Genomic DNA, 121,896 nt, shown 5'->3' with positions numbered 1-121,896 from the left:
TCACAGGCAGAACCAGGCTGCAAAGCACACTTGTCTCAAGATACGCTCCAGATGGGAGAGAGTTTCATGGTGGGAATACTTTGGGTTGTAAATTGGCCTGTTGTCTCTTGAGGCATCTCCCAAGGGAGAGGTTTCTGCTCCGGAGCCTCTAAGTAAGTACACAGTTAGATAAGCTTGCCTTGTCAAGAACATCTGGAGAAGGTAGAATGTTCTAATTGCATTTCTAAAGAGCTAAGTAGGAAGTGGGGAAACAGGAAAAGGAGAAAAGAGAAAAGAAGAAAATATTAATTAAAAAATAACTCATTCTCTTTCTCTTAAAAAAAATGGGGATACTTGGTTACATTCCCACTGACGAAGACTCTCTTCTTGATTAAGGTCAAGCTCCTCTGAGCCATCTTCTCAACTAGGCCTTAACCTTGGCCCGTGAGGATGGCTGACTCGCAGCACAAACGATTTTTTCTACTCATTCCCACACTAAGAGACACAAACAAACACTATCATTGTAACTGAACTCAGATCTGGGCTACTCATTGCTTGAAAGCCAAAAACTCAAGAGCGCTTTGGTGAAAAGAAAGTTCGCTTCATTTAAGAAGCCAGCAACCCGGAGGAGGGAGTGCACTAGCACTCAGAGACCACCTCTCTGAGCTTTGCCTCTGGAACTTGATCCGGGGTGGGGGGGTTAAGGGAAATTAGGGGAAATGATGACCAAAACATTTCTATGAAATGTGCATAATCACAGGCAGCCAGTTAATCATTGCTTTCTTCATCAGTGTTTTGTGACCTTCTGCAGATGCTGTCACCCTATTCTTATCAGGCACGTCAGCCCATTCCTAGATCTGCTGGTTGGCAAATTTTATCTCTGTTGAAGATCTTGTTTTCCTGAAGGTGTTTTTAGTAAATAACGTACAAACTCAAGTGAGGCAATAACTGTATTCAAGCAAGTTTTTCTCTAACAAGGAGTCAGCACTGTCACAGCACAGTTCTTAACAGCTCAAGGAGGCACTCCTGGGATGAGGACTCCAGGCTCCTTAAGTTCCTGCCTGGGAAAACTCAAGGCTACCAGAAGGATTTACTTTTCATTCCTGCCAACCCCTGAAGATAGGGCACCTGCCTTCTAGTCTCCATGGGAGGACAGAAGCCTAAGTGGATAATCGCCAGTTAACAAACACGGATGGACTAATCACATAAACCAACCACCCCCTTCCCGCTGTTTTAAGTTTCTACTTCCCTGACTCTACTGAACCTCTGTTCCATCCCTACCCCTACTTTCTCATTCTTTCCTTGAAACACCCAGTCACCGGTGCGCAGAAAAAGATGAGCTCAGTTTATGCTGGACACTTGCCTTTGCCATAGAGTGAATAAAATCTGTTCTCATCAACTTTAACTAGCGTCCAGCATTGGCACCATGTTCTTTAAGAATGACTTCCAAGTCCCTTCCCCTTCCCAGCCCTCTTCATTGCGATTTGTGTTTGTAGAACACAAAGTTAAAGTAAGACCTGTTATTGTTACGGACCACAGGTTCTTAGGCTCCCACGCAATAGAAATTGACAGGAAACCAAGCAAGTTTCCCAGACAAGGCTTTATTGAGGGCTTAAGCTTGAGCACAAGGGAGACAGCACAGGAGGAAGGATTCCCTGGCTGGCTCCCTGGGAAGAGCTGCTTGGGATCTTTTATTTGGGAAAGAAAAGGGGTCGGCCGGGGGCGGTGGCTCAAGCCTGTAATCCCAGCACTTTGGGAGGCCGAGACGGGTGGATCACGAGGTCAGGAGATCGAGACCATCCTGGCTAACACGGGGAAACCCCGTCTCTACTAAAAAATACAAAAAAAAAAACTAGCCAGGCGATGTGGCGGCGCCTGTAGTGCCAGCTACTCGGGAGGCTGAGGCAGGAGAATGGCGGGAACCCGGAAGGCGGAGCTTGCAGTGAGCTGAGATTCGGCCACAGCACTCCAGCCTGGGCGACAGAGCGAGACTCCGTCTCCAAAAAAAAAAAAAAAAAGAAAAGGGGTCGATGTTAAATAAAAGGTATGTAAACATGATTTGGAAGGAATTTCAGCCATGCAAGGGCAGTGTAGAGACATACTTTTTCATGTATCACATGGCAGATAAGCCCTTCACTGGGCAGGGATTTTAGTATTACAAGGAGGCAAGGGTTAGGATTGGTCATTCTCGTGGTCTTGTGCACATGCAGATGACAGGGTTAGCTCCCTTGAGTAAGATTTATAGTGGGGTGCTCCTGATGTTAGTGTCTTCACTCAGTCTGCAAGGTCTGATCAGGGGGTGCTGTAAGGTCTGGCGGTCAGCAGACATGTATAGAAAAATACATTAGTCGGGCGGGAGCTGAGTAACAGGTGGGCTACTCTGTCTCATTACTTTGCACTTAGAAGAACTGCTGAAATCTTCCATGTACCAATACTTTGAAAAAGTAGCTGGCTATGGATTAGAGATGTAATTTGAAATTGTTTTTATAAGTGATAACTCTGTGGTTGTGAATAAATACCTACACCAACGTATAATGTAGCTCATTTTATAATTTAAAAATTACTCAAAAGTCTTTCCCATCCCTTATGCCTGGCTTATGGGTTTACTTTCAGATGACTAAATCCCACTGAGATGAATCTCCTGAGGTTTTCCTGGAGTTGGAAGAATCCATCTATTTTGCTAGAGAAACAAAGAGGTAAAACTCTTTTCCTTCAAAAGGCTTTGGGGAGTTGTGATGTCTAAGATACCTAAGGAATCCCAAGGCAGATGTGTTTTGAAATGCTAGCATCAACTAAGAAATTCATTTACTCCATCACTGACCCTCAGTCAAAGGTCACCGAAACACCCCTGTAGTTAAACAAGTTGGTTTTATTACTTATTGCAGCGAGAGAGAACACACACCATGGAGGAAAATGGGGTGGCCCTGTAAGAGGTGTTGACAAAAACCAATGATAGGATTTAGGCTTTGATTGGGTGAGCTGGAGGGGGGGGGCTCTAAGGAGGTAGAGGTTTCTCTGGAATGGATTATGCCTATGATCTTAGTCAATCTTCTGTATGGGGAGAGGAGGCTAAAATGAGGATAAAGTTGCAATTGGCGCAGTCATGATATCGAAGACAGGTCCATAGTATTTTCTTGATTCTGAACATAAAATTTCAGCTCTTTCAGAGAAGTAGAGGAAGATGCAACATGGAATATTCTTTAAACCTCATTATAACTCCCCCCTGACTTTCTCGCTTGCCCTGAAGTGACCCACATTTTAATACGCAACTGGAAAGTCTGTTTAATTTAGAAAGAGTCATGACCAGGAATTTTCAGCGCAAATTTTAAGTCATAGAAAGTCAGGGGGGAGTTATAATGAGGTTTAAAGAATATTCCATGTTGCATCTTCCTCTACTTCTCTGAAAGAGCTGAAATTTTATGTTCAGAATCAAGAAAATACTATGGACCTGTCTTCAATATCATGACTGCGCCAAGATAGACAAAGTTTTGATTTTCTTTGTCTTTGAATGGAATACATGGTAGTTCCTTGAAGGTTAATGAACTGCTCGCAGAGTTTTGGTGTAATAAATCTATACACAAACTTCTTTCCGTCTATATTACCACAAAGAGTAGATCTACAATGTTACTCTGAGTCCTGAAAATATATTACCTTCCTATTGTCATTCACCAAAACTAGAATTGGCAAAAAACTTTCATTGTTATTTTTTAAAATCTCATCAAAAAAGATGTCATCTCCTTAAATTTATTGGTCTTTTGGATGATCATATTTTGAGTCATAAAGCAATATTAACTCTTATGTTCCGGTTTTTACTATAGGGCAATAGGGCAGTTAGACTGGACGCCACCTGTGAGTTGGGTCTTGTGTCCAGATTCATGGGGGAGCCACTGTGTTAGAGAAGATTTAACGAATGCATAAATATTCAAAACTGTATTATTAGCTCAGCTCAAGTAGCAGTTTCCTTTTTTATTCAGAATACTTACACAGAGACACACTGAAGAACAGACAGACATACACACCCCCATGCACACCCCACAAAACTTTCTGATGTCTAGCTAAAATGAAACTAAAGACCTTGGTTTTTCGAATCAAGGTCTCTGGTAGTAGTTTCCAGTAATTGTCTAAAAATATCTCTTTTAAGTCAAGAGAAGTGGGGAAGACCTGTTTTACCCTGGCTTATGCTTTTAGCAGTTACATTTCTAGGCTTTTTATTCAGAAATCTCTTGATTTTCAATTTCCAAAGTGGGGATGTGGGCTTCATGAAGTCCTTTCAGGTGGTACAAGGGCCTGGTAGTATTAAAAGAGTTAATGTCCAGATTCTTGACTTGATTTTCATGTGTCCTTTTCCCCAAAAATGATGTCCGAGAATGCATTTGGGGAAACTTCTTATGCTTTTCTTTTTTTTGCCATCTCCCTTCACAATCACCCTTCTCTTACTTTCTCAAAGAGAGGTAGAACCCTTACCCACCTGGGATCCTAACAGGATGCATTGTTCCACGCTGCAAAAACCTCTGAATTCTCACCCATCTGGTATCTTAACAGGATGCATTGCCCCAGGATGCAAAAACCTCTGTGCCTTCAATCAAATGGTTCACTGAAAACAGTAGTGTCTGGAGTCGTCCCTTAATCAAAGTGCCATTAGTACATGGGAGTGGTCCAGTACAGGCAGGTGAAGCAAGGCATTAGAATGAAGGTAGGCTCGTAGGATATTCTCAACCCAGATACATCATAGACAATGGGTTTGCCACAGGGATGACATTAGAAAAAAAATACTTTACCTTTGTTATCTCCCAGTCATGGTCAAATGATCTCACTTTCGAGAGAAAATCTGATGAGAATGAAATAGAGACTGCTAAGTCTGAAGTAGAGAACGATTTTGAAAACCTCTGCAGGCATAGCACCTTCATCAACCCAGGCAGCAAACTTCTGGCAAAGCCCGCACCTCCATCATCTGTCCATCTATCCATCCACTCAGCCTCTTCAAATATGAGAGTTTTAGCATTTGCTAAAAGGCTACATGCATCCCCTCTGCATGTTCGTCATTCTTAGGAATGAGGAGCTGCTGGTGGAAGGACGTCATTCATCCCTGTCTCAGTCTTGGTTTCACATTTTGTATGATTTTGAGGAAGAGGAAGGAAACAGATCCATAATTATTTTCCAAAGATCACCTCTTTAAGTAAAACATCAGTTTTCTATACTGCATAACAGATGATTACAAATGCAGTAGCTTAAAACGGTGTCCGTGAGTCAGGAGTCGATAGGGCTCAGCTGGGTTCTGTGCTTGGCGTCTCACCAGGCTAAAAGGAAGCTGTGGGCCAGGGCTGCTACCTCATCTCAGGTGCAGGGTTCTCTTCCAAGCTCACTGGTGGCTAGAGTAATTTCATTGCAGTTTTATAGCTGAAGTCCCATTTTCCTGATAGCTGTTAACAGGCACTGCTCTTAGCTCCTGGAGGCTGCTGGTAGCTCCCTATGATGTGGTCCTCTTAGGAAGTTCACAAGATGACCATTTGTTTCCTTCCTTCCAGCCAGCAGGAGCATGGCTACTGTTGCTTCTTTTCTCTATAAGGACCTATCTGGGTAGATCACATCAACCCAGGATATTCTCCCTTATGGTGAACTCAAAGTCAACTGATTTGTACCCAATCATGGCTGTATCTTCTCATATTTACAGTTCCCACCCACATTCTAGGGAGGGGGGATGAAATATGGGGTGGGAATCAGATGCTGTTAGAACCTACCACAATCCACCCTCTGGCCCTTAATGATTTATTTATCCCAAATGCAAACTACATCAACCTCTCCAAAAGTCACAAGTCTCATTCTGCTGCAGCATTAGTTCAAAGCCTAAAATCTCATCTGCATTTTATCAGCTCAAATCTAAAATCTAAATCATTACCAATGAGGCTGTTAGGTGTAATCCATTGAGTACAGCTACTGGGTCACCACTTCTCTTCATTTGCTGATGTGTGAAACTAAAACTACAGATTATTTACTCCCAACATACAGTGGTGGGATAGGCAGAGAATAAAAGCTGCAGACTTTGCGTTCAAAAAATGGGGAAATGAAAGGTAAAAGCCACCTGTTAAAGGCAATTCCAAAATGCATCTGAGCAAATAGAAGTTTCTTGATTAGATTTCAAGACGAGAATAATTTTCCCGGGCTCTTGGATCTAGGAATTATCTTTCCTTTTTCATGAAAGGTAGCTCCTGTTTGCAGTTGAGTAGTTTTGTCAGCTTGCTCCCTGTCAGAGAATTTTGCGGGTTCAATAGCATCTTTTCATTTCTTGCTGTGTCTCTTTCAGCCCAAGCTGGCAGTTTTTCCGCTGGAACAATTTTCTTAAGAAGTCGGTGGGTCTTTGGTGAATTTCACTGGATGTCATTCTATTTGATAAAAGCCACATCCACAAATCTTTTCAAGGTAATCAGTTCACTCTCTTTGGTTTCTGTGGCAATGGCTGAAGGATACCCTAATGCTCCCTAGAGGCTCTTTGGCTTGATTGAAGGACACCTTTTCTCTCTTAAAAGAGCCCTTTGTTTAACTGAATACACTGGTTTTTTAATCTTTCTGAAGTTGATCTGTTCAACAGTTAGTAGGTGTTTCGGTTATTTCCAGTTTGGGGCTATTATAAAGAAAGCTGCTGTAAATACTTGTTTACAAGTCTTTGTGTGGGCACATATTTTCATTTCTCTTAGGTAAATACTTAGGAGTGCAATTGCTGGGTAGTAGGGGAAACACATTATGAGAAACTGTTCCATTTTTTCCAAAACTGTTATACCACTTTACATTCCTACCAGCAATGTATGCTACTTCTGATTGCTCAATATTTTAACTTTTAGCAATTCTAGTGGCTCTATAATGATATCGCTTCATGATTTTAACTTGCATTTCCCTGATGATGACAACACATTGGGTATTTGTCCTGTGCTTATTGACAATTAATACAAATTTATTTGTGAAGTGCCTATTCAAGTTGTTTTGCCCATGTTTTTAATGGGTTGTCTTTTTATTATTAAATTGAAGGGATTCTTTATATATTCTGGACATTGGTTCTGTTTTAGATTTAGGTATTGCGAATAGTTCTGCTCAGTCTGTGGTTTACCCTTTCATTTTCTCAACAGTGTTTTTTGCTGAGAAATTTTTTATTTTGATGAAGTGTAGCTAATCAATGTTTTCTTTTATAGTTAGTGATTTCTGGATCCTGTCTAATAAATATTTGTCTGCTAGTTCATAAAGATATTCTATGCTTTTCCTGGAAGTTTCATAGTGTTAATTTTTACATTTAGGCCTATAATCCACCACAAATTTACTTTTACATGCAGTGCGAGATATGCCTTAAGGTACGTTTTATTCTGTATGTATATCTAACTGTTCCATTTATTTAATGACTTACACTTTCCCATTCCATTACTTTGGTGTCTCAGTTGAAAATAAATTGACCATATGAATTTAGGTCTATTTCTGGACTCTTTATTCTGTTCCATTGATTTCGTTTTCTGTATTTATGCCAATACCATGCTAACTTTTCAGTTGTAGCTGTATAGAAAGTATTAAAGTAAGGTAGATAGGCTCTTTAGCTTTACTATTCTTTTTCTAGATTGTTTTAGCAACTGTAAAACCTTTCAATTTCCATATACATCTTAGAATCTGTCAATGCCTACCAAAAATGCTACAATTTTGATAAGGATTGGATGAAATTTATAAATTAATTTGGGGAAAATAGACATTTTCACAGGAGAAAATCTTCCAAACCATGAACGTGGTATATTTTGTCTTTTATTTAGGCTTTCTTTAATTTTTCTCAGCAATATTATGTAGTAGTTTTTACTGTATTGCACACTTTTCAGTATGTTACTCTACAGTTTATGCACATTTTTGTTAAATTTATTCCTAAATATTTTATATTGTTTAACACTAATGTAAGAATTGTTTTTAAATGTTCATTTCTGATGGCATAAGTAAATATAAATAATTTTCATTTGCTGACCTGTGTCCCATAACCTTGCTAAACTCATTTATTTGTTCTAGTAGTTGCTTTGAAGAGTCCTTAGAATTTTCCACCAAATAATTTTGTCAACAAATAAGAACAACCGTTTTACCCCATCCAAGTTTTATTTCTATTGCTTTCCTTATTGCATTGTCTAGGAATGCCCATATCTTGTTAAATAGAAGTGGTGAGAGTTGATATCCTTGCTTTTTGTTTCATTTTAGGAAGGAGGTTTTCAATACTCCACTATCAAATATCATATCTGCAGAATTTTCACAGGAGTATCTTATCTTGGGAAAGTTACCTTTACTTCCTAGTTTCTTTAGGATTTTTATCATTAGTGAGTGTTGAGTTTTGTTAAATGCTTTATTTCTTGAATCTATTGGCATAGGCATGTATTTTTTTCTTATGTAAAGTCCTCTTATATTTAGTGTAGTCATTAGTGTGATCAGATTTAGATCTATCATTTTGCTATTGTGTTCTATTTTTTCCCCATATTTAAAAAAATCTCTTGTTCCTCTTCTCTGTTTTGAAGGGTTAAATGAATAACTTTTATTTCACTTTAATTTTCTATTCTTTTTCAGCTAAACTTTTTGCATCATATTTTATAGTTGCTCTAGGGATTATAATATGTATCCTTCATTTTTCACAGTGTACTTAGAAGATATGTTCTATCATCTCAGGTAAAATGTAAGAAACTTTCATCAATACAGTTTCATTTACCTTTTGTGCTGTACATTACATTCACATGTGTTATAAATCCCACAATACAGTGTAATCATTTTCCTTTAAACAGTCACATGTCTTCTTTAAAGTTATTTATATTTACCCATGTATTTAACATTACTTGTGTCCTCACTTCCTTCTTATAGATCTGTGATTGTATTTGCTGTCAGCTTCCTTCATCCTGAATAATTTTGTTTAGTATTTCAATTAGTGAAGGCTTCTGTAGGCTAATTCTTTCAGATCTTTTTTTTTTTTTTTTTGATCTGAAATGTCTATTGTAACTTCATTTTGAAAAACTTTATTTCTAGATATAATGTCCTGGTTTGAAAGCTATTTTTTTCTTCCAGTATGTTAATTATGACATCCTATTATCTTTTGGTCTCTCTTGCTTCTTATGAAAAGTTAGAAATAATTCTTGTTCCCTTATGTAATAGTCTTTTTTTTTCTGTCTGCTTTCAAGATTTTCTCTTTGCCTCTGGTTTTTAGAAGTTCACCTACGATATGCTTAAAGTCAAATGTGTTTTGTTTTTATTCTGCTAGAGATCACTGAGCTTGTTGGCTCTATAAGATCATGTTTTTCATGATCACAGCAAGACAGAAACTAACATTTAAATAATTTTTATTTTTAGATATTTGTGGCAAAGGAAGTTTAGAATTAAACCTGTGAGTAGAATGACATAGTACAAAGATATTATTGCACATAGGGAGATTAGAAAAAAACAAATATAGTCTACCTATCTGATACAAATTGTATTCTATATGGTAAAAAATAAACTGATATAAACAAGGTAAGCCAATGACGTTTTAAAGTAAAAGTATTTTCTTTGAATAGGTTATAGGTTTTTTTCCCCTTAGTATAGCTATTATTTACCTGCATTTCACTTAATAGATTTTGAAGGGATTCAAATCCTTGCTTGGATGCCTTTTCTCTTCTCCCTTCCCTTCCCTTCCCTTCCCTTCCCTTCCCTTCCCTTCCCTTCCCTTCCCTTCCCTTCCCTGCCCTGCCCTGCCCTGCCCTGCCCTGCCCTGCCCTGCCCTGCCCTGCCCTGCCCTGCCCTCCCCTCCCCTCCCCTTCCCTCCCCTTCCCTCCCCTTCCCTCCCCTTCCCTCCCCTCCCCTCCTTTTCTTCTCTTCTCTCTTTCATTCTTTTCCTTATCTATAGACCATCCAGAAACTAGCATTTCTAATATAGATGTAAATTTCCAAACTAGAATAAAAATGCAAATTCTAAGACTAAACATTTAAATGAAGCTTAGGAATAAAGTTAATATATCTCATCTCCAAATTGAGTTTCATAAAATATAGAATTATTTGAAGTAGCCTTTTGGACATTAAAAAAACCTCAAAGAATAAGAACATAAAACTTATTATAAATCAGAAGCGTCCATTTAAATTCACTGTGACAGACAAAAGAAAAGAAGAATTTTAAGGTCGGGTGCAGCGGCTCATGCCCGTAATCCCAGTATTTTGGGAGGCCAAGGCGGGTGGATCACCTGAGGTCAGGAGGTCAGGAGTTCGACAGCAGCCTGACCAACATAGAGAAACCCCATCTCTACTAAAAATACAAAAAAAAAAAAAAAAAAAAATTGAGCCAGGCAGGGCAGCGGGCGCCTGTAATCCCAGCTACTCCTGTGGCTGATGCAGGAGAATTGCTTGAACCCGGGAGGCAGGGGCTGCAGTGAGCTGAGATCATGCCATTGCACTCCAGCCTGGGCAACAAGAGTGAAACTCCATCTCAAAAAAAAAAGGAGAGAAGAATATTAATATTAATACAATTTCATTATACTTAAGAAAAATTTTTCACTCTCAACTGAGTTACTTATAAGTGATTCTAAGAAAATCAGATATCCTTTTCCATCTTCCTTTTCTCTAGTATGTATAATATACCTGAGACTAATTTATATTTCTGAAACCTGAGAGTCATGAGATGTTTTAAATAAAGAACAATTCTTAATAATGACCACATCAGTATGACTTTTGATATTGTGAAAGGAAAATGAACCTTAGGGTCCCAAAATCACTAGGGTAAAGAGAAAAGTAAAGCTGGGAACTGCTTAGGGTCAACCTGCCTCCCATTCTATTCAAAGTCACCCCTGTGCTCACTGAGACAAACGCATATCTGATTCCTCCTTTGGAGAGGCTAATCTGAAACTCAAAAGAATGTAACCATTTATCCGTTATCTGCCTATGACCTGGAAGCTCCTCCCCGCTTGAGTCTTCCTCTTTTGGTTCTAGTTGTCCTGCCTTTCCAGACTGAATCAGTGTTCATCTTGCCTATGTTGATTGACGTCTCATGTCTTCCTCGAATGTATAGAACAAAACTGTGCTCTGCCCAGCTTGGGCGCTTGTCGTCAGGACCTCCTGAGGCTGTGCCGGGGGTGCACATCCTCAACTTTGGCAAAATAAACTTTCTAAATTAACTGAGACCTGCCTCAGGTCTTTGGGGTTCACCATATACATTTTACCCCGTACACAATGTATTGCATTGTTTTCAGTATTCTTTAATGCTTGAGGGTCTAATTCATAGCAGAAGCAGAAAGCCTGATCGCTCGCTGCCTGTTGTTCCAGTTTGAAGTTCATGGTCAATAATTCTTCCTTGGCCTGTAATTAAACTTTGTCAACCTTCTTTGTTTTTAACCATCTTTCCCCTCCCTTTACACTTTTAATCACCCAGGTACTTACTTTCACAGCATCTCTGACTCTCTGTGCTGGACCTCTCTGTCTGTTGCCCACAGATCCATTCCTCATCCTGCCCCTGCCCTGCTCTGTATCCAGGAGCGCTGACACCAGGGATGTACTTCCCAGGCTCCCAGGTCAATTGGCTTTCCATTGGGTTCAGCTAATTGATGAGAGACTGGAGGGCTGGGAGGGAGAGGGTGGGCTATTGCTTTCCTCCCCCCTAGCCTTATGTGGTATGTCTGTTAGCAGCTGCACCCCATTGTGAATCCTGCTCTGACCAGACAGACATACCTGAGGTGGTTCCAGCTTCCATTAGATGGAGCTGCTCCCAGGTGGCGTTACTTCCTTCTCTTGCCCCCAGCCTAAGGGCAGCAGTAGTTTCCTGCTGTTGCAAATCCCCAGGTTATCTGCTGCCTCAATGTGGCTTCTCAGTTCCTTCCGCACCCATGTTACCCTCTCCCTGCAATGAGTTTCCTTTGTGTGAATGCTTGAAGAGCTTTTTGTTTTCCCGGTGAAATGCTAACAGACAGTATCTCTTACAAACTGCCCTATTTTCAGATTGTCTATGATAGTATCAATGATTATCATTATGGTTCTTAATGGTGGGTCAATAACCAATAAAATACGCAAGATTTTCATTTAATTCTTACATAAAATGAGACGCAACTCCATATATTTTTACATATAGCAAGAGCTACTTACCAGTAGTTTAATAAGTAGATTATTATTATTATTATTATTATTATTATGAGACAGGGTCTTGCTTTGTCGCCCAGGCTGGAGTGCAGTGACGTGATCATGTTTCACTGCAACCTCGACCTCCCAGGCTCAAGCAGTCCTCCCACGTCAGTCTCCTGAGTAGCTAGGACTAAAGGGTATGTGCTACCATGCCAAGCTAACAATAAGTGGGTTATTAAGGGTTATTAACTTTTATGATACATATAGCAAAATTCTTTTCACAGCATTGCTGAAAAACATTTCTAAATATTATAGTTAATTCAGAGCATTCTGCCTCTGTATGTTAACTTATCAATATAATTATTTACAACATAGGATAATGTTTCCTCGACAAGCTTGCGAACTTCAAGTCTTAACATACTAAAATCATGTCTAAAGCTTTTGGAAAATACAGGTTCCTGGAACCTAACCCAGACTGACAGTCTCTGACTTAGGAGAAAGGAGGCCAGGGCGACGCCTTAGCATTTAGTTTCTCAACCTGATGAGGGGTGTTTGGGAAAACAACATAACAAGTAGAAGGCTAAGCACAAATACCATTTCCAAGTCCCCCTATGGTTGACTATTGGATTATTGCCTTTTCACCTCTGAGAAACTTACAGGGACTGTAATAAACCCTGGACCTGATATAATATTTAAAGCATTCACATCCACGTAAGGCATTTGTGGTGCAAGAGGTGCCCCTGCCCCAGTCACTTCCCTGAAGCCTTCATCTGAGGTTTACTATAAAAACACTTAGTCATTTTCTGAGGTGTGACTATTTCTGTCTGATGGACAGGAAAGGGGGAAAGTTTTACTCATATCAATTAATAAAGAAGTTCTGGAAAGATCTTGTATTTCCAGAAAATAAGCCAACCTAGTAACACCACGAGCCCTGTTTGTACTTGTTTTGAACTGCCTGTAACTCAGATTTGGTCTGGGTGAGAAACAAGGGTCACAAAACAGCATTTTCTGAATGTGAATCCATTTTCAAAGTTCCCGAAAGTTCTTCCTGAGAGCCCGTGGGGCTTTTTCTATCTGTTCACTGGGGACAGATTTCCAGTTCCCCTTCAATGGCTTTTTTTCCTTATCTTCCTGGCATTAAGACTTTTAGATAAACACACAGCTCCCAGAATAATCTGTCAGCGTATGAAGGTGTGTCCAAGCTGTGCATGTCAACTACTGCAGGTGCTTCTGAGGAAAAATGGTGGAAAGCCTTAATCTGGGACACACACACACACAAAATAGATGAAATTTGATCTCTGAGATGTCTTGAGGAGCCAGAGAAATGTCTAAAGGTAAACATTTTTAGAAAAAAAATTAACTATCTTTTTCAATTAATCTTCCTCCCCACCTAATTCCTAAAGCACCGAAGGTGACTGGGTAGATACTATCATTTAATAGATATACTGATAAGGTAACTGACTCTTTAAAGCAAGGAATACTTGGCTAGTCTCAGATAAGCATTTGAGGTAAGGTTCAAGATCAGCTTCTAATCACAGGTGCTCGATACAGTGATTATTTTTCCAAACACTCGCCTACATGCACAATTAAAAGTGACCTACATCATCAGTTTGATCTTGCTTTTGGATCAGTTAAAATTATATTGTGAGCATTTTGTAATTCTTTTGAAATTCTTCAGATTCCATTGAAAAACAAAGACATCATGTATTCAACTTCCCCTTTATTGTTGAATATGTCTGTTAGTCTCACTCTTTATTATTACAAATCATGTTGCAATGGACAGAGACTGGAGAGTATCAGTCACCATCATCCTGGCTGGCTCGTGCAGGCTGAGAAGGCAGCAGTCGTGGGGAGGGCAGGAAAGGATGTCAAGAAATGTCACAAAGGATCAAGGCCTGAGTCACAGATCTGAGGGCAGACTCAATGGCTGCCACAGAGAGCAAACACAAGCACTTCCTACCTCAAGTCTTATCAATTTGTCTTGTTTTTACTTGCGACCAAATTGCAATTCATCATCATTTCATTCCAAATTATTGGAATCCCAGAAGCACCTCCTGACTCTTACCTGTTGAGCTCTTGGTAAGAACCTCTGTTACCCACAGCAGTAATTTATTTTGCTAGCTATGGCAGTGAATGTTACACATACTGCATTAATATTACAGACAACCCCATGGTATTTTGATAATTCTTCCTATTTTACAGAGATGAAAATGAAGGGTCACTGCCCAATGCCTCGGCTTGTAAGTCAGGTAACCTCTGCTCTTGGCACCACCCCACCACGGTGCTGGTGGTGTTGCCGATGCTGGATGGGGGCTGAAATGTCAAATGACTGGTAAGCTGAGCCCGAAAGGACATCGGGTCTCCCAGAGAGCCAAGCTGAGAGTCAAGCTGAGAAATAAGCCTATGCTAGCCAATTTACTACAGGCTCCATTGAATAATGACTGTGACATTAGTTCACGGACAAATGGTGGTGGTGGCCCACTTCTGGGTCTTCAGGACGGGGTTTCTCCCCTCTGCATGTCCGGGTCCCTATGGGAGCTTCAAGAAGTTTCCTCTGCATGGTCTACACAGGGGATTGTGAGTTAATCATATTTGATGGGGCTGGAGCATCAGTAGCTTTGACAAACTCTTCTGGTGATTTCAATGTGCCCCCAGGGTTGAGAACCACTTTTTAGGGACTTCTGAGGCTCTGAACTAGTGGTTGATGAAAGTGCTAATGTGTCCTGTAGAAAAACACTTTTCATCAGGGTGCAGTGGCCCATGCCTGTAATCCCAGCTCTTTGGGAGGCCAAGGTGGGTGGATTGCTTGAGGTCAGGAGTTGGAGACCAGCCTGGCCAACATGGTGAAACCCCGTCTCTACTAAAAATACAAAAATTAGCCAGATCTGGTGGGACAGGCCTGTAATCCCAGCTACTCAGGAGGCTGAGGCAGGAGAATCACTTGAACCCCAGAAACAGAGGTTGCAGTGAGCCGAGATCACACCACTGCACTCCAGCCTGGGCAACAGAGCAAGATTCCATCTCAAAAAAAAAAAAAAGAAGAAAAGAAAAGAAAAGAAAAGAAAAACACTTTTCATTATGTAAATTAATCTTACTACTTTAACAAGAGCCCCAGAAAGGTATAGCAGTGGTTAAAAAGGTGATATATACAGGAATTCCAGTATCTATTTTTCTGTTGTGAAGTCAGAGGGACAGGAACCTAGTGCTTATACGCACAGCAATGTGGGAGGCAAATGTGGGAAAAAGTCTGGGATTCATAGTTTTCGTTTCAACTTAGAAGCTCCTTAGCAGTGAAGCTGTCAGTCTACCCAATTTCAAATCTTGTAAGTCATGAAATCACTCATTGCCACCTGGTGTTATTTTTTTCTCCCTACCTTCTTCCCTCCCTCCTTCTCTCTCCCCTCTCCCCTTCCTTCCCTCCCTCCTCCCCTTCCTTCCTTCCTTCCTTCCTTCCTTCCTTCCTTCCTTCCTTCCTTCCTTCCTTCCCTCCCTCCCTCCCTCTCCCTTTCCCTCTCCCTCCCTCTCTCCCTCTCTCTCTCTTTCTTTCTTCTTTCTCCCTTTCCTTTCCTTTTCCTTCTCTCTCTCTTCTTTCTTTCTTTCTTTCTTTCTTTCTTTCTTTCTTTCTTTCTTTCTTTCTCTTCCTTTCTTTCTCTCTCTCTCTCTTTCTTCTCTCTCTCCTCTCTCTCTTTCTTTTCCTTCCTTCCTTCCCGTCTTCCTTTCTATAATAATTTAATTTAAATGTTAATTGCATCTACAAATGCAGTTATCTTTTAACATTTAAATTATAACTTAAAGGCTAATTGCATCTACAAATGCCTTTACAGAAACATCAGTACTGTTGGTAGGCCAAATATCTGGGCACTATAGCCTCACTAGCTCCTCATGGAGGTAAAAGTAATGTTCAGGGGTTACTGTCTCTGGCCCAGTGATGGTGGTCCATTTGAGAAGGGCCCTGCAGTGCTCCACCAATGAGGCAGCCTTCCTGGCTGTGCACATACAGGCTTTTAAGTCACAGTTTTAATGGTGTGATCAGACCCACGGCAGGTCTAGCCCTGGAATAATAAAGAATGCTGAAGGATAGAGGGACATGAAAATGATAATGGAGGATTAGGGAACAATATTTCAACTAAATATAAACAAAATCGACTTCTTCCTTGCGCTCTTTTTTTTCTTTTTAAAGACAAAACCTTGTTTTCAAATAGGGAGACTCAATTCTAGTAGACCATAGTGGCTGGCAACCTATTTTGAGAGAGATGGTTTGGAAGAAGAGCAGCTTCCTTAGGCCAGAAGGAGAACCTCGCTGAAGCTAACAGGAGAGGTCTGAGAGCCACAGAGCGGGGCCCTGCGGGCTGGGCAGCGTGCTCCTTTCCAGCCTCAGGGGTGTGCCAGCTGGCTTGGCCATAACCGCCAGAGGAGGACCCGGTGGGACACTGGGTCAGCTCCTACCTCCCGGGTCTATAAGCAGAAAACGTGGCTCACAGAAAACCGAAGTGAAGCGGAATCCCTGCTTGTGAGCTTTCCTTGCCCAGTGGTTGAGCCCTGGGGACTGGGACAGGTGCTGTGGGTCCATGACTGAGACATGCGCAAGGTCCCTGGAGACGGGAGTGGTCCCTAGTGGTAGAAGTAGGAACTACACCCAGAATTCTACCCAGGTGAACCGGAAGAGAAGCCCCCAGGAAAGCAAATATGCCTTTTTTTTTTTTTTTTTGTGGCCTCACTAAGGGTTACTGGGTTTATTAGGATGAGGATACAATGAATTTTTAAATATCAGACCAAAATATTTTTATGATCGGTAATTCATACTCATTGTGCTTCCCATACCAAGAGCCAGGAACAGACACCACTTTCAGTGGTAGAGTGTGGCTTTAGGGAAGAGGGAAAGGAAAGCAACCCTCCTGAGGTTGGGCTGGTAAAAAATCAGCGAAAATTACTTTTCCTTCTTTTCCTGAATAGTCCACACTAGCATAAAAAAGGATATATTTATTTTTCAATAACTTAGTTTAATAAAGATAGAACTGGACTGAAGCAATATACTGGCATTTCTGCTATAATGTTATATATAAGATCATAAAAAACTTTACATATCTCAAAATCATGTGCTAAAATGTAACAAGCCTTATGGGAAAAAGAATGTTGCAAATTTTTAGCCGCAGTACTGACAAAAACATTGGCGATCTAGGAGGAAGAATCAGAGTTAAAATGACAGTTTCAATCCCTTAAAACCAAAACAAAATTGTAGATAGCTGTATTAGTCCGTTGTAATGCTGCTATGAAGAATCACCCGAGACTGGGTAATTTATAAAGAAAAGAGGTTTAACTGACTCACAGTTCCGCAGTGCTGGGGAGTCCTCAGGAAACGTACAGTCATGGCGGAAGGAAAAGCAAACACATCCTTCTACGCATGGCAGCAGCAAGGAAAAGTGCAGAGTGAAGATGGGAAAAGCCCCTTATAAAACCGTCAGATCTCATGAGAACTCACTCACTATCACGAGAACAGCATGAGGGTAACCGCCCCCATGATTCAATTACCTCCCACCACACGTGGGGATTATGGGAACTACAATTCAAGATGAGATTTGGCTGGGGACACAGCCAAACCTTATCGGTAGCTTAACAGAAGTGGGAGAGCCACTTAATAAACAGATCCAAGAAAGAAAGGACATGAGTAAAACTGAGTTGAGTAGCAGGAGTAGTAGAAAGTGCCATGAATGAATGTTGAAGGTACCAAGGTTTTTCAATCTCTAATATGCATATGAATAACCTAGGGGTATTGTTCAAATGCAGATTTTGATTCAGTCAGCCTGGAGTAAGGCCTGGGATTCTGCATTTCCAGCTAGCTCGTCTGAGACGCTCTGACTGTGAGCTTTTGGAGCATACTTGAGTCACCTGAGTGTGCAGTGCTGTGCTGAATCCTTCATACCTGGCTGTGTTTAGCTGAGCTGGTGGACTTTGAGCTGGTGGACTTTGCATGAAGCTATTGTTACTTGGAGGCACAAAATCTAAACTGCTGGTAAAAACTGTGAATTAGCACGCCTTTTCTCCCATTCAGATATTCCCCAAATCGTCAGTCATGGATGAGTTAATTTAAATTGCAGAAACACGCATTGTAGCAAAACAGACTCTATTTGGGGCTAAGAACTTCTTAAATTTCCTTAGAGAGAGATCTCTACTCTGCTACTCCTTAGAATTAAGAAACATTAGGGCTGAAAAGAGACATGAAAAACAGCCTGTTGAACATTTTCATTTTACAGGTGATAAAAATGAAGGTCTTGGGTCACCCAGCTGGGTGAAGGCCCAGGTGGGACTGACCCACTTCCCCAGCTGCCTTTCCACTCCATCTGGTGAGCATGGCTACTTCTTAGGAAGGACATAGGTTTATTTTAGAGGTAATTTTTTATATATTCTCCAGTTTTATAATTATTCCCACTGATTCCATTTCTGTTTAGAAGAGGCAATGACACCGTGACCATTCGACTTCCTGCATCCTCAGATGAAGCTTCTGCCTCAGTCAGGGATGTGTGTCTCTTTAGAAAATTCCCCTGTCGTGGCCGGGCGCTGTGGCTCACGCCTGTGATCTCAGCACTTTGGGAGGCCGAGGCGGGTGGATCACGAGGTCAGGAGATCGAGACCATCCTGGCTAACACGGTGAAACCCCGTCTCTACTAAAAATACAAAAAACTAGCCGGGCGCGGTGGCGGCGCCTGTAGTCCCAGCTACTCGGGAGGCTGAGGCAGGAGAATGGCGTGAACCCGGGAGGCGGAGCTTGCAGTGAGCCGAGATCGCGCCACTGCACTCCAGCCTGGACGACTGAGCGAGACTCCGCCTCAAAAAAAAAAAAAAAAGAAAAAGAAAAAGAAAAAGAAAAAGAAAAAAGAAAGAAAGAGAATTCCCCTGTCGTATGTCGAAATGTGCCATGGTTCTCTTGACTGCTCAGGCTTGCAGGTGTAAAAGGATTCCCGTGGGAAGAATCACAGAGGAAGGACGGAAGCGACGGAACGGTGATTCGGAGAGGAGAAATCTCTTCCTGGTTCTCGGTTTATTGACCACGTCACTCCAAGGCATCTTGATAGCACAAAATCTCAGTGAATTTGGTTTAGAATGAACCTGGCGTCATGTGCCTACAGCATACAAGCAGAATGAGGGAAAGAGTCTGACATTCTCCATGGGCTGCTGGGAGAGAGGGTGCTGAGCTCTGGCGATGATTGACTTTGCTGGCAGACGGAATCAACTGCACCATTCTCATCATCCTTCTGAACCTTAGATCCTTTCCTTGCTTTCTTTCACCAGGCAGATGATCACGCTGTTCCTTCATAGGATATGACTTTGATTCTTTCATTCTGCCTTTCGTTATTGATCGTTTTTCACAGATTTTTCCTTCACACTAGATTATGTACAGTTTTGTGTTAGTAAATGTGTAACGACCAACTGTAAAAGAAACTATATGTGAGCATGTGCACACGCACTCATACGTTTATTACAACTTTCACCAATATAAAGAGGATACAGCATGCCATTTAAATATAATAATACAATATTATATCATATGATACCTTTTATAGTCAATTCCAATTAGTCAATTGATTCTCACAAGATGTTTTCATTGGTATTAACTGTACTCCAGTAACTGCCGCCAACGTACGGTTGCAATTGAGGAACGAATGTAGTTCTGCCATGACAGTTGGTTGGTATTTCCATTTGCATTAGCAAGACAAAACTGAAACAATGAAGACATAGTTGTAACTTCATTCATTTGTCAGTAACATGAGTGATTACTGAACTGAGTGACAGTTTCCAAATACTGGAAGAATATTTCTTTCCTTAAATTTGTGATACTCACGTCATAGCTACAAGCTTGGCATACATTGAAGTACAATCTACATCATTCCCATTTTTTCTCATGGCTTCTTTAAAATGGTGAAGCTCAAACGTGTAGCAGTTAATGCTTTCCATGGTGAAAATCCTCCCGCAAAAGCCAAATTTAGCCTCTCAATGCGATGTCCTTGAAGGAGAGTTGAGAAGAGGTGCGCAGTAGCCCCCACAGCACCCCATGGCACAGGTTTCCACCAGACAGAGGCAACATGCCAAACGGCTCCCAAGAGCTCAGGTAACAGCGCGTGGAATAAAATCACTTGGAACTGTCTGGGTACTTATTATTTTTAATGACAAAAATACTTTTAACTGCTTTTAAAAATTACCAATACTTTCAATGGCAAAAACCACAATTACATTTGCATCATACTTTTCTTTTTAATATAATTTATTTAATTATAAGTTTGTGTAATTTTTGAGACACAATTTAAGAATTTTAATATAATTTATTTAATTATAAGTTTGTATCATTTATTTTTTTGAGACAAAATTTAGTAATTTTTTCTTGTTTTCTCACGTGAGCTGGAATGCAGGTGATGCCATCATGGCTCACACCAGCCTCAGCCTCCGAGGCTCAAGTGATCTTCCTGCCTTAGCCTCTCAAGTAGCTGGAACTACAGGTATGAGCCACTACATCTGGGTATAATTTTTTAAGAAAGGCACTCTCGGTAGCCCATTTTTATTTATAATGTGGCATATCAAAATAAGATTAAAGATATTTACCAGCATGAAAAATACTACCGTGAAGTATATAATGTAATTTTAAATAATAGCTGTATGTAACAACTAGCACCCTAAATTCCTGAAAACTTAAAAATAAACCCTCATGAGCTATCACAAGCCAACTCCAGCACAGCACTGGTTTCAGGGCAAAGCCTATATCCTATTCATTTTTGAATTGATCTGCACACAGTAGACACTTAATAAATGTGTGTTGCATTTATTTAAATTTATTAAACAAAAGGTCTGGACTAGATGGTTTTTAAAATCTCTCCCAATTTTAATGATTTTCCTTTTGTTTAAAAATTTCCACTTCAAAATAATTGAGAAAACATCAAAATATAAGGAAGAAAATAATTGCTTCTTGTCCTACAACTGAGTTTTAACCATGGATAACATCTTGACATATTTGTCTCCACTTTTTTCCAATGAATGATGCTTATAAATTATAAAGAAATCAATGAATGTAAAAGCATAAAGATAAAAATAAAAATAAGCATCCAAGCCAGTTACCCAGAAATTACTATCACAATTGTAAGGCTGTTATTTCAGCACTTTTTCTATATATTTATTCAGAAAAAAGGGGAAGAATAAATAGATAATTGTGCCTTTAATACATTTATAAAAATGGAATGATATGCTAGATGTTATTTTTAAATTCAACTTTTTAGATTTAACTAAATAGAAGAAAAATACTGAATGAATTCTTAATTTTTAAATAAATACCATGCCAAAAATAGCTGTGACTGTTATCTCAAGATGATTTTAAAGTTAAGAAAGAGAGAGAAATTTTGAGAAATATTTCAAGATTTCACTCCTTATGACATGAGGAGGTTTTTGTTTGTTTGTTTGTTTTGTTTTTGGTAAACTCATATTGAGCTTTTAGGAAAGTATCTGTTGAGACTGCTTTGAAAAATGGAGGAATGAGTCCTTTCACCATCATTGAGTGTTTCGTAGCTCCCCTCCCTCAGTGTCAATTTTTGTTGCTTATAGTGTTATTATTATTTTTTATCGTCTAGGTTTATAACATGCATATTCTGTTCTACGACCATCACTTGCATAGTTATTAAGTGTTAGCTTTATATTTAAATGGATTAGGTGCTGATTACCTACCGTTTCATCATAGCTTCTACCTTCATGAGTTCTACACTTAAATTCATTCTGTAATTGATAATTTTTTTTTTTTGAGATAGAGTCTCACTCTGTCGCCAGGCTGGAGTGCAGTGGTGCCATCTTGGCTCACTGCAACCTCTGCCTCCCAGATTCAAGCAATTCTCCTGCCTCACCCTCCCGAGTAACTGGGATTACAGGCATGCGCCACCATGCCCGACTAATTTTTGTATTTTTAGTAGAGATGGGGTTTCACCATGTTGGTGAGGATGGTTTTGATCTCCTGACCTTGTGATCTGTCTACCTTGGCCTCCCAAAGTGCTGGGATTGCAGATGTGAGCCACCATCTCTGGCCGATGAATTTTAATGCCAAGCAATTTTTTAATTTTAAACGAAAGAAAGGCTCCTAGGCATTATGTATCTTTAGTTCTTCCCTGTTTGAGAATATATATGAGTCGCTTTTATGTCTTCATGACATCTTAACGAGGTATGATATTCTTGGACCGTGACTTCTCTTCTCAGAACTTTGTAGGTATTTTTTGATATCTTCTCTTATTGAACAGTATTTGTAGAAAACTGTAAAACCAGCCATGGTCATATCTTTCTTTAGAGCGACTTGCTCTCTCTGCTTGGTGCCTGAAGAACTATTTTCTTTATCATTGATTTTCAAAATCTTTACTAGGACAAATCTTGGTGGTAAGCTTTCTATACCAAATTTCCCCGGGCACATTGTGCTTTTGGGATTTGCAACTTCAATACTTTCTCTATTTCAGAGACATTTACTTTTACCTTTTAATACATCTTTTTGTCAATCTGTTGGATTTTCTGCTGTAGGTACAATAATATTCTCATGTGTTTTCTATTTATTAGTTTCTTTCTTATTTTTTTTTCTATTTAATCTATATTGGAGTATTTCTTTTATGTCATTAATTTGATTTTCAGAGATGACTATTCTGTTCTCTGCTTTTTCTAATTAATGACTTCCAAAGGGATGTGGTAGTGATTGGCAATTTAATTTCTTTCATTTCCAATCTTCTTCTTGTTTCATCATCTTATCTTTAGGATGCTGTTTTATTGAATCAATACTGGTTTAAGGTTATTTTGTAGCAGAAACCAACTATGAAGAATCAATTTATACCTTCTCCTAGGTTAGGACCCGAATTTTCCCTTGCTGTTGGTTGTATGTGTGTTTTCTAACTGTGTGATGCCAACATTATATAACATGCCTTTCTTTCTGTCTTACTTATGATTAGATGGGTCTTTCCACACGTGCTATTTGCTCACAAATATAATGGGTAAATAACTATTTGACTCTCTTCCTACTTTACTACTTTACCTGACACCAGCTTTCTTCTTCTTCTTTTTTTTCCCCACGAGTACAGGTAATGGAAATGTTGGGTTCTATTGATCTGTATTTACTCAGGGGGGATGGGTTTGGGAGAAGGAATGGATTCAGGTGAGTAAGCACAGAGAATTAGTAAATTCTACACTCTCTTCTGAGACTTTTTCAATGGTAGCCAGCCTCCAAGGTGGTTGCAAATAACTGGTCCTCAACTCCCAGTATTCACACCCTTGTGTTAGTCCACTCCTACATTGTGTGGGGGTTCGGTGTGACCAATAGCACATGGAAGACCCAATGATATGTCCCTCCTGCAGATGGGTTGTACAAGAAACTGCAGGTGGGTTATACAAGAAACTGCAGGTGGGTTATACAAGATACTGTGGCTGCCATCTTGGTTGTTCTTCCTCTCAGTCTCAGATTGCTTGCTCTGGAGGAAGTCAGCTGCCACATTGTGATCAGCCCTAGAGAGAGGTTTGTGAGGTGAGGAAATAAGCCATGTGAGTGAGCTGAGAACTGGCGCCTACAGCTTCAGGAACTTCATGACTCTGCATCTCCAGCTAACATGTTGCTTGAAGCTTCGTGAGTGACCCTGCACCAGTACCACCGAGATTAGCCAGTCCTGTGTTCTTGACCCACTGAAACTGCGAGACAACACCTGTTGCTTTAGTTGCTCAGTGTGTGGCACTGTGTGAAGCAGTAACAGATAACTGATACAATGGCCTATTGTAACCATTCCTGTGCAGAAAGGCTCTCCTGAGCTTTGAATAATTTCTTCAGATCAGTGTGTTTCTCTGAGCCTTAACTCCCATCAGGAAGAGTCAGCCTCCATTATTTACTCTAAGGAATAGGGAAGGAGAAGGTGCATAAGGCTCAGCAATGTGGGTTTCTTTCTCCGTTTTGTCCATTTCCCTCAATAGAGGTTGCCATTAGCATTTGGTTAATATATTAGTCCACCAGGGCTGTGCTATGGTTTGAATGTTTGTCCCCTGCAAATCTCATGTTGAAATGGAATCTCCAATGTTGGAGGTGGGGCCTGGTGAGAGGTGTTTCGGTCATGGAGGTGGACTTCTCATGAATGGCTTGGGCCATCCGCATTGCAGTGAGTTCTTGCTGTTAGTTCATGTGCAACCTGGTTGTTGAGAAGAGCCTGGCATCTCCCACTACCCCTTGCTCCTGCTGTTGCCATGTGATACACCAGCTCTCCCTTTGCCTTCTGTCATGACTGGAAACTCTCGGAGCCTCAGCAGGAAGAGATGCTAGTGCCATGGTTCCTGGACAGCCTGCAGAACTGTGAGCCAACAAAACCTTTTTTCTTTACAAATTACCCAGTCTCAGGTATTTCTTGATAGCTATGCAAACATGGACAAATGCAGGCCTGCCATAACAAAATACCGCAGACCGGATGGCTTACGTAAGAGAAATTTATTTTCTCACTGTTCCAGAGTCTGGAAGTTCAAGATCAAGGTGCTGGCAGGGTTGGTTTCTCCTGAAGCCTCCCTTCTTGACTTGCAGATGGCCACCTTCTCCAAGGGCCTTCGTATGGTCTTTTCTCTCTATGCATTTCTGGCATTCCTCTGTGTGTCCTGTTCTCCTTTCCTTATAAAGACACAAGTCATGTTGGATCAGGACACATCCTAACTGGCCTCATTTGGACTTAATGACCTCTATAAAGGTGCTGTCTCCAAATACTGAGGTACTGGGGGTTAGGACTTCAACATATGAATTTTGCAGAGACACAAGTCAGCCCTTATCAGTTAAAACAGTAGATAACACAAACACTCATTGATATGATGCTTTTCAGATGTGAGAGTTACAGTAAAATACCCCAATAATACAATAAAATTCATGATTGGATCTGTTCTTTGCCAAGCCCCCATTCTTAAATGGGGAGAATGATTCCTAAAGTTCTTATCTTCTGGCCTAGGAGGGGAATGTGGAGGGAAGGATGAAACAGACAAGCCCATCTTGAAAAGAGGGCAGGAGGATGATGCATCCCCCCAACCACAATAGTCTCCTGGCCTTATCTTCTCAAGGTGTACATGAACAGAAGATCCTTAGAGCTGCTAAGCCACAGAGCCTAGGATCATCTCCATCAATAGGAGAAGGTAACTCTCACCGTGTGTGCCAAACCACAGCTGTGATTTTGGTTAGGATAGATCAGAACCCTCAGTGGAATACTCTGAAGGCTGCTGAGTTCATCCATTTAGCTCATATAATGTGAATTTGCATTTTATATGAGTAAACTTTGTGGCTTCTATTTATCACCGTAGGTTTTACTGGTAAGGCTTTACAATATTTGTAAGTTTTGAGGGGGATTTTGTAGACTTCTGGACAGAGAAGGGAAGGGATTAGGAGACGAGCTTTGTTGTGCCTTTCTGTCAAACTCCAGGGATAACTTCAGGGACAAAACTCAAGGGATAAAGATAACTCTGTGTTTTTGTAGATTGCACCCAAAGAGAAATTTGTGGGCACAAGCTAGGTGCAGGATATATTAACTAATTTACTATTAGGTATCATTTGAAGGATCCTGTGTGAATCCTCAGGAATCTAGTATAAATATTGTTCACACTTTACATATGAGGAAATAAGGCTCAGAAACATGGGTGGCTTACCCTCAGTTACATAAATTGGTGAATGACTTCAACCAGGTTTTAGGACTCAAATCCCTTGCCCTTTGCTCAACACCATGCCACCTCCCCACCTTACATTTCTCATTGGTGACTCGCCCACCTTGCCCATCTTTTAACCCTCCTGCTGAGTCCGTCTACTCAAACATGAAAACTCTGCTCCCAGATCTCTTTTGTCCTTTTATTAATTGCTGTGTTGTCACGTGTCTTCCACCCTTTCAGAAAGCAGCATGTTTATTCCTTCAGTCACTTCTCTTCTTCTCTCCATTCTTTTCCTTTCATGGCGGTTCTTCCAAAGAATCTGAGATGCCTGCTCTTGACTGACATTTAATTGTAGAACATGAGACCTCTGAGAAAGGAACACAGAGGTCAACTGATCAAGCCCCTCCTGTTGGAAATGAGGCATCTGGTCTCCATAGAAGCAAAGATATGAAGTCTAGGTCTTTATAAAGTCAGAGAAAAACCCCAGGACAAGATCAGAGCTCGTCTAAATCCATTCTGTTTTCTTCATCAACTTGTGCTTATCAGTCCAAAATACTTGACATCCTTCTCATAGTCAGTGACTTCCCCTCATCAAACCAAGATACTTCATTTCCTTCTTTTGAAACCCAGGGACCTTCTGCTAAGTGGAATTGGTGTTGCATCTGAGAATAAACACTGATTTCTTTATAATCTTGTGCCTGTGTGAGAAAATTTCCCTAGGTATCAAAAATTAAGCTAGTGACCAGTGACCCAGTCCAAGCACCATTTGAGAATTAAAAAATAAATAAATAAATTGAACTAATTAATATATTTATTCTATTTAAACATACAGTCATCCTCCATATCTGTGGGTTTCACATTTGTGGATTCAACCAAATATGGATTAAAAATGTTCGAAAAATGTTACTCGGTCTCACAATCCTACTCTGAAAATTCAACGGGTTATAGTTTCCAACCATTTCCAAAATTTTCACTTAGGGAAAATATCTGCTAATTCAGCAGAATACTTCTCTCCTTGTGTCCTCGCCTCATTTGTGTAGTTCACTCTCCATCCACCCAGTCCATGAGTTACTAGCTATTCTTGCATTGGTTGTAGTGGCTGGTGAACATTGATCATATTCTCATTTAAGTTACAAGTTAATTATTTTCTCATATTGCCTATATTAACAAGAATTATGCGGTTGATTTGTTCATGGTATCAGTATGAGCATAATATTAATTATTGCTACAATAGCTAGCACTTATGAAGGAGCCCTGTGTTCATGGCAGTAGCCTAAGCGTATTAAGTGTGTTACTTCCAGTCCTCTAAGGGGATACCACTATTATCCCTGTATTTTAAACAAGGAAGGTAAACATTGAGGGCTTGAGTAACATTGTGAAACAGAAAATGACAAGTCCACACTGGTAGAGTTTCTGCAGGATAAAGTCTTATTCCTGTGCCATTATAGTAGAAGCTTTTACATATGGCAAAATTGGAACCAAATGATCCAATGAGAGGCAGTTTCTGTAAAGGTACTTATAGGTTTCATTACATGTCATCGGAATCTTACAGAATATCTGGGTATATCACCTAATCTACAAAAATGGCACAAATATCTCTATTTTATATCATTGTCTCCAGCTCAAAAGGAAACAAGGTATCACCTGTTTGGTTTGTTAGTTGAATTTTGCTAGGAAAGAGACCTTTGCAAGTTCCACATGACATAGTAGTTAAAAGTTTGGATGCTGGAGTCAGAGTGTCTAGGTTTGAATCCCATTTTTATCACCTACTACTTTTGTGACTTAGCATAAATTGTCTAATCTCTAGTACCTCCGTTTTATCATCTGTTGAATAGAGAAGACTGCAGCAGCCCCACAACCGCCCCCACAGTGGCTTTTAGTATATTCACACAGGTGTGAACTATCACCCTTATGGAATTCAGAACAAGCTCATTATCCCAAAAGAAGCTTCACATCTTCTAGTAGTCATTCCATACACCCTGCTTTGCCCGAGGTCCTGGCAACCAATAATCTATGCCTCTGTGGATTTTCCCATTCTGGACAATTCATAGAAATAGAATCATACAGTATGTGACCTCTTGTCTCTCACTTTTTTCACTCAGCATAATGTTTTCAAGGTTTGTCTATATTGTAGCATTTATCAGTACTTCATTCCTTTTCATGGTTGCATCCTATTCCACAGCATGAATATGCAGCATTTTGTTTATGTATTCATTAGTTGATGGACTTCTGGGTTTTTTCCACTATTCAGCCATTACAAACAATCCTGCCATGAACATTGTATACAAGTTTTTATACAGACATTGCATATGAGTTTTTATGTTGTGGATTCTTCGGGATTTTTTTTATATGCAAGATCTTGTCATCTTCAAATAGACGCAGTGTTACTGCTTTCTTTTCACTTCTTTTGGGGATATACCTGGGAGTGGCTTGTGGGTCCCAGTCTATGTTTAAGTTTCCAAGAAACTGCTGGGCTGTTTTTGTTGAAAACTGGGCATTTTAAATAATAATATGTGGCCACTCTGGAAATCATATTCTTTCTTCTCCACAGGATTTGTTCTCATTGCTGCTCTTTGTTTATTTCGTTAATTTTCTGGACTGACTCTTTAAAGTCTGCATCTTTTTTCATATGTATTTATTGGAGTCTCTGCATAGCTAGTTTATTGTGTCAGTTAATGTCTGGACACAGATTTTCAGAAATGCCCCGAATTCCCGTCTCTCAAGCCTCTGATAAGGGGCTGTGTGGGTATTGAGGTATGCCTTCAACGTGTAGGAAGGCAGTTTATAATTCTGCCTTAGTCCTCACTTCCTGTCTGTGCAGCGTCTCCAGGTGATAAAGAGGTGAGAGCTTAGAGCCCTCTCAGGTGTTTCCTGGGCATATGCACAGCCCGGGGCTGTCACACATTCTTTTTCATGTGTGTGGCTGTTCAGATTTTCAGGATTATGTTAGAGCTCTTCAAAGTTCCCGATGACATCTTATTCCTCAGATTCTCAAACTTTTAAGGTTTTTTGGCTAGCTTCTTTTTGTCTCCAAATGTTATCGCTGCTTTAGGCAGCTTTCATGTTAAATAGTTACTGCTGATTGTTTCTGACAAACACTTCTGGAGAACGGCTGTTCACAGTCAGTGATCACTGGTTCAGGCCAAATAAAGACAACCCCTTTGAGAGTAAGTTTCCAGGGAACTTCTAGGCAAATGATGGTAGTTCTCTGAGAATGATGTTTTAGGGGAGCTCCAAACCTGTGCTCCCTCCTCCAGAGCTTCTAGGATGATTGTTTTCATTATGATCACAGGGCTCTTGGTTTTCAAGGCTACTGCAGAGCTAGAGAGGAGAGTGAGTATAAAGGAACTGAAAATGACACAAAGCTCACGGTTATTACCACGTTTCAGCTATTTTTAAAAAATAAATGTTCTCTGACCAGGCGCGGTGGCTCACGCCTGTAATCCCAGCACTTTGGAAGGCTGAGGCGGGTGGATCACGAGGTCAGGAGATCGAGATCATCCTGACTAACACGGTGAAACCCTGTCTCTACTAAAAACACAAAAAATTAGCTGGGCATGGTGGCGGGCGCCTGTAGTCCCAACTACTCGGGAGGCTGAGGCAGGAGAATGGTGTGACCTGGGAGGCAGAGCTTACAGTGAGTGGAGATTGTGCCACTGCACTCCAGCCTGGGTGACAGAGCGAGACTCTGTCTCAAATAAAATAAATAAATAAATAAATAAATAAATATTCCCCAAATTATTGCAAGACTTTGGCTAATTTCCAGAGCTCCAGAAATTACGATTTGACCTTTTTTCTCAGTGTTCTTATTGCTTTTATGGAGAAGTGGATTTTCAGGGTTTTTACTCCACCATTCCTGGTGACATCCTTTACCTGCTTCTTCCAAAGATTATATAAGTTAATAAATATAAACTGCTTGCAACACTGCCTTTCACATAATAAATGCATAGTAAATTATATTTTGAAAATTCATCTCTGGTTCAGTCTCTTGACTTCTTGGAGATGTCTGCTGAGCTGGGAATAAAGAAGCATTTTTTTTTTCTTCTTGTTAATAGAAAACAATCTGTAATCAGCCCCGCAAATTTCATAAACCTTAGTAGTAGCACCCAGACCTTTTATTTTGGTGGAGGAATTGTAACTCTGAACCTTTTAATCTTCTTCTCATGTTGCCTCCTGGGACTTCCCCACTTTGCACATAGTCAGGATTCCAACCTGACTGGCAGGTCTGGTTCCAGAGCCTGTTCTCTTTGCCCCTTTCAATAATCTGTGCATACTTTAATGCCTTCTATTTCAGGATCAAAGAAAAATAACGAAAAGTGTTGGTAAGTTAATACAATGTGTATTAAATTAAATTAGAAATTGCAAAAAGTTAAGAGGTTTTTATTTTATTTATTTTATTTTATTTTTTTCATCCAAGGGCATGATTGATTCTCTGTGGTTATTCTTAGCTCCTGTTTTACTATAAATTAGAAATTTCGTTTTGCCCGTTCAAACAATGTAGCCACAATTAACATTAAAAATGATTAGAGATTATTATTCTATGTGAAGTAACTCAGGAATGAAAAACCAAACATCATATGTTCTCATTGATATGTGGGAGTTAAGCTATGAGGACACAAAGGCATAAGAATGGTACAATACTACCGGTACCAAAACAGATATATAGACCAATGGAACAGAACAGAGGCCTCAGAAATAACACCACACATCTACAACCATCTGATCTTTGACAAACCTGACAAAAACAAGAAATGGGGAAAGGATTCCCTATTTAATAAATGGTGCTGGGAAAACTGGCTAGCCATATGTAGACAGCTGAAACTGGATCCCTTCCTTATACCTTATACAAAAATTAAGTCAAGATGGATTAAAGACTTAAATGTTAGACCTAAAACCATAAAAACCCTAGAAGAAAACCTAGGCAATACCATTTAGGACATAGGCATGGGCAAGGACTTCATGACTAAAATACCGAAAGCAATGGCAACAAATGATTTCTTATTTATTACTACATTTCTTTAATGATTATGCATCTACATTTCCATGTTTACCTTTTAATCTTGCCTGCTGCTATAGAGGATCATTCAAAACATTTATTACTTTGCTCTTGTTATCAAGCTAACAGATTATCCTTAAGATAACAAGTAGTTGTGATTTAGAATAAAAATATACCTAGGAACCGAGTGTTCATAATGTGGACAGAGTGAGGAAAATTTTGAAGAAATTAGCAAGTAACAATATAGCTAATATTTTCCTTTTTTAAAAATGCTTGGAGCATATGTCTTAATCATTATTTTTGCAGATGTGTAAATATTATGAATCCATAATGTGTTATTTAGTACTCTCAAGTATGCTTTTGTTATTACAGTTTTTTTTTGAGAAAGAAGATCAAGTTCAATTCAATTCAAACATTTCAGACAACTCAAAATATATTCTATTTGGATGATAATTGTATATCATCTGAATACCTAATCAATCTAATACAAACTCATGCAAAACATTATAGCCTTGATATACTTATACAGACTTTGGTAAAAATAAAATGTTTTGGTGTAATTTAAAGGAACATTTAAATGTGAAGTTATTTTACTCCTGCTTTGCCAAGTAAATAGAGAAAAATCATTAGTGATATTTTGAGATTTTGGTTTTAAAGATAAAAGACAGACTAACAAAGTTAGTAGTGACAATTCCTGGTATTTGTGCTTATACACACACACACTCCACACAATTAGCTGTTCATTAAAAAAAAAAAAAAAAAGACACGATTCTTATTCATGTCCAGAGTTAGTCTGTGCAAACACAGGACCTGTTCCAAGCTGGGCTGATGAGTCTCTTCCTTGAGATATTAGGTCTGAAACTGAGTGTGTTTGGTGTCTGTTTAGTGCCTGAAGCATTGAGAGGAAAGCACAAGAGATGCTGTTAGCCATGTTTCCTGCCGTGCGGTTCTGCAGAACAAGAGAAAAAACCAAATCAGATGTGCAGATATGAGCAGAGGGGAGAGACAGGAGACAGAGCAAAGTACATACCTTATTCAGGTTCCTGGTTTTAGTTTTTTATCAGGTTCAATTGCATTCTCTTTCTTAGGTTTTGAAAGACGTTTTCACATTCTCATAATAAATTATTTTTCCTTAAGCCAGTGTGAGGATCTATTTTCATAGAATGATTTTTTGGAATAAAAATTTTAAAAATCTGTTCGGATATATTTGAGTATATCTAGAATACATGCTCCAATTGGAAGACTTGAAGACCTGCCTAGAAATAAATGAAATGTCAGCTCATTCTTTAGGTGATGAATTTGCAATGCAAATATGAAGTTACCATATATTTGATAAGCCCAATAAGCAGCCAGATTCATTAGAGGCACTTGTAAGAGCTGGTTTTGAAAAAAAGAAGACAGAAAACAGACAAAGGCAGTTAAGACAGCTCTCATATGGTTGAGGGATTTTCTTCCATGTGGCATTTTCAAAGAAGAGCCAATAAAGTAGATACCTGACATTTGAGAGGAAAAACTTACAAGAGACGTGTCCAGAAATCATTGAGATACTCCATTTCTAAACTACCACAGCAGACATACTCTTCTTAGCTTCTTCATCGGTGCAATGGGATTGGCAATATTTACTCACTGAATTTACTGCATGGCCACAATGAGGTTGTGTCATGATTGGGATGCAATGCAGCCTACTTGAATAGGGTCACTAAAGACCCTGTCTCCAAATCAAGCCTCCACAAGAGGACACATAAAATATCCTTCACGTATGACTCACAAATAGCTGAAGCATGAATGTTAACTCCATCATATCAAATCTGTCCTGTGGTTGTAGAATTTAGAAAGGTTCTAAATGTTTCTAAATGTATGGTAATGACATATTTGATGCTGCATAATTCCTCTATCTAAGCAGATAACTTTCCATGTGCAGGGCCTTAAGTACAAAGTTAGAGGAACCCAGCACATTATCTATATATATAAAATATATATATAAACATATGTATTATATATATATTATATATATATTTTTTCTGAGGGCCAGACGTCGGTACATTGGACAGAGGCACTATTCATTTTGGACACCAGACCACTCAGGGAACTGCAGTGCAGTTTACCAAATGGGACGCTTGTGGCCTTTATGGAAGGCTGGGAGACTGTCTTATGGGTTTTCTACTTAGATACTTCCTTTGCTATTTTTATTCATCAACATGTAACTGGACATCCCTTCTTCCATTGCATTTCAGGAGTCTGAAATGGAAAAGTCATCTGGTGTTCACTCAGATCACAGCTCTAAGTCACTGTGTGTATGGACAGTACATTCCAAACGATCCCATAAATGTATTTAGATATGTACATTGCCTTGAAAATTATGTAGTGCTATTTTGTATATACTTTGTGTAGTGATCTGATGCTTATTTGCTATAAAAAATCCATCAGGTTTTTTTTTTCTTTCTTTCTAAGATGTTGAAGATTAAGAGTGTCACAAAAGTTTTATTTATTTTGCTGTAACTATTCTATAGTTGTAGCAAAACTAGACTTGTATTATTTTGATGCCTTAATCCAGCCACAGCTGTGCCATATCCAATTTCCAGTAGGGGAAGAGTCAGACTCAATGTCAGAGGATCATAGCACCCCCTCCTGGCCCTGTGCGATTTGAAAATCCTGCTTTTTTTGATTCTTCGCTTACCTATATTAGGCTTAACCCCTTGTACTCATAAAGGGAAAGCTGTCTGAGGATTCTCAATCTTCATTCTTTGGGCCATTTATTATGAACTTGTCAGAGCCAAGAAACTTCCTGTGAAATGAAGTTGTCCAGATCAGCGCTCTAGAACATTCTGTGATGATAGAAATGTTTTATGTTATGTTACCCACTATGGTAGCCATAGGCACCTTTGGCCAATGTAACCGAGCAACTGAATTTTTAGTTTTACCTAATTTTAATGAGCTGAAAATTAAGAAGCCCGTGTGTGTAGTGAATACCGTGTTACATAGTATAGTATAGACACTGGTGGATTCTCTCTATACATGTCTCGTTCTGCTGGAGTGTTGGCACTTCAATCAAACTTACCAAGTTTCCCTAATTGAGAGGGGGAAAGGAGAGCTGCACCACACTGTGCCCAAAGTACCCTTTATTCTTCCTTCTGGGACACTTCCCAGCACTTGCTTCTTCAGGGAGCAAGGCATGGCTATGAGAACATGCGGTTTATGGTTATTATCTGTGTGATGATACAGCTTTGCCTCAGCATCCTTCAAGTAACAAAGCCTGCACGTTTCAGATGTAGTACTCTGTAGAAAGGTGCTGGTATTGGCTTGGGTGACACATTACTCACAATAAGCCAGAGAAAAGAAAAAGTTGGACATGTAAAGGTGGGCATCTTGACTTTACTACCGTCTTATCTATTTGTGTAGAAGAAATGAGAGATATTTAAGGATAATCCTAGTGGTAGTGCCAAGGGGGATGACTGGTAATGGGCAAACCTTGAGCATCCTCATCAACAGCATCCACAGCCGCCACCTGAAACCACCCTGGAGAAATGCACCATCTAAGAAAAAACAGTGGCCAAGTCTACCCACAGGCCCCTTTAAATAAAAATTCTAGATCGTCCCCAAGTAAACCTGATCCACCTAAGAAGTGAATTTGTAATGCAGCTAAAATTGAGGAGTCTTCATTTGTTTTAGAAAATGATTCACCAAAGGTTTTCTTTACATAGAAAGTCCTTCTAAAGCATTTAATGATGCAATACATAGCATGAATTTTTGGAGACATTAGGTGAATAGCGAAGATTCCCCCATATTTTATAAACCAGAGACTAATGCTCTGAAATAGCACCAAAGCCCATCACGGCTCAGCATTCCTTCAGGTTTCCTCAGGGAGCCGCCTATAACTTGGTAACAGTATTACTTAAGATGGAAAATTGCTTTGAGGCAGTTTTTATGGAAGACATGAGACAAAGAAGGTTCATTGTTTTTGTGTTGTATTGATTTAATCTCTATCACACACCGAAATTGTTGCTTTTAAGGAAATAGATACATTTTACTGAGAGTTTCAAGGGAGCAGGGATATATTTTGCTAACAGATCAAATTTTCAAATTCAGCCTTTTCCATCATTCAGACAGAGAAGAAATGGAATCATTTACAAGACAAATAAAAGGGAGCGATAAAGGAGGTAGAAGTCAATGTACAGCTCTTGCAACTGTCATTACCAGTCTCTGACACAAGAGGGAAGCAGAAATTAACTCAAGATATCTCCCTATTTGTAATTCAAGTCATCCACAAATAGTCCATCATATGGTAAAATGGACAAGCATTTAAAGAAAACAGTTTAATGCTCTCATTTTGGAACAGTTTATTGTTATTTTAATATTGGAAAGAACTCCCAATAACTGTTTTGCTGCAAGAGGGAGTTTATGGAGAACAATGCACACAGGATTTAAGAGATTAGAAGTGAAAGTCAAACAAATTTGGAGTCAAGTTGGGCTCAAGTTCCTACTGACTGGGTAAACTTGGACAAACCACTTAGCCTCGCTGAGCCTCTGAAACGGGATGATAGTATCTGCCTATATCCCATAATTATTGCAAGAATTACATGAGATAACATGTGTAGGGGCACATATTTCCAGCATAGGTGAAATACCTCATAAATGGTAGCTGCTATGATTCCTTTTGAAATTTCTTGAGACAAATTGTTTGCCACTCTTGTTTTATGAGAATTTTTTCCCAACTCTATTGAGGTATACTCAACAAATACAAATGGCATCAATTGAGGGTTTAAAATAGGATGTTTTGAGATATGTGTACATTGTAAAATAATCACCACAATCAAGCTAATTAACATATACATCAGGTCACATAGTTACAATATTTGTGTGTGGTGAGAACACAATAAAATCTCTAAGCAAATTTCAAGGATACAATACAGTATTATTAGCCATAGGGGCCATGCTGTGCATTAGATCTCTAGGATTTACTAACCATGCATAACTGAAACCTTGTACCTTTTAACCAACCATCCCCCAGTGTTTTCCCACCCTAGCTCCTATCAACACTCTTCAACTGTCTGCTTTAATGAATGACTTTTTTAGATTCTACATGCAGTTGAGATCTTGCAGTATTTGTCTTCTTGTGTCTGGCTTATTTCACTTAGCATAGTGTCCTCCAGGTTCATCCATATTATTGCAAATGGCAGAATTTTCTTCTTTTTTAAGGCTGTACAATATTCCTGTGTGTGTGTGTGTGTGTGTGTGTGTTGTGTGTGTGTGTGTGTGTGTGTGTATGACATTTTCTTTACCCATTCATTTGTCTATGGACACTTGAGTGTTTTTTTTTTTTTTTAAACATATCTTGGCTATTGTGAATAATTCTGCAACTAATGTGGTAATGCACATCAACCTCCTTGACATACTAATTCCATTTCCTTTGGATAGATATCTAGGAGTGAGATTGCTAAAGGTTATGGTAGTAAAGGTTTTAATTTTTTGGGAAACTGCCATACTGTTTTCCATAATGACTGCACCAATTTCCATTCCCACCAACAGTGTACAAGAATTCTCTTTTCTCCACATCTTCACCAATTTAGTTATTTTTGTCTTTTGATAATAGCCATTCTAACAGGTATGAGATGATACTTTATTGTGGTTTTTGATTTTTAGTTCCCTGATTATTAGTGATGTTGAGCATCTTTTCACATACCTGTTGGCCATTTTAATGTATTATTTTTAGAAATATCTATTCAGGGCCGGGCGCGGTGGCTCAAGCCTGTAATCCCAGCACTTTGGGAGGCCGAGACGGGCGGATCACGAGGTCAGGAGATCGAGACCATCCTGGCTAACACGGTGAAACCCCGTCTCTACTAAAAGATACAAAAAACTAGCCGGGCGCGGTGGCGGGCGTCTGTGGTCCCAGCTACTCGGGAGGCTGAGGCAGGAGAATGGCGGGAACCCGGGAGGCGGAGCTTGCAGTGAGCTGAGATCTGGCCACTGCACTCCAGCCTGGACGACAGAGCGAGACTCCGTCTCAAAGAAAAAAAAAAAAAAAAAAAAAAAATATCTATTCAGACCCTTTGTCATTTTTTAATTGGGTTATTTGTTTTCTTGCTGTTGAGTTGTTTGAGTTCCTTATGAACTTTTGGTATTAACTCCTAATCAGATGAGTTAATTGAAAGTATTTTCAACCATTTCATAGGTTGTCTCTTCACTTTGCTGATTGTTTCCTTGCCGAAGTTTTTAGTTTGGTGCAATCCCATTTACCTATTTTTGCTTTTGTTGTCTGTTCCTTTGAGTTATATTCCCTCTAAAAATTTATTGCAAAGACCAATGTCGAGAAGATTTCCCCCTATTTCTTCTAGTAGGCTTATAGTTTCAGGTTTTATGTTTAAGTTCTTAATTCATTTTGAATTGGTTTTTGTGTAGGAGGTGAGATAAGAATGCAATTTTATTCTTCTGCATGTGGATGTTCAGTTTTTTCTCAAGACAATTTACTGAAGAGACTATTCTGTTCCCCTTTGTGTGTTTATTCTACGTTTGATTTGAGTTGTATCTTTATTATTTTCTTTCTTTTGCTTACTCTGGGGTTAGTTTGTTTTTTTCCTAGTTTCTTGAGGTGTTAAGTTAGGTTGTTTATTTGAGATCTTTCTTCTTTTACAATGTAGACATTTATTGCTATAAACTTCCCTCTTAGTATTGCTTTTGCTGTATTTCATAGGTTTTGGAATGCGATATTTTCATTTGTATATGTTTTCAGATTTTTTTTTTACATTGACTTTTGCATTTCTTTTAACCCAGTAATTATTCAAGAGGTTTTTAAAAACATATTTATAATTTATACATTTTATTACCGTTTTGATTTCTAATTTTTTTCTACTGTGGTCAGAAAAGATATTTGATATAATTTTGATTTTCTAGTATTTGTTAGGACTTGTTTGGTTACCTGAGATGTAATTTATACTGAACAAGGTTCCATGTGTACTTGAGAAGAATGTGTATTCTTTTGCTGTTGAGTAGAAAGTTCTGTATATATCTGTTAGGTTCATTTGGTCTATAGTGTTGTTCAGTTTTGCCATTTCCTTATCAATTTCTATCTTGTCAATCTATCCCTTGTTGAAAGTGGGGTACTGTAGTTTCCTACTGTTACTGTGTTACTGTCTACTTTTCCCTTAAGAGTTTTCAATGTTTGTTATATATATTTATATATATTTAGGTACTTTGATGTTGGATGCCTATATATTTGTAATTGTTATACTTTCCTATTGAATTGACCCTTTGTGCCTTATATACCAACCTTATTTGTTCCCTTGTGATAGTTTTTGACTTATTCTATTTTGTCTGGTATGAGTATAGCCATCCCTGCTCTCTTTTGGTTACTATTTGCATAAAATATTTTTTCTCATCCTTTCATTTTCAACCTATGTGTCCCTAAAGCTAAAGTGAGTCTTTTACAGGCAGCATATAGTTGTATCTTGTTTTTTTTGTATCCATTCACTCTATGTCTTTTGGTTGGATAATTTAATTCATTTACATTTAAAGTAATTATTGGTAAGAACTTACTCTTATCATTTTATTGTTTTCTGACTGTTTTGTGGTTCCTTTGTTTCACTCTTTCTTGTTTTCTTTGCAATTTTCTGATTTTTTTTGTAGTGGTATGTTTTGATCCTGGCTCTTTATCTTTTGTGTATCTACTACACAATGTTCTTTGTGGTTGCATAAAACATTTTATAGTTTAAAAAGTCTGTTTTAAGCTGATAACAACTTAACTTCAATCACATACATAAGTCTAAATGTTTACTTCCCCTACCCTCACATATTACGGTATTGATGTCACAATTTATGCCTTTCTATGTTATATATGTATTAACAAATAATTGTATCTTCGGTTACTTTTAATATTTTTGACTTTTAAGTTTTACTATGTGGCTCCCCCTGTGTCTCTGAGGAGGCTCCTACTGGATTCCTGAGCTGAAGGGACTGCTTCTGGGACCATGGTAGAGCAAGGCTGGAGCCGGATCACAGAGCTGCTTCATGATCTGCAATCAGGGCCAAAGTCAGGGGGCCTGCCACTGGGAACTTGCACAGGTATGTCTCCTACTAGGTCCCTGGATAGGCAGGACTGCCCGTGGAATGTAGAAGAATGGGCCTAGACTTCAGTCATAGGGTCACTTCAGGATCCACAGCTGGAACTGAGGTCAGTAGGACTGCTACTAGAGGCTTGGAGAGGTGTTGCTGGGTTCCTGGGTGGGCAGAGCTGACTCTGGACCATGGTCGGGCAGGGCTGGAGCCAGGTCACAGGGTTTCTTCAGGGTCTGCATTTGAGTCTGAGGTCAGCAAGCGTGTTACTAGCAGCAGTGACTGTTAGGGCTCCTCCCTGGTCCCTTGGCGGATGGGATTGGTTGCAGGTCAGTGGCCAAGTAGGGGTGGAGCCAAGTCCATAGCAGAATGGGGATGCTTTGCCCATCTTCCAAGGCTTCCAAACATGGTTCTGCACCATAGTTTTCTAGGTTCTTCTTCTTTGAGGATCTTTCTCTGTCTTTTCTGACCGTTGTTATGTTGTGCTATAAACAAATCGTGTTTATTCCGTACTCAAATGATTCTGCTCACACTGGGTAACCTTTGTGTTTTCCTGGGGAATTCCTCCTTGCCTTTTTCATGCTTCATTAAGGTAGAAGATTTTCACAGTTTTTGGAAGCTAGTTTGTTTTAAGGTTTAAAATGGTATAAACTTTCCAGGCAAGATGGAGTAGACACGCTTCTCCTCATTCCTCCTGCTAAATACAGCTAAAAATCCCTTGCATTCTATATAAAAACATAAGAAGACTCTGACAGAAAAATGAAGGCAGATGAGCTCAGGAGACCTCATGATCCAAAGAATCACATGACAGCAAATTTCCTGTGATTTCTTTTTGCTTCATATATCCCAGGATGGGTCCTGGAGAAGCCAACAATCTGGAAATACCAATAAGCACAAACAAACAAACAAACAAACAAACAAACATTAAAATCTTGTTCCCTCTAGTCAAAGAACCAGGAGAGGGGCGATCTAACAAAACAGAAACCTTTTAGACAATCATCACTTTACTACTGCCAAATACCACAGGAAGAACTATGTTTCATCTCCACACCTGCCAGCAAAGATTGAATAGGCAGCTTGTTATCCTTGAGAGGCTGTAAATAGGCATTTCTCACTCCCTGGTTGGGTGGTGTTAGAGAAGGCAAAGTGGGGGAGCTGGGACTCCCTTAGCAGAGGCCACACGGTGAGCCTGAACTTCCATCCACATACAGTGGTAACAAGGCACTCAACTCTTCTCCCCATTTGTGATGTCACTAGAGGCCTACTGAAGAGTCAGAATTTTCACGATTGGTCGGGGTATTGAGCCTTTCCCATAAGCGTTGGTGCAGTAGAGGCTGTGTGGGAAGTAGTAATGTGTGCCCTCACTTCTCCCAGCCACAGTGGGGCCAGCAGAGGCCTAGCGGAGAGCCTGAACTTCTCATCTAGCCCAGCATCTAGGAAGTACCTCCTCTAGCACGAGGAATCAATAGGGACTACGTGGTGAACCTGAACTTCCACTCCCACTTGGCAGAATTGAGGTAGTACCTCCCTTTGCCTGATACATCAATGTCAGAAAAGGTCTGCTAAAATAGGAGATTAAAACAAGATCTAGAATCTCATAATATAATATCCTGAATGTCCAGAATAGAGTAGAAAATCACTTGTCATACCAACAGCCAGGAAAATCTGAACTCAAATGAGAAAAAAATAATCAGATACTCAACCTTAAGGTGACACAGGTGTTGGAATTATCTGATGAGGATTTTATAACAGCTGTCATTAAAATGTTTCAAAAAATCAACTATGAACACAAATAAATGAAAAAATAGAAAGTCTCAGCAAAGGAATAGAAAATACAAGGGAGAATCAAATGGAGATATTAGAATTGAAAAAGAATGAAGTGAGTTTAGCAAAGTTGCAGGATACAAGCACAATATACAAAATCAATGGTACTTCTATACCATAACAATGAACAATCAAAGTGAAGATAATTCCTGGCTTCATCTCTAGCTTTCATCTGATAAACAGGGTCATGGTACTATTTGGAATGAAAGAGGTTTATGAGGGCGGTGATGCCTTTGTTCTCATATATTCAAAAAGTGGTTATGGTGATAGGGTTAAGGGCATTTATTAATTATTCTCTTTCCTAAAAAGAAGAGCTGTGTCATTTGTCAATGTTGAGGGGCAGTGATAATATACTGCAAGTAGATGGGAAGGAAGTCTGGATACAGAGGAAATGAGGTATAATGAAGCTTTGGGGCACCATCTTCTGGGTGGATGGTGTTCCCTGGCCCTTCTCTGTCACTTTGTGTTAGAGGCAGTGGAAGCTTCATCCGGATTGCTGGGATGCCTCAGCTACATGTGCCTGTGCTTTGTGGGTGTTCTGGCTGGGGATAAATAGATCACATTGCTTTTTAGGTAAACAGATGAGGAGGGAGGGACACTGAGGCCAGACAGGACAGTTACTGGGAAACCGACCTAGCTCTTTGTTTAAAAAGCTCTTTAAGGCATGCTGGACAAAAGACGTCCATAGCTCTGGCCTGTTTTGTGCAGGTATTTGTATCAGACAAGCCTTGCCTGAAAAGTGGAAGATTCCCAGGGCAGTGACATCACAATAGTGTTATAATCAGTGGGTAAGGCAAGAGGTTGGAATGTTTGAACTAAGAGGGCTGGCACTTAGAGTACTGCTTAGACCCTGAGCATGCATTGGATGGCTTGTTAGGGAAACTGAGACAGAAGCTCAATCCTATGGACTGGATTAAAATAGTGGGGCTGGAGGTATATTAAGTGGGCACTCTGAGCTTCCCCTGAACCCCTAGTTACTAAATCTGTTAGCAGCAAGAATGAGGATTCTGTTCTGCTTCTTGCCCCTGTTGGGGTTGGCCCAGAAACCTGCAGGCAGAACCAGCAGCAAGTGGTTGGAGAAAGCAGAGGCAAGGAGATATGAAAGACACTTACTGTCATGGAGATTAGTTGGCCTAATTAGTTTTTCTGCAGGATAATCGAAGAAGCTCTTATTTTTTACTTGTAAAAGTACAACAAATGTGGTTCCTCTCATGAATGGTCAAAGGGGACAATGGACAGAAAATAAGTCTTCACAATCTCAGTCTAAAATGGGAAGGGGTTTCTAGGCCTAACATTTAACTGGGAGGGTAGACAATTTAACTTTGCTTGGCCAATGCTTTTTATTCAACAGTAAGCTCAAGTTGCAAGTTTCAGAAAGTGTGACAGGGCCTAACATGGAACCCAAAGGGCCACTAGAGTACCATGTGTCAAGAAAGTTAAAGACGTTGTCATTCACAGTACAGATGGATGCTTGTAGTTCTTTTACAGAGCACTGAGGAATGAGAGTTTTAAGTAAAGCAGGTGCAACCCATTCCCTGTTGAGGTGCTTACCTACTATCTCTCTTCATTTAACGAAAATCCAATTTGTTATAGAAAATTCTGAATGATATCAGGTGAATTATAAACCATGGTTTCCCCATTTAGGACAGAATCTATTGAGTTAATGATTTTCTGCCAATGTTATTATCTGTTCTCCGAAAATGATATGTAGAGGAGTTCATAATTTCCCTGAAGACACTCGAGATGGCTGAAGGAGGAACAGCTTTCAGAACTTAGATCTTCAGAGTCCTTGGCCACTCTCAGTGGGCTAAACCAAGATTTTGGCACCTCATGTTGCCTGCGTATAAAATATGTAAGTGCTCACCTCTCTCCACTATTTTAAGGAAAGGCTCACCCATGCATATTGGAAAAACAGAGGAAATGCACAATAGGGAGTCAGGGCAGATGAATTCAAATATGATCAGGTCAGCTTTGCACAAACACATGAGACATTCAATTCCCAGGGTCCAAAAAGTGGATGTCAGATCGCTGCCGAGTCTGGTGGGAATCTCAAATCCCTCCCTGATCAGTTCCTGGACTTCCTTCCGGGCCTGGTGCTGAAATGAGAGGGATGCTCCCTTGTGTTTCCTCTGGATTTGGGGGTATCTTGCACCAGATTCAGAGTTCTTTTGACTTCAGCCCCTAGAAACCTGACCGTGTCCTCTCTTCTTTATGTTTTTTTCTTCTATTTTTCCCACTTTTCATGCATGTTCGCAAACTGGTAACTGAGACTGATTTTGCCAATCCTGGAAGCATCCTCTCTGTACCTATTTTCCGAACCATGTCTCTGAACCCTCCCTCTCCTCATCTTGCACTGGATTTTGAACCCCTTGACCTCACATCTCTGCAGATACATAACACTCTTGAAAATGTCTATTGAATGCATGAAAAATATGAGTGTTTTTTTCTTTCTTTTTTTCTTTTTTTTGAGACTGAGTCTCACACTATTGCCTGGAGTACAGTGATGCGATTTCGGTTCACTGCAACTTCTGCCACCCAGGTTCAAGTTATTCTCATGCCTCAGTCCCTGGAGTAGCTGGGATTAGATTATAAACGTGAGCCCCAATGCCCAGCTAATTTTCGTATTTTTAGTAGAGAAGGGATTTTGCCATGCTGGCCAAGCTGGTATCGAACTCTTGGCCTCAAGTAATCCACCCACCTTGGCCTCCCAAAGTGCTGGGATTACAGGTGTGAGCCACCACCCCTGGACTGTGAGTGTTTTTCTAGGGCTAGAAACCAGGAAGCAATACTGGACATGATCATGTCATCACTTTGGGAGCCTATGCTAACTTTCTACTGAAACTTCCAGAAGATTTTTTTTTCTTTTTACAATCACTTGTGTCCTCTTAAACATCTCTATATGTGCCTATTCCTGGTTTGTGTTTTCTTCTAATTCCCAGTTCACTGGAAGAGTAAAGACAGTTGACATTGTTGGAGTCTGGGAAACGGTCCATTCCTCCCTGTATTTGGTTGCCACCAATTTTCTCGGTTCTTCTCCCTCAATATTCAGTGTCTCTTACCCTTGGGGCAGTGTTTCTTATACAATATCGAACACTTCAAATATATAGAGACATTTGCAGTCAAAATTTCCATCAAAGGGAGAAAATAAAACCACCTTTTTTTTTTTTTTTTTTTTACTGAATCAAACTCAACGTTGTCACCCAGTCTAGAAAATATGCTGTCCCTGAAGTTGTTGCTAATTGCATTTTACTGCTGCTGCTTTCTGTTCTAAAGAAGAGAAGAGAACTATTCTGGAAACTATAATTGGATAGTATAATCAGTTATTATTTCCAAGGGAAGTCAAAGGTAGTCATTAGTTTTAGCAACTAGTGGTTCAATAAAATCTACCTGTGACAATGCAATAGGAAGCCATCTCTTTTAGTGAACAGAATTATTTCCTACTCAATATTTGTTCTCTCTCTAAATATCATGTCAATGGAAATAAAAACATATTTCTGAAAAAAACAGTGGCTTTATGAAGATTTTTTTCCTTGAGATATGTGTAATTCTCACCTTGCTTGGTTGACTTAATAAGCCATGCAGAGGCAAAATGATATGTGTAGTTGATGTACAATCAGAACGTAAAAAACATACCTGGGGTTTGCACCATTTAAAGGCTTGTTCCAAAACTATCAGCCACTCTGAGAGAATACAGGTACTTAAAACTCCCTTTTCTTTTGTGAGTACCATTGACATTCATGATTATCTTAGCTTAGGTGTCAGGAAACAGCCAATAATTATTTTGCATTTCAGAAGGAAAACCAGCATAGAATTATTAGAGGTATGTAGGATTGTGGTTTTCCGCCTTTTAAAAGTGAGTTGAACATGAAATAACAAAAAAGCAAAAACTGTAAACATTTAGAAGGAAATCTTACCAATTTCTGGAAGAGAAATGTAATAAAAGTGTTAAAGGGTTATTTGTTTGGAAACAATGATGATCTTGAAAACGCAGCTCGATCCACCAAAGCAGTCACTTGGTGGATCCTCACGGAGAGCTCACATCTGCCCGTACCAGCTCAGAATCCACTGGCTCATTTCACTGATTTTGGATCTATCTAAAAAAGATTACAGAGTAAACAATTCTTCAAACCACAGGATCTTATGGTAGATATTTTCTGTTTTGATTTTGTCTGTAAAAGGTGACTTATAAAAACAAAACAAAAACAAACAAAAACCCCATCTCTCTTCTTTTTTGCTATTCCTTATTCCTGAACAACATCCACTTCCTTTTCTGCTCTTGTCTACCTTTGCAATTTCTGGCACATATGTGCTATGCTGAATGCCAGGTTTAGGTCAACAGATGTCGTCATGAAAAACAGGAACTAGAAAATTAGAAAATCTCAGTGCTTTGCAACGCTTATTAGTGTAAAACTGCTGCAATGTGCTTTATATTTTTAGCACAAGGCTCTTGAGGGCAAGTCTCCTCATTGGCTTGTGGACTTATTCTTACTACAAAATGGATCATTCTGTATAGGCCTGTATAATTGATCAAGAGATGTGTTTGTGGGACTTAAAAAAAGGTGAAACTCTGATGTATGATTCCTGGTGTACTGTCAAACAACAACAACAACAACAACAAATAATAATTTAGGGGATGGTGGGAATCAAGATTCATCTGGTGTGTAGTTTAAACTCCCTCTCAATGCAGAAATCCTCCCAGCAACATCGCATAATCCTTGAGTTTCAGAGCTGACAAGGACCTTAGAGAGATAACGGGGCAACTCCTAGAACCCACAATCTCACATAGAAATTCTCGGTAGAACACCCAAGCTGGATGGCTGCTGAGCAACAGTGTAGTAAACTTTCCAGCATGGAAACCTGTGCAAGACAGGTTACATTTTAAGAAATCTCAATATTTAGTAACAAGTGTATTTTAGAGAATTGTTCTGAATTGAATTGAATTATATTGAATTGTATTTCAATAGAAACAAAAACATATTTCTGAAACAAATGGTGATGTTATCACGATTTTTGTCTTGAGACACGTATAATTCTTACCTTGCTTGGTTGACATATTGAGGCAAATGGTATGTTGGTTGAGGTAGAATCAGAACTTAAACAACAACACACCTGAGGCTTGCACCGTCTAAAGGCTCATTCCAAAAACAAGTGAATGGCTCTGCTTAGAGAGCTGATTTCTAGCCTCTTGATGAATCCATGCATGGGTTCCGCCTCTGACTTCTGGAGCCTCACAGAAAAAGCCATGCATTCCTTTAGTATGCCTGGCCTTCAGACAGCCGAGGTCTCCCATGGAGTTTTCTCCATTTCCAAATCATCCGAGTTCTTTTATTCCCCGCTCCTGGATAAGGATTCTTCTTACCATCCCTCTTCACCATCACGCTGACCGTCTTCCTGGGTGAGTCAGGCCTGACTGTTCTCTTCCTAAAATGACGCGTTGGTGTGACCACCCTTTGGGGTGACCTGATTTATAAAATGCGTCCTTTCTACAGCACCCTTTTGTTACATTAAATTAGCAACATCCTTCTTATATGGCAGTTAACAGTCTGTCTAAGAATATTTTCAGCAAGGAAACGCTTTATGAATTAATCTGTGCCTCTTAGTTTACAGTAAACCATTCTGCTGTTTAATTCTCAATTCCATTCGAGCCACTTCATGTAGGTTATTTGACTTCTTAAAGAAAGAGGCCAGTTTCTGAAGTGGTGCTCTGAAAGGTCCGCTGTCTCAGAGAATCAAATCTCACAGTAAGGAAAAAAAGAAGAGACTGGATAAAAGGAAACGATTTTATGGACAGAAACACGCTCTTTTTCATTTAATTTTATTTATTTGAATTTTATTTGACTTTATATTCTGGGGTACATGTGCAGAACGGGCAGGTTTGTTACATAAGTATACATGTGCCATGGTGGTTTGCGGCACCCATCAACCCATCATCTAGGTTTTAAGCCTCGCGTGCATTAGGTATTTTTCCTACTGTTTTTCCTCACCTTGACCCCCACCCCCTGACAGGCCCCAGTATGTGATGTTCTCCTCCCTGTGTCCCTGTGTTCTCATTGTTCAAGAAACAAACTCATTTTAAAAGTCTATTGTAAGGAGCTTGAGGCCAAAAGTACTAAAACACCACAGATATTAGGTAAGCCAGTGGTAGTACTTAAAGACACTGAAGCGGTAGAAATTGGAGATGTTGTTCCAGATAACACAAGTACCTCCCACTGATTAACATTTTGTCCTACAGTTCTGTTTTAAAATTCTTTTATGACAATTTTAGACAAACAGTGGAGGCTGGAGAATTGTTTTTTCAAAAAGTCCCCTAAAGAAAATATGACTAAATGTTGATAATGATTGTTATAAATCACATTTTTCTAATTTTTATAGTTTGACTTTTTAAAACTTTTTTGAGCATGTGTTATTTTTGTAATGGAAAAAATGGGCACCGTGATGGCCTTTTTATTCACTTCTCTTAGCCTGGTATATGTGGAGAAGAATGAATTAGCTTATGCAATGTGTAGAAAAACTTTGAGTGCTAACAAATAAAACTTTCAGAGAAAACAAGTTTTGAAAATGATTTAACTCTGAGGTTTTAAAAACACTTTAAACATTCCCTCTGCAAAAAAAATTCATTGAAAACAAGCCAATGGTCTTAGGAACTGTTCAGTTTAAACATTTATAGAAAAAAAAAAAGTGGATCCTATTTTAAAATCATTCCTTCATAAATACATGTTTGAAATATTTTGGAATCCAGCAAATACATTCGAAAGCATGTTTGATTAGTTGGCTTGGGAAAGGAAGAAATCGGGCCTGTAAAAGAAACTTTGCTTTAGAAATCCACGAAGTTGTCCCGCCCTACATCAAATTTCTAAAAGCAAGATGCCTACCATGAAATATGTATGGTTTTCAATTTGAGGCTGAAGTTATATAGAACAATCCCGCAAGGAGGCCATCCTGACTTCAAGGTCAGCGAAATTAACATCCAGCTTGCAGTCAAAATTGGTCATCAGTTATCATCATGCGCCCCCTTCTGGCTCCATTACCACACTCTCATCTGTTCCTGTTGGCGTTGAAACGAAGGGAAAACAGGCTTCTGGACCTGGACAAATCTTTCTTAGCTTTTTTTATCTGCCCACATTTTCATTTGCTCCTATTGCATAGAAACGAAGGGAAAACAGGCTTCCGGACCTGGGAAAATCTTCCTTAGTTTCTTTATCTGCACAATGAGGAGTTCAGATCAAATCTTTCCCAACACCCCTGCCATACACAAAATTCTGAGCTTATTATGTTGCAACACAGAATTTTGGAATTGCTCATAGACACAAATGCCTAAGAAGCTTTCAGCAAAACTCTAGAACAGAAAAAGCATTTAAAATTATGCAGTTTTTATCTTTGGCATTGCAAATGTGCATAATCATAATAATAATTAATCATAATTGTTCTATTTCTTCAACTCTGTTCTGCACAGATAGGGGATCACGCTCTTTCAGATTTCAGAGGCGACTTTACAATTATCTTCCCTTTCATCCTTACATTTCTTTATCTTTTATTCTTCCACATTTTATAGTCTTTATCCTATTTCTTTTCCTTTTCATTCTTTGTTTTCTTGTTTTCTTTCTTTGCTTGACTTTTTTTCTCCTCTTTTCTTCATTCCTAACTTAGGTTTACGAAATTAGCTGTCCCTTGGGTATAGTCAACACCATAAAAGTACTGGCCTTCTGGAGTTAAAAGAAAATAAATTATTTTTCACAGCCTGAAATTATAACCACTTAAATGTTTAGCAAATTGGTACCATCTCCTGGCCACTTAATTAAAGTGCCACCATACTTTCTTTCCTTGCCAGTCATCAGAGTGTTCGTTTTGCTGTATTTATCCTAAAAACTCCTCCCACAAATAGATCTGACATTTTGTGAGCATCTCATTCTGCTTGAGGCCTGATATTTACACTATGAAAGTGTGGCTTGGAGAAAAGCTTTCTGGATTTTCCCCTTGTTTTATTTATATAATCAAATCAAGACACCATAAGGAAAAGTCACATGGCTAGTCCTGAATTTGGAAAGCACATGACCCTTCTCTGTTCCCTCTGCATCCCCACATCTAGAGAACTATTGGGCCATTAGGATGGATTTACACTTCTGGAATATCCACCTGTTTAGAGAGTCAGAAACGTGGGCAAAGCTGAGGGGAAGGGAGGGTCTAAATGCCTTCTAGGTGATGGGGAAAACAGCTTGAGCAAAAACAAAAGCAATTGAGCTCTCTGGAAAGTACAATAGCTAATGCTGTCAGTCTCATGGGTCCTGTCATCAAAATGAAACAAAAAAAAAAAAAAGAAAAATTATTGGGAAATGACAAATTTGAAACCTTATTATCTTAGCTCCACAGAAAATATAGAGTAGTGGTATGTAGGGTAATCTCATCAAAAAGACAGCAAGATTTCTTGAAATTCAGAGAAAAGCTCATAGTCTTCTAGAAAAGTCTAGAATTCACATCACATATACCTCTTCTACACAAGCTTCATTACTGAAAATAATTGCTAAGCTAGACATTCTTAGCACTATTTCTCAGAAATACACTTGATAGAAGAAGTGATAGAAGAATAACTGTGTGTGTGTGTGTGTGTGTGAGAGAGAGAGAGAAATAGTGAAAGTTTAATGACAAATACATTCATCTCAATCTTTCTTTTAAAGAACACATTTTTACCTTTAACTTGCCAAGAAAATGTTCTAACTCCTAGGGGCTCAGTGGTTACTTTTGTTTACAAATATCGAATTCGAATGTACTTCTTATGACCTATATCTAAAGTCTAGTGCCATGACCACATTGAGAAAGAAAAAAACACCTTTGAAATAACCAGTTTAAGATGTCCCACGACTCCAGATCCCCGCATTGTGAAACTCTCCATTGCTTCAAAGAGCTGAGGTTTCTGGTAGAAAAGACATACACTGTTTTCCGGAGAAGTAGCCACTCACATTTTATCCATGAATACAAAGCATTTTTTCATAGTTGATATTGTAGATATTACATAACTTCAATGGATCCTGAAACTACTGGAAAATCTTCAAGTCATATTGACTGCCTGGGTGATTTTGGGCTCCTTGGCTTACAAATCTCAGGAACTGTTTTAACAGAGGACACTCGTGGCTTGTTTTGTGCTAAAGCATCCCAACAGTGATTTAGTTGTTATTCAGCTACTAAAGCTTTACTTAATGGCTTCGAAAAACCTGGCTTTTCCTGTCCCATTATCTACTGAGATAAAATGCTATTGGAAGGTTATGACAGATGACAGAATGGCTTCTTTTCCCATCTTTTCTAGTCTCCCCATACATTGGTCAACGCATGCCTTTTCTCTGCACTGAATGTTTTTAGAATGCTTTGCTGGCCTGCAGGCATTTTCTGCTTATGAATTTCGCATCATTTCTTAACCATCTCTGCATCTGCTTTCAGTCTCCGAAGGAGGCTAGAACTCCGGGTCCTTAGTCTACAGCTTCATGGCAGTAAAGAGGATGAGAGTGGGACGGGGAGAGTGCCTCGGGGGGAATTCTAATGCTCACGTCCAATCTTGAATTGAGAGCAGTTGCCTGGGAAACAAAACCTCAAAAAATCTCATTTTCACATGCATCTTCAAATCTTCAAATGGCAGGACGTGATTCTGTGTTCAAAGGAAGTCCTCGAAGTCTAAGCGTCCAGCAAGTCTACATTTACTGTCTGCCTAAACTCATCTCAGGATTCTATGGATATTTTCTATCACACTGGTAATCAAATAGAAGAACATACATGTGTTAAAAACAGACACAAATGAAAAAGGTTAAACTGTTTTTCTCTGGTTGTGTGAGTTGAGAGGCACCAGGGAATAGCAGAAAGGATTCTGCAATGCAGTCAGAAGACTCATTTTGCAAACATACCTCTAATTGGTAACTTAAATGTAAATTTGCAGCGAGAGTTTGGGCTGTGTGTCATAAATAAAACTCTTAGGCCCTGTTTCTTCATTGGTAAAGAGAAGTTTGGTATGGTCTCAAGGTACTCCACCCCCCACCCCACATTCTAGATCTAATAATTACCTGATCCTGTGGGAGTACCTAGAGGCTGTTGGCATCTTTCTACAAACATTTATTGGAGAGTCATGATGTTGCCTGTGTAGGGGAGCTTCTTTCTATCATCTTAATTTCTGTAACTGGAGTTTGCAAATCAAACTCATAAAATACAGATTAACGGGAAAATATTTTATTTCAAACGCATGTGGCAGCTTTGCAGAAAAGAAGTGAAATCCCAAAGAAATGGTTAAGTTTGAGAGCTTGTATACTATTTTAGCAAAGGGCGATACATTGTGAAGAAGTGACAAAAGAAGAGGTGTTTCTAGGTGTGATAAATTGTGGAAAAAAATATGTAATATATATTATCTACTATATATTACATAATATATAAATAATTATATAATATATAATAACATAGTAATAATATATAATAATATAATAATAATATATTATATAATACATAATAATAATATAATAATATATATTATATAATATATAATAATATATATTGTATAATATATAATAATATAATAATATATTGTATAATATATAATACAATAATATATATTATATAATATATAATAATACAATAATATAATAATATATATTATATAATATATAATAATAATATAATAATATATATTATATATAGACACGGGCTATTTATTAAGAGTTTTTTTTTTTAATGTAAACTCAAGTCTCCAGTGATAAGCGTTATGTTCCATAATTAAGAGTCATTCTCCTCTTCCTGGTAGAGGAGAGGGAGACACCTTTACAAATAAAAATGTATTCCCTGTTTTTCAGGCAGAAAGAGGAAGGCCAGAGAATTCTTTCTGTATCTGCTGTTTCTCCAGTGCTTTCAGCTCAAATAATTTTTAGGTCAAAGTGGCAGATTTAAGGGTGGCATATTCTGATCCTTTTTATTAGCATAGTTCTGTGTTTTTTCCTTTTTCTGGCCCTTTTGTGTTCAGGCTAACTTATTAGTTAGTTATTTGATTCATCACGGGCATTAACTACAAAAGATATTTTGGGGGTAAAACGTTAAAGAAAGGTATAATTTTTCAGAGATTATACAAGTTCAGGTGTATTTATTAGGATACTTTTTCCATCAGAAATACATTCAATAGCAATGTTGATTATGCCAGAGATAATTGTCCTAATGAGTGTGTGTGTCTGCCACCCAAAACCAATGTTTGGAATGGAAATTATGCTTTCCTTCTAAAGAGCAGTATTATGTATTTTATTCTTCAAAAAACGTAATCTAGTAACAAGAAAGCTTCATTCTCAGTCTATGGGAGGGAAGGGCAACAAACTGGCTGCTTCCATTGTTACCATGCAACAATTTATTCTGAGCTATATAAACAAAAGGCATTCTTCTCAGAGATGGCCTTATTCATCAGTTGATTATTCAATGGGTCAGAATTCGCATTTTGGTGAGTAGTATCGTTTTTTCCTCTTCATGTTGCCAGAGTTGTAGTCACACTACAAGAGATCCTCTTCACGTCACCAGAGTTGTAGTCACACTACAAGAGATTCTCTTCACGTCGCCAGAGTTGTAGTCACACTACAAGAGATTCTCTTCACGTCGCCAGAGTTGTAGTCACACTACAAGAGATTCTCTTCACGTCGCCAGAGTTGTAGTCACACTACAAGAGATTCTCTTCACGTCGCCAGAGTTGTAGTCACACTACAAGAGATTCTCTTCACGTCGCCAGAGTTGTAGTCACACTACAAGAGATTCTCTTCACGTCGCCAGAGTTGTAGTCACACTACAAGAGATTCTCTTCATGTCGCCAGAGTTGTAGTCACATTACAAGAGATTCTCTTCATGTTGCCAGAGTTGTAGTCACCTTACAAGAGAGCTGTAAATTAACAGCACAGACATGTAGTTTCTTCAAGAGTAGGTAACTTTCTTTCAAATGAATTCTGCTTCCTCTGCCTGGCATTTCTTTACCTCTTATCTCCAAATGTCCAAATTCAACCAATCACTTAAGACCTATTTCAAATGCTTTCTGCCCATCACTTCCTTCGAAGCTTCTCTTCCCTCTTTAAACTGCCATAGGAACAAATTTTTTCTATATCCCTCTTACAGAACATATCACTTTCTACCGTGCATGCTGTAACTTAGTTGTGTGACTTATGCTATCTACCAAAGTGAAAGCTTCTGAAGATACCATCACAGAGACCAGTACAGGGCTTCGCCCAACATGGTCTCAGTAAATATCTCAAGAATAAATAAAAAGTGGGAAGATGACACAGTGAGTTGACAATCCTTGGATAGCTTAGGCACCCTGTTTACTATATTTGAAAACTTCTTCCTCACTTATTTTCAATTGGCAGATGCTCATGGGACATGATTTACTGTTAACAACAACTCAAGTAAGATTTAAAATGCAACATGGTAAATATTAGGTAACACAACAGATGGTAAAACCAAATGCATAATTTAGTCCAATATGAGATATAAATAGTTTAGAGGCCATACTCCCATTTTGGGTTATGTGTTTGACTGATCTCTCTATTAGCATGGGGGATTGAAGTCAACTCTTTGTTCGTAATATACAGGTGTGTTGTGCGTGGGGCACTGCTATGGAATGAATTGTGTCCTCTCCAAAAATTCATATGTTGAAGCCCAATTCCTAATATGACTGTATTTGGAGATACAGTCTTCAGAAGGTGCCTAAGTTTAAATTAAGTCAGAAGGATAGGGCCCTAACTTGGTAGCGTTGTGTCCTTATAAACAGAGCTCTTCCATGCAGGGACACAGTGAGAACACAGACATCTGTAAGCCAGGAATGAAGCCTTCACCAGAGACCAAATCAGCTGGCACCTTGTTCTTGGACTTCCCAGCCTCCAGAACTGTGAGAAAATATATTCTGTTGTGTAAGCCGCCCAATCTGTTGTGTTTTGTTGTGGCAGCTAGAGCTGACTAAGACAGGACTTAAACAGATGAAACCTTTTCACTGGGAGCCAGGTGCAATGGTGTGCACCTGTAATCCCAGTGACTCAGAAGGCTGAGGCAGGAGAATTGCTTGAGGACTGGAGTTTGAGGCTGCAGTAGTGAGCTATGATCATGCTACTGCACTCTAGCTTGTGTGACAGAGTGAGACTCTGTTTTTTAAAAAAACAAAACAACAACAGAAAACTTTTCAGGTGACTGCTTGCATTTGCTTGATGAAATGTTTTTGACTGTGAACACCAATACTATAATCAGGGATTACTTCAAATGGAGCCTTTGTAAAGGGAGCTCCAGGAGAAAGAAGTCTATGGAAGGGCAGCTGGTTATCTGGGCATTTTCACAAATAACCTCTTGAGTTTCCAAAAAATAACGACAGGGACCATTGTTGACATTCAGGGAAGTAAAGTCTTTTTATGGATGTGAACAGAAAGGATCAATTTCATTATCATCTTACAGTTGCCAAGAGAAATAAGTCATTCAGATGTCGTGGTATGTTATAGAGGACATATTAACAAATGTAAACTGTTGGATCATGGCATTATAAAACGAAATCTGGCTGGGCACAGTGGCTCACGCTTGTCATCCTAGCACTTTGGGAGGCTGAGACTGGCGGATTGCCTGAGGTCACGAGTTTGAGACCAGCCTGGGCAACATGGTAAAATCCCATCTTTACTAAAAAAAAAAAAATCTATTAAAATAATAAATACTGCTAAGCACATTAATAGGGAAAAATGTGGAGAATCAAAGTATTCCATAGAAAGATGTTTACTCTGTATTTAAATAGAGTGACAATTCACTTTGTATGACACCCAAAGTTTTATTGCTTTTGTCAGTCAAAGAGAGTAACCAAAATGTTGACCTCTACAAGTTCCCTACATATTAGGAAATCTTTTCTTATAATAAAGATTCTGACTCTGAGAAGTTGAAATTGCAGAAAATCTGCAAACATGCTGGTCCTGATGTTGGAGACTTCAGTAATTAAAGAGAGGATGCTCTTAAGCCCAGCGCCTTTTCTTCTGCAGAACAGATGAGTCAACACAATACTGTCTTCTTACCAGTATGAAATGATCAAGCTGCCAATTCTACCTGTGGATAGGCTTCAGATTTCCAATATGTTAATATTCTTTTATTAACAATAATAAATACTACTCTTCCCGATCTACTTTTTAAGATTCTTTTTTTAATTTTCAATTTTTATTTATTTATTTATTTTTGAGACAGAGTCTCACTCCATCGTCCAGGCTGGAGTGCAGAGGCGTGATCCCAGCTCACTGCAACTTCTGACTCCCGGGCTCAAGCAATTCTCCCACCTCAGCCTCCCCAGTAGCTGGGACTACAGGCATCTGTCATCATGCTTGGCTAATTTTCATTTCTAGTAGAGACGGGATTTCGCCGTGTTGGCCATGCTGGTCTTGAACTCCTGACCTCAAATTATCCACCTGCCTCAGCCTCCCAGAGTGCTGGGATTACATGCATGAGCCACCCCACCTGGCCTAAGATTTTTATTAAATGAATGAATCAATTTTTTTTAAGAGGTGAGATCTCTCTCCCTATGTTGTCCATGCAAGACTCGAGCTCCCAGGCTTAAGTGATCTTCCCACCTGAGCCTCCTGAGTAGCTGGGACTATGAGCATGCACCATCATGCCTGGCTACAAACAAACATGTGTTACTATGTTTAGTTGTCAACATGTACAATAAGATTTTCTTTATGGTGGGTTCCAAAACTCCACAAGCAAGTCCTGTCTCCTCAAGGGTTGATCTAGTTCCAGATCATTTTCCTATTTTAAAAGAAAGGCCTATGTCATGTGTAGATTTTAGCCCATGATCTTCAAAGTGTCCAAGGCTAGAACTAAGAGGCTCTAGGAGATTCAATCATCATTTGGAAATGTGAGCGAGACAGATAAAACCAAAGTAAAATTGTCACATCTGGTCTTGAGACATACTCCTCTTTTTTTGCAAAGCCTAAAAAATGTGAACTTCTTTTAAAAGAATTGCATGAAGATGTTTATGTAAACAACTTTATTTCTTTAGAAACAATTCTTTTTGCTTGCTGTCTCTTGGGCTTGAGATGTAGCCTTTCACTCAGGCAATAGATTTTATGCCCTGAGGAATGTGGCTTGGTGTATTCAATAGAATAAACTCAAACCATTGATGCTAAACATTACAATATTGTCACTGGATTCAATGGCAACCACTGACTCAAGGCATCAGCAACAATAATTTTTTGTTTAAACTAAAATTTGAAAGTTTTAAATTTTTTAAAATAATTTTTTACTATTTCAAAGTATCATTAAAGACTTTTTCACTATCTTTCTTTCATTGTAGTTTTCTTTAAAAAAAAAGTTACGTGACAACCCAAATACATTTAGTCGACAATATTATTCAGGCGTCTACTTTTTTTTTTTTTAAAGCAATCTGTAATCTGTATTTTCATGTGAATTATCTAATTTCAACTTTAGTGAAGTTCTAAGAAGTAGATATGGAAGATATTTTTAGCCCTATTTTATCGATGAGTATACTTGAGCTTTGGTTAATTTCCCCCAGTTAAACTGCTACTTATGGCTGAAGCCAGGACTTTAGCCTAAATGCTCTGGCTTTAAATCTTGTTCCTTCTACACAATTTGGTAGGTTGCTGTAATACAGTGGTTAAGGATGTGGGGATGAACTACCCGGTTGTGGATCTTAATGCTACCTCCCACTAGCAATATGGTCTAAGAGGTTGTTGTGTTGAATGTTTCTGAGCCTCAACCTTCTCATGAGTAAAATGTCATCAGCTATTACACCTGTCGTAAAGCTGGTTCACTGTGCACTAACTATTCCAACACTGCAGCATTCTGCATCTGGGGCTGCAGTTTCTACCACTTGCACAAGACGGGTGAGAGTGAGCCCCCACCCAACAAGTTAAGCAAAGTGGCTTTATGACTCATGGATAGGCAGCAAGGGACAGGAGAAAGCTAGGGGTTACGGTGAGCCAGTCCCCCAAGGCTCAGGAAAATTGTCAGGGCTGATGCAGTCTCACATTGCATTGCAGCCGATGGACCCCAAAAGCTCTCCACTCTGGGTTTTATACTCCAGGGGAAACTTGACTTCCTGGGTGAAAGCATTGTAGGAGCGATGGAAACAGAACCAAGCTGCTTCGGCCAGTGCCTCCTCATCTCAGGATGCTGCATCCCCAGCACATTCTAAAGTTATTCTGAGAACCACGAGTGACAAAGGGGGAAGAACTGGGTCACCAAAGGGCCATCTAGGGACCTGCTCTGCATCTTTCTCTTGAGAAAATTGTGAGGATCAAGTAACTGACTATGTTACTTGATCATATTTGAGGTGAACTCAGTGGGGTACAACCATAAACCCTACCCTTTTATTCCTCCCACTGTACCTTCCAATCCAAGTTTGGGTCAGTTCTTGTTCTGTCCCAGCAGGCAGGTCTTACAGCTTTCTGGTCCATTTTACTCACAAGAACCTTCTAGTTTCAGTAATTAAAACACCCAGTGCATTGTAATAATGCATAGTTAGAGCTCTTGTTCCCTTCAGAGCTTCTCCCTCTGTTAGTATCACTTAGACCTGGAAGCCTGAGCTGGAGTTGGGGAGCGGTGTCTGCCGGTTCCTTAGGCCCTCTCTGCCCCACTCCTACTCTCATTCTTGGTCCCTTCAGGGCAGGTAGGGGACAGGGGGCGAGGAGAGTAAGCGGCTGGAATTGTCTTAATCTAGTAGTAACACTCTCTGGCTCTGCAGATGTCCATGCAGATGCTGTCCCATGGGGCTCTTTGGAGGGTTGTGAGATGCCCAGTAAGCTGGGTCCACCCCACAGTGGCTCCTGCACATGCCAGGGAGCCTCTTCAACGCTCCCCTCTTTCCTTAGTCCGCTGACGATCCATCCTTTTCTGCCTCCCTGTTTTCCCAGGCAGTCTTCCTGGACAACGTCCAGTGCAAAGAGACCCACTGGCTCATGGCCACGCATGCTTCATGTCACTCACGTGTGGCTGGCCAGGAGCAGGTCTCTCCAATGCAGTCTGCATCTTTTTGCACTTTGCAGTCTTGGACCTCAGCACAGGATGTCACCCTTACATCTCCCAGGCTTGCATCACACAGCCATTGCCTGTGTCTCCCAAGCTCCAGGGGATACAAATAAATGTGTCCCCTTGAAACCCCTCTCAGATGTTTAAGGTGGGCAAGAGACAGCCCCTGAGCAATGGCCTCAGCTTGCCAGCAGTGCTATCCAAGGTCTGTCCCCCCGACTCTTTCTCCAGCCTCCCTCTGGTTTCTGACACACTCTCGGAGACAGCAGATCAGCATACCATTACAAAACCTGCTCTCAGACACCACCTTCCAAGCCCTGAACAGATGGTCCGGACTTTGAAATGGGGGATACTTGGTACTTCCCCACCACCAAGCATCCTTTTTCACATACTCTGTGTCATGTCTAAAGCACTTATAAACTGTGTCTGGCACATAAGTGCTCAGTTAATATTTGCTATGATTATTCCCCAAGGTCTTTCGGTATCTCTTTGGACACTTTGTCTAAATTTTATTCTGCCTCAGTTTGTCAGGGTTCTGGACAAATTGCCCACAGGGAGGACTCAGGCCTCGTCTCAGATGGGGCGAGAACAAACCACATCCGTGCCGTCAGCCAAGCTCCTTGCCTACCCTGAGTCCATAGCTGCCCTTTCCAGAGGAGACCTGAGGGTGCACCCACGTAAAGGGGCAATTTAAATGCACAAAATAGATACTATTATAGCTGTGAAAAGGTACTTAGGAAGGGCATAAAAAGAATGCTTACCCCTGGCTGAATGCCAAGTATAAAACAGAAACAAGAGTCCTCAAGGACAAGTTTTTAGAAGCCACAAGAAGGGGGTCCCTCAAGAAACTGTAGGAATCCCAGGCAGTGGGAAGAGTCTTACAGGGTCAGGGGTAAGAGCTAGTGGGGAACCTTCATCAGCCTGGAGCAGGTCAGTAAAGCTGAAATAAAAAGTGAGAAAAGAAATACCTCACTACAGGTGAGGCTTGCACCCGAGGCTGCATGTCTGTGGGCTGATCATATAAAAGATTTATTTCTTCATGTTGTACCTTTGAAGATGATCAGAATATGTTTGCTAACCATCGTGAGCTTCTTGGATGAAAAATGCAAGATGAACCTTGGGTGAGTATCCATACACACAGTAATCAGCCAGCAGGTAGGACTCGGTCTCTGTGCTGAATCATTTCCATATTACATTGAAATAAGTGATACAGTTCTCTTGGCAGCATTTCTGTTTTTAAAGTAAGTTGGGATGAAAGCTGGCGCCTAGGCTATTTATCCTCATCTGAAATGTGTGCAAAACAACACTGAGAAAATGCTTTTTGGTGTAGACTGGGATGAGTCCTTAATAAAGCATTTATTTGCACCTGATTTCTCCCTGTTTTTACCGAGTTCATTTAATTTGATAGATCATCTATGCCTCAGTATAATGCCATGGAAATCTAATGAAGATGCATAGTGCTGAGTGCATTTTCTGTACCGATTCAGCCACTGTGGTTGGGATAATCATTGAGTTTGTCTTAGTCGGCTGAGACTGGCAGAACAAGACACACAGACCAGGCAGCTCCAACAGCAACATTTATTTCTTGCCATTCTGGAGGCTGGAAGTCCAAGATCAAGGTGCCAGAGCTGGTTTCTCCTGAGGGTTCTTTCCGTGGCTTGCAGAAGGCCGTCTTCTCGCTCTGGCCTCCCACAGCCTTCCTCTGTGTACGCACATTCCAGGCATCTCTTCCCCTCCTGATAAGGACACCTGTCCTATTGGATTAGGGCCTACCCTTAGGCTCTCATTTAATCTTAATTACCTTGTTGAAAGCCCTGTCTTCAAATACATTCAGATTTAGGGCTTCAACGTGTGAATCTTCGGGGGACACCGTTCTTTGTAGGGCTGTTCACAAACGTTCTTTTTCTTCTCCTGGGCATTTGGCAAGATGGCACCATCCCTGCTCCTTTTGGACTTGGTTGTGGATGACTTACTTTGTTCAGTGAAATGTGGGATGAACAGACATGAAACTGACTAGGAAGAAGCTTTAAAATCCAGGGCACGAATCCCATTGATATGATTTGGCTGTGTGTCCTCACCCAAATCTCATCGCGAACTGTAATTCCCAGGTGTGCAGGGAGGGAGGCGATTGGATCGTGGGACCACTTCCCCCCCTCCCATGCTGTTCTTGTGATAGTGAGTGACTTCTCAGAAGATCTGATGGTTTTATAAGGGGCTCTTCCACCTTCGTTTCCTCCTCTCTCTCACCTGCTGCTGTATGAGAGATGCCTGCACCCCCTTCTGTCACGACTGTAAGTTTCCTGAGGCCTTCCCAGCCATGCGGAACTGTGAGTCAATTAAACCTCTTTCCTTTGTAAATTACCCAGTCTTGGTATTTCTTTATAGCAGTGTGAGAACGGACTAATACACCCACATTCTCTTCCCCTGAAAACAGTAGTTCTAGGCCGGGTGCGGTGGCTCATGCCTGTAATCCCTGCACTTTGGGAGGCCAAGGTGGGTGGATCACCTGAGGTCAGGAGTTCAAGACCAGCCTGGCTAATATGGTGAAATCCTGTCTCTACTAAAAATACAAAAATTAGCCAGGCATGCTGGTGCATGCCTGTAATCCCAGCTACTCCGGAGGTTGAGGCAGGAGAATCACTTGAACCTTGAAGGCAGAGCATGCAGTGAGCCAAGATCACACCATTGCACTCTGCCTGGGCTGGGCTACAGAGTGAGACTCTGTCTCAAAAAAAAAAAAAAAACAACCAGCAATTCTTCAGTGGAGCACTGCTGACTGGTGCTGTCCAGTTAATGTGAATGCAACATTTTAAATCTCTATACATATGTATGTACATATATACATATATGTATAGCTGTGTCTCTGTGTGTATATGTGTGTATACATATACATGTCTATGCACACACTTTTTTTTTTTGAGATGGAGTCCCACTCTGCCACCCAGGCTGGAGTGCAGTGGCACAATCTTGGCTCACCGCAACCTCCACCTCCCAGGTTCAAGTGATTCTCCCACATCAGCCTCCTGAATAGCTGGGATTACAGGCACACACCACTACTTCTGGCTACTTTTTGTATGTTTAGTAAAGACAGGGTTTCACCACGTTGGTCAGGCTGGTCTTGAACTCCTGACCTTGTGATCTGCCTGCCTCAGCCTCCCAAAGTGCTGGGATTACAGGTGTGAACCACCACGCCTGGCCTACACACACACTTTTAAGAATGTTTAGCCATTGATATTTTGTGGTTGTTTGTTGCTTGTGCATACCCTAGCCCATCCTGACTTGCACAATGGTCAAGGATTCATTTGCTGCGACATGTGGATCGACAAAACCCAGCACACACCTTTCCGTTCACCCTTCCTCCTATGTCTGAATATAGTATGCTATGGTAGTTATTTTGGCAAATAATTTTATTTTGTTCCTTTTTAAGGGTGAGTCTGTTGATATCTACAAAAATACGTTATTTAACCTGGCTATTCTCTAATACCAACTTTTCTGCTGGGCTGGACACCAGCCTTTTGAAATGGCTGATTGAACTCTTCCCATGAATGAGCTGCCAGTGCCATAAGTCCAACAAGCTTGAGAACATACTTACTCTCCCCTTCAACCCTAGGACTTTCTCCTCATTGCCATTTTTCGAATCATCCTGCTTGCAGACCTCAGATCAATTTTAGGTGTGTGTTGAGGGGAGGTATGTATAGTATGCCTTTTAAATCTCTCCACTTAATCGTTTTGGAAAATTTCAAACATTTACAAAAGTCAACAGAATTTTATAATAAATCTCTTGTACCCACCATCCAGGAACTAATGATGAAATCATAACCAGTCTTGTGGCTTTTTTTCCTACATCTACCCCACTTAGATCATTTTAAAGCTATAAATATTTCAGTATTTATCTCTAAAAGATAAGAATTTTTTTTTGACAAGAAACAGCCACAACTGTATTATTCCTCTGAAAAGTAATTAATAGCAGACAATATTTCCAGGCAGTATTCCCCTTTCCATAGTTGCCAATTGTCTTGAATTTTTTTTACTGTGGTTGTCATTTGTATGAATCAAACTGAAATATGGTTCATACATTGCAATTACTTGTTACTTTCTTCAGCCTCCTTTAGTCTATAGATGCCCTCTCCCCAGTCTCTCTCTCTCTCTTTCTCCTCTTACCCCTACAATTAATTTGCTGAAGAAGCCAGTGTGCTTGTCCTGTCGGGTTTTCCACAGTCAGGGTTTTATTGGTTGCATTCCTATGAAAGTTTGTTTAGCATATTCTATGCTCCCCTACGTTTACTATAAGTTGATAGTTTGATATAGAGGCATGGTATGCATTATTTGACAAATTACTGCATGATGACATATCCTTTCGTCAGGAGACCCGTGACACAGGGCTGTGTCTTCCTGTGATATCAGCAACTGATGATGACTACTGTCCAGGTCAGTGGTTCTCAGTCGTGAGCATGCTCCAGACACACTGGAAGGCTTGATAAGATACAGATTGTTGAGCCCTAACCTGAGTTTCCAATTCAGTAGGTCTGAATTAGGCTCAAGAAAGTACATTTTTAACAAACTTTCAGGTGATGCTGATGCTGCTGGTTCAGGGACCAGACTTTGAGAACCACTAGCCTGGATCTATGATTTCATTAGGGGTTGCAAAACGGTGATGCTGTATTCTACCCTTCTTTCTTAAGTCATTGACTGGAATGCTTCTATAAAGAGAAATCTTCCAAATCCTCTATTTGGTGGCCTTGAGGTCTAGTTTGTAGAAGAAGGGCCACCTCATGTTTGATTCTTTTCGTTTATTTATCCATTTTCAAAATAACGAGTTGCCTAATCAATATCCTCCAAAGGTAGCCAGAGAAGTGTGTGTGTGTGCATGTATGTGTGTGCACATATGTGTGTGCGTGTGTGCATGGGTATGCACATATGTGTATGTGTGAGTGTGTGCATGCGTATGTATATGTGTGTGCACGTGTGTGTGTGTGTGTATCTGCATGCCCTACTCCATTGCAGTTATTTTTAATGATGTTAAAGTTATTCCATCTTTAGCCACAGGGACCCTGGAGACAATTTTGAACCCACTTCTTCTCTGAAGACATATGGTCATTGGTTAGATGGCACATTCTTGGGTACCACTCTCATGTCTCTTGTCCACCATCCTCTCTACTTCAATTCCTTTTACCTGTTAGTAGGTGCCATTAATATTTTTTGATGATTCTCCCATCATGTCATTACTTGCTCAATAAATTCTCAGTGACTCCCCAAATTAAATACAACCCTCAATAAATTCTCAGTGACTCCCCAAATCAAATATAACCCTTTCATTGCCATTTGATATGGTTTGGACCTGTGTCCCTGCCAAAATCTCATGTTCAATTTTAATCCCCAATGTTGGAGGTGGAGCCTAATGGGAGGTGATTGGATCATGGAGATAAGTTTCTCATGAATGTTTTAACACCATGCCCCTGGTGCTGCTCTCGTGATTGTGAGTGAGTTCTGGCAAGATCTGGTTGTTAAAAGTGTGTAACACCTCCCTGCTCCTCCCGCTCCTGCCATGTGAGACATTTCACTCCCCCTTTGTCTTCTGCTATGATTGGAAGCTTCCTGAGGTCTCCCCAGAAGAAGTCGCTATGCTTCCTGTACAGCTTGCAGAACTGTGAGCCAATTAAACCTCTTTTCTTTATAAATTACTCATTCATTATAGCAGTGCAAAAACAGACTGATACCCATTCCAAACCTCCCCTTGTGTACCAACGTGCCTTCTAGCTTTATTTCTGACCCTCTTCCTTCCACCCTGAAGTAACACAGTGAAGTTACACTTCCGTCTTTGTTTATTCTGTTCTCCTTATATCAGATACCTTTGGCTCGCGCTATCCCCTCTCCATCAGTACTTTATTTATTCCATGGTTCATCATAAACGCCTCTCCCATCTGAGTCTCTTCCTGAGCTCTTCTGTTATGAAGCCAACCTGTTCTCCAGCATTTTCCTGCATTTTATGCTTCTCTTTAGAGCATCATTTCTGCGCTTTGTGTTTTAATCATGAGCATCCTTGTTGTTGGTTCTCTGCAGGACAACTCATTTCTTGTTTTTGTTTTTTTTTTAATTTTTCACCCTTATTTCTTATGTGGCAACCCTGTTTTCTAACTCACAGGTAAATGCAGTAAATCTGTATTTACCTCCTAAATACAGATTTGTAGAATTATATTAACTACGAAGTATTGGCCATAAACTCAAATTATATCTGATTTATTAAAATAGACAGATATTTAGAGATTCACATATCTAACCATGTAAATATTTATATATATGTTATATCTATGAATTCTAAAGCACTAAACCTGCCCATGTTTTTTTCATTCATTCAGAGAAACATCAGAATTCTGCAGAGAGACAATTTACCAAACATTATGCTCCCTATTCCCGTTCAGTAAGCTAGGAGGACAAATGATTGTCTCCCTTTTCTACCTGTCCTTCCTCTCCCTGCAGTCTACAGAGACACCACCTTCCTTAGCAAATACGGGGGCTCCATTGATCTGACATGGTATAGACTGCTTGGTCTGGGTGTGTGTCATTTGAATGCGTGTGTGCTCTGACTGATCCACTAGGCTACAACCTGAAAGATAAGGTTTTTGAAAATCAGCTTTCAGGAGTAATAGGTGAGAAAACTCACCTACCTTGGCTGAGAGCACCTTAGAGAGAGGGCTTCCCACACTTCAGGGTCCTGTACCCTGAGAAGCCAGAAGAAAAAAGCAGGTGAATAATGTGTGTGTCTGTTGCTATGACAACTAACCCAGTCACTTTGGCGAGGATGTGGACAATTATGCCAAGGCAGGAATTCTCAGCCACGAGCCCGCTGAGTCACGCTACCAAAGAGAATGCTCCAAATGCCCGCTTGGCAACATGTAAAATGAAATCAAGTGCATCAGAATTTGCACCTTGTTTTGGGGAGACACTTGTAAGAGATGCCATAAATGACTTACTGATGAGTGCCAGCAGCCAGTGTAAATTGCCACGGTGCATCATTTCACCGCGTCCACACAGGAACCATCTGGGAGGCTCTGAAGACTCCTAAGTCTTGCCTAAGATCACACTTGGGGAGCTGCGGATAGTCATACAGAAAAGGACCACTTTCTCTCCTTCTCACAATCCCAGGATCTCCAGGTGGCAGCCAACAGCTTATGGCGGTTGCTGAAAAGGAGCTTAATTTTAGGTGTTGAATAAATACGAGGCTCCATCTTATTCTCCATGTCATGATAAGGTGGAGTCCTGAAAATACCTCTGCTTGTGATTCTAGCTGTACTGTTATCTGAACTCTGAAAATGGTTATTGAAGGATTTGAGATTATTGGTAGAGTTCTCCTGAGAATCCAGGTGGGTTTGAAACGTGAGCCCTCTACCGAATATGGATCCTTTGAGGGTAAAAATGGCCAACATTTTTATCCTGTGAAGCAAGGTAGATTTGTTTTTCTCTCTTAGGTATGGAAAATGTTATCTGTAGAGGGAACAAAAGTCAAACGTATGATGTGTCAATGAATGACTTTCACTTTGATTTTGAAAACACCACCAAGAGTTTAGAATGGAAAGGTAAAAGTGTTTCTGAAAATGGTGTGCGTTGTGTGTGTGTGTTTGTGTGTTTGTATGTGTGTATGTGTGTATGTGTCTAGTGGGGACAAGGGCAGAACTGGAGGCCTTTAGCAGGCATAAAGTCCAAAGATGTTGGAATTGTTATTTTCTTGGTTTCTTCCTGAGGTGCTAAATTTTAGCACAACACTACTTGCTCCTTAATTAATGATTAAACAAATTCAATTCATGATTTAACTTAATTAAACAACTAATGAATTTGTGTATGCAGGAATCATTACTGTGGTGGCTGAGGCAGGCCTCTAGGGCATGGTTAACTCAGCGCTGCACAGCTTGGTAAACAGGACCCGGAGCTGTGCACAAGCATCCCTGCTTTAAATACCGCACCCCTGCTAGAGACCACATTTTATTTATGCAGGTAACAGTTTGGGTACCTTTCCTAAGGAATGTATGTGCTGAAATGTACTCCCAATAGTGACAATCAGTTGTTTTTTTTTTTTTTTTAAAGCTATTTTGGCCCATCCTAGAAATGCTCACAGACAACTCACTTTAAAAGGACAAAACATGGCCGGGCGCGGTGGCTCAAGCCTGTAATCCCAGCACTGTGGGAGGCCGAGACGGGCGGATCACGAGGTCAGGAGATCGAGACCATCCTGGCTAACGCGGTGAAACCCCGTCTCTACTAAAAAGAAATACAAAAAACTAGCCGGGCGAGGTGGCGGGCGCCTGTAGTCCCAGCTACTCGGGAGGCTGAGGCAGGAGAATGGCGGGAACCCGGGAGGCGGAGCTTGCAGTGAGCTGAGATCCGGCCACTGCATTCCAGCCTGGGCGGCAGAGCCAGGCTCCTTCTCAAAAAAAAAAAAAAAAAAAAAAAAAGAGACAAAACATAATCTTGTTATATTTTTAGGTACTCTCATTTTACCTTGAAAGCACACTCACATCATATACATCCGGCTTAAAGGCCTGTCTGTGAAATAGCAAATTTGAAATGAAATAGAGTTTTCATTACTTTTCAAGTGGAGGCCTCTACCTTGAGGTAACTAAATGCTTTTCTCTCTACTGTGTGGACGTGCTATTTTGGAACAAATGGAAGAGATAGAAGAAGAAAGGCAACAGATACGCAGGGAAACTTAAGATCTGTCTAGTGTGTTTGATTTTTTAGCTTATTTGAGATAGTTTCATTTTGATTTTCAAGGAGGAAACCTGGGCTTAGTGAGATGAAGCATCTTGCCCAAGGTCACTCAGCTTCCATGCAGCGTGGCTGGCATCGCTCCCCATGTCTGTGTGAAACTGTGCTACGCTCTCCATTTAAACAGCATTCAGTGTGTGCCTAATTGATAGCTTTGGGATCGAATGTACTTGACAACAGCTTGTTTCCTAAGGTAGGCAAACATTTCCCTTGAAATCTCATGGACACTATTAATTTACTTAGCAAATCATTTTATCGCTGGCTAGTGCCAAGGACAACCGCAGTGATCCCCTCCTGTCTTAATGATCGCTCCCTTCAAATTAGTGAAGTCCCATCTAACGAAGTTATGCCACAGATTATACAAAAGACATAGAGGCTTTGTAAGGGGGTTATTCTTGTAGTATGGGCCTAGGTTTAGAATAAAATGTAGATGAGAAAAAGCAAAGGAGTATTGGCAATGTCTATTTGGGAAAGAAAAGCTGTAAGTTGTACTCTTGTCTTTCTTTTTTAATTTGAGGGATATATTTAAAAGACTAAAATGGATGCTTTATGTCATTTTCTGTATATCTATATTCTGGAGACTGAGTTGTCTCAATTTATTACTGTTTTCATTCTGTGTAGACAAGTCATAGATTTTCTGATTTGATCTTCCTGCCAATTCTAGCCTTTCTGTAAAAGAGACTAGCTCAGTGGGAGTAAATGGATTAAAATGAGCTAGTAGAGGTGTTTTAGCAAACTCCTGAGTCTATGTTTATTGATTACTCCTCAACTCCTCTAAACTGTGCCTTTTCCCTAAACAGACTCAGGGCAAAAGCAATGTGAAATACATTAGTCAACTGCTGCTGCATTCACAGAACACAGAATCTGGAAACCAGAGATCCTTTCAGGGTAGGCAAACGGCAGAGGACGCATTTGTGTACGAAAAGTCCACAAATGCTGGCATCCTTAGCTCTTGGTAAGACCCTATTCACCAGCCTGGACTGTTCCCAAGAGGCGACACTCCTAGTCTTGAGCTTCCAAAAAAGTGACGTCATTGGGAGTGGATTAAATCTTACCATAAGAAGATAGGGCCGAGGTCAGAATGGAAATAGAGCGAAGTTCCTGTACCTTTTCTCTCCTCAACCTCTAAATTGCCTCCCAGGAAAAAAGGCAAATATTAGGTTCCCTGAAGTAACCTAATTCTCACTCAAGATAAGCAAGAAATTCTAACGCACATTGATTTGTCCTAGTTCTTCAGTTTGGGAATCCCTTTGTCTTTTATTCAAATGCAGAGTCCTTATAATTTGTTATTGTTTAACCATTTCTTGATGAGCACCTAGAAATAAATTTCTCTTGGGTCTCAGGGCCAGAAAAATCTGTTCCCTTGGGTAATAACTGATCTGTTTCTGTTTCATGTACACCACGACTCTGGCATCTGACCACATTATCTTAGCAACTATCTGAGACCTATCGCCTATTTTCCTACCCTTATTTCACTTGCTTGCAAATTTCTATCCTCTATATTTTTAAATATTTTATTATAATGGCAGGCCCACTGAGAAAAGAAACCTCAGACTATCCAAATATAAATCTGTATTTAGTAGGCTGGGTGCGGTGGCTCATGCCTGTAATCCCAGCACTTTGGGAGGCCGAGGCGGGCGGATCACAAGGTCAGGAGATTGAGACCATCCTGGCTAACAGAGTGAAATCCCATCTCTACTAAAAACACAAAAAACTAGCCGGGTGTGGTGGCAGGCGCCTGTAGTCCCAGCTACTCGGGAGGCTGAGGCAGGAGAATCGCTCGAACCCAGGAGGCAGAGGTTGCAGTGAGCTGAGATCACGCTGCTGCACTCCAGCCTGGGTGACAGAGCGAGACTGTCTGAAAAAAAAAAGTTGTATTTAGTAAGGTGACTCAACTCAATTCCTCTTCGTATGAGCAAGGTTTACAAATATAAACACATATACACATAGAAACAAGTAAAAGGCCCGGGCTTTTCACTTGGGTCTTTTGCTCCCTAAATGGAACATATCGTGAGTGTGCTTGATGACTCTTTCCTCTGAAAATTCATAATCATTTCTTTTTGGCTTCTCTGTGAAGATCTCTGCAGGTTCCACACCAAGATAACCTTTTCTTTGCTGTTCTCGACCTTGTCCTACTGTATTGTATTAGGATTTCCATAGGATGGCCGATTGACCAGATACATATCAAAACAACCGTGGCTATAATTGCTAATACTCACCACTCACAATATGCTTTACGAGCAGGTGCTTCACCCTTCCTCACAGCATTCTGCAACATGTGTCTAGACATTATTTACAAATGCAAAATAAACGTGTAGAGAGGTCCGGTAACTCGCACAAAGCTATCTTTCTAAGTTGTGGTACAGGGTTTCAAACTCTTCATGTCATGGTGAAAGCTCTCCCATATGCATTTTCTTTCTACCCTATGAAAATACCCGACTTACCCTTTTCATAGGGACCCTCGTTTTTCAAGTCCCTCTTCTGAAATTTTCAAGACATGTCAACACCATGACTAAAGGGCAATGTAATCCGAGCATCTGTTCAGGTTGCACACTGCACAACTTTAAGTGTCATTCACATAGACTACAACGTGACCACAATGTGAATGGCGCCCCCTAGAGTTGTGCTGTACTCAACCTGTGCAACCATTCATGGGTGCTCTGGGAGAAGACAGGTTCTCTCAGAGGTTCCATTCTATTCTTAATTGGGATACATGTATCTTTCATAACTGAAACTCTCTAAGTAACTTGAAACATGGCTCAGAAATGTCCACTTACGATTTTCTTCCCCTTTGATTTTCCTTATAAAACTAAATAAATACAAAGAGCTGAGAAAAAGTCCTAAGTATAATATGGTGTCTTTGTTGTGCTCTCAGAGCATACAGCAAATCCAGAATTGGGTAATTCTGCTTTCATTCATTCAAATAAACTCCTAGAAGAATGCCTGATACCTCCTGATACCTCAGTGGCCATGCCGGGAAGTGCTTTCTGTAATTGCTGGAATGATCTTTTGCTACCTTTTCTTGAGCACAGTTGCAGGGACATTTCCATAGCTTCTTTATTTTCTATATTGAGAAGGAGAAAAGGCAACTTAGAGCTACAGCCAAGAAGAGGCATTTCAGTGATCTCTGGTTAGCAAAATATATTTCATATCCTCAATACAAACACGTGTTGGTCACAGAATAACCCACTCGTGTCATCTTGGAGTGTCTTCTAAATTTTTCCATGCTTATTAACCCCAAAACACATTCCTATTATTCATATGATCAGAAAAAATGTTACAGTCCACATCTAACCCATCTGTCTTTATGATGCTTCCCTGCCCATAACAAGCTGATAATACAAACCAGAACCACACCACAATAAAACATGCAAAGGCAAGTGGCAATTTAGCAGCAAATATTGGTATTACACTAGGCCTCCGATGAGTAGATTTTAAGTGTCAGGATTTTAAAGTACATATATAGTTGGCATGCATCTTAGAGAGAGTAGTCATTAAAATTTCGTGTTTAGGCAGGAAATTTGATGTTAGCAGCTTTTTCCTTCTTGATCTAGAAAGGTTTTGGATTAGGGGATAAAGAGAAATAGACTCAAATTGATTAAAGGAGAGCCCAATTTCAGAGAATGTGGAAGTGTTAGCAGAATAACGTAGACACTGATAGAGTAGTAAAGGCAACATAAAGTTGGAAACAGGGTTTTCAACTGTTTCCTTATGGGAAAATTGAGACACCTGCCTCACTGTTATGGAAGGGCTGAGATGAGGGAAAGTTCGTGAATCCCTGATGTGAGACATTTCCAGGAGGAACAACACACTTTTCCATAAGATGCACAGCTGAACTCCTTTGGTTCCTGGAATCTTGAATAAAATATTTCTATAAGGTGCTCCCAGGGGCCTAAAGATGACCAGAAGTTGTTGCTAGCAATTAGTGACTATCAAAAAACGGAATGAAAACTACAATTATTTTCCTTTGCAATTTACAAAAGCATTGAGTGCATATTGTACTGTGGGGGGACTATTATCTATTTTTGTTTCTGCTTCATTAAGAAATGGTTTAAATGATGCTTTAAGAGAGAAGGAAAGGAAAGGAAAGGAAAACTTCTTAGCAGGACGTGGTGAAGAATGACCTCTTTTCTGGTCAGCTTTTCTGCTCCCTCTATGCGGACCGAGTTCTGCTGATCCTTTTGTGTCACTCTTGCTGCTCTTGGTCTCTGCTTACCTGGGCTTGGGTACCACTGCTCACACCAAAGTCCCCACTCTCAGCCTATACACAAAGGGAATCTCACATATAATCATCGTCATTTGTATTTTAAGTAGGTTTCCTTTCTCCAGTATGCTCTGCAAAATACCACCTGCCGCTAAGCACTTGTTTCAGGGAAAGCCTTGTTCTGTGTTGCACAATGCCGTGATCTGCTATCTCCTGTGCTGCTCTGAACATTTTGTGTCCTGAATCTCTTTCGGACTAAAAATAGGCCATGGCCATTCTGTACATATTGATGTAATGAGTGCTTACTTGGATTCTCATTTAAGTCCTGCAACACTCTTAATGAAATAGCCCTCCTATTATCATCCACACCTGCAGATGGGGTTGACCAGAGAGAGAAGGGAAGTGGCAGGTGCAAGGCAGGGCTGGATTTAGACCCAGGCGATCCAAGCACAAATCTTGATTTATTTTTGGTCACATTATCTTTGTTGTTTGTTTGTTTCGCTTTGTTTTATTTTTTTAAATTTTTTAAAATTTTTAAATTTTTTTTTGGTCACATTATCTTAATCATTGAGTTGGCTTCTGTACTGTGGCCACGGAAAGGGACAATTCTAGAACTGTATGTGAGACAAGTAACATCCTTAATAAGAAGTGGATTGAAAATGGATTCTTCATTTGGAACAAACATGGGTGTCAAGATCGTCCCTCGAAACTCTCTTTTGCTTATTAACCTCTTCACAAGGCCCAGTATCGTGTATGCCACAGAAGTACTTGGCACGAGGCCCGGCACTCAGAACACTAAATAAGGGCCAGTTTCCTTTCTCTTTGCTGTCTTTTTGCAGGCAGGGGTAATGCTATGTTCTGTGTGATACATAGCTGTGCACCTTATTTTTTCTGGGGCTTTTGACTTATTTCAGGTGTCTGATTAATCTTCGCAGAAGTGATGATGATGACGATGAGCATGATGATGACAATGGCCTTGATGGTGATGCTGCCAATCTTTTCTGCATAGCCCTCTGAGAGATCAGACTGTCGTCTAAGGTACATGGCACAACAACATGCTTGAAATGCTTCATGGTTTGCACGGCTCCTGACTACCACAGCTGCCTGTGTCCTTTGACAGCCCAGCACAATGAAACAACAGTGAAGCATCTGTTCCCGTGAACTTGTAAATACCAAGGTTGGTGCATAACACGGGCACCTCTGAAGCTCAGTTTCATACTCACGTCAGAGGACAGCATCCAACAGTCAGGCCAGGCAACAAATATTTTGCAAGAAGAATGTGTGTTCTTGGGAAAGCTCTGAGAGCATTAGATAGAGCTCCTTTCCCCTTGCCAAGCAGCCGTCATATTCCTGAGCGTGTTCAGAGAAGATGACGTCTTGATGGGCTCAGCTCAGAATGAGCAAACTAGGCTGAGGATACACAAATATTTTTAAGCTCATAATCCAACTGCCCTTAACCCTGAGTTTTAAGGAATCCAGTATAACAGAGAAAATCTGCATCCATGCCATATGATACAACCATGGAACTGAGGGAGGTTGTTTGTTTATATATAAAATTCTATAATTCAACCATATTCTAGTGTGGGCTCCTCATGCTATTTGTGCTGCCATTCATTAAAAGGAGGACAGTTTCAGAAATTGTCAGTGTCAGAAGCTAGAGGTGCAGTGACCGCAGCAACCAGACAAGGCAACCTTCTTTGCTCAGGAGAACTCCATGTTTTCCAAAACTGAGTGGGGCAAAGGATCCTCTGACAAGTTCTGCACCCCGTGTTCCATGTGGCCCCCATACTCTGCAGAAATAAGTTGTTGTGGAAGTAATTTGAAATCTCCCGTTTAACCTCCATAGGTGTTCAGACATGATTCACCTCAACGTGATAGTCTAGGGGTAAAATTAAAACCATGCATTTTATTATTTATTTATTTATTTATTTATTTTTAGAGATAGGGTCTCACTCTGTTGCCCAGGCTGGAGTGCAGTGGTGTGATCCTGGTTCACTGCAACCTCAAACTCCTTGGCTCAAGCAATCCTCCCTCATCAGCCTCCCAAGTATCTAGGACTACAGGCATGCACCACTATGCCCAGCTAATTTATTTCATTTTGCAGAGACAGGGTCTCACCTTGTCGTTCAGGCTAGTTTCAAATTCTTGGCCTCAAGCAATCCTCCCACCTTCACTTCCCAAGGTGCTGGGATTACAGGCTTGAGCAACTGCACCCAGCTGAAACTAGGAATTTTAAAATGAGTAGGAAAATCTGCATGTTGCTATTACAATGGTTTATATTAGTAAACTGGACAATGAAGAACCAGGGAAAGCCTACACTATACAATATTCATAACATTCATGTAATAGTCACTCAGTACTTAAATATAATACAGAAAACACGTATTTTTTTCTGAAATATAGTTCGGAGCTTCTCTGACAACTTCAAAGCCTACTTTCTAAGTACCAGGTTTTGGCGATGCAGTTTCTTTTCTGAGGACACAGCAAAAGACTCAAACCTAACACTGCTTTTTACCAGTAGAAGAAAAGGCAATGCAATTTAACCACTCACACAGTGAAAAATTCAGCAGGGCTTTAAGCTGTGTGCAACGAAATTAACTTGAGACTGTGAAGCCAACTATATTTTGAAAAATTAAAATTTAGCAGCCCAGATAGGTTTATTTTTTCCTTCTCTTCATCTGATGTAGTTTCTATTAAAAGTTGCAGGACAAATGTTGACAGGCAGGACAGAAGGTGAAATGGAAACAAAAGCGTCTTGCTGAGGGATCCTGCGGTGCCTGTCCAGCCTTTCCAGCCGCCGAATCACCGGACATGCTCGAGGACACTCACTTATTAGGCTCTCCAGGACCCTCTGAGTGAGGACAAAGAAACATGCGCTTCATTTTACATTAGAAAAATGGTGAGAGTTCAACTGATCCATAAGGTCTTATAAAAAACAATAAATAAAGGTACGTCCTTTCTTGGTCTGAATTCCACAAATTAGAAGTCAGAGAGGATTTGGTGCTCATTGTCATCCTCCTGTTATGCTACTACATTCTATTCTATTCTATTCTATTCTATTCTATTCTATTCTATTCTAGCTATATTTTTTAAGGCAGTGTCTCCCTTTGTTGTTTAGGCTGGAGTGCAGTGGTGTGAACATGGCTCACTGTAGCCTCAAATTCCCAGGTTCAAGCAATTCTCCCACCTCAGCCTCTGAAGTAGCTGAGACTACAGGTACACACCACCATGCCCAGCTAATTTTTGTAGGTTTTTTTGTTTTTGTTTTTGTTTTTGGAGAAACAAGGTCTCTCTATGTTGCCCAGGCTGGTCTTGAACTCCCGGGCTTATGCCATCCTCCCACCTTGACCTTCCACTGTGCTAGGATTACGGGTATGAGCCACTGCACCCAGCCATTTCTTTTATTTTTTAATTTTAATTTTTAGTTTTTGAGATAGAGTCTCACTCTGTTGCCCAGGGTGGAGTGCAATGGCACAATCTCAGCTCACTGCAACCTCTACCTCCCAGGCTCAAGTGATCCTCCCACCTCAGCTTCCCAAGTAGCTGGGACTACAGGCATGTGCCACCACGTTCAGCCAATTTGTTTGTTTGTTTGTTTGTTTTGTATTTTTAGTAGGAACCGGGTTTCATCATGTTGGCCATGCTGGTCTTGAACTCCTGACTTCAAATGATCTACCCGCCTTGGCCTCCAAAAGGGCTAGAATCACAGGTGTGAGCCACAGCACCCAGCCATTTTATTTTAATAAAGGATATTCCTTCTTTTATTTTTAGTTAGGACAAAACCTCTGATTTAAAAAGCAAACTTCCCAGTTTTTTTTTTTTTTAAGAGATACACGATAAATAGCTAGAAAACTTTGATGCCTGCTTTTCATAACCCTGATCATTTTAATGTAGTTATTTGTTTTGATTTCCAAGCAGCACATAGGAGGGAATAGGCTGGTGATGAATCCTGTGGGCCTGGCTTCAGACTGCCTGAGGTCAGATCTTGGCTTCAGATCTTGCTGACTTGAAGAGCTTGGGCAAGTGAAGACAATATTATACTCCCTCCACAACAGTGTTATGAAAACGAAAGGCCAATGCATTTTTCAAACATTTTGTGAGAAAAAACTCTGTTTGGTCTCTTCCTTCAGAATATTTCTTTTTATTCCTTTGCATTAGCAATGATTGGTAGAATAATGTTGGATAGCAACAGTCACAGCAAGCATAGCTATCTTGGCTTTTAAAATTATAATGGGAATGTGTATTTTTTAATATGTCACTTTCAAATATTATGTAAAAAAGGGTTTCCTTTTATTCCTAACTTGCAAAGCATTTTCATCACAAATGGTCCTGGATTTTATCAAATGCTTTTTCAGCATCAGTTGAGAGGATCACATGATTTTTCTCCTTTAACCTGTTAAGCCAATTACCTGATTAATGTTGCATAGTATTTGCAGTACGAGGATAAGCCTGACTTGGTCATTATTTTAATATACATAATATTTAATTGTTCATAGTTTGTTTAGGATTTTAGTATCTACGTGCATATAAGAAGCCTGTTAGTTACACCTAAGACAAGTCAGGCAATAGCAGATCAGTGACAACAATTGGTGATCGCTATACAGAAAGGTTAATGGGTAGAAAAGAGAAATAGCCAAAGATTAAGTGAAGATTTCGTGCTCAGAAGATGTGGACTCACTGTTCTATTGTCTAGAGTTGCGAGGGGAATCTCTGGGCACCCTGGGTATAAAGCATTGTGCTTCTTTCCACACAAATCCTCATGGAAGCCTCTGTCAGGTTGCTGCAGGTTCTCCCAGAGGTGTTCCAACAGGATTCGGGGCTGGAGAAACTTTTCTATCAGGCAGGCAAAAAACTGTGTTGCTGCTTGGGAATTTAAAAAAACGGCCAGGCACAGTGGCTCACGCCTGTAGTCCCAGCACTTTGGGAGGCTGAAGTAGGAGGATCCCTTGAGCCCAGGAATTTGAGACCAGCCCAGGCAATAAGAGCCCGTCTGTACAAAATATTTTTTTAAAAAATTAGTGGCACGCACTTGTGGTCTCAGCTACTCAGGCAGCTGAGACAGGTGGATCATTTGATCCCCGAAAGTCCAGGCTTCAGAAAACCGTGATTGTGCCACTGCACTCCAGCCTGGGTGAGAGAGTGACTCTGTCTCAAAAAAAAAAAAAAAAAAAGTGAGCAAGGATATTGTAAAAAAAAAAAAAAAATCTATAAACAGACACAGACCAAGTGAACATGAGCTTAGATACTGGAACATCATAGGATGGGGGCAGGTATGCAAGACCTGCATCTAGAACTGGGGGTGCAAATTCTAGGTTTTTCATTTATTATAGGGATTTCTAAACTGAAGTTCTAGAACTGGGCTTTCTGGAGTCTACAATTCCAGATATTATATGTAAGGTTTCTGTATCTTTGCATTTTTTTGTGGTCAGACGCTATAGCTTTCATTTTACAAAAGGAACATCACTGATTTACTAACTGTTGGACTTTGGGCACGTTCTCTGACCTTTCGGCTGCCTTTCCTACAAAGTGGAGATAAGAAGCCCCAATTACTTCAAAGGCTAGATGTGGACTCACATGTAGACCAAAATTATAAAAAGTCAGACGTAAGAATGTATGTGTGTTATACTGAAAGAGATTTCGAAGACAAATGCAGTAGGCAATAAAATCTGAACCATTTATTTTGAAAATAGGTTTATGAACACATCCAAAAATATTTAGGTAAATGTAGATATCTAATTGTAGAAAAGTAGAGTTTTAAAATTTCATTATATATAATATATATACATATTTTCTATCTATCTATCTATCTATCTATCTATCTATCTATCTATCTACCCATCCATCTGTTCATCCATATAGCCATCCATCTATCATCAATCTTGATCTATCTATCTATCTATCTATCTATCTATCTATCTATCTATCCAATCTTCCTCGCCAAAAATAATAATAATAATCATCATCATCATCATCATCATCATCCCACCTGTATCACCACCACAGAAAGTGTACTGTGTCGGATTTGACCTTATCTGTCAATCGCAATGTTTCTCACACTAACACAAACATTTCAGTAAGAGGTCCGGATTTGTTAACAGCAGAAATACACAGATCCTTTCTTTAATGAGTGCGATGCAGTGCAAAGGCCACTGGAGTTGTAGTGCAGCCATGAAGAAAAGAAAAAGGAAATCTAGATGGACAGCCTCCTTTGCTTTGTCTCCTTCACACTCTTGACTATCTTCTCCCTTTGACACGGGTGGGCTGGTTGCTTGGGGCTCTTTTCACTCAGAACCCCACATTTGGAAGGGTCAGCTTTGTTTCTTTTTTTGTCTAATTTCTGGGTTTCCTGCTGGAGCATGTGAAAACTAGATCATTTGACCTTGTGATTTTGGAATATCAGATAAGGCAGTCCCTGAGCCGTCTGTCATTGTACATACTGCATTTCCCAACTGAGCTAAATTGCAAAATTCTGAACAATCAAAGGGAATTAGGGTAATGTTAGCAATGCCCACTATTTTTACATTCTTATTTTGCAATTCTCTGTATTAAATTTCATTTTACAAAATAGTTTCAATTCATCTCCTTAAATAAAATATATCACAGAAGTGTTAAAGGATTAGGATCATTTAGGACTATTAAAAGTCAAAATTTTCTCCTATGTGATTATATGACTGAACAATGGCAAAATGGTTACTACCAAAATTCTAAGTGCAGTGAACATTGAGGCTTAAAGGGGAGGAAGTCGCTTATACTAGAAGACAAGTAAATTATGGAGAATTATAAAGAAAAGAATAAGCTGATTTGATATCCAGTCAGTGGAAAACATTTTAAGAGAAGGTGGTGGGGGTGAGACATAAAGGAGGAATGTAATTAATATTGCATTACTTTAGGGGAAAAACACCTAAAAATTTTCCAAAGGAGATCAGTATTGATCTTTGTGTCCCTGGGTTGTGTCTGTGTGTGTAGACAGAGAGAGAGAGAGAGAGAGAGAGTTACAGTATTATATTTGTTAAATACAAATATATGTATTTAGTTCAATTAATCTTCTATTATTAGTCTCATCTTACAAAACATATGTAGTAGCTTTTCTAAAGGTTTCCCAGCATTCCCAAATAGGACCAGCATTTGAAAGTCGAGGTACCTGATTCTACATTCTGAAATTTGCTTTTACAAGAATCTTCTGAGTGAAAAATCAGATACCACTCAGATAAAGGGGTTTAAATATCAGACTTTCAAGGTGTCAGACTGATTGCAAATGGAAACTTTGGATTAGAAACCACAGACAAAGCATGATTAATCCTCATCTGTTTTCTTGAAATTGAGCTCTGTCTTCAGGGACTCAAATTCCTAGGTTCCTTCTTGTTCCTGTTTCCAGACAAGTGGGAAAATCAGGGAAGACTTCACTGCTGATACAGTTGTAAATATATTGAACCAGGCCCAAGACAAAAATTGCTAAAAAGTCACTTGGTCCATTGGAGTGTCTTCTCATTCAGAAACATTTATTCCAACATGACATGAAACCATTCAGAATGCTGACAGCAATGCTTACGAATTGAGTATTAAAAAACATGCAGTGTATGATTCCATTTTAAAAAGATTTATATTAATATCTAAAGAAATTTGCTTGGAAAACATATATCTAAAACTATGACAGTGTTAATTTCTGGCTAGTGAGAGTATGAGTGAATTGTTATTTACCCATACTCTGTTAATTTTTAAGTTAAGTTTTTAAAGGCAATTCAACAAACAAATGTTGCTAGGCCCCGATTTGTGGACATTGAGCTAGGGAAAAGGATACATAAAGAGATGCAAGCTAGAGGAGGGGAAAGTTCTGGATGGGGACCTCATTGGCTTCCTCACTTCTGTAGACCCATGTCCTGGGTTGACCCAGAGAACAACCCTATAAGGATTTGTTCAATAAATGAATGGATAGAGACTGATCAACAACTGACAAAGTAACATTTTACAGGTGCTGTGAAAGCAGCATACAAGCCGGAGAGCCTACTGGAAGCAAGAGGGGAAAATCCAGTCAGGTATGGGGACTGCAGGGAGGATGCCCGGCGGCGGAGACTGGATTCAGGATTTGATGCCTGAACTGAACCTTCTGTTAAGAGGTGAGTGGGCTGGGAGGTTGTGATGCCCAGAGGGTGGGGAAGGAAGTGGGGAAGGAAGAATGCAACAGAGGACAAAGATGACGAGAACAGCTCATGCTAGCTAGCTTGAAGACGTTAGGAAGAGCAAAACGAGAAGAGAGAGCAGGAGACAGACAATATTGTAGGACAGTGAAGCCTCTAGAATCTTAGGAAATTCAACTATGAGCTTTTACAAATACAAAAACTAAGAACTACGTATAAAAAGTATTAGGATGCTGACACAAGAAAGTGATGGGTCAGGGCAGAGTGGGAGAGAATCAAGAGATAGGAGGAATGTGGGAAGAAAGGGATACAGAACAAACTACAGGAAACATTATTCCTTCAGGAACTCTCGCTAAATGCTGTTGCCTTTTGCATAAAAATGGCACAAGCCATTTTTGAGAGGGTGGGATTTTGGAGTAGTTTTAATGGACATCTAGTGTGTCTGTCTCTTTCTTTTCCCAAAATAAATTATTTTTTCTAAAGTAACTCTTCATATTACCATCATGTCCTTAATAAGACTACACTCTATGAGAACAAAGCAGAAACTTATTAAACAGATTATACAGTTATAAAGAAATTTGGTTGTTTTTAAAAAGTCAGCTTATGGATTTAATTTATTTCTCAATGAATTCTTTTAACATCGATCTAAAACACTAATTATTTTTAAAAGACAAACAGAGAGGAAAAAAGGAAGGAAGGAAGGTAAGAAGGGAGGGAAAGAGGGAGGGAGGGAGAGAAAGAAAATAAAAAAAGGTGAGGGAGAGACAAGAAGGAAGGAAAAGAAGGAAAAAATAAATTCCTCCAGGTCATGCTGTGTGTAGACAGTGGACCCTACCTGTGAGTAAAATCAGGCATCAACACTTCCTAAAGAATTTTTTCTCAACAAGCATTATTTATGTCTGAGAGCTTTATCCATCATTTTTCACTCATAGAGGAATAACTCAACTTTTTTTTTGTTTTTGTTTTTGAGATGGAATCTTGCTCTGTTGCTCAGGCTGGAGTGCAGTGGCGTGATCTCAGCTCAGTACAACCTCTGCCTCCCAGGTTCAAGTGATTCTCCTGCCTCTGCCTCCCGAGTAGCTGGGATTACAGGTGCCCGCCACCACGCCCAGCTAATTTTTATATTTTTAGTAGAGATGGGGTTTCACCATATTGGCCAGGCTGCTCTCAAACTCCTGACCTCGTGATCTGCCCACCCCAGCCTTCGAAAGTGCTGGGATGACAGGCATGAGCCACGGGACCCGGCCAATGTGTGTTTTTTTAATGAGCAAAAATCACAGATAAAGCACCTAATAGTTTGAAAGAAAAAGAAGACAGTAACTCTGTTGGGTGATGGGGAAAATCTTTTTCTAAGTTTTGATGTTAGAAAGGAGCCAGAGGTGGGATGAAGCGACTGCCTAATGCCGTATTAAAAAGGAAGGAGCCCCAGGGTGATGGAGAATGGGTCGTCTATTATGTTCTAGAAATCACTTGTAAATCAATAGTAATCGTTCGACAGAGCCTACTGCTAATATGGGAAGTAATGTTCCTAACTGCAACAAGAATTTTAATGGCAACCTTTTTTTTTTCCTGCAGTATTTTACCAATATATACAGAGAAGGGGGAGGAAGAGGATCAAAACTCTTACAATTTCATATGCCATATTTCTGCTCTAGTTTCTAACTTCCTATCCTCTTAATCTTAATTACTCTAATCCATAACCACGTATTGCATCAGCCTTGCCAGAATCTCTTCCCACAACTTCACGTGCACATCGTCCTCTTTGGCAAATACACAGCATGTCATTTTCTGGATGAGTAGCAGACACAAAGCATATTGCAGTAAATGATTTTAGGCCACTGTTCCCTGTTTAATCAAATCAAAGTAGATATGGTTGATTACATGGACAAAAAGCTACTGAACAAACACGTTTGTTCAGGAGTAACTAAGCATTAGATAACATTATGTAATGTGGAAGTAAGTAACTGCCTGGCTTAATGTTATGGTTTCCATGGAAACCACATCAGTGAAGGGTAAAGGAGTTTAGAAATATTGGTTTCTTTCGGTGCATGAATGGAATGTCTACATGCACACGATATTTTTGGTGGCTTGAAAAAAGTATTCCGCTCATTAAAGAGTAATCTGAGTCATGAATCAGTATGAATATTTGGGACTACCGTGTAGGAAAGAATGCCCCTTGGCATTGCCTTTCCCAAGTTCTTTAGGGATAAAAGGATGCTCAGGTGGCTAGGGGAAGAGAGCTACATGAATTTTACATGGGATGCTGCCCCCGTGTAGGGTCCATGTGCCACGGATGGGTTTTTCTTCTTTTCCAAAAAAACAAAGACCGTGATGGCAATAACAGAACGTCAAAGTCCCAGCCAAATGCCGAACACTGCAGAGGATGGTTCCTGCGGAAAGCAGAAATGATTAATTATGGGAGGAGGAGAGGAGGCTTTGGTTTTGTATTCAGCCGGCGCTGCAGTGCTCTCCGTCCTCTTATCTGCTACAGCAGTGCAATTATAGCGCGGGGAGGGGAGGAGGGTGCGGGAAGGGGAGGAGGGTGTGGGGAAGGGAGGGGTTTTGGGGAGGGGAAGGGGGTGCGTGGAGACAAGGAGCATGCGGGGAGGGGGTGCGGGCAAGGGAGGGGCTTCGGAGAGGAGAAGGGGGTGCTGTGAGGGGAAGGGGGTGCAGGGAGCGGAGGGGGTGCAAGGACTCCCAGCTCCAGCATTATTGTCTTAGTCTTTTATTTCATTTCAGTCCCCCGGGTTAGACGAGAAATACAGTTAAATATACAGGTTCTTCTGAACTGCAAGTTACACCTTAATAAGACTTAGAGAAATCCAATTATTTTTTATTCTGTGGTTGAAGGGAAATTCATTTCAGTGGTCAGAAGAGGGGCTGAGAGCCAGGAGAGCTGAATTCTGCTCTTGTCTCTGCACTCTTCCCTCATTTCCTCCTAATGGCTTCGGTGTGGTTTGCCCTGGAGGCTGGCTTTGTAATTCTAGGATCCTTAGAGGGGCTTTCCAGGCTGAAGATGTTCATTCACTGTAGACCTTCCCTTCTTAATTCATCTGCAGTGGATCTTTGCTACCCAAATTATTATTGAAAAGAAGGTTAGTACAGAAAAGACTATCTTTCTAGGGTGAGCCTCCTAGATACATTGAAGAGATTCTAACTGGGATTTATTCCATAGCTAGAGCCCATCCATGTGTTAATTTTCCCACATATATTGTTATTCTCAAGTGTGCAGACCCTTCTTTTTGTGTGTGTGTGTGTGTGTGTGTGCTGTGGTGCAATCTCAGCTCACTATAATCTTCGCCTCCCAGGTTCAAGTGATTATCCTGTCTCAGCCTCCAAGTAGCTGGGATTACAGGCCTGTGCCACCACACCAGGCTAATTTTTGTACTTTTAGTAGAGATAGGGTTTCACCGTGTTGGCCAGGCTGGTCTCGAACTCCTGACCTCAAGTGATCTGCCTGCCTGGGCCTTCCAAAGTGCTAGGATTATAGGCGTGAGCCACCGCACCCAGCCCCCTTTCCATTTTATTCCAAATAGCCACTAAGAGGACTTCTACACTGATTAAATGTGTCCCCACGTTTATGGGGCCACCATACAGTTTCAGAACGAAGGGAAGAAACCCTCTCTACGGTTCTGCCCTAGAAGTTGGGCACACCACAGGGAGCAAGAGCTTAGAGTTGCCCCTGAAGATCTAAAGCACTGGCAAATGCATGTAGGGAAGAGAATACAGGCAGCAACTTTGTTCTACTCTGTGGCAGCTTTGACTCACAAGGCCCATGGAAAGACCTCTGGCTCTGATCCCATCCCCTTTACCCTCAAAACAGTGGGAAACAGGTCATTTTTGCCAATATGGAAGTTGTGGCAGGAGATCTGTCCTCTCTTTTTCATCTTCCTTGTAATAACGGAGGCAGAATATTTACCAAATCCTTGGTTTATACCAAGCCCTTTCATTTATCCCTCGCAGCAGTACTTTAAGGTAGGTATTACCAGCCACATCTGTAAATGGGAATCAGAGACATCAATGGTAAAACAATTACCAGCAAAAGAGGATTAGAGGCATGAAGTAACTTGCCAAAGATTATCTGGGTAGAGACTGAACAACTGAAGCCAAGGTCGTGGCCCTTTTGCCTACACTGTTAAATGGCAGCACTACTGTGAGGGAGGGCTTGAGGTAACTCATGAAGCTTGTTTCTAGCATGCCATAGGAGGAAAAATAGCTCTAGTTTATTTTTTGAACAAAATGGTCATTTGCCAAGATGTTTTCCTGTCAGAAGTTCTCCAGAAAATTCCAAGGCTTACCTGAGAACCAAAGAAAGCCTGCTGGCCCAGAAATGAGAATTTTAATTTTGATCAAGTCTCAGGAATTCTGTGGCAACCTCAGTTTGCTTAGTGTCTCTGAAACACTGCAGCTGTCTTGTGTATACTGAGTGGATGGCCATGGTAGCATGCCATACACAGGTGCAATAAGAAATAGCTTATCAACTCCTGACTTCAGGTGATCCTCCCGCCTCGGCCTCCCAGCCTTGCCAACGTAGTGAAACTCTGTCTCTACTAAAAATACAAAAAAAATTAGCTGGGCATGGTGGTGGACATCTGTAATCCCAGCTACTCGGGAGGCTGAGGTGGGAGAATTTCTGGAACGTGGATGGCAGAGGTTGCAGTGAGCAGAGATTGCAACATTGCACTCCAGCCTGGGTGACAGAGTAAGACTCTGTCTAAAAAAAAAAAAAAAAAAAAAAGGCCAGGCACAGTGGCTGACACCTATAATCCCAGGACTTCAGGAGGCCAAGGCAGGTGGATCACCAGAGGTTGGGAGCTCAAGACCAGCCTGGCCAACATGACGAAACCCCATCTCTACTGAAAATACAAAAATTAGCCGGGCATGGTGGTGCATGTCTGTAGTCCCAGCTACTTGGGAGGCTGAGGCACAAGAATCACTTGAACCCAGAGGTGGAGGTTGCAGTGAGTTGAGATTGCACCACTGCACTCCAGCCTGGGCAACAGGTTGAAACTACGTCTCAAAAAAAAAAAAAAAAAAAAAAAAAAAAAAAAAAAAAAAGCTTATCACATTGTCCAAGCTGAGGCTTGCTTGACATGAAGGGCTTCTTGAGTGCTTAGCCCAAAGACAGCCTACCTTCCAAAACTGGCTATACTGTAATCTGTGACTTGTTATTTGCTTCATATTGTAGGGCTTATTTCCAGGGAACTACAATTTGAAAGTCAGTTACTCTTTCCATCAGCTGTTCCCTCTCATCCTCTCTCCAACAAGAAAAATAAGATGGTGTTCAGGGCCTGTCGGTGGGGGAGCGGTTGGAGGTAAGGGGAGGGAGAACATTAGGACAAATACCTAATGCTTGCAGGGCTTAAAACCTAGGGGACGTGTTGATAGGCGCAGCAAACAAACATGGCACATGTATACCGATGTAACAAACCTGGACATTTTGCACCTGCCCCAGAACTTCAAGCAACATTTTAAAAAAATTTTTAAAAAAAGAAAAGAAAAATAAGATGGTACTAAAATGTAGGTTAAAAGGATGGTAATTAGTATCAGTGTACTCTTTAAAGAAGCTAGGTTTTCAGCAATTCTTAAAATAGGTATTTAAGCCACATACGTGGCTCACAAAGGCAGGTCTTTTCATGGTTTGCAGCTAATAGTAAGGCAAGTGCATACTCCCAGAAGCAAAAAGAAACAGCCTGCTCTACTTTAGAAATTGATTCAAATTTTGTTGTCTGAGCACTCAAAGGGAAAAACTTTCAATGCTTCCTCCAAAATAGCTTATTTGTATTCAGGTCTTCAAACAGAGTATAGGTTGTTATTTCTTTAGATATTGTCTGCTTTTCTTCAAATGGCACTTTTTGAAGAGACCAAGTCATTTCAATAATTTTTGTGTGTGTATGTGTGTGTGTATGTGTGTGTCTGTGGGGGTGTGTGTGTGTGTTTTACCTTGAAGGGTGTTAGGAGAATTAAGCCAAATACTGTTAGCATCAGGGCACTGGCTTGTGAAACTCTTCTATTTGTGTGTCCCATGATGAGCCGGGGCTGTTGCTGCTGATTTTCCATTGGCTGGCTCAGCTAACAGAGCTTTACAAACTGCTCTGAGCTTGCGTCTTCAATAAGTTCCAGCTTCTTCTCTTGGTTCTTGTAAAGGTGCTGAAGGAGGCAGGGAGGTTGCACCACTGCACTCCTCCCTCGTCACAGATGACAGTATAGCCAGTTTTGGAGGGTAGGCTGTCTTTGGGCTAAGCTCTCCCTCCCCTTTTCCCCAACATCCCCAGCAGGCCCTGACTCACTGTTATAAAACTTCCCTTTTACTAAGAGTTGCTGGAGAAGGCTCTAATGAAATGCAGAGGGAACTGTAACACACTGGCTCTGCTAAAACTTGTGAGTAAAAAAGAGATAGATGGGCAAAGGAGATTTGACTTGCTTTTTCCTTAAAGAAAACATATGAGAAAGAGCAGGTTTGGAGTAAGATGGACTTGGTTTTGAATCTTGGTGCCATAATTTAACAGTTTAGTGACAGAAAGAAGCAGCATGACCCAGACCTCAGATTTCCATACATATAAATTGGGCATTTCAATACTTAACTGGCAGTACTGTATGGATTTACCATTTATGCAAAGTACCAAGCACAGCGTAGGTACCAAATATCTCTTTGCCCTTCACCACCACCATGGATGAGTAATGTATCTTGTTCAGGGGACACTCCCCAAGTTCTTCAGGTTTCCACCTTCCTTCCCTAGGAGCTCAGGTAACACTGGACAGTCCATCCACAATGGAGAGGACAATAGCCAACTAACGAACACTGATTCTATTTTATTGCGATGGTCTAGGATGAGGGTCAGCAAACCGTGGCCCTTGAGTTCAATCTGGCCCATTTCTTGTTTTGCTAAAACAAAGTTTTGTTGGAATACAGCCAAGCCCCATCACTACATATTGTCTATGGCTACTTTTGGGCTACAACAACAACAGAGTTACATAGTTTTCAGCAATATTTACTATTCGTCCATTTACAGAAACAGTTTTATAATAATATACCAGTGATCTCTGGTCTAGGGTAATTATTTCCAAGTTTATATGAAAGTATTGACTGGTCCTGGATCCTTGAGTACAAGATTTGTATAATTCAAATACCCCATGTCCTGTACAAATACCCTTAACAAAGGCAGAAGTTCCATCATCTAAATACTTTGAAAAAAATAAACGAACCATACATAATGATAGGAGATGAATTTTAGTTTTTCTTTTTATTTTTTGAGACGGAGTCTCTCTCCATTATCCATGCTAAAGTGCAGTGGCATACTCTCGACTCACTGCCATCTCCACCTCCAAGGCTCAAGTGATTCTTTTGCTTCAGCCTCCTGAGCTGTTGGGATTACAGGTGTCTGCCAACACACCCAACAATTTTCTTTTCTTTTTTGTATTTTTAGTAGAGCTAGGGTTTCACCATCTTGGCCAGGCTCGTCTTGAACTCCTGGCCTCAAGTGATCCACCTGCCTTGGTCTCCCAAAGTGCTGGGATTAGAGGCGTGCGCTACTGTGCCCACTGTGCCCAGCTGGAGATGACTCTTATAGCCATTCTGCCAACCTCTTGAAAAATTTATTCTGTTTGTGGCAGAATAAGCATTAGCTGCTCAATGTGCTAGCTGCATCAACCAAAGACCAGCAGAAACAAACCAATAGTCTGGTACATTTGGATTTATTTATCTAATCCAATTGGGTAAATGGAACTCTAGAGGGCATTTCACCAAACAAAGAAGAAACAGAAGTAATCTAGGATTCTGGGGAAGGGTGGGGTTTAGATGAAATTTGAATGAAGCAGTGTTTTGATAGGCTCACAGTGAAGTAGGGTAGTATAAAGGGGTCAGTATCAGATCTGCACTGAAAAATGGACCCAGGATCCTGTTTCTATGGAAACAATGCAGTTGTGAGATAGATGTGGAAACCCCTTGTCTGAAGCTCTGCCTCCGCGTTATAAACCTAGACTGTTTCTCTGCATCAAAAAGCGACTAGGTTTTCCAGCCAAAAGTGGAGGTTTCATTCTTACTGATACAATTCTAAACAGCAAAGCATTGCAGAGTCCATGATTTTAGAGAATAAAGTTTCTTAGAGAGTAAAAAAGCAGTAGTGACTCAAAGAAGGGGCTGTTCTGACCTGTTAGAGTTGCAGTATGTCCTTGGGAGAAATACTGTTCCCTGTTACTTTGAAGACGGCTTTATCCGTGTCTGTTATTCCAGCCTGATGAATGGCCAGGCATGTTTTTACTTTCTTGTTCTGAGCTAATTTTTACTTTCTCGTCAGGAAGGCGCTGATGGTAGGGTTGGAAGGTGAGGAGGCACAGGGAGATGAGTTAGAACACAATTAGTGAGGAACTAAATTCAAAGCAGGTAGGCTGAAGGGAGCTTTCCTACAAACTTTATGACTATGTATTCGGTAAATGAATGGATAGTCTGAATGGTTATGAAGAATCTCAAACATAAAGGAGCAGTAACATGTTAATGATTCTAATATTATCAGTTAGACTCTTACGCAGAATTTTATGATGCTCATTTTGACACTTAACCAGAAAAAAAAATGGCATGAAAAGTTCCTACAGCAGACCATCAAATGTACTATGAATTTTTCCTTTAGACACTCCTGGGATAATTTTAAGGTTATTCTTCACAGTAACACTGACAGGTGGAAACCCGAGGGCTGAGTAACAGCAGTCTCCCCCCAGGTTGTGATTTTCTTTTTTTAATTGTTTGTATAAATTTAAGGGGTACAAGCGCAATTTTGTTACCTGGATATATTGCCTAGAGGTAAAGTCTGGGCTTTTAGTGTAACCATCACTCAAATAATGTACATCGTATCCATTAAGTAATTTTGCTACCAGAAAGGGGTCCTGATCCAGACCCTAAGAGACTGTTCTTGGATCTCCCTGGAAGAGAGAATTTGGGGTGACTCCACAGAGTAAAGTGAAAGCATTTATGAGAGAAGTAAATAAACAAAAGAAGGGCTACTCCATAGGCAGAGCAGCCACAAGGGCTACTGGTTGGCTATTTTTATGGTTACTTTTTGATCACATGCTAAACAAGGGGTGAATTATTCATGAATTTTCCAGGAAAGGGGTGGGCAATTCCCCTGCAACTGAGGGTTAAACCATGTAGGGTAACTTCTGGACATTGTCATGGCATTTGTAAACTGTCACTGCAGGAGTGGGAGTGTCTTTGAGTGTGCAAATGCATTTTCATTAGTGTAGAATGAGCAGTGAAGATGACCAGAGGTCATCGTCATTGCCATCTAGGATTTGATGGGTTTTGGCTGGCTTCTTTACTGCATCCTGTTTAATCAGAGGGGTCTTTGTTACTTCCTATCCCATCGTTCCTGTGACTAAGAATGGCTGACCTCCTGGGGACACAGCCCAGCAGGTGTCAGCCTCATTTTACCCAGCCCCTCTTCAAGATGGAGTCACTCTGGTTCCAGTGGCTCTGATAATTTCTCATCTCTCACCCGCTTCCACCCTTCATCCTTCCTAGTCTCCAGTGTCTATCATTCCATACTCTATAGGTCACAGATTTTCGATCCCAAGAATGGCTCAATGCCTAAAGTCACAAGGTTTATTTCCTGAGCTGTTTTTGAAGGGCAGGATGTCCTAAGCACTGTATCAGAAATGTGTCAGGAGATAAAACTTGTGACTCTAGGAATTGATGACAGCAAAACTGAATGTGTGGCCTCTGTGCCCTCTCACTTCCTCCCTGTCTTACCTGAAGGAAGTGCAGTGAGGGCTGGTGGCAGTGGCATCCTCTATCCTCTACCAGCTCCCAGCCTTCATTCACTCTCTGAGTGATCATTAGGCTTCCCTGTCCTCTGTACCTGCAGAAGTCAGGATTCCTTGAGAGAAAGAAGCTTTCACACTTTTCACATCCAGCACGCTTCCTACCTTTAACTTCAAAGCCTTTAATGCCTTCCATGTTCATTTGGTGGGGGAAGAAATTTACCTCCTGTATTAGTCTGTTCTCATGCTGCTAACAAAAACATACCCAAGACTGGGTAATTTCTAAAGGAAACTGGTTTAATGGACTCACAGTTCCACATAACTGGAAGGCATCATAATCTCGATGGAGGTGGAGAAAGAGCAAAGGCACGTCTTACATGGTGATGGGCAAGAGTGTGTGTGCAAGGGAACTCCCCTTTTTAAAAACCATCCGTTCTCACGAGGCTTATTCACTATCATGACAACAGCACGGGAAAGACCCACTCCCATGATTCAGTTACCTCCCATTGAGTCCCTCCCATAACTTGTAGGAATTATGGGAGCTATAATTCAAGATGGGATTTGGACGGGGACACGGCCAAACCATATCTCCCTCATCACTGATTGTTATTAGCAATGTCTTCATTTCTCTGAAGCTGTTGATCCTTATTTGTTCACTTTAATATGATCTCGGTTTTTCCAGTTTTTCTCCTTTTGTCTTGTACAAATCACTGCCAGTGTAAACTCCTTTCAGTTTGGAATCTTCTTTTCAGCTTCCATTCTCCATCTCTGCTCCATTAGCCCCACCCCTCCATGAAGCCTCTGGTCCAGCGGGACCCTTTGCAGCCGGAACACCATGACCTGAATTAACTCCACCTTCCAGCAACTTCCAAGGGAAGCAGTCCCACTCCAGGAAGTACTGACACAAATTATGAAGTGAGATGGGCAGGGGGCATTCTGAGCTGCTTGTCCAACCGGGAAACATACCATAGGGAGGCGGCAGCAAGCTGCGGGAAAAGACAGGAAATGAGAATCTGCTTCCCAAGCACCCTGAGTCATCGTGTGTAATGGGGAGATTGGTGTCAGCACTGGGAGCTGGGGGAATGTTGTGGGAGGGAATTAGCTTTGATGAGAAGCAGCTGGGAGCAAAGAGTGAATCCCCGAGGTCATAGAATGAAGGATAAGGTGATTTTGTGAAATCTAGTTCCATAAGCTCAACTTCACTGTTAAAGCTAAAACAATTGTTTATAGTATAAGACAAATTATAAGAGGGAAGAAAAATCCTAACCCATGCAAACTAATTAGCACCAAACCAGAGAGTAATGAAATCTGGGACCAACAGCCACGTGGGTGGGTTTTTTAGGTACCAGTGATGCCAGGCAGGCTTAAAGGCTTGCTTCTTGAAAAGAAATGTGCACGTCTGTACACACACACACAACCCAATACATGGATGGTCAGAAGAAACACAACAGATGTCATCTATTTGGACTCTAGGAAAGCGCTTGATGAAAATGTCCCATGAAATTTTACTTGCAAAACAAGTTCAAATTGGCTGGAATAGGAAAACTCTGATGCAGCTTGAAACCTGCCTCCAAAACTATAAACCGAATGTAATGGAACTGATAAATAAATGGCAGCAGATCTATCTGCAAGAAGGTGTTTAGCAGAATGCCCCTGGGGTAACTGTGAGAACGGAGTATATTAAAAATCTTTATCAATGAGTCAGAAGAACTAGTCACAGGATGCACGTGAATTCTTCCAGGAATACGAACTTGGCTGGTGTTAGAGGAAGCACAGATCAAGTCTTAGTGCAGAAGGATAAACAAAGAGGTTAGAAGTGTGCTCAAGAAGGAGGAAGGAAGGAAGGAAATGGGATCCACCTGGGAAAATAGCAGCCCGCTGATCTGCAGAAGATTAGGCTGTAGAAATGCAAAAGGAGAACAATTCAGGAGGGAGAGGAAGGAACAAATTCAGTAGGGATTAGCCGTGTTGTTCAGTGGCTAGAATTCAGGATTGTGGGGCCTGGAGTTTACAGAATTTGGGGGGCCTTCCTTAAGCAAAAGATAAGTTATTAATTTAAAATTAGGTACAGGACCTTGAAAGAGACTGGAGGAAAGGAGGGACTGGAAAGATTAAGCTCATTGAGTTTCATGGTGAATCTGCCTAAGCTGGCTGAGCCTATCATGAATAAAATATTTTTTCTTCCTGGTTTGAGTAAGAAGAGACTGGTGTGTGTGTGTGTGTGTGTGTGTGTGTGTGTGTGTGTGTGTGTGTGTATGTGGTTGGGGGGTGTTTGTGGGAGACCTAGGGCCTGATGGTTCACTAGTTGGGTGCTATGGTCTAAATGTTCATGTCTCCCCAAAATTCCTATGTTGAAATCCTAATCCTTAAGGGAATGGTATTTGGAGGTGGGGCCTTTGGAAGGGGATTAGATCATGAGGGTGATGCCCTCATGCGTGGGATTAGGGCCCTTATAAAAGAGGCAGGAGGGAACTTGTTTGCCCCATCCACCTGGGAGGTTACAGTGAGAAGATGCTCTCCCATGAAGGAAGTGTGCCCTTAGCAGATATCAAATCTGCCAGCACCTTGATCTTGGATTTTCAGCCTCTAGACTGAGAGAAATAAGTTTCTGTCATTTATAAGTGCCCAAGCATACTAAGACATTGGCTAGCAACAGAAACTTAAGGAATTTCAAATATAAGTGTCAAAATTACATTTGTAATTTTGTATGCATTTATTATATATACAAATACATAATATATGTATGAATTTATTGCTTTAAAGGTGTTTAGAGTGGAGTAGGAAAACCAAATGGTTAAGCAGATATGTAAAATAAATAAGCATTTCCTGATCTGTATTAGCATAGCAGGCCTGGGTAACAAATAGTATTTCCATTTGTATGTACAAGTGAAGTCCCTCTGATGCAGAAGGCAAAGGTGTAGGGTGTTTTGGAAAACCACACAGAAGGAGGTGGTTTAGAAATAAGTTCCAAATTTCCCATGGGATTCAGGTTGGAGGTGGGGAGATATTTCAAGTAGAAAAGGCAGGTACTAAAGCACCAGAGGTAGGAGTGGGAAGTTTTGTGCAGACACACCAAGGTGGAAATATCTTACTATGGAATTACTTAGAACAAGAAGGGAGGAAGAAAGGCGAATTAAGCATTTGGTATTGTAGAGTGGATAAAGAAAATGTGGTATATATATACAATGGAATACTACTCAGCTATAAAAAGGAATGAAATAATGGTATTCACAGCAACCTGGATGGAGCTGGAGATCGTTATTCTATATAAATGAAGTAACTCAGGAATGGGAAACCAAACATCGTATGTTCTCACTTATAAGTGAGAGCTAAGCTATGAGGATGGAGAGGCATAATGGACTCTGGGGATTCTGGGGGAACGGTGGCAGGAGGCTGAGGGATAAGACTACACATTGGGCGCTTGTACACTGCTTGGGTGACGGTTGCACCTAAATCAGAAATCACCACTAAAGAACTTACCCATGTAACCAAACACTACCTGTTTTTCCCAAAACTATTGAAATAATAATAATAGTGATAATAAAGAATTGAGGGTTGTAGCAGGCGATTGGGATGAAGACGTGTGTGCGCGTTTAATGCTAGGTGTTTTAAAGAAAAGAAAAACCCTTTGAGCCTAGAGGATGTGGTTGCCATTGCCCCACCTCAAGAGAAAATACACAGGGAGCATGGAGAGAGTGGCAGTGTGGAAGGCTGAGTGTTCCCGCACAGGAAGCTGAGTGCTCCCGCTCCATGCCTGGTGCTTCATTTAAAGTCCAGGTGATGTCTGTGAGGTGGGCAGGAAAGGAGATCGTAAGCAGACAAATGTGGGGTGGAGGCTAGCGTAGAATACAAGGTCATGGCCGATATTGCTAGAGGACATTTGGATCAAAAATCATGTGCTCAAAGATGCATTTCCTGGAGTATACTTTGTGGAAAACAACTTCTGCTGGGGTTAGGAGGCAGGATCAGCACACAGCTTTTTAATTTAAACCATTTGAAGTTGCTATTTTAGCAGGTCAAAGATGGTCAAATTTGACAATTTCATGTGGTTCAAAACAACTGGTAAAAATAGGTTGATATGGTTTGACTCTGTGTCCTCCCCCAAATCTCACCTTGAATTGTAATCTCCATATATGGAGGGAGGGACCTGTAATCCCCACATGTCAAAGAAGGGAGCTGATTGGATGAAGGGAGCAGTTTCCCCATGCTGTTCTCATGCCAGTGAGTGAATTCTCATGAGATCTGATGGTTTCGTAAGTGTTTGAAAGTCCCTCTTTTGCTTCACTCTCTCCTGCCGCCTTGTGAAGAAGGTGCCTGCTTCCCCTTTTGCCATGATTATAAGTTTCCTGAGGCCTCCCAGCCAGTGGAACTGTGAGTCAATTAAGCCTCTTTTCTTTATGAATTACCCAGTCTTGAGTACGTCTTTATGGCAGTGTGAGAATAATACACAGGTCTTCTTGTAATAGCAAATGTGGGACACTGCGTGTGACAAAAATAAAATCGTTTTCCTTTGAGCAAGTGTGAAATTTGGCCAAGGACGTGGAAATGGAGCAAATGATCTTTCTCTGTCTTAGGTGGGAACTAGATTAAAGGAAAAAATGGAAGGCAGAAGCCACGGAGCTGTCAGCGACAGGATCTCTACAGCTCTAAGCAATATCATAGGATCCTCTCCTAAATGTTGGAGGCAGCCACCTCCTTGTGGCCTGTGATCTGTTCTCCAACAAAGACAATATCCTGGGGAACAGCTAGGGAGCAGGCAAGTCCATTTCCTTAGTCCCACTCCAATTCAAAACAGGTTTAGCTTTGTTATCTATGACCATCAGTTCCTAACAGTGTCAGTCCCCCTCCCCGAAAACCCTCAAGCTTAGAATTTCACTTTCAAGCCCTAGACTAGTTGATATATCCCATGGCAACAGCAGTTGTTGGGAGGGAGGTGGTGATAGGTTAAAAGAATTTTTGAGAGTTATTCCATGAAGGAAAATTTGGGTCAACTCTGGGTTAATGAGATTTTTTTTTTTTTAATTTTTAAAGATTGTGGTAAAAATACACATAACATAAAATTTACTATGCTAAGCATCCTTAGGTGTATAGTTCAATGGTGTTAGCTACATTCACATTGCTGTGCAATCATCACCATCATCTGTCTGTAGAACTTTTGCATCATTCCAAACAAACTTTTTCCCCACTAAAAGAATAACTCCCTGTTCCCTCTTCCCCCAACTCCCAGTAACCCCCATTCTACTTTCTGTCTATGAATTTGACTACTCTACGGATCTCATACAAGTGAGATGGTGCTGTATTCATCCTTTTGGGACTGGCTTATTTTACTGAGCCTAACATCCTCCAGGTTCTTCCACGTTGCAGTATGTGTCAAAATGTCCTTCCTTTTTAAGGGGTTAATGAGTTTTTAATTTAGATTATTTCTTTTTAAGGAAGGAAGTAAGATCTGGCCAGGTGTGGTGGCTCACGCCTGTAATCCCAGCACTTTGGGAGGCCGAGGAGGGTGAGTGGATCATTTGAGGTCAGGAGTTCAAGACCAGCCTGGCAAACATGGTGAAACGCTGTCTCTACTAAAATCACAAAAATTAGCCAGGCATGGTTGTGCACGTCTGTAATCCCAGCTACTCAGGAGGCTGAGGCAAGAGAATTGCTTGAATCCGGGAGGCAGAGGTTTCAGTGAGCCAACATCATGCCACTGCACTCCAGTCTGGGCAGCACAGAGAGCCTGTATCTCAAAAAAATAAAAAATAAATAAAAATAAGGAAGTAGAATGTGCAGCATTTTTTTTACTTGTCTGACCAGGTAACCACTGATTTCCTGGAGTAGCTCAAAGCACAATGCTCCATGAAACACAGTATGGGAAATCCTGATCCAAGTCTTCATTAAATGGATTCTCTCTGGCTCACTCAGGAAGTGTATGGTCTGGGGATTCAGTGTCTTATGCGGTGGAGCATGCAGATATGGCTGTTTCTCTCTCAGGGTGCTGCAGCTTCACCTTACGATGTTAAAAGTACGCACAGAACTGAAATAAACCCTGGGGCCTTTGACTGATGTAGTATATTCCCTCCATTCTAGGCAGCATCCTCAAGTAGTGTCTTTGTGTCTGGATGACACCAGTCAGCCTCTGATTCTGCGTGCTGGTCTTCCCCGTAATGAAGCTGGAAGAGATGCCTTCCCTCCATCATTTTATCAGTGATGCATACCAATGGACTACCTTGGAAGGCGGATAGGACCCGTGTCCCTACTGCCTCCACCCAATAGTCCACTCCTTGAGCTTCCAACCCGCTGTCTTTTTGCCTCCTGTCACTTTAGAAAGGATCTGGGAATTCTCCAGGTATGGAATTCTAGAACATTCTGTCATTTATGGGGGAAAATTGGGTGGGACAATTGTTCTTGATGGCTTTTATTGTCTCTTCTCAATCAGTTTTTAATTTATTCCGGCACTATTTTTCAAGCACCTGCCATGGTTTATGCACCGTGCGAGGTGTGGAGATTCATGATAAATGAGACAGTTAGATCCCTGAATGTATGGAGCTGGCAGAGTGGGCGTGTTCCAGGATTTGCCCAAATCAGAGCTCATACTCCCCAGGCAATACACTAATACACTAATATGACTCTCAGTTCAGAACTCCAAGATGCAGAGACCAGTCAAAGGGATTCACGATCCCTTTATTCCTGAAAAAGTTCATTGCTAAGCAAGTTGTAGGTATTAGACAACGGGCTTCAGCCCTCTGCTACGTTTTGTGTGTGTGTTTGCTTGTTTGGGTTTTTCTTTGGTCCAAACAGTCTTGGACTTCAGAAGTGGTATAGCTTGGTTGATGCTGGCATTGTTCTCCTGGGACCAGGTGGTGATTCTCCCATTGGGAGTTTTGTTCCATATGGTTAGATTTATGGAAAAAAGTTGGAACACCCAGGGGTACTTGATCCTCTCTCCCTCACTTCATAGGCTGCTGTATTGTCTCTTCAACAGAAACATTAAAAACAACAACAAGGAGAAAGAAGCATGTTTTCTTTTTCTTCTTTTTTTTGGGGGGGTATTTTTTTATTATTATACTTTAACTTCTAGGGTACATGTGCACAACATGCAGGTTTGTTACATATGTATACATGTGCCATGTTGGTGTGCTGCACTCATTAACTCGTCATTTACATTAGGTATATCTCCTAATGCTATCCCTCCCTGCTCCCCACACCCCACAACAGGCCCTGGTGTGTGATGTTCCCCTTCCTGTGTCCAAGTGTTCTCATTGTTCAGGTTCCACCTATGAGTGAGAACATGCGGTGTTTGGTTTTCTGTTCTTGCAATAGTTTGCTGAGAATGATGGTTTCCAGCTGCATCCATGTCCCTACAAAGGACATGAACTCATCCTTTTTTATGGCTGCATAGTATTCCATGGTGTACATGTGGCACATTTTCTTAATCCAGTCTGTCACTGATGGACATTTGGGTTGGTTCTAAGTCTTTGCTATTGTGAATAGTGCCACAATAAACATACATGTGCACATGTCTTTATAGCGGCATGATTTATAGTCCTTTGGGTATATCCCCAGTAATGGGATGGCTGGGTCAAATGGCATTTCTAGTTCTAGATCCTTGAGGAATCGCCACACTGTCTTCCACAATGGTTGAACTAGTTTATAGTCCCACCAACAGTGTAAAAGTGTTCCTATTTCTCCACATCTTCTCCAGCATCTGTTGTTTCCTGACTTTTTAATGATCACCATTCTAACTGGCGTGAGATGGTGTCTTGTTGTGTTTTTGATTTGCATTTCTCTGATGACCAGTGATGATGAGCATTTTTTCATGCGTCTATCAACTGCATAAATGTCGTCTTTTGAGAAGTGTCTGTTCATATCCTCTGCCCACTTTCTGATGGAGTTGTCTGGTTTTTTATTGTAAATTTGTTTGAGTTCTTTGTAGGTTCTGGATATTAACCCTTTGTCAGATGAGTAGATTGCAAAAATTTTCTCCCATTCTGTAGGTTGCCTGTTCACTCTGATGGTAGTTTCTTTTGCTGTGCAGAAGCTCTTTAGTTTAATTAGATCCCATTTGTCAATTTTGGCTTTTGTTGCCATTGCTTTCGGTATTTTAGACTTGAAGTCCTTGCCCATGCCTATGTCCTGAATGGTATTGCCTAGGTTTTCTTCTAGGGTTTTTATGGTTTTAGGTCTAGCATTTAAGTCTCTAATCCACCTTGAATTAATTTTTGTAGAAGGTGTAAGGAAGGGATCCAGTTTCAGCTTTCTACATATGGCTAGCCAGTTTACCCAGCACCATTTATTAAATAGGGAATCCTTTCACCATTTCTTGTTTTTGTCAGGTTTGTCTAAATGATGACAAACCTTTCATAGGGATAGGCTCGTGTGCTGTCTTCTCATGAGACAGATGGTAGCTTATCTCTGGGAAGGGGTGCACATATCTTGTACCGAGCTTAAAAATTAAGAAGTCTACTTTTCTCATTTAGCTCCCATAGAAGGAGAGATATGCACACGTGGGGACCACTGGAGACCAGAGTGCCTTGTGGAGAGGGTTTCCTGAGAGTGGCCCCTGTCAGGGTGAATGCATAAATCAACATGCAATTATAAAAATGTCACGAGTGATGCAGGAGGGAAGGGGAGAGGAGAAGATCTAGCCTGGACTAGTGGAGAGCTCAGGAAGGACTTCCTGAGGAGAGGAGCATTTGAACTTACTTCACGTAAAGCCACAGTCTCAGGGGGCTTGAGGGAGATGAATAAATGGCAAATTGATCCAAGCTTAGGGCATAGCAGGTGCAGACGCTTGAGGGGAGGAGAGAAAGTGACACTTTTGAGGAGGTGAACGTCGTTCCACATTCCTGTCTGGACTGTGGGCTGCCAGGTGGGAAAAGGCAGCAGAGAGGGCTGAGAAGGAAAGCAAGGTACCCTGAGAAGTGAATGCTGAGAAGTGTTTATTGTATCCCAAGGACCATGGACCCCTGTGAAGGGTCTTAGTAGGGGAATAATCACAGGTGAATTGAGTATGATCAGTATCACCAGGTGGCTGGATTACAGACACGTAAGAGGAGTAGAGAGCACCACATTGCGGATGGTGTGGTATCCCAGATAAGAGATGGTAGTTGCTCAAGATGGGAGGAGAGACAGAAAAAGAATGGATTCATTTGGGAAGTATTGAAAAGCAAGACAAGATGGCACTTGGTGCTCAATTACATGTAGGGGTAAAAGACAGTTATTGCCAAGCTCAGCTGCTCACTTAACTGGGAGGTACTCATGTCTGGGGAGAAGGCAATAGGGCCGTAGGTAGGTGAAATGATCTACATTCATCTCAACATCTTGAAATAACACAGTTACAAGCATACCAGCACATTGCATTTTCTTTCATGTTCAAAGCTGTTGACTGCAACACTATCATCGGGAGAAATTAGGAGACTGAATGGACATCTGAGGATGTCTTGATGCAATGGATGGCAGTGCAACCTTTAAGTATACTTGCAATTAGTGTATTCCAAAGACACCCATAACCATTGTAAAGTAAGATAGCAGGTTGTAGAACAAGATGAAAGATATGACGTAATTTTGGTTTGAAACTTAAGTAAATGTTTGATGACGTAAACAGACTCACATAAAACTACTAACAGTGGTTCCCTTTGGGTAACGGGATTAGGACGTAGAGAAAAACAAAGGGGAGCCAAAATAGGACATTGTATTTTGGGAGAGATGCCTAAACACACACATTAAACGGCTTTAGAAGGACTTTGAAAGAAATTAAAATGCCCTATTCAGTAACTAGTACCTTATGTTGCCAGTTTTCAAGTCATTGCTGTGGAGAGGCAGATGGAAATTCCACAGAAAAGGGCTTGGCAGAGAAGTGGTGAACCGAAGCAGGTTAAGCCCTAGCCAAGGTTCCCTCCAGCTTCTAGAGAAGCCCTGTGGCCTGGGTGACTGTGCCCATCTGTGTGACACACCCACGCAACGCTGCTCTGAGCAGAGGGACTCCAGCCGGGTTTGACTCAGGATGCTGCTGACTTCGTTGAAGTCAAACTGTTGGCTGAAAAACACCTGCAGCTACAGAAGAGGTGAACAAGAAGAGACAGGAAAAAAAGACACATTTAGAAAGAGTCAGATCTGGGATTTAGGAGCTGGGAACTATTTGGAACTTTTGCTTATTTCACGAAAGAACTTGGGTTGAAATCGTCTTTGGATTGGCTGTGACTTTCAAATCTGCAAAATCGACTTAGACATTACAACAGAGCATACCTTCCTCGTGGGACTTCACTACATTCTGTTTGCAGCTGAGCTAGAAACACCCAAAGAAATGCTTTATCTTGCAACATTCTGTATAATTTTATTCTGTTTGGAATTTTCCATCATCTGTAAAGAAAATAAATAGCTTTCTGTGAGTAGTGGGCTCGGGGTAGTATAGCTGTAATCAGCCTCAAACCTTTCAAGTTTTTCTGTCTGTCTTTTCATTCCAATCAGAGGTCCTGGGTTATGACTGTGTCCTTTCTTTGTATATTGATCTTGGTCTGCAGCAACTGGCTGATAAACTCGCAAATCTTGTGTTTATCATCTGCCAGATTTTTTGTTGTGAGGTTTCCATTTTTTTCCCTTTACAAGCTGTTCAAGTGTTCTAGCTATAGAGAACAGATGGTTTTTCTATTCCCTTGATGTTTCCTTTATGCGGATGATTGTTTGGAGATGTTCTAAGGCTGTATCAGGATAGGATAGTTTCTATAGTTACTCTAGTTAGCATCACTGCGTGTATGCCTTTGCCAGCACAGACGAGTATTCAATCTATCAAAGTCCGGAAACCACTTAAAATAAATGGCCCTGTGTGTTTTGAAATCAGGTGAGGAAACCCCAGGTTTCAAGTAACCATTAATAAATAATTATCCTTTTGTTCATGTATCCTGCCAATTCCCTGATAAGAAAGAGCTGATGGATGACGTAGCTGGTTCATAACTTCCCGTTTATTAGAATGTGTTCATCTTGTACTTTCTACAGATGGAAGCTTTCAGGACCGCATGAGAAGTGTACTGTGTCCACACCACTTTTAGTACTTGGTGGGTAATCAAAATTATATAGGGGCAAGGCTTTTCCCCATAAGCTTTAGCCCAGAGCTTAGCCTGTAGATGCTCATTGAAGATGTGCTTGCTGTGGGGATCCCTGACTGGTGATGTGGGAGATGGCTTCGGAGGCAGGTGATTGACAGAGGACAACAGCAGCAGAAGGGGCGGAGTCTCCTCATGATCCTGACCTTGTATATGGCCTGAGATACCCGGGGGGTTCCTGACATAGAGAGTGTTCAGTAATCTGTCAGCAAAGAATATTTCAACAAGCTTGGAGAATGGTACTTAACTCATACTGACCACTTGCCCTGTGGCCGAAAGCCACCAGGAACACATCTATAGTTGAACAAGTTGGGTTTATTAGAAGTTGCAGTGAGAGAGCACACACAGCTTGAGAACTGCAGGGGGTCTCAGAGTAAGAAGATGTTGGAAACAACCTACTACCGGGTTTGGGCTTTGGTTGGGTGATTTTTGGGAGGGTCTAAGGAAGCAGAGGTTTTCTCTAGTGGGGAGTTGCCAGAGGCCAGGGGTGATTCTATGAGGGAGTATCTCAATACATCTCTCATCTCTAGGGAGGGCAGAGTAGAGGGGGACCAAAGTTGGAACTGGGAAAGATGCAGCAGTTGCTTACTTAGCAAGAGTGGAAGATGTATGGGATTTAGCGTGATCTGGCCTGAGTGGACATTCTCGGAAATTATTTCTGTCCAACTGGAGAGCACGTAGCTTAGCTGGAAGCATCAGGCCAGCTCACGATAATGCGGAGGCTGTGAGATGAGGTCCTATTTGCTCCATGGCGTGGGCAGAAGTTTGTTTTCTTTCTCTGATGTCATTGATGCAGTTCAGAAAGGAGCTAGAGACCTAGCTCCTGATTCCACTGCCTTACCCTTTGCCTGGTCTCTCTCTGCCTTAAGAAGCATCTTACCAGCTGGGGCAGTGGCTCACGCCTGTAATCTCAGAACTTTGGGAGGCCGAGGTGGGTGGATCACCTGAGGTCAGGACTTTGGGACCAGCCTGGCCAACGTGGAGAAGCTCCGTCTCTACTAAAAATACAAAAATTAGTCAGGCTAGTGGCGCATGCCTGTAGTCCCAGCTACTCAGGAGGCTGAGGCAGGAGAATTGCTTGAACCCAGGAGGGAGAGGTTGCAGTGAGCGGAGATCATGCCACTGCCCTCTACCCTAAGCAACAGAGCGAGACTCTGTCTCAAAAATCAAACAAACAAACAAACAAACCTTACCTGAGGCTGATGAATACTGAGACCCCCATGAGTCTCACCTTCTCATCAGACAAGGATGGATGGGACCTCAAGGTCCATCAAGGTCAGATGTTGACGGTGCCTCTCCTCTCTGCATGCTGAGACAGTGACCTGCCTGGGACTCTGTCCATTTTCTGAAAACTTTATTTCTAATTCATAAAGCCAAATTCCAAATTCCAAAGTGCTGGGATTACAGGCGTGAGCCACCACACCTGGCCGGTTTTAATTTAAAAAAAAATTTTTTTTTAATAATTTCAACTTTTATTTCAGATTCAGAGGGCACGTGTGCAGGTTTGTTACTTGGGTATATTGCATGATGCTGAGGTTTGGGGTCCAGGTTATCCCGTCACCCAGGATGGGTTAGCTTTTACCCCTTTGCCCCCTCGCTCCGCACTCTAATAGCCTGCAGTGTCTATTGTTCCCACATTTATGTCCACATGTGCTCTGTGTTTAGGCCCACCTGTAAGTGAGACCATGCGGTATTTGTTTTCTGTTCCTGCATTAATTCACTTAGAATAATGGCCTCTAGCTGCATCCATGTTGCTGCAAAGGACATGATCTCATTCTTTTTTAAGGCTCTATCGTATTCTATGGTGTCTATGTACCATATTTTCTTTATCCAGTCCACCAGTGATGGCCATTTAGGTTGATTCCATATCTTTGCTATTGGGAACAGTGCTGCGATGAACATCTGCATACGTGTGTGTTTTGGTAGAATCGTTTATTTTCCTTTGGACATATACCCAGTAATTGGATGGCTCAGTTGAATGATAGCCCAGTTTTCAAAGCTTTGAGAAATCTCCAAACTGCTTTCCACAGTGGCTGAGCTAATCAACATTCCCACCAATAAGGTATAAGCATTTTCTCTTCCCTGCAGCCTTGCCAGCCTTTGTCGGTTTTGACTTTTAGTAATGGCCATTCCGACTGATCTGAGGTGGTACCTCATTAAACACTCAGAGAATCCAGATGCTGGCTGCAGTTTGGGAACCCCTGTCCTTCCACACTCCTGACCTCCCCTCGCTTCCTGCTGCCACTGGTTGTTGGACTCACCTGGTAATCCAGAGCCCCGGAAACCTCGAGCTGGCGAGGAAGGCACGAGTCCTGGCGAGTGGCATTTTTAGAAGCTCCTGGGTGACTCTATGATCCTTCAGGATGGGGACCCACTGGTTTGAAGGGGAAGGGTTTGAAGAATTCCACAAAAGACCAGACCACCCCCGCCTTGCTTCTGGCTCATCTGAAATTGTATCACTCACTGTGACTTATCCCATGGAGTTAACCATTTGCCCATTCTTGCCATCCTTTATTAACATATAAAGTCATTTCCATCTGATGGATGATTGATCCATTTGCTCAATCATTAGGTTCATTAATTATTTTCACATGTTCAGCTAATGTGACCTGAGAAGTGGGGAAGGGAGGTGCACGGTACCACCGTCTTCTCCCTTTGGTGGCAGCAGTCTCCCAACCTGTAGAGGACTCACACCAGAGCAAGAGAATCCATCTCCAAAGGCGTCCAATGGAAGCGTCGGACAATGACTGTATGTGTGCACACTAAACGGAAAAGTGAGCCAGCAGAGACACCAAGTCACACAAGCATGGGCCTTGTCTCAATGCTCCAGCGAGGCAGATGCTGGCCCCAAAGGGAGTGGGTGGCTGGTAACTTCCCTAGGGCTTTCTGCATTTTATTGATGAGCAATGAGAGGCATGAAGGCTAAGCAGCTTGCCCTGGGTCATACGGTGAAGAAGTAGCAGAGCCAGTGTCCCTAACCACCAGGCAATGCTGCCACCTGCTCTATGTTGCAGGTGAGGGGCTTAATGAAGGAGGTGACATGGTGAACTCACTGGTTCATTTCCAATCCTTTTTGCAGCTGTCTTAGCCAGTTGCAGGCTGCAGGCTTACCTCTGTAGAGTGAGGGACCAAGTCCACCCTGGGTGCCACCATTGCACACTATCCTGGAACCTCACCTGAAGGATTGGAAACACAGGGCCATGTCCTGAGGCCCAGATAAGAGAAGCACAGCTCTCATCTAGCAGCTTAGGAGTCACGGGAGGGAGCAGCACCTTGCAGTTCTTGTCTCTGCACCCTAGAGGGGAAGCGGGAAGTCTTGTCATTGTCAGCTTGTCCTTCGAAACAAAAATCACCCCACTGATGTGGGAGATGGCTTCAGAGGCAGGTGATTGACAGAGGACAACAGCAGCAGAAGGGGCGGAGTCTCATGATGAAGTTCCATATCCTACACAGGTGGTAAAGAACATTCACACCTGTATTCCCAGCTACACAGGAGGCTGAGGCAGGAGGATCGCTTGGCCCCAGGAGTTTGAGGCTGCAGTAAGTTGTAATTGCACCACTGCACTCCAGCCTGGGCGACAGAGTGAGACCTTGCCTCTAAACCAACAAACAAAAAAGAACATCCACTAAACTGAACTGACCACCTGTTGAGCTGTAAACTCTAAAATAGCAGAAAACATTGACTCCACCATGCTGGGCACACGGCATCTCTCATACACTAGGAAAATGAGGCTGACAGTTAAGGAAATTGGTCAAGGTTGCAGCAGTGAATGACAGCTGAGATTCATGAAGACAGTTTTTAGGTGTCACCGCCAAAGCCAGTGTTCTTAACCACTCAGTTATTTTTGTCTCTCAGCATTAATTAATATACTCGAGAATGAATTAATGAAGCTCCCAGAAATGTCAGCTCACAGGCAGAATTCCAGGGGGATGATGCAGAGGCTAAGAACAGAGGAGTTATGTTACGCATTAGCTCCGATTCTTCACCCTACCTGTCCACACCTTTTGCCCAGTGACTTTTCAGTTCCTCCCCTATGGGGGAAGTGAACTTCCTCCCTCAGTCTCCTTGACTCTGGGTTGGCTGTGTGACTTTTCCTTGCTCAACAGAACGAGAAGGAGGTGGTGCACCGGCTACAAGGCTAGACCGGGGGTCCGCATATCTCCACTTGCAGCTGCCAATGTGTGCATCTGCCACTGCCATCAGAAGAACTTGCTCAGCCAGCTCACGGGTCCTAGGAAAAGAATGTGTTACCCAGAACAGAGCCAGTACACATGAGAATAAGTTGTTGTTGCTTTTAGCCATTAGGTTTTGGGGTGATTTGTGATGTTGCATTGTTGCAGCAATAACTAATAAATACAAACAGTGTTTGAGCTGTGGGCTCCAATGGACTTTTGTCACTTAGTAGCTCTGGCCATTATTTCAACTTTCTAAATCACAATATCTGTCACAAAAGACAGCAAAATAAAAATACCTAAAAAGTAATGTTTTAGAAGGTGCATGCATTTCTGTGTGCTAATTAAGTGAGATAATGCTGGTAAGGGCTTTCTGCAGCACCTGGTACCAGTTGTGTTACATTAGCCCTTGTGGGGTGACCCTGTGCCTGGGAAGGGGCTCTGTAGGCAGAGGCCTCTGCATCGGGTGCTCACCATAGGCCTGTGCCCACCAGTTGGTTCTGTAGTTTTCATATTTTACAAGTTAAACGTGCTGAAAGCAGCATGGGCATACTCGTTCAGCTGAATTAACTTCCACATGCTGAACATGCCCAGCCTGACAGAATGATCCGGGCTGTGTGTATGTGCATGCTCACATGTGCACAGCAATGTGAGTGTTTATTCTTATTGGAATGTGAGCAAAGATGGGAAATATTTCTGCTTCTTGAAAATTCTGCATAAAACCTTCGTCTGTGTTTCTGTTATTGCATAATGTTGGGCACTCCATTTCTTGGAGTCAACGTTTAAAAGACAAGACAATAGCAGGAAATGCTGGTCTGTCTTCCTCCAGCTTTTAAACAATGTCCTCTACGTGCCGGTGTGGAAGTAGCCCGGATGCAATTGGATGAACAACAGACGGTGCTTTCCAGGATGGTGCTGTGCTTTCATTCATCTGGGTAGCTCCTCTGTGAGCCTCCCAGCACCGACCACAGATCCCCCACTCTCCAGCCTGCAAGACCCCGAAATTCAAGCCACACAAAGAAAGGAAGAGGGGGCCGTTGGCGTTTACTGAAGCTTGTAAAACTGTCAGCAAAGCAGCCCTTACGCTTGGACTCCCTGCTAGCCGGGTTTTACAGTGCTGAAGTCAGCATCTTGATTCAGCTGCCTAAATAATCTCCTGCAGTCCTGCAAGGCCTGGGGTAGGAGAGGGTGTGGGGACCAGGGAACTCTGTAAGGGCTGGGATGGGAACCCCAGGGAATAAGACAGACCAACTGTGGGGCTTCAGACTCCACTGCAGCCCGGATCGGGTTGTTGTTGTTAATTTCTTAAGCAATTTCTAAATCCTGTATTGACTCTGTCATGCATGTAATTGATCCTTAGATATTGTCAGCCAAATGACTAAAGGATTTAGAAATCTGATTGACTTTTGGAAATCTGATTGACCGGCACACTCTCTCTGCCTCTTTCTCTCTCAACATTTTATTTCTAACTATAGTTTCTTCTGTCTTTTTAGTTCCCCTAAGCAGATCAGACATCTCACTTCCAAAAAATGCCTTTCAAAACATACCTTTAAAAAACTGCTTGCAAAGAAATACCTCACCGCTTCTTATTTTGGCAATGGTGAGGGTAGTATCCCCAATGCCAACCAGCATCTCCATCCCTGCCTCCGCACTGTGCCCTGGCTGGGGATAAGTTTCATCTCACAGGTGAGTGTGGGGTCTGGGCCAGGAGGAGCCACTGCTCTCCCTTATGAAGAAGATAGAGCTGGATCAGTGAACGGTACCAGAGGCACACAGCTCAGACTCCCCTCTGGTTCAGGTTCTGTTGCTCAGATCTATTGTTTTCTATTTATTCTGTGCAATGGCCCCAAGTTTAGCAATCTAAAGCTTGCCTAGCCGGGTGTGGAGGCTCATGCCTGTAATCCCAGCACCTTGGGAGGCCAAGGCGGGCAGATCACCTGAAGTCAGGAGTTTGAGAACAGCCTGGCCAACATGATGAAACCCCATCTCTACTAAAAAATACAAAAATTAGCTGGGCGTGGTGGCGGGCGCTTGTAATCCCAGTTACTTGGGAGGCAGAGGCTGGAGAGTAACTTGAACCCAGAGGCGGAGGTTGCAGCGACCAGAGATTGCGCCATTGCACTCCAGCCTGGGTGACAAGAGTGAAACTCCGTCTCAAATAAATAAATAAATAAAAGCAACGTTGCATAAAGAAAGTCACAGTTATAACTACATAAAGTAACAGGTCGGCGTGCAGAGGCCCAAGGTGCGTTCTTGTTGCCGATAGAGTTGGTTCACACGGCTGCATGGAGGGTGCCCAGGAGGAGATGGTGGCTGCACCTCAATCCAGCTCCCTTAAATGGCACCAAACCTTAGGAATGCCGTGTGGAACGTGTAAGAAGTTTCTGCAGGTGGAGACGTGTTGTCTCTGGAATTAATTCAGACGAATTCTCTGTGACTTATTTGTTCCAACTGGGCCTTGCCATGGCCTCTGGTCCTTTGGTCTCTAGTGTTTACTTAACTTCCTGCCTTAAGCTCATGGCAGCCTTGACCCCATGTGGGACACGATTTCCAATATTTTCTTCCTATCCTTTCAAGGGTAATTGGGATAAAAGCCGAACACCTGTGCCATTTAGACCCAGTAATCCAGACCAGGGGCGCGAGTGGTTAATTGGGGCAGTGGCGGGGGCAAGTCAGACGCCAGGAAGGCGTGACAAGAAAAAAAACCTGTGACACATGCATAGAAATTACTCAGGAATCCTTCAAAGCAACATAGAAATACACATAAAGTAATCCGATATAAAAAGAATAATAACCCTGGTTCTAAACTGAAGACTCATTCTGAAATATTCTAATGTCATAGTCTCAAAAACTAAATCTCTTGTAATTGGAAAATGTAATTATCTAGAGCTTTTGTGGCTTCTGTACATATCTCTCTGTTGCTGAACAGAGAACAATATAATTAATAAATGATAAAAGGAATTTTTTTATTTTTGCTTTTTTCTATTGTGAATTTCCGCTTCTAATGATAGTGTGTTTTCAAGTCAGGAGGATAAGGGTATCTTTGAGTCATGAAACTCAACATCAATTAAAAAGAATTCATTTCTTAATCTTCTCTGAAGTCATGAGGTTCTATTTAGTGAAGTTCATGTCCTATCACATTTCAAAGAAACAAGTCTTACATGTGGAAAATATTCAAGCGTATATGTATATATTCAGCTTTGAACTCCCAAAGAGCTGGCTGGAAATTATATTAATAGTAACTCCCAACTGGGAGTCACTGGTAAGCTGGTTTCCAATTATTTAACACTATTGGATAAAATGCACAGTCCTACCTGCCCTAGCTTTGCTTCATGTAGTGCAAATAAAGTCTAGTTTCAAACTAACATATCATCATAGGAAATTGGCTTGTGGTTGTACTGATTATTCAGAAAAAATGCTCTGAAACTTGCTTGATTAAAAATTCTATCACTGGAAATTGACTCCTGCATTAATTGAATTCACTTGAGGGATTGGTTGAAAGGTAAAAGTCTTCAGATTATTTATTAGAATACACTTTTGCAAAATAACACCGAATTGTCTTCGTTTTCTTTCTAATAGAATTTGAAGCTCAAAAACCTTTTAAAACACCCTGTGTTCAGGCAAGATAAAAAAAAATGTTCTGATTGATCAACTTTTTTGTGCTGTAGTTTCTGTAATCATAAATCCTATGTTTCGGATAACATCTGGGTACAGAGATTGAATCAATGACATATATTAATGGCAAGTAGGGAGATGGAGAAAGTATTTCAGATAATAATCCTGCTTTCCAGTGTGAAATCTACATAGCATTCTACTTAAGTCTAACCTGTGCTTTAAAATTGTGATTTCGCTGGAAGTATACGTATGAAACAAATCAGGAAAACTAGTATCTCTGACTATACATAGTTTACTCGGCTTCTGTGAGCAACAAGTTCATGTGTGCTGCACCAGTTCCAGGACAGTCCTGGTTTTCACACCCCAACAGTTTTATTTTATTGAGCCTGTAGCCCTAAGACAAGGAATAGGATTCATATAAATTTCAGCAAGTATCTCCAAAACATACTGTTTTTATCTGCCTTTCAAATTGTTTTGGAGTTAGGCCATGTTGTGCAATTACATTTCTAAAAAATTCACAAGCTTTTTCTGCAGTTTCGTAGTCTAAATATTTTTTTTCACCAAATGTATCTTGCATGCAATACACTTGTTCCCGTTTTAAAATACCATCCTTCAGAAAGCACACATGGCCAGCCAGTCAATTGCACTCCCTAATGTAAATCTTTTGCTTGTGCCAGAGACCAGAGATTCTCTGATTGTTCACTGAAAGCCACACGTACTGAACGGTGTTTGGCAACAGCTAACTTAGGCACAGGCAAACCGTCAGCCTGATAATGTTGACATTTCCTGAGTGCCTCTGTGTGTCACCTATAAGTTACATATTTTCACAAATTTAATTTGGCTTTCACAACAACTCCAATAAAATAGGCATACTTCCACTTTAAGGACAAAGCAATCGAATCTGAAGTTAGTAACTTGTTCATGATTACACAGGTAATAAGAGACGCAGTCGGGCCCAAGACTTGGTCTTCAGTCTCAAGTCCATTGGACCACAGTGACCACCTGAAAATGAAGGCTTACCCAGGGAATATTCCTATATGAATACATGAATCTTCTCTCTCTCTCTTTCCTTCTCTTTCGAGACAGAGTCTCACTCTGTCACCCACGGTGCAGTGCAGTTGTCTGATCATAGCTCACTGTAGCCTCCAACTTCTGGGCTCATACAATCCTCCTGCCTCAGCCTCCCAAATAGCTGCAACTATGCCTGACTAATATTTTTATTTTTTGGAGAGATGGGGTCTTTCCATGTTGTCCAGGCTGGTCTGGACCTCTTCGCCCCAAGTGATCCTCCCACCTCAGTATCTCAAATTCTTACCAGAAACAGAGATCTGAGTTCTCCTGAGTTACTGGTGGCCTATCCCTACGGCTCCGTAGCAACTTCAGTCCTCACCTCTTTAGAAGAAAGAATTTGACTGAAGGGCATAAAGCAGAAAAAGAGGCCAAGGCAAGTTTCAGAGCAGGAGTGGAAGTTTATTTTAAAAGGCTTTAGAACAGGAAAGGACGGAAAATCGGCTTGGAAGCGACCCAAATGGGCGCCTGAAGGTCCAAGAGAGAAAAGATGATTTCCCGTGATTCTTCCCTTAGGCTGGGCTTCCCGCATGCGCAGTGCTTTCCTTACCCCTAGGAACTAAGCATGCGCAGTGCTTTCCTTACCCCTAGGAACTAAGCATGCGCAGTGCTTTCCTTACCCCTAGGAACTAAGCATGCGCAGTGCTTTCCTTACCCCTAGGAACTAAGCATGCGCAGTGCTTTCCTTACCCCTAGAAACTAAGCATGCGCAGTGTGTTTAGGAAGCTGTCCCCATGCCCATCTGATTCTTTCTTCCTTTTTCTGGTAGAGTGTGCTCCCAGAAATCATCACCAATTTTTGTCTTTTAATGTGCATGCCAAGGAGTTCCTTCTCCCTGGGGTCTGCTTTCAATTAATATTTTGATGTTAACAGGTGTGGACCATCAGGAAATGGCTTCTCCCTGGTGCTGCTGAGTTACCCTTTTTAGAGAGTGTGAGAAAGAAGCTCACCCATCCAAACCCAAGGAATGGACTCAGAGACCCGGAGAACAGTGAAAGGGAGACTTTTAATGATGGTCTTACAAGATTGGGTGTCTGATAGGGCAGGCACACCCAGCACAGTTTCAACAAGCAATTTATTCCCTAGTACACAGGTCCCTCCTCAGGTTCCTCATAGACTGAGTGCTATGGGGTCACAGTCTTCCCGGACATCGCCTATTGATTGTTGAATAGGAGCTTCAGGTGCTTTGTTTTGTTTTTTGGGGGTTGTCTTGTTATATTTTGTTGCAGCCCGCAATGCATTGCAATCCTAGTTAGCTCAGGGGTTCTTCAAGTATTTGACTTATGACCCAAGTAGCTGGGCCGGCTGATAAGAACAGACAAAACAAGCTATTTTGCAGGGCAGTCGACTTTCCTCTTAGACTAAACTTTTTTGGTTTAGGTGAGGGCAACTAGGAGGGGGGAAGGCAGGGAAGGGGAAGGCTGACAAGCAAGCATTGGCTATTCAAGTAGGGCAAGCAGAGGCCTAGTATATCCTGTTTCTTATGTAGTTTGCTGACCTAAGCCAATTCAAGGCACTTTATCTTGGAAATGGACCTCTGTGTACATGACTTCCTTCAGAGAGACAATGTGATAATTGCCAAACCACCAACCGACATTCCTAGTGTGTAGGGGGAGAGCCTGCCCCACTCATGCCTGTCTACCTGTAAGAAGGGTGCTGGGATTATAGCTGTGAGTCTCTACACCTGGCGCTTATGTGAATCTTGATGCCAAGAAACACAAGTGAGACCTCAGCACAGGTTTGCATTAAGCTCTCCTACTTCCGCCTTTTCTCCAGGCTGCGTTGATATTGGCACTTGCTTAGAGGCCAAGCCTCTCATTTAAGCTGTTCCTGTTTGCTTTCCATTATACCCAATTGGAGATGCTTTGGCTGATATAATAATATACTCTCCAGCTTTCATTTGCCTCATTTAGATTTGTCTCATTTAGATTATTGACTACTTTCTTTTGTCTTCAGTTACTTCCTTCCTCCTCCATTTCCTTCAGTTTGCTTCTAGCACTTGGATTTCTCATCACTTTTCAGTCTTTTGGCTAATGTCAAATGGAGTATACCCAGACTTCTCTCTTTTCTTCATCTCTTCCTTCCTGTGAATACTTTTCTTCTTCCTAGACTTGCTCCATGTTTCCTGGGTTTTTTCATATCAACCTCCTGCCTCCACCCTGCACCCTGTGGAATGATGGGCATTCTCCAATAAAAAAATAAAAACACTTAAGAAAACAGGGAATCATAATCTTCCCCCTTAGCACCTGAGCACTCGGTTTGATCTTGGGTCTTCTTATGGCTGATTGCTCTTCCCAACTGCTGATTTTAAAAACATTTTGGTAATGAATTTTCCGGTTGGTTAGATTCCAGATTAATAGCAGTTTGTGCTAAAATTTCAATTTTCTAAGTGGAAAATGAGGTACCGATGGGATAAGAATCTTCCCTGAGTTTGTATAAATCATCAGTATTGGCAGATAAAATAAAATTTCAGATGCTCTATTATCTGAACTGAATTACCATTCCTAATGTTTCCTAACCTTTGGAGAGAAAGAGCTTTGTGTATTATCTGAGCACATGTGGAAGGCAGGGAATAAATCCCGTGCAATTCCAAGGTGGGGGTGGGTATGGGGGTGGTGATGTTGGTAGAAAATGTTCTGACCAGTGAACTGCAAGGGATGGTTGGTAATCCCTCCTATAAATCCCAGCAGACTCAAGGCAAGGTCCAGGTGGGGTGAGGGTGCGTGTACAGTAGTGGCCATCCTTTAGAGAGCTGGGTCAGGCTTTGGGACACTGACAGATGCCTATCTCATGGTTAACCACACCTCCTCCGTTCCAGGATATGTCACTTAGCTCAATATTTTGCATGCCTGTGTGAACTCAAGACTAGGTCCAAAGCACAAGTGGAATAACAATAGTGTTCAATGATTCAACAAATTCTTTGAGGAACTCACCAAATTATGAGTTATGCTATACAGAGCTTATGGTCTACAGGATAGACATTGTTTTAGACAGAAATAATTGTCTTCAAAAACAGGGGGAGGTAGTGTAATATGGAGGTTCCTGGGTTCAGATTCTAGCTCCACCCCTCACTAGTAATATCCTGAAGCAAGTTCCTTATCTTCCTGAGCTTCAGTTTCCTCATCTTTAAAATGGGTATGATGCTAGTCCCTCCAGGTAGAGTTGTCTGGGTATGAAATGAAATCCTACACAGAGGGCAACATCTGGCTTAGCATAGCCTTAGTGAACGTTCACTCCTGTGAGTAAGGGGTTGTCTGCAAATGTTAATACCCTGATCACTACATATTTGCTTCTCTCCTTTTGCTTTTAGTCGTCTGAATTTTGTCCAATATAGTCTATTACTAGTACCCAAGAGGAAGAGAGATTGAGTGATTAAACTATTTTTCTGGATAACACATTGGCAGAGCTGATCAGGAAAGAATAGTTTCCACGTAGACAATAATTTATTTCTAGTTACATAGACTGCATTAGTCCTTTACAGCCTTTGCTTCTCATTTAACTCATCTTGGAACAGAATGCCATGGGCTTCAGATGGCTCTGGGAAAGTTTTGCAGGGAGTTGAACACTGGGTTAGAAGGGCATGTTGGTGGGTGTCTGTAATCCCAGCTACTTGGGAGGCTGAGGCAGGAGAATCACTTGAAGCTGGGAGGTGGATGTTGCAGTGAGCTGAGATCGCGCCACTGCCCTCCAGCCTGGGTGAAAGAGAGAGACTCCATCTCAAAAAAAAAAAAAAAAAAAAAAAAAAAGTTCAAAAGGAAGGATGAGTCTGAAATGTTTCTTTTTGATCAAATCTGTGTCCATATGCACCCATCCCTTACTTGCAGATACTCTCTGTTGGTTCCTCATCTTAAGATCAACTAGAAGTCTCATGGGCAACACATTCTTCTTGGAAAGGGAGGAAGAGTGATAAATCCTTACTGTATGCCAGGCATTTTCTTTTTTTCTTTTACTGTGGTGAAATGTACATCCATACAATTGACCATTGACCATTTTAGTCATTTTAAGTGTACAGTTTGGTGATATTAAGAACATTCACATTGTTATGCAACATTACCACCATCCATTTGCATAACTTTTGCGTCATTCCAAACTGAAACTCTGCCCCCATGAAGCACTGACTCCTTCCCTTCCCTTTCCCCCAGCCCCTGGCAACCACCGTTTGATATTCTGTTTCTATGAATTTGACTACACTAGGTCCCTAATATAGGTGGAATCATGCAGTATTTGTCCTTTTGTGACTGGCTTGTTTCAATTAACATAACGTCCCCAAGGTTCATCCATCTTGTAGAAGGTGTCAGAATTTCCTTCCTTTTAAAGACTCTATAATATTCCATTGTATGTATATACCACGATACGCCGTATTTTGTTTAACAATTCATCTATTAATGGGCATTTGGGTTGATTCTATCTTTTGGCTATTTATTTCTTAAAACAATATGTATGCTTATTACCATTTTATAGATGACAGAATCAGAAGACCCGCTTGTTCAATATTATACTGTTAATACCAAAAACTATGTCAGTCACCATTTGATGCTAAAGTCCCCTTTCTCCCCACTGCACTACACTTCCTTATTCAGTCCACTCCAGACCCTTCCTAATGCCTGCTCTCTGGGAACTCTGGACTATGCCCTGAAGCACTGACCCTAATCCACTTCATGGAAAGGTGTTAAGATGTTAATATTCCCAGTGTTAACTTTGCCTGTGCACAAGCAAAACCAACCTTTCTTAGAGTTGTCAGAGAGAAGTGTCCTAGTTTCCTATCTGATTCATTTATTCATCCATGCAGTCAACATTGTATATATACTAAGGCTACAGGAATGAATAAGACATGACTTCCATCCCTAAGTGGCTCACAGTCCAGTGGACACCCAGAGTTTCTCCATGTCAATACTACTGACATTTGAGTGGATCATTCCTTGTCCTGGAGGGCTGTCTGTGCATTGTAAAATGCTGAGCAGGATCCTAGGCTTTGGCCCACATCCCCTGCATAGTTGTGAGAATCAAAAGTGTCTCCAGATGTTGCCAAATGTCCTCCGGGGGCCAAATTGCCCTCAGTTGAGATCAACTGAGGGGAGTCAGTGAGAATCAGTTGAGAATCAGATATCTCACCACTTAGGGATGGAGGTCATGTCTTATTTATTCCTGTAGCCTTAGTATATATAAAATGTTTGCTGCGTGGATGAATAAATGAATCAGATAGAGAATCAGTGAGTGGAGAGTACTCATAAATAAGTCAGCTGGGATATCTCACAAGACATGTGCAAGGAGAGATGTGTATGTTGGGAGCCCAGAGAGGTTGCCTTTAGCGAGCTTGGTGGGTCAGCAAAGGTTTCCAGAAGGAGCCTTAGCAAATCTTATTTGGTTCCCAGCAAGCAAATGGAGAACACACTGTAAATAAGTTTACTAACCTGCCATTCATGTGTGTACTTCCACCATGCTGAGCTGCGTTTTAATACATATTCACTGTCCATTCCATCTTAGCCTTGAGATACAAAATTCTAAACCCCAGCCAACTCAACGGACCCCCTCTTGGCCAAAGGGATCCCAGTGAGACCTTGAAAACTGAGTTCCCAGCCATGATGGGATGCGTGGTTGGACACACCTCATTATAGCCTCCACCATTAGGCGTTCTCTCCTAAAGGCTGACCAGAAAGCAGCCTTTTGCAAAGACTCCACTCCTGACTTCAACTGAATGGCAGATGCTGTGCCTCTCTTTTTGCAGTTTTGACACAACTGACTAGCACTCCTTCCTGATAAGAGACCACTGACCACAGAGTGGTTCTGGCCAGTCTACAGAGGATGCCCAGTAATGTGGATTGGCTGTGTTCCCACCAAAATCTCAACTTGAATTGTATCTCCCAGAATTCCCACGTGTTGTGGGAGGGACCCAGGGGGAGGCAATTGAGTCATGGGGGCCAGTCTTTCCTGTGCTGTTCTCGTGGTGGTGAATGAGTCTCATGAGATCTGATGGGGTTTTTGGGGGTTTCCACTTTTGCTTCTTCATTTTCTCTTGCCACCATGTAAAAAGTGCCTTTTGCCTCCTGCTGTGATTCTGAGGCCTCCCCAGCCAAGTGGAACTGTAAGTCCAATTCAACCTCTTTTTCTTCCCAGTCGCAGGTATGTCTTTACTAGCAGAATGAAAACAGGCTAATACACCCAGTGAGGGTTTTTGTGCCCTCTGCTTCACCTTTTAAAGTCAGAGGCTGAAAATTCCACCCTCAGATTGTGCTAATGCTGCCATGTTTTGAACATATCACTCATGAAGAGGCATGAAGCTCAATTGTGTGTGCATGTCTCTCCTTTCACGATACTCATGCTCCTCCTATGGCTTATTGAAGATGGAGATTGGACCACCTGTGCAGCATAAATCCCTTTCTTATTCTTCCCACTCTGGACGTGCCTACTCTGGTCTTCTAACCAGAGGCTCTGCTTCCCAGCCTGTCAGAATGGCCACCCCACAGGCTGCAGCCCTTCATGAGAAATAAAGCTCTCCTTTCCAAATTTATGAACCTCATCATCCTTCATTTGACGGCCTCTATGTTCTAGCACCAAATCTCTGGGCACAAACTGGGTGTCCTACAATTCATTCCATTCTGACGCTAAGTACTTGGAGTTAGTGTAGATCCCCCAAATGATGGGCACAGTTCTATAAGACTGTCCCCACTTTAGATACCAGAAGCAAGTGTCAGTCCCCAAAGTATCCCCACTTCTGCCGCCTTGACTACAGATTTGGAGGTTCCCATGACCCCCACTTCAGACTTGGTGATTTGCCAGAGCAACACACAGAGCTCACTGAAAGCGCTGTGCTTACAGCTACAGTTTGATTGTAAATGCTACAGCTCAGGAACAACCAAGTGAAAGATAAGCACTGGGCAGAGTCCAGGGCAAGGGAGGCGTGCAGGACCCTCTGCCCCTACTCTGGCTGGAGCCAGGGTGCACCACCCTCTGACATGAATGTATTTCCCACAGGGAGCCCCCCAAACCCCATTATTCAGGGTTTTTATGGAGGTTTCATTATGCAGGCATGATTAATTAAATTATTGTCCATTGGTGACTAAGTTCAGTCTCTAGCTCTTCTCCCCTCCCCTGAGGTCAGAGAGTGGCACTGAGAGTTCCAAACCTTTAATCTCATGTTGGATTTTTCTGACATGACCAAGCCTTCCCTTGAAAGTATCTAAGAACCACTGAGTCACCTCGTTAGCTAAACTCATATATAATCTGGTGACAAGGGCTTGTTACGAGTGACAAAAGACACTCCTATCACTCAGGAAATGCCAAGGTTTTCGAAGCCCTGTGCCAGGAATCAGGGACAAAGATCAAATACATTTCTGTTTTTTAAAATTATATCACAGCCCTGGACTAAAGAAAAGCCCTGTTCTTCTTGCAATCAAGATTCTAAAGAAAGCAGTGGCAATTGAAGCCACAGAGAGTATGTTATCCAAGCAGGTGCCATGGCCTTATTTATGTACTAAGCAACCCTGCTCTGAGCTGCCTCTGTGCTGGCTGGAGGGTTTCAATTACTCATGGCCTTGGACATTCAAGGAAGCATGTCCCTTAATTGGGTGTAGTTCTTGTTTTGCCTGAACATTGTCTCTCCCTGGTGACCAGAGAATAACGAATGCAATGTAAATAGATTATTTTTCTTCCAGATACAAACAGTCATTGCATTCATGTTTGGCTTTCAGATTTGCCCGAAGAAAGTAACAGCTAGAACATCAAAAAGGATTTCTTAAGATATTTCTGTGAATCCATTGAAATAGGATGATCAGTTGATTATAGAAATCAATTCAGTGACTAAAACAGGTGAGAAGATGCCAGGGGAGAGGGTGTGGAGCGCCCCAGGGGTGTATATGGTTCTGGGCATATTGAAACTCCCTGAGCTTCATCTCTGTCTGTAAACTCATACCACAGAGAGTTGTTGGAAGGATTAACTGAAATAATAACAGACATAAAGCACTTGGAACAATATGTAGCACACATAATTGAATACATTTTCAATAAACGTTAGCTCTACCTATGATTTCTGTGTCTAGGTCAGACCCCGCACGCATGGACGGGACAGTCCTTCTCTGCTGCATCCTCCTTGACTTGTCCTTCTTCTGTGGGAGCAAGAATCAGACAATCCTGCAGGATCTGTACTTGCCGTTTTCCTTCCCTTCCCTCTTTCCTCTGAGAGCCATCTTTTCCTCGGCTCCTCAGCTCTCACCTCTGCTGATGATGCTCACTTCTTCTGCTTCTAGCTCCTCCCTCCAGCCTTGGGCTCCTGTCTACAGCGGCCCAAGGCAATTCCACTTAGTCACCCCGATAAGTCTCCATCATCCAAATGGCTGGGACCACATTCAACTCCTCCTCTTCCTCCTCCTCAACCAGCATCTGTCCACACTTCCCCGTTTCTAGCCTTTCTTCTTCCAGACACTCAGGAGTGAGCCTCTCCTATGAGTTGGGCACTCAGCATGGGGGCGTAAGGAGAAGAAATATGTAACTTTTGCCTTCAAATGACTTACAGTTCAGAAGCAGACGGAAAAGCCAACTAAGGAATTCTAGGAGAGAGGTATAGACGTGAATGCATGCTTTCTGCTAGCAAGGACGGATGACATTTAATGGAGGAAGACAGCAAAAAGGAGAGATTGCTTGGTTCGTCAATAATGACACATCTTATTAGATTGGAAAAAGAACAAAACCAGAGTTAGCCAGGCTGAAGGCGCTGGTCAGGATACATGGAGTTGTAGCCAGGAATCTGGTTGTATGCATTACAGGAATGTAAAGAGTTCTGGACTAAAGCTAAGCTCTTTGGGTGAGGTAAGGAGCAGCTTGGCACCCTCCACCCTAGAGAACCTGAGGTCCGGTGGGCTAGTGGTACCACTGGGGCCCGTGACCCACCAGCCCAGAGTCTGACTGATTACTTTTGAGATAGATGGGCTTAGCCCAGGAGTCCATGGGATCCCTCCATTGTTTAGAAGGCAAGGCAAGAGCCTCAACTGATTCTACAGTTCTAATAGGAGAAAAGCAGAGAGGCAGAGAGAGACACACACACTTGTACACACACACTTGTACACACACACACAGTAAAAGAGAGAGAGAGAGAAAGGCAGAGACAAAGAGAGGAGGTCACCTATATCAGTCTGTTTTCATGCTGCTGAATGACATACCCAAGACTGGGTCATTATAAAGGAAAGAGGTTTAATGGACTCACAGTTCCACATGGCTGGGGAATCCTAACAATTATGGTGGAAGGCAAGGAGGAGCAAAGTCACATCTTACAAGCCGCAGGCAAAAGAGACTGAGAGCCAAGCGAAAGGGGAAACCCCTTATCAAACCATCGGATCTCGTGAGACTTATTCACTACCATGAGAACAGTATGGGGAAACCCCACCCCCACGATTCAATTATCGCCCACATGTCCCTCCCACAACATGTGGGAATTATGGGAGCTACAATTCAAGATGAGATTTGGGTGAGGACACAGACAAACTATATCACCAATCCTGTAAAGGTGAAGACTGCTTCAAACTTCTGAGCTCAGATATGGCTGAGCAATGGAGTATCTGGGGCATTGCTGGGTCTAGACTCGTGCTAAACACCACCGACGGGGGATGACTTTACCCCATGTCCCAATATTCACTTTATAGCTCATTGGTTTAAAGACAGAACAAATAGACAACCCACTAAAACAACACAAACAAAAAGAAAAGCTCAGGGGATGAGTCACCTTACAAAGTCAAATCAGTGAAGAGAGATACCATCAAAGAAGGGCCCAGGAAAAGGAGACAGTGTGACTGATGCCCTGGTGGTGGCTGAGGGTGCCTCTGGGTTCACCAGTCCACTGGGCCAGAGGGGAACAGTTTGCTCCCCATTCCTCTCACAATTCCAGACACCGGATGTGCATGGTGTGTGTATGTGCATGCATGTGTGCTCTGGGGGAGACAGAAGTGGATTACTTGTGTGTATGAAGTGTCTGATGACTGCAATTGTCTCCACCAATTTAAAAGAATTTAACAAAGAGCGAAGCAATTGCCAGGGCTCAAAGGAGCAGGGCAAGCAGATTAACAACAATCTCTGGACTCAACAGCATTTCACTAATTGGCAGCGTTTGCCTTGACTCCACGTTACCTTCCTCGCCTGCTCTCCACAGAAGGAGACAATACCTTTGTCTCCTTGCCAGCACAAATCCCTAAAAAGCCCAATAAAAGAGGAACAGAAAGGAGAGGTGGTTATTACATTTCCCTTAAGCTCATGGACTCATTTCTTTTAAGCTCATTTTGTTTTTTGAAAACGTTTCGGAGAGCTGAAAGCAGGGAGTCTACCCGTCACCCCGCCTGCTGTGTTGAGCTCAAGGTCTGCATATTTTTCTAGGCTGGACTCAGCCTGCTTGGAGCCCCTTGCAAGGAGGCAACACTGAGTGTCTTGTGATATTTTATTCCTCCATTCCCAGCACTTCATCCTCATTCTGAACACTGAGACGACTTTAATATGCTTGCAACAGAGGGCTCAGAATGAGACTTTTACACCGAGTTTTTAAAAAGCCTCCCGCCTCAGCACTAATCCACTGTGTCTTTAGTCCTCTGCCATGGCCCATTCCTTGAGAGAACTCTGGGCACACAAACACATGGATATTTGGTATTGCAGAAAAAGCAGAGGGTGGAGGAGAGCCAGTAGACTGGGTTTCTAGTCCTAACATTGCCACTCACCAGCCATGGAAGTCTGAGAACAGCCTAAGGTCTCTTTTCCTCCATCTGTAACAGAAAGGATTTAGACAGAGTGTCATAGGAGGTCATTTTGGGCCCTAACGCTTTATTTTTCTGTCATTCTGGAGCTCACCCAGGCGTTGGGAATGTCATGAGAAACACAAATGGCTTAAGAACCATGGAGACAGAGGGTTTTGCCCCAGCTGAAGGTGCAATGCTAGTAGCCGCCAAGTGTCCTATTGAGAATAGTGGAACAAGGCCTTGAGGGAAGGGGGACTCAAGTTGCCAAAGCCAGGATGTGTCCCTTTGGGATTAAGGTCTAGGAGAGGGTGAACAGAAATTAAAAAATGGGAAAACTGGTGAAATGGTCGTTCTACCTAGGAGTAGAATTCCTCGGCTAGGAAGGGATTGTGAACGACACCTTATCTCCAGCAATGCAGCATTGTCCGCCCTGTTTGGCTCTCACTTTGGTGTTGTTGCCTGGATTTTAAATTAAAGCGAGCGTGTGATTAAGAAAATAATTAATAGGTGCTCCCTGGTAATTTGTGTTCCCACACTGGAGTCAATACATATATGTGACATTTGACTGAGGATAACATAAGGATAACACGCCAGTGTTTCTCGTCTTAACTAATCTTTGAGAAATGCAATTTAAGAATATCTGAGATAGCCTGGTGTGGTGGCTCATGCCTGTAATCCCAGCACTTTGGAAGGCTGAAGCAAGAGGATCACTTCAGCCCAGGAGTTCAAGACCAGCCTGGGCAACATAGTGAGACCCTGTGTGTACAAAAGAATTTAAAAATCAGCCAGGCATGGTGGCACGTGACTGTAGTCCCAGCTATTTGGGAGGCTGAGGTGGGAAGACGGCTTGACCCGGCAAGTTGAGGCTACAGTGAGCCGTGATCCCACCACCGCACTTTAGCTCCAGTGACAGGGAGATCCTCTCTGCAAAAAAACAAAACAAAACAAGTATATGTGAGAGATTGGTATGTCTTTGTGCATTTACATTTAGAAATAGTCTCCTTCCCTCCTTTTCTTCTCTCCCTCCTGCTGGCCCTCCTTTCTTTCTTCCTTCCTTCCTTCCTTCTTTCCCTCCCTACCTTCCATCATTCTTTCTTTCTACTGAAAATCAAATCATTGCATGATAGCCAAATGATATCTCTGCCAGCATCTACTTTGGAAATCACCTGGTCAGAGATGTGTGCATGTCTCCTTTTGATCAAATCAAAAAAACGGGGTTAGTCCTCACCGTGACACACGCCCTGGCCAGAGGACTAGGATGTCCCTGAGCTGAGTGCTTCTGCCTGCGTGGAGGGTCCGGTTTCAGCCCTGGTGGCCAGGACCGCTCGCAGGTGTCCCTGCTTTGGGAAGTGACCGCCCACATCATCCTCATTATTCCGCCTGTTCAGGAACATTAAAGTGACACCGTGTGAAAGGCTTAGAGGGGAGGCCTCTCTGCAGAGGGTCTCTGGAGAGGGAAAATGTGGTGTTACTCTCTAAATCTTTTCCCACTGTGTCAGGTTTCCATAGCTCTGCTTCCTTTTATTCACGTTGGAGCTGACTGCCTGATCCTAAAGGCTGAGAACAAGGACTTGGTTTCTGTAAGTTACATAAATGACTTCCATTTTTCTAGTAGTAAAGATCACATGTTTTTTGTTTTTTGTCTTTTGGACACCTGTATTGATTAGAATTCTCCAGGAAAATAGAACTAATAGGACGTATATGTCTGCATGTATGTGTGTGTGTGCATGTATGTGTGTGTGCATGTATGTGCATATGTGTGCATACATGTTTTTATGTGTGCACGTATACGTGCATGATGTGTATATGTGTGTACATGTTTGTGTGTGCATGTGTGCATGTGTGTGCACATGTGTGTGTACGTGCATGTAAATAAATGTATTCATAAGGAATTGGCTCACATGATTGTGGAGGCCAAGTCCAAGATCTGCAGTCGGCATGGTGGAGAGCCAGGAGAACTGATGTGTGGTTTCAGTCTGAAGGCTGTCAGGCTTGAGACCCAAGAAGACCTGCTGTATCTGTTTGAATCCCAAAGCAGGAAAAATCTGTTGCCCCAGTTCGAGGGCAGAGACAGAGAATTCTTTCCTATTCAGCCTGTTGTTCTAGTGAGACCTTCATCTGATTGGATGAGGATCACCCAGACTGGGAGGGCAATCACCTTACTCAGTCTACTGATTCAAATGTTAATTTCATTGCAAACGCCCTTAGGGACACACTCATATAATGTTTGACCAAATATCTGGGCACCCATGACCCAGACAAGTTGATGCGTACAATAGACTATCACAGCACCCATGCTCAAATCAATGAGCCAGACAGAGGCTGAGCTCTTTTTCCCATCTCCTTCTAGGACAAGAATTGTTAAAGCCGGGGTCAGGATGGGGGATGCTGAAGTGCCCATAAACTCTAAACCAGAGCCTTCCTGAGAGCCTAGTGGGTGGCTGAGAAGACAGCCAGGTCACTAGGACTGCCAGGGCTGACGGTGCAGGAGGAGGTTCCAGGCAATGCACTCTGAAGACTTTCGGCCCATCTGCATTTTTGGAGGGGCCTCTAACTTTTTTTTTACTGGGTCCAAACCCACCACTTCACCCCTGAATCCTGGTCCTCCCATTTCCATTCTCAGTCTCAGTGCTTGCACCCAGCACCACTGGCTTCAGTCCTATAAACGGTGTCTTCTGCTCTCAGTCGGGGCAGGTGGATGGATTAACTCACTCACTCCTGGGCTGACAAATGCTCTTTAAAAACCCCCTCTGTCCCAGAAGCATTGCAGCTGACACGTTGATTTTTAAATGCCCAAAGTCTTCAAGTTTCAAAGGAGAAAAGTGTAATATTG

The 121,896-nt window shown here is 41.4% G+C and overlaps 2 long non-coding RNA genes across 2 annotated transcripts; one reads left to right on the top strand and one right to left on the bottom strand.

The window, feature by feature from the left end:
* Positions 1 to 17,024: 17,024 nt before the first annotated feature.
* LOC105494355 (uncharacterized) lies at positions 17,025 to 20,128 on the bottom strand. The gene is made up of 3 exons (XR_011608315.1): positions 19,883 to 20,128; positions 19,596 to 19,759; positions 17,025 to 19,426 (listed from the first exon to the last, which is right to left on the bottom strand). It is a non-coding gene; the product is annotated as an uncharacterized lncRNA (long non-coding RNA).
* LOC105494354 (uncharacterized) lies at positions 20,027 to 102,604 on the top strand. The gene is made up of 7 exons (XR_011608316.1): positions 20,027 to 20,149; positions 20,437 to 20,534; positions 71,459 to 71,561; positions 73,224 to 73,422; positions 78,493 to 78,637; positions 94,487 to 94,745; positions 102,578 to 102,604. It is a non-coding gene; the product is annotated as an uncharacterized lncRNA (long non-coding RNA).
* The last annotated feature ends 19,292 nt before the right edge of the window (positions 102,605 to 121,896 follow it).

Source organism: Macaca nemestrina, chromosome 9, assembly GCF_043159975.1.
Source record: "Macaca nemestrina isolate mMacNem1 chromosome 9, mMacNem.hap1, whole genome shotgun sequence".
Lineage (NCBI taxonomy): Eukaryota > Metazoa > Chordata > Mammalia > Primates > Cercopithecidae > Macaca > Macaca nemestrina.
Note: the sequence above shows the minus strand (reverse complement) of the source record. Positions and strands in the feature narration are given on the sequence as shown.